This window comes from Pagrus major, chromosome 4 (genome assembly GCF_040436345.1).
Source record: "Pagrus major chromosome 4, Pma_NU_1.0".
Taxonomy (NCBI): domain Eukaryota; kingdom Metazoa; phylum Chordata; class Actinopteri; order Spariformes; family Sparidae; genus Pagrus; species Pagrus major.
The window spans coordinates 36658479-36762962 of NC_133218.1; the positions used below are offsets into that span (position 1 = coordinate 36658479).

General features: G+C 41.8%; 7 protein-coding genes and 1 long non-coding RNA gene across 13 annotated transcripts; 6 read left to right on the plus strand and 2 right to left on the minus strand.

The window, feature by feature from the left end:
• Nucleotides 1-5574: 5574 nt before the first annotated feature.
• Nucleotides 5575-20573, plus strand: jph3a (junctophilin 3a). 3 transcript variants are annotated; one of them, XM_073464870.1, is made up of 6 exons: nt 5575-5956; nt 15382-16162; nt 16544-16668; nt 18629-19109; nt 19497-19872; nt 20493-20573. In XM_073464870.1, exons 1-6 carry the CDS (start codon nt 5575-5577, stop codon nt 20571-20573), a joined length of 2226 nt encoding a protein of 741 aa, XP_073320971.1. The 3 variants fall into 3 exon arrangements, with proteins under 3 accessions (XP_073320971.1, XP_073320970.1, XP_073320969.1); XM_073464869.1 differs by having other exon boundaries at nt 16544-16674; nt 18623-19872; XM_073464868.1 differs by having other exon boundaries at nt 18629-19872.
• Nucleotides 20574-26395: 5822 nt separating this feature from the next.
• Nucleotides 26396-31356, plus strand: znf319a (zinc finger protein 319a). Its single transcript, XM_073464871.1, has 2 exons — nt 26396-26790; nt 27881-31356. Exon 2 carries the CDS (start codon nt 28029-28031, stop codon nt 29805-29807), a length of 1779 nt encoding a protein of 592 aa, XP_073320972.1. The 5' UTR covers nt 26396-26790; nt 27881-28028; the 3' UTR covers nt 29808-31356.
• A 1385-nt stretch (nt 31357-32741) lies between these two features.
• LOC140994972 (casein kinase II subunit alpha'-like) lies at nt 32742-43395 on the plus strand. 2 transcript variants are annotated; one of them, XM_073464841.1, is made up of 13 exons: nt 32742-32976; nt 35311-35690; nt 36540-36651; nt 37837-37938; nt 38145-38195; nt 38388-38447; nt 39351-39434; nt 39697-39807; nt 39905-40006; nt 40874-40974; nt 41184-41332; nt 41698-41785; nt 42927-43395. In XM_073464841.1, exons 2-12 carry the CDS (start codon nt 35584-35586, stop codon nt 41769-41771), a joined length of 1053 nt encoding a protein of 350 aa, XP_073320942.1. In that variant the 5' UTR covers nt 32742-32976; nt 35311-35583; the 3' UTR covers nt 41772-41785; nt 42927-43395. The 2 variants fall into 2 exon arrangements, with proteins under 2 accessions (XP_073320942.1, XP_073320943.1); XM_073464842.1 differs by lacking the exon at nt 32742-32976 and having other exon boundaries at nt 35288-35690; nt 42927-43012.
• Nucleotides 43396-58776: 15381 nt separating this feature from the next.
• kiaa0895l lies at nt 58777-68528 on the minus strand. Of its 3 annotated transcripts, none has more exons than XM_073463719.1 (7): nt 68349-68528; nt 67283-68067; nt 65773-65916; nt 65177-65309; nt 63274-63579; nt 62998-63095; nt 58777-61733 (listed from the first exon to the last, which is right to left on the minus strand). In XM_073463719.1, exons 2-7 carry the CDS (start codon nt 68015-68017, stop codon nt 61572-61574), a joined length of 1578 nt encoding a protein of 525 aa, XP_073319820.1. In that variant the 5' UTR covers nt 68018-68067; nt 68349-68528; the 3' UTR covers nt 58777-61571. The 3 variants fall into 3 exon arrangements, with proteins under 3 accessions (XP_073319820.1, XP_073319821.1, XP_073319819.1); XM_073463720.1 differs by having other exon boundaries at nt 67283-68064; nt 68349-68491; XM_073463718.1 differs by having other exon boundaries at nt 67283-68093; nt 68349-68491.
• Nucleotides 65355-67194, plus strand: LOC140994171 (uncharacterized). Its single transcript, XR_012178722.1, has 3 exons — nt 65355-65438; nt 65786-65922; nt 66823-67194. It is a non-coding gene; the product is annotated as an uncharacterized lncRNA (long non-coding RNA).
• Nucleotides 68529-74092: 5564 nt separating the features above from the next.
• On the plus strand, nt 74093-76366 carry LOC140995156 (beta-1,3-galactosyltransferase 1-like). Its single transcript, XM_073465101.1, has 2 exons — nt 74093-74154; nt 74353-76366. The coding sequence occupies exons 1-2, from the start codon at nt 74122-74124 to the stop codon at nt 75544-75546; spliced, it is 1227 nt and encodes a 408-aa protein (XP_073321202.1). The 5' UTR covers nt 74093-74121; the 3' UTR covers nt 75547-76366.
• Nucleotides 76367-79106: 2740 nt separating this feature from the next.
• Nucleotides 79107-80129, plus strand: LOC140994306 (beta-1,3-galactosyltransferase 2). Its single transcript, XM_073463877.1, has one exon. It carries the CDS (start codon nt 79107-79109, stop codon nt 80127-80129), a length of 1023 nt encoding a protein of 340 aa, XP_073319978.1.
• Nucleotides 80130-86120: 5991 nt separating this feature from the next.
• LOC140994949 (interleukin-17C-like) lies at nt 86121-89649 on the minus strand. The gene is made up of 3 exons (XM_073464806.1): nt 89358-89649; nt 89060-89274; nt 86121-87681 (listed from the first exon to the last, which is right to left on the minus strand). The coding sequence occupies exons 1-3, from the start codon at nt 89388-89390 to the stop codon at nt 87450-87452; spliced, it is 480 nt and encodes a 159-aa protein (XP_073320907.1). The 5' UTR covers nt 89391-89649; the 3' UTR covers nt 86121-87449.
• Between the last annotated feature and the right edge of the window lie 14835 nt (nt 89650-104484).

Sequence of the window (104484 nt, forward strand, 5' to 3'; positions counted from 1 at the left end):
TGTGTATTCATGCTTGTGTGCGTGTTTTCTTCAGACTCCTTCAAGTCAAAGTGAAGCCAGCGAGCAGGAACACAGATTGTGATGAACGTTAATCTGCTCCACAGGTTTCATCGCTAACACACCGAAACTCTGATTCAGTGACGGTCTGCTGCCGACTGACACGACTGTGGAAGAAGTACTCCTGTACTTGTACAAGTACTAATACTTCCAGTACTAAAGTATTAGAATCAAACTGTACTTAAAGTACCAAAACTAGCAGTACTCAGTTTGCAGACGCATATTTCAGAATCATACATGTTACTGGATCGTTATCAATGTTGCATTAATGTGTTTATCACTTTAATGTTGACGCTGGTCGGCGTGGAGCTAATTTAAATTATTTTATATACTTTATCTGCTGGGTAGTTTCTCAGTTTCTCTCTCTTTAATAATACATCATAATTATTATGTTGATTATTCTTTGTAGTATTAATCTGAACCTGTGAAGGAACTCAGCATGTCAGATAAACGTAGTGGAGTAAGAAGAACAACGTTTTCCTTCTATATTTCTAATTATCGCTGCATTGAAGTATAAATGGGAAAAACTTGAGTAAAGTACTTCAGAGTGGTACTTAAAGGAACAGACCACTCAAAAATATAAATCCACTCATCATCTCCTCCCTCCATGCTGATGGGATTCGTAGTCCACAAAACATTTCTGGAGCAACACGAAGAAAAAAAAACAGAAACTTGAAAACAGAATGGCTCCATACGTCTTCTCCTGATGTAATCAAAGTCTCCAGAAGCCCCGAAATCCCAAAACGCCCTGAAAAGACATTATTTACACCCTCAACGTGCTGTTAATGTCATGCGCCCTCTTCAGACGGGGTTCATGATGATGTTTTTAGCTTCCAGTGAAGGTTTCTGCTTACAAAAGAGTGCAAACAACGTCTTTTCAAAGGAATCTCGGGGCTTCCAGAGCCTTGGATTACACCAGAGTAGGTTACGTTTAAAACAAGTCCCCAGCTACTGCAGTTGTTTTGGAGATTTGTTGTCTAGCGTTGTTTTGCTCTGTTTGATTTGCTAAATACCAGTCGGTGATTTTCGGGGGACCATTAATGTGAAATATCAGCAGTTTTACTTGTTCGGTGTATCGATGTGTCCGTGGAGCTGAAGCCGCAGACAGTCTCGTCATCGTGCCTTTTTCTCTTGGACCTTTTCTTTTCTCTATAACTACACAGGTAATATAAGTTAGGGCTGTCATGATTCTTTAAATCCATGATTGGATCGATTTTAAGGTCAAGATTTGATTCAAGATCAACAGTTCATTGTTTTATGTTCTAACAACTGTCGTTTACATTTTCAAATTCCTCAGCTTGACTTTCTCCTGTGGCTTCCTGCAGGTTAGAGAAAAACAAAAAATCCCCCTTCAGTGATTCAACGATAAACAACAAAAGATAGAAATTCAAGATTTGGTTTCTTAAGTTTGTCCAGAGTTAACCCTCTGTCACAAATCAATCAATAAAAGATCTCTGAAATAGAAAACAAACCCGTCACCTGAGACGCTGTTGGAGATTCTTCCTGCACACATGAAGCATGCAGCTAATGCTAAGCTAGCTGTGTCGTCTTTGAATTGACGATCAAACTTTTGATTGATTTTTGATTTTTAAATTGAAATCATGACACCATACTGTAGCCTGTAACCTCTATACAGTACAGAGAAGTGGCACCGTGAGGTCGCAGAAGAGCCGGAGAGTCGTGGAGACACGCTGCTGCTGGAGTGATATATACATTTATATATATATACATATAATATTATATATATAATATTGCTACGATCGTTCAGAACCATCTGAGACCGAGCTGCCTCTGTAATTACATGTTTCGGAGCAGACGTCTCCTGCTGCCCAACACAAAATGCAAAGAAGCTCAGAAAACCTCAGACAGCGACACAGATATTAAATATGAAGAGTTGAAACACGTCGGCTTGAATCTGCTCTTTATCGTTGTTTCACCACGTGGTGGGGAGCAGAGGAGGATCTCTGAGACATCTGTTCTGCCTCATTTCAGCCTGTTTGACATGAAGTCTTGCAGACTGTGTTTGTGGATCAATAGAAAACAACCTCACTGAGGACAGTTGTGGTCTTCAGTGAACTCTTTCACTCATGTTCAGATGTTTAACCCTGTCGAAGAGGAACTGGTGCATTGAATACATACAGCAGCGGCTGCGTCAGGCTCTTTTATAGAAATGTATTGATGCAGTGAATGCAGCTCAACCTCTGTGAGAGATTTTAATCTGGAGCCGGGCCGGCACACAGGTAGTGATGAGGTCAACCAGCAAAGATTAGAGGGGAGAGACTTTTCTTTTTATTATCTCACCCTCGTTCCCTCAGGAGGGTTTGTGTTTTGTCAGGCGGACACAGTGAATAACAGTTTGTTCTTAATGATTCGTCTGGTGACATAAAGGTTAAATAAAACTAACAATGAGCAGAAAACTGCAACTATGGAGGCAAAAATTATGAGCGTGTGTCAGCAGCAGTGTTTGTGTAATTACTGTCAGCGCCAGCAGGGGGCGACAAAACGTCTGCAGGTTCATACAGAAAAGGTGGGGCAGAAAAAACACAATTAATATTAGATCATAAATATAAATATATATAATGTTTTTATACATACATAAAAATACACAAATCTAAAATATATTTTAATGAACAAATTAATGTTTTAAAACAGAATTTATTAAATAAATAATTTGACCTTTGATGCTTTTTAAGAAAAAAAACAAACACTTTAATCCTTTTATTTGTTCTAAATATATTTAATTAAATGTATTACAAATGAAGCAGTGTCTTAGAAACAGAAAACAGGAAAAAAAACAATTATTAAAATTAATAAACAATCTTAAAATAAATATAAGAAATGACAGAACTCTTAAAAATAAAATATTGTGAATAAATAATATTACCAAGATTTTCTTTTTAAATAAAAGTCAAACCCTGTCTAAGACAAGAAAAAAGAGCAAGTAATTAAATTAATAAATAATAAAATAATTTACAAATAAATGTTATTTAACAAATAAATATTTGAACCTTTTGTTGAAAAAAAAATTTCCTCTCTTTTATTTGTTCTAAATATTATAAATATTTTTATGAACATGTATTACAAATTAAGCACTATAAATAGGAAACTGATTAATTTAAATTAATTAACAATCTTACAATAAATTTAAGAAACAGCAGACCTTTGAATATATATATATATAAATGAAACATAAAATAAAATAAAAATAATTATAAAAATAAATAGGATAAAATGAAAAAAATAATAATTGTAATTTTTAAACTCTTAAATTTGTTTTAAAAATTATCAAACTGTCACAGGCAAGGAAAAAAACAGTAAATAATTAAATACATAAATAATACAAATTATAGTGAATTGAAAACAATGTAGAAATATTCATTTAAAAATAAGTAAAACTAATACACGAATAGCAATTAATAGAAATATACAAGTAAAGTAAATCAATTTTGAAAAAAGTATTTCTTAATTATTTTATATGATGTTATTCTGTAATTTAAGTTATTATTTATTTTATTTTGTGTGTTTTTTATTTATCTTTTTTATTTTAAGATATCTTTACGTTCAGGTTCAGCTCAGTTTATTTGGTTTATGTCACCGACTCTTCTTACACATCATATAATCAGCTCATATTTTAGTTTATATCTAAACTCAATATAAAGTCACACTGTTTCTTTTAAACCGGCTCTTTGACTCACATTTCTGTGAGCTGTTGTATTTCTGTTCACCTGACTCTGACGGTCAGTGATGAGACGTTTGTTCTCGTTCCTCTACGGGAGAATAAAACGTGTAAACCAGCTTAAATCCAGTTGGTTTATCTTTCAGTTATTAAACAGCTTATAAATAATACAGGTTTATCTCAGCGGGCCAGTGTTCGTCCTTGTGTGACACCATTTTCTGGTCACCATACGAACCAGCAGATGGTGTGTTCAGTGACAGAAAGATTTCCAATACCTTCATGCTCCAGTTATTGATTAGAAAAATATTTTACCGTACGACCGCTCTGGAAGTAACGGCGACTGTTCGGGTGTCAGATTGTGATGAAGCGGCTTCATTTTGTCAGCGCGCAGACGCACAGATTATTTGTTGGTTTATAAAAAAAAGGTCAGTCTGGGTCTCTGTGAAGCTTTTTTTCAAGTGACAGCTCCGGTCCATCGGTTCGCCTGCGAGACAACAGTGAAAAAAAGACTGACAACAATTAGCCTGGGAGACGGTGGCACGGGATCAATGAGCTCGCCAAACGTCCGGTTTATCAGGAAAACAGATTGCTGACTGACCAGATTTCGGTGCGAGAGCCGAGAGAGCGAAATGAGGCTGGATAATTAGGAAAAGCAGGCTGTATCCCCGAAGGGAACGAGCAGCGAGCGCCGTGCATGCAGCTATTCGCACCATCCCTCCGTCTCTATCTCTTTAAGAGCTCGGAGAAGGAGTGTGTGTTCAGTGTGTGTGTGTGTGTTCAGTGTGTGAGTGTGAGTGCATGTGGGGGAGGGGTATTGGCTGGGGTGGAACAGTCCTGTAATGAGCAGATTTTAGAGAGAGAGAGATAGAAAGGGAAAAGAGCAAGGCCGAAAAACAAGAGAGGACAGATGACTTGGTGGAATTGGGATACAACAACAATCCGGGTTTAGACGAGCGCTGAGATGGAGAGGACAAAGGGAAGAGGAGAGGAATAATTTATTTTTTCTTCTTCAGGAGAGGAGAGAGAGCCTCATCTTCACATCACAGCAGAGAGGAGAGGAGAAGGAGGGAAGCGATAAGAGGAGATATTCACTCTCTCCGTTATGTCTGCCGAGGTGTGTGTGCGAGGCTGAGGCTGTGTGTTTGTGTGATGTGGATGTGTGTCTCTGAGCGTTAGCCTGGATTGCTGGTTTCCAGGCCATGCTATCGAGAAATATCTCCAACTTCCCCTGATTTTTTTTTTAGATGGCGTACGAGCGCAGCAGCATCCCTGTCCTGTATCCCTCTCTGTGTGCGGCAGGGATGTGGGGATGCTCTAATGTCTGATTGAGCTGAGCTCGCTCGCTCGCTCGCTGCTGCCACCACCGCCGCCGCTCTGTGGGCCTCTGGGACTGCTGGAAAAGCCTAGGCCTCGCTTGTCTGGAGCGCCCCGCTGCACGGCTGAGGCGACGGGCCGGCGAGCTCCCCGGCTGCGAGGCTGCGTGGAGCAGGAAGGTGGAGGAGGAAGTGGAGGAGGAGGAGGATGAGAAGCACTCTGAGCCTGCATGCCCATGGGAAGCAGCATGCACAGCAGCTGCGTTCGTCACTCCAGACCCGTCGCTGAGGCTTAGACTGCTTCTCCATCGTGAGGTGATGCTCTTCGGGCCACGTCTTGTTGATTTTAAAATGAGGAGCCGGTGTTTTACATCCTGAACTAACAGGAGAAGGAGAGTCGAGGCCCTGCACCTCCATGCTACCAGGTTCAAACGAGGCCTCCTCCCTCTTTGCTCCTTCTGAGTGAACCAGGCCCTTGTTTGTTCTTTTTCTTGACGTTCTAAGGATTTGCCTAAACCTGTTTCATGCATGTCCACTGGAGGCAGGTTTGACTTTGATGACGGGGGGTCGTACTGCGGGGGGTGGGAGCAGGGTAAGGCCCATGGCCGAGGGGTCTGCACGGGGCCCCAGGGTCAGGGCGAGTACGCGGGTGCCTGGAGTCACGGCTTCGAGGTCCTGGGCGTGTACACGTGGCCCAGCGGGAACAGCTACCAGGGCACCTGGGCGCAGGGCAAGCGGCATGGCATCGGAGTGGAGAGCAAGGGCCGCTGGGAGTACAGAGGGGAGTGGACGCAGGGGTTCAAAGGTCGCTACGGGCAGCTGGAGAGCACGGCCAGCGGGGCCCGGTACGAGGGGACGTGGAGCAACGGGCTGCAGGATGGATACGGCACTGAAACCTACTCCGACGGAGGTAAGACAGCTAAAAGTGAATCACAGCCACTGTGGCCTCCATGTTTCCTCCCACAGCTTCTGTTTCAGAGCAGATTGAGTCCAGTTGGACTTGTCTGCTCCACACAGTGGAAGTGGAACGGCTTGCTTACTTCGCCTGCTGCTAAAATCAACTGTAACACATCTCCAATGTAGGCTACATAAATAACATGTAGGTCACATCCACACGCATTGATGGATTACTGAGCAGGCCTGCCAGGCACAGGCCCCGGGGCCCGAGGGTTCAGGGGCCCCTAGGGGGTAATATTTGTATAATGTTCTGTAGTATTAGTGTAACATCTGTCCAGAGGAGTGTCAGTGTGGATCTGCTGGGGCAGGAAGTTTTAACAGGAGTCAGACAGCTTCTCATCGTGTGAGAGCTCTGCTTCACCTGCAGAACGACCTGAAAAAGACACAAATTAACCAGAAAAAAGACAAAAATCAACCACAAAGAAACACAAAATGATTAAAAAGAGATCCAAAACGACTACCGGTCTCAAAGTATTTCATAACAGGATTAAATTCCAACTCTATTAGTGTATTAAAAGTGCAAGCTCTCAGGTTTATATCAAGGTTCATGTCTGTCAGGACAAAATATTTTGTGAAATTATAATGAAGCATTTGTTCAACTATAAAACTGTCCTGTTTTCAGTCCTTTCAGGGTCACTGTAAATGTTTTACTGTTGCACCCCAGCAAAGAGACGCAGATTGACAAAAAAGAGTCTTGGGATGAATAAAAAGAGACTGAAAACCAACTACAGAAAGTGACTACAGAGTCACTAGAAGAGAGACTTAACGATAAAGACATCCAAAAAGATTACAAAGATACAGAGTCACTACAAAGACAAACAATATGACTACAAAGATACGCAAGGTGACTACAAACACACATAAAATGACTACAAAGGCATGAATTGTGACTACAAAGAGACAGGAAGTGCCTACAAAGACACAAAATGACTACAAGGAGGCTCAAAACTGAGAAGAAATGAAAGATGACCATATAGTGATCCAAAACAAAGAGAGACATAGTGACTACAAAGAAACGCAATACGACTACAAAGACACATAAAGTGACTACAAGGAGGCACAAAACTAAGAAGAGACGTAAGATGACTACATAGATACTCAAGACAACTACAGAGATGATCTTAAAGAGATGCTTAATGACTACAATGACACGCAAAACGACTACAAAGACACGCAAAACGACTACAAAGACACGTACAACGACTACAAAGACACGTAAAATGACTACAAAGACACGTAAAATGACTACAAAGAGACACAAAACTATAAGGAGATGGAAAATGACAACAAAATGCTAAATTGCTACAAATATATGCTAGACAACTACAAAGAGACACAGGATGACTACAAACATGGCAGCCATGTCTGTTTCAGTCTGGGGTCTGGCTCCAGTGTTGAGGGCCGGGGGGGGGGGGCCTACATGTCTGAGCTGCCCGGTGGCCCCAGTGTCTCGTGATCCGTCCGTGTCCTGGTGCAGAGACATTATGAGTCCTGCTGACCGGCCTTCATCATGAGACGATCAGAAAACGAGCGAGACAGAATCAGAACCAGGCTGCGGACCACGAAAAGAGGACGAGCGTCTAATATTAGAAATTAAACCGAGCTGAAGTGTCACCGCTGTGTTCGTGTTTAGACGCACGCTGATTTATAAAAACACACCTTCAGCCCCTCTCCCCTCTGCATCACACCCGCTGTCGCCATGGTAACGGGAGACAGCAGGTCAGCGTGTCACTGGAGACCGGCGCGCGGCTCTCCTGCTCTCTGATTGGCTCTCCGCTCCCGTCAGTCTCGTTTGTAATCTAGGCCGTTTGATCACGCCGGCCCCGCAACCGCGCGGGACCCGGATGATGGAAGCGAGGTCAATAAGTGATGCGTGTGTGTGCGTGTGTGTGCGTGTGTGTGTGTCGGTGCTGCAGTGAAGGTGGAGGTTGTTGTTCACCGCTCACACCTGCTGTGTGCACGCGGACTGTGCGCTGAAACAAAGATGGTGAAGAAGAAGAAGAGCAACAGAAAAAAAAACACTGCGTCACGCGACTGCTCCGCTCCTCTCCTTCCGCTCACGTGTCACACCGCCGACAGATGAATATAGCACGCACGAGCTGACACATTTTCCACAACCCAGTAAATGTGCAGGACACACACACACACACACACGGACACACACACGGGAGACTCACTGACAGGCCTGTCAACAGAGAAGTGCTTATTAAAATTAATAAAGCCGTATTATAGGCCACATGCAGCCTCGTGCACCTGCAGAGAGGTCCGCCGAGCGCGAGACGGTCCGGATCTGCGTTCAGCACCGCGGACAGCTCCTGACGCACGAGGACTGGATCTGGTTTTTAAGTGGAGGAGGTTTTAAAAGCTTCAGAGAAGAAATCAAACTTAAATAAAACACAGAGGCAACAGGAGGAAATACTTAAAGAGCAAAAAAACTAAATGAGTCATTTTTTGACTGGAGTTTGGTTGGTCAGTAGACCCACAGGACTCGTTTGTAAACAGTAGATGTGTCCCAAGAAAGACTAAGAACTAACTGTATTCAGTTTAGAGACTAATATTTATGGCATCACTGCTGTTAGCTTCAAGAAAGAAATCATAACTACACGATACACAGAGGCAACAGAATAAAACACTAAAAAAGAAAAACAGAATTAGAAAAACAAAATTAGTCATTTTTTGACTGGAGTTTGGTTGGTCAGTAGACCCACAGGACTCGTTTGTAAACAGTAGATGTGTCCCGAATAAAGACTAAGACCTGACTGTATTCACTTTATATACTAATATTTATAACTTACTGTTGCAGTTAGTAAATAAGAAAAATAATATACTTGTCTACAACAGTGACTGTAATTTGAATTGCATGTATATTTTGTGTCTAATTTTATTACATAAGTTCAAAGTAAAGCAACTTGTAACAACAGTTATCAAGTAAATGTAGGCTAGTGGAGTAAAATGTACAATATTTCACTTAAATCACACAATATGGAGAAACTCAAGTAAAGTCCAATTACCTAAAAACTGTACTTAAGTACAGTAGACCTACATCACGTCCTTTTACAACACGTTAAAATAATAATTTGCCTAAAATATTGATTTTGTGTATTTTAATCTGTATTTTTATTTGGATCAACGTCAAATTGTTCTGACTGATACCAGCCACCTAAATATGCCAAGATTCATCAAGATCCATCACGATTCAGACATTATTCCCTGAGAAATCAACAAAAATGTCAAAAAACCATCCTGTCTTACAATGTTGAGGACAAGGAGAAATAATTCCTGGATCTGTCCCATTAACCAGATCTGCACCAGAAGGTAATGGGATCTATTCTGGGCTGAGACCCATCCTCCGTCTAAGTTTGGTGGAAATCTGTTCAGCACTTTTTATGTAATCCTGCCGACAAATAAACAAACCAACAAACAAACATGGGTGAAAACAAAACCTGCAGTAGCCTGAGATGTTTCTCAGAGGCCTGCAGTCAGAAAAATACAGAATAGCTTTAAAAACTTAAAACCTTTTGAGACCTCGGTGCATCTGTGAGGGTTTATTTCAGCACCACGGGCAGCTCCAGAGCCACACGCTGACCCATCTGCTGTTAAAGGTGCTACATGTAAGAATTTTAGTTTCAAAACATTCAAAAAAATTAATTTAAATGATCAACAGCATGTGAAGAAATAATAGCTTTGACGTTATATTCAAGCACCTTTCGCTCCTGGTTTCCAAAGCTCCCCTAGTGCTTCGAGCTCCCAGTCTGGACCGCTAGCTGCATGGCTAACTGAGCTAACCAGCTAGTGGCAGCTACAATTAGCAGCAGTTATCGGTTACTCTGGTGATATGCTGCCCCATAAGTGTGCGGTGGACGACGAATTCAGGGCAATTCCTACATATTGCACCTTTAAGAAATCCACTTTACTACTGATGTCCTGGGAGCTTCCTGTTGGCAGCTCACAGCCTGTGAAGATCCATATTATTGACATTTTAAATTAAACAATAAATGTGTTGAAGCTACGTCTTTATGACAAACACATTTCACTGACGAGTGCAATATGACAATATACGATAATATATTGAGAATCAATATTGTCTCTCTCTCTGATTCACTGTTCACTACCTTTGCAAGTTAAAGTAACCACAGGTGTAACGCTGCCGGAGCGCACTGGAACGACACGCTAGGCCTCTTTTTGTGAGGAGATAAAAAGTTCAGTTTGCAAAATCTGGTTAAAAATCATATATACTTTAGGTGCTTCAAGATCCCAAGCGACTGTCATGGAAGAGAGCCAAAGTAAAAACCCCTAAAGAATACAGAAACAAACGGTATGGTCGAAGATGTCATATTCACATTTAAAAGAGACCTCCAGCTGAAAATGCTTACGAGCATTATGAGATAAAAGGTTTAAATTATGAGATAAAGTTGAGATTATTAGGTTTTTGCGAAATAACAGTTTTGGGAATCGCTACCGAAAGTCATGGCATTGAAGAAGAACAATAACTAGAAAAGTACGGTGAAAAGTAGTGTGCGAACTTTACTTTGTACATCAGGGACACTAAAATAAACCCACTTGATAATAAAGTAAAGTGGAGACAGTTGGACCTCCAGCCGTCTGTGGAGGAGGATCTCGAGGTTTCTTCCATTTCCTGTTTAAAGATCTTTGGGAGTTTTTCAAAATGTCTCTCCAAAGAGTTAAGCTCCATGTTTTCAGCTGGCTCCTAATATGAGTTATCTATTTTTCACTTGTTCCTGAATCTGTATGAGTCATTATGAGCTACTAGTCTGTAAACAGACAATGCAGCGATGACACTGTCGGTCATTTAGCAGCGTGATGAGGAAACAGGCTGCAATTAAACTATCAGAAAGCTCCAACAGAGCAGAACGACCGCAAACATCAGTAATGTCGCTGACATTTAACCTCATGTGTCGCATAAATCAGAAGGAAAATACCTCCAACAGTCAAGCAAAGAAAGCAAAGACTCTTCAGCAGAGCCATGAGTGACGCTCCTGCCGAACAATTAGATATTCACTTGTCCTGATAAAATGTCTCGCATGAAGACGTGTGACAGAAGCTCGATTTAGCGTCCATTAGCTTCTGTGGCTGCGACGGGTGGTGACATTGTTGTGGACTGAGTACAAGACGGTGACCAATAAAATATGTTCATGTCGGCCATTTTCCTCTGATGTCACACATATCATTATCTGTCATCAAAAGACGATAGATAGTGAAAATCTGGAAGGACATCGGGCTGTATTTTAAGTTAAACAACATGATAACAGCTAACGTTAGCCTTCAACCACTGCCTAGCTAACACTGCCACGATAATGTCCCCAGGCCAAGACGTGGTTTGATATATCAGACTTCATTTACGTCCTGTTGTGTCGTGAAACACCATCAAACTGTAATGCTAGCTAGGAAGAGGTTGAATGCTAACATAGCTGTTGTCTAACGGGAGCTAACGGGTTATCAAATAATAATGATTCCCATTTTCTCTGTTTTAAATGGTCGTGAACTGAATATCTTTGGGTCTTAAACTGTCAGTCAGACTCTGATGGACGTGATTTCACCATTTTCTGAGACTAAACGATACATCGATTGATCGAGAACTGTTAGACGCAGCTTTATTTCCAGTCACCTTGCGTGATCGATCACTTCTTGCTGTGTTGTGTCAGGATGTTCTGAGGCTGAGCCCAGACTGTTTGGAGGAAGTGGAGACAGCTGTTAAAATGCCTTTCATGACAGAAAGCTCCCCGACCTCGTCGGCAGGAAGAGCAGCACAGCGCTCCTGAAAATCAAACCGACGAGCTGTGAGTCGAACAGGAGGCTGTCGAGTTTCCTGTCCAGAAATATGAGACTCTGGATCAGCTTCACCTTTTGTTCTGACCACCACGGAGACGTGAGATGTTAAACAGCAGACCAGCTTTCTTTTAAAGTCTCTCCAGAGGGCTCTCCTCCTCCTCCTCCTCCTCCTCCTCCTCCTCCACCTCCTTCTCCTCCTCCTCCACCTCCTCCTCCACCTCCACCTCCTCCTCCTCCTCCTCCTCCTCCTCCTCGTCCTTCCAGGAGGTCTGGGTGTCGGCTGACGTTTGTTTTATTCGTAGGTGTAGATGGAGGAGGACGACACCTCTGTGGTTTAAACTAAGCTGATGGATTTAAATGTCCACATAGAAGAAAAGGTTTTAGTTTTCTGATCAGTTTTTATACTTTATTGTAACAATGCAAAATCTTACATACATTTACTTTAAATAACATAACATTTTTTTGCTTTATAGTAAAAAAAAGACCAAAAAAAAACACACAAATTACCCCTAAAACTTTTATTACTACGACTAATTATAAAAATAATAACGAACTAAATCAGAAACAAACAAATAATTAACTTTTTAAACTGTTAGCTCACATTTCAACACATCTAGAGAGTGAGAGAGTGTAACTAAGTACATTTACTCACGTACTGTACTTTAGTTTTAAATTTGAGGTACTTGTGTGTTTTCATGCAACTTTCTACTTCGACTCCACGACATCGTAGAAGGAAATATTGTATTTTTTACTTCACTACAATTACTTGACAACTTGAGATTTTTACACATAAAACATTTGAAGAGTTTATAAAATATGATATTTTGGTTTTAAATTAAACGACCCAACAGTATATACGAGTAAAGCTGAAACAATTAGTCGATTAATCAGTCCGTGGAGAATTTAGTAACAATCGTTTGTTATTTTCATTATTATTATTATTCATCATATATCATCTTTTTTGAGGAGGTTTTGTTTTCGCCCGTGTCTCTTCGTTTGTTGGTTTGTTGGTTTGTCAGCAAGATTAAACAAAAACTACTGAACAGATTTCCACTAAACTTGGATGGAGGACGTGTCTCAGCCCAGAATAGACCCCATGAAGTTTTGGTGCAGATCCGATTAAAGGGACGGGTCCAGGAATCGTTTCTCACTTTCTTTAACATTGTGAGATAGCGCGTTTTACAACACATACGTATTAATGGGGCTGGATCCGGGAGTACACTTTGATATGGATCCAAATAATGATGTAGCAGATTTAAATACGTTTCATGGAGTCTCGTCTGTAGTTTTGGATTAGGCTTCATTAAAAATGTTGGGCCTTTCGGCGGAGGTATGCACTCAAACGAGAGGCATGCTAGTTTTTGATAACGTTGAGGTTTGGACTCCTGGTTGGACAAAACAAACATTATAAGGAGTCACTTTGGGCTCAGAGTCATCGTGACCACATTTCTCACTGTCTCCAGAATTTTGACGAACCAATCAATCAATTGATTAATGGAGAAAATGATCAGCAGTGTTAGTTCTGTACAAAATGATTCAAAATGAGCTCCAGCTCAACAACTACAGCAGTGAAATCCTGCTTTTACATGAACGACTGAGTCATAATAATCTAATGAGATCGTATATAATAGTAGAACAGACACGGGGGACATTTTACTACAGAACGAGTACTTTTACTTTTAATACAAATACATTTTCCTGATTATACTTTGTGATATTAGTACTTCCTCACACACAGTCGTCCTCTCTCTCTGTAGTACATTGGTTTTTCCTCCACACACCCACTCCCTCCAATCTGCCAAATCTTAAACCGGCACAAAGACGTCAGGTTCACTCGATAAATACTTGCACTTGGCCAGTTTTTAGAAAGTACATATGTACTTTTTCTGGAGTGGAGGAGAAGCCAAATACATGGTTTTATTCTGGGTTTATTTCAAGCGTTTGGTTTATTTTCACAGCTTTAATGTTGTGCCAACAAGCCTCAGTTTGGCACTGAATGATTTCAAAGATTTTTATTCCTGGTTGTGTAGCAACCACATAAAACACACGAGAATAATACATGCATATGGTCTGTTGCATGTCACAATACATCTTTTATTTCATCAGGTTAGTCTCTTTTACAGGGGAGACCGGCAGCAACACAGGGTTACAACAGTAAATTACAGAAAAACTCACTAAAATATTCAGATAAAACATTTGTACACAGACAACCTGGACGTTGTCGGTGCAGACAAACCTCACAGCTTCCTTCTGTTCAGTTCGCTCTTAAAATCAAATCACAAAATGTAAAAGAGGATCGTCTCCCTCACACTGTGAGTCCACATCAGGAAACGTTGTTGGTGCTTTCAGGCTGATTAGTACTTTGGAGGGACTGGATGTGTTTTGGTTCAGACTGAAAAATCTCAACAACTATTAGATGGATCATCACCAAATTTTGCTAAACAATCCTCAGAGGACGGATCTCGCTGCCTGGAGACACCGAGAGGTCGACAGCTTTGGCTTTTCATAAAATGTCTCAACAGCTGTTGGATGGAGAGCCAGTTAATGTTCACCATCTTAGATTAGTGTGTTAGCATGATAGCACTCTGTAATTAGCACTTAACCCAAAGTACAGGCTGATGCGAATGTTATTAGTTTTGCAAGTATGTTGGACGAATTCAAAATTTAGACCTGACCCTCCACACGTCCAGACTTTTCACTCAACACAGTGAGCATTTGTGAAATTTCCTTCAGGGACTATTTAAAGACATTGATTAACTGTTCAGATTTAGACCATATTTCACAGGGATTTGCAAAACTGGCTTCTAACTGAGAAATCTGGATTTGGTTTCTTCGTCAGGCTCCAAAATGACGATCAGCTGTTATCATTTGCTTTTGGTAGAAATGTGTCTTTATAGCAAATCCTGCAATATTAAACTTAAAGGTGCAATGTGCGAAAAAACAACTAAGATTATCAGCAGAATGTGAAGAAATAACAGTGTTGACATCATGATGTCTGCAACCAACGCAGAGATATCTACTAAAGTTAGCATGCTAACCAGCTAGCCCCTGCACATCCCAGTCCAGAGCTCCTGTGTGAGCTATAGTGTGAAGCTCATATTTGTTTCTTCAGCTTGTACAGTTTGCTCCACAAGTCAACAAGTTATGAATCTGATGTTTATCCATGTTTATAACATTTAAAATGAAACATTGGAGACACTTTGGAGAAATACCTTCACATTAATCAAAGGTAACCTAAACCTAAAACACATTATTAAAATAATGGCACACATTTGGATTCAGTGAAACGTTGACCTTGTAACCGCATTTTAACCGGTCTGTTCAGGCAGAGTATCATCCAGTTTTGGTGCTCACTGGGAAATGTCACCTCGTGGGTTCGAGAGGGAAAGTCAGAAAGATCATCAGGATTCATCCTCTGGAAACTATGAATGTCTAGAGAAAGGTTTCATGACAATCCATCCAGTAGTTGTTGAGATATTTCAGTCTGGCTCAAAGTTAAGGACAGACAGTCATCGTGCAGCTGTCATGGATAAAAACATGGAAAAGTTTCCCGTCCTGACTCTTGTTGTGTCCCTGTTTGTCCCTCAGGAACCTACCAGGGCCAGTGGCTCGGTGGGATGCGTCATGGCTATGGCGTGCGGCAGAGTGTCCCGTACGGCATGGCGGCCGTCATCCTCTTCCCTCTGCGAACATCCATAAACTCGCTCCGCTCCGAGCACAGCCACGGCCCTCCGGCTGTGCTGGAGGACGGCAGCGCCACCACGCCCACAGACGGGGTGGTGGCCGGGCTGGCGGGGAGCCCTGTGGGGCGAGGCGGGTTCGCTCTGACGGCTCCGAGTGAAGCCGAACGCCAAAGGAAGAGAAAAGGCCGCTTCCGGCAGTCCATCCTGAGCGGCCTGAAGCTGCGACGCTCTGAGTCCAAAAGCTCTCTGGCCAGTCAGCTCAGCAAGCAGAGCTCCTTCTGCAGCGAGGCCGGCATGAGCACCGTCAGCTCTGCTGCGTCCGACATCCACTCCAACGCCAGCGAGAGCGAGCAGGGCGCTCCTGTGGACGCCACTGTCACAGAAATGTACGCTGGCGAGTGGCGGAGCGACCAGAGGGCCGGCTGGGGCGTGAGCCGGCGCTCGGACGGCCTGCACTACGAAGGTGAGTGGGCGGGAAACAAGAGGCACGGGTACGGATGCACCACCTTCCCCGACGGCACCAAGGAGGAAGGAAAGTACAAGCAGAACGTGTTGGTGAGCGGCAAACGCAAGAACCTGATCCCGCTGAGGGCGAGTAAAATCAGAGAGAAGGTGGACCGGGCTGTCGAAGCTGCTGAGAAGGCCGCAGACATCGCCAAGCAGAAGGCAGAGATCGCCATGTCAAGGTCAGCAAAACATACGTAAAGTCACCAAAAGTCCCGACATATAACCGAGAAACATCTCCTGTTTATGGCTTTTATTGTTGAATTTTGGCCCTGACAGTCTTCCATACATCAGGGTTCGATTGCTGCAGTAGTTGATTTCAGAATCGAGGATAAAATGAGAAAGTCTCTGACACACCATCCATCCGTGGATGTTTATGAAACATCCAAAACAAGACGACAGAAAAATTAATCAATAAAATAAATCCTGGATATCACAACTCACAGAGCAGATTTGGCCTCAGATCTTCATATTGATTCTGTATCTTCATGGATAGAGAATCAATAATAACCTTTACATCTTCAGCCTGTGTGACTGCAGTGTTTTCTACCTGTCCTGCCCAGGATGAGCCACGCTCGTGGGAAGGCGGAGGCAGCTGAAGGAGTGGCTCAGAAGGCCACGGAGGAGTGTCGACTGGCCCGGATAGCTGCCAAGGAGCTCTCGCCCTCCTTCCACATCTACGGAAACGGTGAGCGGACAAAACAAGATATGCAGATAATTTCCTAAAGGCTCTCATATGATGGCTTGATATGGTATTAAGGTACATTTTGATAACCACTTTAAACCTGCAGGTGTCTGCTGAATATTGAAATATGGATCTGAACTATGTAGCTGCAACATTTAGTTGATTAATTGATTAGTTGATGGGCAGAACTACGATTTTGACAATTAATTGTCATTTTACTTCACTTTTCTTTTACCTGTGTGACAGTAAAGTGAATATCTTTGGAGTTTTGAATACATCACCCAGGAACTTTACACTATGCTTGATATTTTATAAACAAAGCGAACTGAATTTTGAGTTTAAAGCTGCATTGATTGATTAGCTGAAGTCATGCCCCTTCTGGTGGACCTCATAGGAACTTATTTCAGAATAACTCTGTATGTTAGTGAATGAAGAGACAAATAATTTATTTATCCTGTTTGAATTGTGAAGAAAAAAAAAAGAAAAAGAAAAGGTCTTAAAAAAGGAGAGTTGGTCAGTTCGGTGAGCCGCTGATATACAGGAGCAGCTCTACGATGTTTAAGTTCAACGAGTCGACGTCACTAACGACACTGTTGGCTGTGTCGTCTTTATAATAACGTATTTTAACATCATATGTGTGATTCATGACACATACAATACAGTTTTTATGAAATAAGGTCCCACTTCGCCTCTCTATTATCACCTTAGAAAGTTGTTAGTCTTCATTGGAGTCGTGTTTCTGACCACCTGATAAATTTATGGGAAATATTTGGCAGCTAATGTCTAAATGTGTCCGTTTGCTGTCAGCTGCTGAGCAGGTAGTGAACAATGAACTCATCAGAGCTTTTCCTCTGGAAACATCTGCCTGTCGTGGCTGGAAACAAGTTAGTGAACCAAAACAGTGAAGCCGCCGGCAAGAAAGACAAAAACAAGAGAAGTGAAATATGCTAAAATCACCGAAATACACTTAAAGTACCAAAAGTAAAAGTACTCGTAATGCAGTGTCTCGTTTTAGAGTAATGCATATTATATTACATGATTGTGATCACTGATACATTCATCACTTTAATGTTGACGCTGTTAAAGCTCATTTTAATCACTTTATATTGTTTATCTGCTGGGTAGCTTGTTGATTTCCCTCTGAGGATCAATAACGTCTCATCTTAATCTATAATAATAATAATAATAATAATAATAATAATAATACATCATCATTTATTTGTGGATTATATTTTTCTATTAGTAATCTGAAACTGCAACATGATTTGAGTTGTCAGATAAACATAAAGTAGCAGAAAATGTAAATACAATAAATAAATATACTATATAATATATAAACTCTTTATAAACATGATGGCTTCATACGATCACAACATTGTGTGATATTAGTTCAAGAAGAACTCGCTCACATTTAGAAACATTATTGCACCACATTAATTTTGGCTTTTCTTTTTTCTTTGGCTCAGTTTGTGTTTGCTGAGGAGAAACAATAACACTAAATTATTTTATTGGCAAATTTCTGTCCACTTTTTGTTGCTTCAGTTCCCCCGAGAGGCCTGGACTGTAACAATTAGTCACAAGTCGTGACTGGATTAAAAAAAAAGGCAGCAAATTATGAAAATGACTGAGCTGTACTCAGTATTTTCATCTAAAATCTGCTTTTTAAGTTCAGTAAAAAGTATATTAAACATGTGGATTTACAGCAGGTGAGTTTACGTTCATATTATCATCTCATAATGAAATAAATCAAGTGTTTCCACCTCCGTGATCCTCTCTGAGCCAACAGTGATTGTCAGGATCCAGTTTGTACGCAGCTTCTCTCTCCTTTTGTTACCCTGCATGCTAATAACACTGACACACACACACACACACACACACACACACACACACACACACACACTGTAGGTCTGATGGACTGGTGCCAAATCACCTCACTGGTGCTATTCTCTGACTGTTTTCATAGGGCTCGAATGTCAGAGGCCCAAGCACCAGGACGCCAAGGACAAAGACCACGAGGTGATCTCCACAGGAACAGACAGTCCGGAGCTGTGCACGCCGGACACCACGCCACCTGTAATCACACCTGATCTCAGCCCCGTGCTGAGCGTGCCCACCTCGCCCCCCCACAGCCCGCCCAAGCACGGCCACCGTCCCAGAAATGCTTGCTTCATGCGCCAGAGCGCCGTGGACGATCAGGGCGGGGCCGAGATCCAGGTGCTGGTGGAGGGGCGGGGCATGGATCTGCCGAGGGGCGGGGCTAACAACTGGACTGATGACATGTATCCGGACCGAGGAGGCAGCAGCCGCTCCACCACGCCCTCCCTGCTGGAGGAGCAGGAGGGCCAGATTAACGGCCACGAGCAGGCCCCTCTGTCCAACCACAAACCACGGGAGAAATCCTCGTCCAATCACAAGTCCCGGGAGCACGCTTCCTCCTACAGAGCGTGGGAGCACTCCCTGTCCAACCAAAAGCCCTCCAAGCATGCCTCTTCCAATCACAAGTCGAGGGAGTACTCGTCGTCCAATCACAAAACATGGGATCATTCTTCCACCAATCACAAGGCCTGCGAGCATGCCTCTTCCAACTACAAGCCGCAGGTGCACATTTTATCCAATCACAAGGCCTTGGAACATAACATGTCCAATCACAAGACTTCTGAGCATGCTTCTTCCAATCACAAGTCCCAAGATTATATCTCCTCCAATCACAATGCAAAGGACCACGTCTGTTCTAGCTACAACCCTCGAGAGCATGTCTACTCCAACCACCATCCAAAGCAGCACAACCCGTCCAACCACAAGCTTAACGAGCATGCTGTAATCGACCAAAGGCTAGACGGCCTCACCGGGGGCTGGACTGCTGAAAGCACCCTTAGGTGGAGCCCCGCCCACTCGCGCCTCACGGAGCAGGACGAGGAGCGGATGAACGACTACACGGTGGACATGAGGCTGTGTCCGGACTCGCAGACGTCTCGGGGGCTCGGCCAGGAGTCCCCGGCCCCCAAAAACAACAGGCTGCGATCCCGAGGCCTTCGGCCGGTCAGAGAGGGATCCATGGACTCTGTACAGATGCTGGACAACCTGAATGTGGGGGCGGAGCTGGAGGAGTGGCCGCTGCACAGGGACCTCACCCTCTCCCCACCCCTAAAGTCTCAGCCCATCACTCTGGAGCAGGAAGGAGAGCATCTCACCCTCAAATCAAACTCAGTGAGTCGTCACAGTCAAAGCATGTCTGACAGATACAGTCATCTGATCCCTGTCGTCTGTTCGGACCGGTTTTATAAAAATACCCAAAAGTCGAGTAAAAGTAAAGGTGTTGCCCATACAGATAGTGGTCGAGTAAAAGTCTTGAAATGTACTTAAGTATCAGAAGTACATGTAAAAGTAAAATATACATACATTACATGTACAGTATGTAAACACTGTATACTGTGAGTCGACTGATTATCACATTCGATATTCAGCTTTTTTCTGATTATCAGCATCAGATTTAATCAGATTGCTGATTAAAGAAATTAATTTAAAAATGTTCTACTTTTATGCAGCAAAGTAATCTGCAAAGTAACTAGTAACTATCCAAATGTTATCAAATGAAAGTAGTGGTATCGATTCTTCTTCTATTTCTTCTTCTTCTGCCTCTGCTACTTCTTTTTCTACTTCTTCTGCTTTTTTCTTCTTCTTTTTCTTCTCCTTCCTCTTTTCATTATTATAATCAGTATTATTATTATCACAGTTGTGGAGTCTCTGGCTCTTCTTCCTCCATGTTGTCCTCTTATTTCTGTGTTTTTGCTCTAACGTCACTTCTTCTCTCCTCTCTTGTCTTTCAGGGCTCCAGCTCTATTCTGGTGGTTATGGTCATTTTACTCAATATTGGAGTAGCCATTCTTTTCATTCACTTCTTTATTTAAGCTTATACAGGTATGATCTACTAAGACTTATTGATAACTACGGTATATTATATTATTACTTACTGAGACGGACATTCTGCCTATTCGACTGGAGCCCGCAGCCCGAGTGACGGACACAGCAGAGCCTTTCTATTGTTGCTACTGGTCTTTTCACCTCTGTTGAAGCCCATCTGAGTTTCTACGAAAGCACCGTTTCCTTTTCAAAAATGCTTCCTTTGAGCTTGCAACCATAGAAAAAGAAAGTAAGAAAGTCGAGAGCGCAGCTTTAAACTAGCGTGGTGTACCGGGACACACGTGCATGGGTGTCCATCAGCTATGGACTGGAGATGGCACAGGCAGTTTGGCCCATTTTTCCATCATTCTAGACAAGAATATAGCAAGCCCTTTGTGTCCTGGTTATCATGAGAAACATGCTAACCAAGAGCATCAGACAATAACCCCTTTTTGCCTTCCAACCCTTTTCCCCTCTCGGCCCCATCCACCGGTCTCTAACCCCTGTTCGCACTATGCGCTACATACAGAACTATGCTGCAAGAGTAGATCCATTTTAAAGGGCTCCGTCATTATTCTTTTCTTTTTTTCCACTACGAACTACACGAACGCACACAACCATTGCATGAGGCTGTGTGGGGTTTTAAAAAGTGCATTTTCTATCCCTTTAACATCACTGTTTCTGTCCTCATTTGTACGCACGCCATCCTGGTTATCACTTCCTGTCGGCAGACGTCACGTCCCAAAAACCGAGCGTCACAGAATCTGACCGAATCAGATCGAAAACGTCGGCGACCGACACACTCCGAGACCCACGAGTCTAAACCCCCTCGAGGAACTTCATGAATTTATTGTTAAGTGACACATTCGCACGCCAAAAACAACACACACACACACACACACACACATACACACACTTTACATTAAACTGCTGACAAACTGAGGAGGATTCAGCCTTGCCCCTTTGTACAGCCTTGAGACTGTTATGTTATAACCACTAATTCTACTATATATGTGTATGTGTCATTATTATTCAAGTTTGTTACTTTTTGCAGTTTGCAAGACAGAGAGAATGCTGAGTGCCTCGTATTTATTCATTTTCCGTCTCTAATTTATTTAAACCCCCCCGACCCGACCCGACCCGACCCGCCCCCCCAGAACAAACCCCCTCCCCCCACGTGGGCAGGCTGAGAGGAGACGAATAACCTTCAACATTAAGAAAGGTGACCCTCCACCCCACCTCCCCACACCACCACCTCCTCCTCCACCCTCCCCACAAACCTCTCTCTCACCCTGAAATGGCATGCACTGTTTTGTCTCTCTCTCCCAGTCCCCCTTTTGGACCAGTCAAAAAGGGAAAAATGGGGTTTCTACGGTGTCATTTCCAGACACTTTTTGGGCCGGATGAGATTTTTTTCAGCATGTTTGTTCAGCCTGCTCAATCTGGTGTCAGTTTGTGAGTTTCTCCCTCTCGTCTCTTTTATCCAGCAACACAAGGCTACGTGAGACAATGGAGAGCAGTGTAAAATACAACGCTAGCTTTTAACTCTCAGTGGATACCGACATGTCCTGAGTTTATGAATGATATAAAAAGAAACTCTCTGCTACTGTATGTTTTATACTTCGCACCCAGTGGCATCATCATGTTGTGACATCATTGCATGCCCGAGCATGCTCTTTCTTACTCTTTGGTTTATGAGGTTGTTTCCAAGTTAATGTGGAGAAAATAATGAAATGTTTGAAATTAACGAGTTTGGTGTCGTTATTACTGCCGTCTCCGACCCGACCGCCAGAATAAATGTTGCCATTTCCGTCTCTGCAAACCACGGAGATGTTGAAACTTTACTCTTCTCTGTTTTCAATTTTTACAATTTCAGTTTTATGTTGTGACATCACTGTGCTTATGTTCGAGGTTAAGTACAAAAACCACTCGGTTAGAGTTCGGAGAAGATCTGTTTTTTGTCGCCACAAACGAGGCCAGAAAAAGTCTCGCTCCACCGCCGTCCCATCCACCTCCCGACCCGAAAGTCAGCTCATCTGCACACATCTTGTCATGTTTATGTCATCAACGTCATGATATGTATGACATGTTCACATCTGAACGCAGCAGTGGTTTGCAGAAATGTAAAATAGCAACATTTTATTGAGCCGACTGAGCTGCTGTCTCGCCTCTTCAATCGAATTATGCAGTTTTCATAAAGGTGGTGAAGAACAAGACAAACATCAGAAGATATTTATGGCTAAATTTGATTTTTTTTATTTAAGTTTTAAGTATTAAAATCACAAAACATTAATATGAGGATATAAAATCTCATAACTGAGCGAAGAGTTTATCCACATCGCCTTCTTCTGAGAGTTAAAATACTTTATTTTTTCTGAAGCCAGATTCAGAATATCCAGTGATGAACGTTGTGGTTATTCAAGGTTACTGCAGGTGATATTTCTACTTATTTTTTTATTTTCTTGAGTTATATTTAAAGGTGCTGTCTGTAAGAAAAGTACCCAACTCATCAAAAACTGTCACTTTGGGATTGTAGGACGAGTCGGCTGCCATCCTGAAGAGTAAGTTTGTGATGAGTTGGGAGTGAGATTAAAAAATCAACTTTACTTATAAAGAGGACCTTTAATAGAGACGATGCAGTTTAACATTGGTCCAATACACACAATGTAACAGCTGTTGTCCTCAGTTGGTATCATAAAACCACAATATAATAAAACACACATCACAATACATCGATACACAAACAGCTCTGGTTTTGCTTTTAGGCAGCACTTAACCTTTATGGGTAAAGATTTTATATCTGGAGTTAGTTTGATATCAGTTGGTGTTGCAGAGTTCACAGCGTGTAATGGAGAGAGATGATTGTCCAGATTTAAATCTACGATGTGATATTTTACAGTTTCCCTTCACCGTGTTACTGGTTACTCTGTGGTTAGACTGTGAAACTGCTGTTTCAAGGTTTTCTGGTTGGCAAACAGACTCACAAATATACGATAGGATAAAACTTTATTGTCAGTTTAATCTGAAATTCATTTGATAGTTTCCTTCAGGAAATTTAAACACTGGTTAAAGATATGATTGAACATCTGACACATGTTCCCAGATCCAGATCTTCAGTCATCAGCAGACTGATGTTTACAAGCAGTCTGAAGAAGTGTTGATGAGTTCAATCGCAGCAGGAAGGTTGTTGTGTTGCTGCTGACGAGATAAGTTAGTTTAGTTAGTTCAGTTAGTTCTTCAGGACTTCAGTCTGGGTCGATTCAGGCTAGCTGTTTCCCTCTGTTTCCAGTCTTTATGCTAAGCTAAGCTAACTGTCTAATGTCTGTAGCCTTATATTCAGTTAAGTTTTGTCTTTATGCGCATCACACTTTAGACGTGTTGCCAAATTACAATTACAATTCTTACAGATTTATTAAACGTCACAAATATGAACAAAACAAGGATGGAAATAAAAACAATATTAGTTAAAATAATAAAATGTATGATAAAATGGATCAATTAAACAAAATAACACTCAGAAACATCTTATTTCATTATGTCTGTAAACGTATATACACACGAACATAAGCTATAAATAAAACAACAATAAATCAGGAGATGGTGGCAGTAAGAATATAGTACAAGTATGTTTTTATAAATGTCTTTTCTTGGTGCCGGCAGTGACACATTCAGCAGCCAACGCTGCACGTATCAACCTTATAACGACAGAAACAGCTCGTAGATATAAAGACTTTACTTATATTTTCAGAGTTATGAATGAAAGGTCAAAAGGTCGAAGCCAACGTGAGAAAGAAGAAGACAAACGTGTCATTAAAACAAGTTAATCTGAAGCGTTTTAATCTCTCCGTGTGATGAACATGTGATGAGCAGGTAAGTATAATTAATAAAGTATCTGCACACTGAGTTCTCAGGATTATTATTGGTGATTACATCCAAACAGAAGTGAATCTTAAACAGCTGTGATGTTTTTCCAGCTGTCATCTGCTGTTAATATATACTTGTTATTGCTGTTATGTACTTTTATTACTTTGAGTGTTCACACCAACATTAAATCAGAACATTAAGGTGAGTGAACGCAGCACAGTCACCTCGAACAACAGAGAGAAAACATTGTCTCGTGTTTTCTGAATGTGGAAACATCTTCAACACGTCAGCTGACGTCGTCCAAAAGAAAGAAGTATTTCCTCTTTAATCTGCAGCCACGACATTTCTATACGAACAGTGTCAGAGATTAAATGTCTGTTGACACAAACTTTATATTTGTCTAAAATCAGTTTAAAATCAAGCATGTGGACACTCAGATGTTCACTGATGTGCTGCTTTAACAGCCTCCACTCTTCTGGTTTCAGTCTTTCCACCACGAGAGCTTAATGAGGTCCAACATTAATGTTTGTTAATGAGGTCAGCACAGCACAAGTCTCTGGAAGATCACAAATTAATCTGAAAACACAATATTTACAACCTTCTTCAAGCCGAAATCTTCACTGTAGCCGCTAAGCTAAAAGTGTTAGCATGCACCCTGCTCCAGAAATGTTTGGTGGACGACGAGACTTCACCTGAGTTTTCCATCAGCATGGAGGGAGATGATGACTGAGTTTACATTTCTGGGGGAACTGTCCCTTTAATAATTGTACATTGGCTCTAATGTAAAAGTATCTCTTCATCCTTCATGACTGCAGATCAGATAAACTGTATTCATCCAACTGAAGAAGAAGTTTACGTCCAGTTGGGCTGAAAGCTCAGAGGTCATTCAGTCACAGCAGAAACAGGCTGCAGATTTACAGAAGAAGAAGAAAAACAAGAAGAAGAGTTGGAGCTACAGAAATGAGGTTTGTGAGTGATTTTGAGACGATTTATTCAAGATATAATATAATTATAAGGTTAAAAAACATATTTTTGTTCGGTTTTCATGGTAGTGGTTAGTACATTTACGTAGGTACAAAATCGAGGTATTTTTACTCAGGTATCTCTTCTTCTGAAGAGAAAATACATGTATATATTTAAATCTATATTATATAATATGTATACAATTATTTTTAACATTTATATTACATTGTTAGTTTTTATTATAAAAACAGAAATGCAATGTAACCCAGTACATTTACTCAATTTCTAGTGGACCCTTTTAATCCTACTTTATACTTTTACTCCATTACATTTCAGAGGGAGATACTGGACTTTTTACTACATTTACCCAGCTGTAGTTACTTTCAGATCAATATTTTACGTTTCCAATCAGTTAAAAACCCAACAATAAATACAGTTTATACACAGTAAATACAGTTTATATACAGTTTATATACAGTAAATACAGTTTATATACAGTAAATACAGTTTATATACAGTTTATATACAGTAAATACAGTTTATATACAGTAAATACAGTTTATATACAGTAAATAGTTTATATACAGTAAATACAGTTTATATACAGTAAATACAGTTTATATGCAGTTTATATAAACATTTAAATACAAATACATTTAAATTATTATATACAAATACATTTAAATGAATAAATAAACAATAAACATTACATTTATACTGAAGCAGTACTTGTAGTATTTTTTGATAATGTGAGTACTTCTTCCCAGCTGCTGTAGTTTTACTGAGGTAAGACTGAATGCAGTACTTTCTGACCCTGTAGTACTTCTTCCCAGCTGCTGTAGTTTTACTGAGGTAAGACTGTGAATGCAGTACTTTCTGACCCTGTAGTACTTCTTCCCAGCTGCTGTAGTTTTACTGAGGTAAGACTGAATGCAGTACTTTCTGACACTGTAGTACTTCTTCACAGCTGCTGTCCTCTCACCGGTAGTGACCCGGCACATTGCCGGCTGCAGGTGTGCTCAGTGTTTACATGGGCCGCCGGAGGGAAACAGCGCCCCCTGCTGTCGCGCTGAGGAAACAGGAGCTAATGTGTTCGGGCTCGCATCGGCCTTTGTGTTTGTTTGAATGCTGGTGAAACGAACCCGGACGGCGGTTCTTCTCCTCCTCGGCTCGTCCTCGGCTCCGGGTCGGAGCTCCGGCACGCGGCGGCTGTAGCGGCAGCGGCTCCGCGGCGACAGCTCACTGCGTGGCGGCTTCCGGTGTCCGTCCGTCTGCGGGAGGATGGCGTCCGGCTTCACCCGCATCCCCTCCACCGCCGGCTCTCCGAGTCCCAAACGCACCGACGGTTGTCGACCTCAGGCCGAAGACGGGACCGAAAACCACCGATAAGCCGCTCGGGTGAGTTACCCCGCGTGTGTTTTTAGTGGCGGGTGTGTTTTTTGGCGGAAGGCGGGTTTTCCCCCGCAGCTCCGCGGAGGCCTGGTCGGGTTCGGGTCCGTTTTCAGCGGAGGCTCGTATCAAACGCTATTGTGGCCTTTCACGAAGCGGCAGCCCGACGGGAGCCCGCGAGCCGCCGTGGCCCCGCTCGCTTCTTCAATCTCGTCGCACCCGTGTTTAAAAAAAAAAAAACCTTACACCTTCACAAACACCCCGCGATTAACCAGTTATCGATCTGGAGATATGCGGCCGATTATCTGATCGGAAGTCCAGTTGTTTAGTAGCGTTAGCTGCGGCTAGCTGCTAGCCGCTAGCTGCTAGCTAACGTCGGGGAGCTACATCCTGGAAGAGAAACACTATCGTGAAAATCTCTCCAGGAAAACACATTTCTGTCCGGCAACACGAGCCGAACGGAGCAGAGTTGATGTGGGGAAACATATTCGCGTCATAAACCATTAAAATGCACGTTTTATTTAGCAAACTAGAGCTTTACGTTCACCGATTTCCGTTTCAGGAAATAGACCGAGCCCCAGTCTGGTTCGGCTGAAGCTGTGTTAACTGTTATTTTTGTGGGTTTCCTGTGAGGGAAGTGCCTCAGATGTGTCGGCCCGCTATCAGCCGAGCAGGTAACAGCACCGGCACCGTAACTTCACGGGTTCACACGGCACTTTTCTAATATCTGCTCGCCGATAATCGATGAACTTGCTGTTAGGCCTCCACAGATACTGAAGTGGTTTGTTTCAGTTGTGTCTGACCACACAGAGGAGCTGACAGCCAGCATCCTCACACACACACACACACACACACACACACACACACACACACACACACACACACACACACACTCTTGTGTTTTACTCTGACAGACTCACAACCTTCCCTCTCAGGAATGTAAACACAGGTCTTATCAGTCAGTGTCTCCTCACTGGTTTTATGATGGATCGTGTGAGGAGCTGACGGCTCACCTGCCTGCACTGTTTTCACTCATCTGGTGTGTTTGAAGCTGATTTAGTGATATTTTGTTTGTGTTTTTTTTTTTTTTCTCCTCCAGGTTTTTCTCACCTCATCTCAAAGGACGTGTGTGAACACAGATAAAGCGCTCGGCTACTCTCTGGTGCCGGTCGACCTTTCCTCGACCACATCCACCCTCTCAGTTCTGCACTGAAACCCCCTTCGTCTCCCGAGTGCTGAGTCCCTGTATGCGAAGTGGAAGGATGACAGAGGCGTGGCAGCAGCAGCAGCAGCATGCAGTGGCTCCACCCTCCGTTGTGCACACGCTCCCCCAGGGAGCCGACAACCCCCTGGGCTGCACTGTGTACGGAGTCGTCCTGCAGCCAGATGCCTCCCTGCAGCAGCCCCAGCACGGCCAGCAGCTCTCGGTTCAAGCCCAGCAGCCCTCCTTGCAGGTAGGGGGCGAGAGAGGGCACAAGTGCGGCGCCTGTGGCCATGACATCTCTCACCTGGCCAACCCTCATGAACACCAGTGCATGGTGAACCAAGACCGCTCCTTCCAGTGTACTCAGTGTATGAAGATCTTCAGCCAGGCGACGGACCTGCTGGAGCATCAGTGTGTGCAGGTGGAGCAGAAACCGTTTGTGTGTGGTGTTTGTAAGATGGGCTTCTCTCTGCTCACCTCGTTGGCCCAGCATCACAACTCGCACGGCAACGGCAACAACCCGATGAAGTGCTCCATCTGTGAGAAAACGTACCGGCCGGGTTCTGGAAACGTCACCCCGACCTCGTCGGCTGCCAACCCTCAGCAGCCCTCCACTGGAGAGACGTCCAGTGGCGGTGCAGCGATCAGTGCCTCGTCTCCTCCTGCGTTTGAGGCCTCAGCACCAGACAGGCCATATAAGTGCTCAGTGTGCCATAAGGCCTTCCGGCATTTGTCAGAGCTGACCCGCCACGAGAGAGTACACACTGGTGAAAAGCCATACAAATGTGACACGTGTGATAAAAGCTTCAGCCAGTCTTCACATCTGGCACACCACCAGCGCACACACAGCTCTGAGCGGCCGTATAAATGTGCCGTGTGCGAGAAGAGCTTTAAGCACCGCTCTCACCTCGTGCGGCACATGTACGCTCATTCAGGCGAGCACCTCTTCAAGTGCAATTTGTGTGAAATGCACTTTAAGGAGTCGTCGGAGCTCCTGCACCATCAGTGCCAGCCAGAGGGGGAGAGACCTTTCCGCTGCGGTTCGTGTGGAAAGAGCTTCAAGCGCCCGTCCGACCTGCGGCAGCACGAACGCACCCACTCGGAGGAGCGGCCTTTCCAGTGCGAGGAGTGCCAGATGAGCTTCAAACAGCAGTATGCTCTTGTACGCCACCGTCGCACTCACAAAAACCCAGCTGATCGCCCTTTCAAGTGTAACCTCTGTGATAAGGGCTTCCTTCAGCCGTCCCACCTGCTCTACCACCAGCAGGTTCACGGGATGGAAAGTCTGTTTAAGTGCGCGTCCTGCCAGAAGTCTTTCAGCCAATCGGGAGAACTGCTGAGGCACAAATGTGGCGGTGAAGTGGAGAAGCCCTACAAGTGCGACGTGTGCGGCAAAGGTTACAAAAAGAATTCAACGCTGCAGCGCCACCAGAACTCTCACTGCACGGAGAAGCCGCTGAAATGCTCCCTGTGCGACAAGCGCTTTGTGTCGTCCTCTGAGTTTGTTCAGCACCGCTGCGACCCGACCCGCGAGAAGCCGCTGAAATGTCCCGACTGTGAAAAGCGCTTCAGGTACTCATCGGAGCTGCAGCGCCATCGGCGAGTCCACACCGGGGAGAAGCCTTTCAAGTGTGCCAGCTGCGACAAGAGCTTCAAGCAGCGCGAGCACCTGGCCAAGCACCAGAGCGTGCACTCGCGGGAGACACAGTTTAAGTGCGTGTGGTGCGGAGAGCGTTTTGTTGACCTCACAGCTCTGCAGGAGCACACAGTCCAGCACACCGCCGAGGGTGAGAGCTTCCCCGAAGCTCCCTGCATCCCATGAACTGAGCTGCTCTTCAGTCCTGGGTAGCAAATGTGACATTCACCCAGAAAGCAGCGTGTGCCAGCCTCCGCTCTCCCATTCGTAGTTTATAACATGCACCCGTTAATTATGTTTAATGATTTTCAGTATCAGTAAGACTCAACTCATCCTCATCCTTCGTTTAGTAAATCGACAGGCGATTTAGGATCCCTCGACTTATTTTGGAACACATGGAGAAAAACTTGACCAGAATGAAAAAAGGCGTGTGAAGTAAAATGTGGGAAGATCTTGATTTAGTTTCGAGTGCGGGACCTTATTCTGTGGTTGCATGTGATTGTCTGTTTTTCGTAACCTTGTTGATTGTGTTGTTGAGAACGATGACGAGAACTTCCAGGCAGTTGTCAGACGTGTGTGTGTGTGTGTGCTCGTGTGTGCGCGCTCCTCTCAGATCCATGTGCCTTTTTTTACCGATCACTCATTTTGTGTTTTTTGTTAAGTTTTCACGTCCAGTTTAGCCGAAAAACCTCCCACCTCGTTCACAGCGGCTGGCTTGTGCAGCAGTATCTTTTCACATACTAGATCTTAGGTAGTATCATCTGTTTGTGCATGAATATTTATCACACTTTAATATCACTGTTGTATTATAGGTTTGGTTTAATTAGGAAAAACATCCTAAGAAGAAGAAGAAGAAGAAAAAAAGTGGATTTGTGAAAATGTATAGCCTGTGTCCTATGAAATCTGTGTTGTTGCATCTTTGTATTAAAACAAATGACGTCTAGGTAACTAACCCATACCTACCATGTCATACAAACACTTGACATGTGCAATAGAACATGCACAATGTAATATTTATGACTACTGATTCATGGCATAGTCTACTCTGTTATATTATAGATTGTGTGTATACGCTTATGTAAACATTGAAAACTGTATAGTGCTTATGTTACCTGCTTTTGTATTCACCATGAATGAGCTTGCAGAATTTTGCAAGCGCTTTTAGTTTCAGTTCCAGATGGATTATCACGAGGTTTTAACCCTACGAGACTTCAAAAACATTGTATTTGCTCACTTGCCACCAACTAGCTGCATTAGTTACCGTGCGATAGATCTAACAAAAAGTAATATTTTTTATTTTATTTTGAAGAATTGGCCTTGTAACATCCTCACGGGATTCGAGCCTCCTCCTGGTCCACGCCAGACGTTCAGCAGATTAATCCGAGTAGCCTCAAAGTCGCAATTTATGTGTTGGTTTATGCCGGGCATAAAGTAAAAAATATTTGTGTACTTTAGTTTACTGTGTGGGTTTCTATATTCTGTACAATCTTTGCAGTATATTTAAAAAAGAAGGTTTTTGGAGTTTAGAGATCGCGGGCGGGCAAAGCAGGGCGGGATGGGACGGGCACCGCGTGGTTGTGCCATGGTTTAAGTCCTGGTGAGTCTGCTTCAGGACCTCCTGTTGGAGGGCGAGCGAGTGTAATGAAGCGTTGGATTTACACATATGGATATCAATATAGACTCCTGTTCATACTGTATACAGACAATTAAAATAAACCACCCTTATGAAAATAAAGGTGTACATTGTTTTCATCACATGTAATTTATTCATTAAAATTTTATTCATTTTTGTCTGTAAAATGTCGACTGACGGGTAAAAACTGAACCATTAATAGATTAACTGAAGAAATATAACTTGTGTTTACAGGTCTGAGGGATTTCTACCGTATATGTGCGAAAAAACTAGTATAAAGTCTTTAGTGGCTCCAGAAGAAGCTGCATGTAATCTGATAAATGACCTCCAGTGGTGTCACTTCAAGGCGAGTTGCATTGTGGGTAATGTAGGCAGCAGGTTTTGAAAACTGGTCTGGCTTTTTGCACTCCTGTAACACTGTTGGACTCATCGTGGACGGTTTAAAGACAATCGGAGATATCACCGTTTTTATTCTACATAGTCTTTTTCCTTTTCAAAAACCTGGCGCCTACATTACCCACAATGCAACTTAGCCACTGAGTGACATCACTGGAGGCAATTTATTAGAGTACATGCAGCTTCCTCTGGAGCACAAAAGGCTTTATAATTTATACTTTTTACACATCCAGTAGTATAAAACACCACCAATCACAGTTTGCTGATCAGATGAAGGATCAATAAGCGATCGACCTCTCTGACCTCGGTCTGTCTCTGGTGGAGCGGCGGCAGCCGAACGAGGTCGATGCATTCGGGTCATTTTGCCAACAAGGGAAAGAAATCGATGTGGAAGCTCATTTCTGCCCGTTAGAGAAAAATATGGTGAAACTTTGCTTAATGAAAAAAGATGACGCCATGGTGAGTTATTATTATTATTATTAGAGGATTATGGGTCAAAGAACGGTGATTGAGATAAAACATAATTATGGGTTAAGTCGAAAATTATGACAAAAAGTCAAGTTATCTCATAATAGTGACTTTTCATGTCATGATTATGATTTAATCTTATAATTTTGTCTTTTTACCTCACAATATCTTGCAATTATAACTTTCTATGTCATATTTCAACTATTATGTCTTAATTTTGGCTTTTTTACTTCATCATTTTTGGCTTTTTACCTCAAAATTATGACTTTTTTGTAAATATTTTGGCATTTTGTATCATAATTATGACTTACCATGGGATGTTATTTATTTATTTATTTAATCAAGGCTTTGTTTCCATGATTTTTCCTCTTTTGTTGGCAGTAATGATCTTCCATACTTCCCCTCTGACGTTGTTATAATTTTTAAAATGGTCCGCTCTGTTGTAGGTAGTCTCTCTTGGAGAATATTTTTGATTTAAAACATAAAACAATGACTCACCTAAACATATTAACACTTTAAATACTTCACATACTTTATATTTAATGTGTGTATTTAAAGTCACAGCGCGTCTCTGACGTCACTGATCCTCTCGGTTCACTTCCGGGTGATGTTTACCGCAAAGGGAGCTCCGTCCTGGCTCCGCTAACGACCCGCTGCTAGATGCACCAGCACCACCCATCTGATGAGATTATCAGGTCGCTGCTCCTGCGGATATCGCGCACATTATTGATCACTTTAAACCCGGCAGTGCTGCGTCGGTTCACGGAGAGCAACGCGCCGCTGACGGGGAGCTAACGGGGCTGAGTGAGCGTTGATGTCGGGCGGACTTCCTCTGAGCTCGGAGATCTCTGCGACGAGGTTAGCCGGCTAACGTTAGCCCCCTTATTGATTCTCACAATTCAGGATTATCGATACCATTAAATAGCCTGTAGTCCATTAATGTGTCTTGCACAACGTTACATACATTTACGATCTTTATTCATCCGTATTGTTTCATTTAAGGGTATGTATTTTATTATTTTTACGCGTTGCTAAGTTAGCTAGGTCACCGTAACTAGCTAGTTAGCTAGTTAGTTGGAAATAAGCTAAATGATGCTAGCGCAGCCGGATTTGTTGTAAATGTTGAGATAACGTGAAGGCAGCCGGCGGGATTAATGTTGGTCATCTGTTATCGGGGGTGTGAAGATCCATCTGTGGGGGGACAAAGGCCGCGGGGAGCCCGTGTCGTGACGACCAGTTCTGGGTTATTAATAAAATGGACTGTGGGCTTTGAGGGAACCATCGTTAGCTGTGACTGGGACTCAGAAGATGGTCTCCACCTTCACCCACATCTGGGCTGACTGGTTTCAGTGCTCTGGCTTTTGAGTCTAATGTGGGCCACACAGAGAAAATGCTGTGGAAATACTATTTTTGCCTGTTTTCACTGATTAAAAATGTGAAATTAGGTGCATTAATGTGAGTCTGGTCCAGGTTTGATAGGTTTTTACTGTGGTGTTTGGGCTGCACCTGGTGTTTGGGCTCTGGATCAGATGTGGACTGATCGAGGACGATATTCAGCATTTTCTGATCATCTGTGTTTGTGATTTTTCTGTCAGATTGCTGATAAAATAAACTGTTTTAAAAATGTACTACTATGAATCTGATGCAACATCCTCTCACACAGTGTCCTGACCACACAACTCTATGTGATCGGTCACGATTAATAGCGTATAAACACTGATTGATCACAATCTGCAAAGTAACAAGTAACTACATTTATCAAGTAATTGTAATGGAGAGGAAGTGTGAAGTAGCAGGAAACTGATGTACTCACATTTTGAAAGTTTCAATTGAATGAAAATGAATATCGGTCCTAAATATCAGTCTCCTCGATTTCTAATAATCGACATCGGCCCTTAAAAAGCCACGTTAGTCGCCCCCTCGCCTGTCTGGAAGGAGGGAATGCAGTAAAAAGGCCTTTTAAATAAAGGTTTTACAAATCTGGAAACAGGATTGTAAACAGCCTGAGGACTGTCATTGTTTACCACGTCCAGGTTTTATAAAGCTGAACGCAGTGGTGATTTGATTGAGATCAAGTCAAGTGTTGCCTGTATGGAGAGAAAAAACTGTGAAACTGCCCTTTTGTCTCATTTCACAAATGGGAAACATGAATTAGAAATCTGAAACTGGGTTTGAGTTTCTTTGTTCTCCAGCTTTAATAGTTTTTTTTATTTATTTCATGTTTTCTCAGATAAAACTAGAGTAAAAGTTTCATAAATCTGAAACTGTCCATGTTTATCACGTCCAAGGACGGTGTGATGTTGTTGTTGTTTCACTAGATGTAGTCCGGCGTGTCCTCAGCGGTGATAAAGTCCCTTTTCTGTTTTCACAAACATGATAAAATGTTCTGTGGGTTTAGGAACGCTGGTTCTGACAGAGACGTAGTATCTGACAGTACATCTTCACACATCTCAAACTAACTGACGGTTTGTTTTGTGTGACGAGAAATCTTTCAACAGTTTCCATGTTTATCTCATTTATGTTTGACAAGTAGCACAGTAGTTTTTCCAGTTGACCGGGTCTGATGTGGGCCGAAGGGAGACAAAACAGATGAACCTCTTTTTTCCCCCCTTTTTCACAAATGCAGTCAGTGTCTCCAATCTGATAAAAAGGTTAAAGTTAAAGGAACAGTTCAGCCAAAAATGAAAATTATAAATGTATTTTTTCAGTCATTGTCGGCGCACCTAGAGTAGACAGTGACTGAATTTCCATTTTTGGGTGAACTGTTCCTTTACGGTGATTTCTCTGTGATTTTACAAGTTAACACATCGACACCAGAGAGTCACACGAGCAGATCTGCAACCGTTAGTTAATAGTTTGATTAGTCAGTTGACAGGAAATGATTTGGCATCTGTTTTGTTATTAACATGAAATGAAAAGAAAAAAGTTCCTCTTGTTTCACTGATGTGACGGTTTGATGCTTTTCTTTGTCAATAAAAAATTAAGATATATTTGGTTATTAGACTTAAAATAAATAAGAACAGCAACTTGATTACATCACATTGAGATGATGAAACTATGTTTTTATTATTCTATTGACCAACAATATAATAATCAAGAATGAAATTCATCTATCGCTGCAGCCAGACATCAGAAGTGACCTCAACTCTCTGTCCTCTTCTTCAGCCTCTTCTCTCTCCTGTCGTCCTGCAGCTGGCGGGTCTTCATCCCATCCTGTCCATCAACATCCTGCTCAGGGGCTTCACGCACTCCGTCATTGTAGCTCTGTCAGTCTGCACGACAGCTGCGTCAGACCGGCCCGACGCCTTCCATCACAGGGCGCAAGCAGCCAAAGCCCATGGTAAGCACAGCGTAGGGATCTCAGAGCCGCGTATTCTGGAGAGTCGCTGCGCTGCCTTCCAGTATCGAGCCAAGAAGTATTCAGAGGGAGGTGAAGGTCCTCGACACGGAGCCTCAAAGCTAGCGATGCCCGGATCCACGCCGGCCAGCAGCAAGGCTCGGGTGTACACCGATGTCAACACACAGAAGAACAGAGAGTACTGGGACTACGATGCACATGTGCCAAACTGGAGGTACAGTGGCAGTACAGTGTTTCAGGGTTTCAGGGTTTCAGTGGTTTTGTCTCTGCACAGAAACCACAATCGATCATTTCAGCTGCAAAATGTTACAAAGCACCCGACATGAAAACATCCGTATCAAACGATATAAAACATCGAGCAGTGAGTTAATCTGAGCAACAACAGACATGTTCACCAGTCAATGCAATAATTGTTGCATTTTAAAGTAATGAAGTAATGCTATAAATTAATTGAGTATGTAACAGTCATTTCCCCCAAAATACATAAAGAAGTTTTAGAAATGATGTTGACTTAAAATGACCTTGAAAAATGTTAATTTATTAAAACAAAAATGAGAAACAGCAGCTGGTTTCTGCTTCTCTGTCAACATTAGCTGCTTTTCTTTGTTTCGTGTTATTATACTTGTTAGATCCTCGAGGTCTCTGGGAACCTGTGATGGGCGTTTTTCACCATCTCCTGACATTTTACCTGCTAAAAACATAATTAATCGATAGATAAAGACTCCACAATTCAAAATATCACATTAAGCCTTGAAATGCATCTGAGATCTTGTTTTTATTACCCACTAATCTCTCAGTATAATTAGAAAATCTTGACAAATGCCTGTAATAATCTCTAAGGTGACGTCTTCAGATGTCTTTTGTCTGGAAAGAAATTCAGTTTACAATTATAATGACAAAAGCAGCAAATCCTGATATTGTAGAAGCCAGAACCCTGAGGTTATGTTTCTGGTGTGCTCTGTTTCATAAATGTTCTAAGTCATAGATTGTTTTTGAGGAAGCGACTAAATGTCACGATCAGCGCATCGTAATCTCATTTCCTTTTGTTTCGTCTCTTTCTCAGCAATCAAGACAACTATCAGCTGGTGCGTAAACTGGGCAGAGGGAAGTACAGCGAAGTATTTGAGGCCATAAATGTGACCAACAATGAGAAAGTGGTGGTGAAAATCCTCAAGGTGAGCTCGAGCTTTTCTTCTTTTGCTTTCTGTTATCAGCGACCGTCACGTGTGAGTCGTGGAGTCGATCTCCAGATGTGGTGAAGCTGCTCTGTGTTTATTTCCTCTCACAGTTGGTTTAACTTGAACGCTTGTTAAAAGAGCACTTATGATTAGGCTTCGCACCAACATGATCCCATCGGGCCGGGCTTGGTCTGTGCGTTTCATAGAGTTTGTACACATGATGCAGGGTGCCGTCCAAGAAAAACCGCCGTCGGTGGTCAGTTTTTGTTTCAACGAAGGCTCTGAAGCTCCACATCACGCTGCGGCGACATCTGCTGGTTGAATGCATGAGGAAGGAAACAAGGCACCAAATGATTCAACTGGTTTCAAACATTTCACTGTTTAAAATTAGACATTTCCTCCTGCTTGTTCTGTTTCTCCATGTCACCAGAACGGTAATATCAGATGTGTCTTCTGTCTTTACGACATGAAAACCCTTTGAAATGTGTAAATACTGACTGGGCTGAGCGTGAAGTCATCTACAGGAAGCCACCAGTCATATTTCCATCACCATGATTTTATGTGCATTTTGAAAAGCTTCATGGAAAATCGCTGAATTTAAGATAAATAAATAAATTCAGCCCTAAATTTTGCACGTGTAGCCGAGTTTATTTGCTCCAAACCCGTTGATGTAAACGCTCCTAATGCACATTTTCTTTCACTGATTCACTGAATCTTTTAAATACACTTCAGTGCGTTATTACAACAGAGATATTATCAAGTCAGTGTTTTCACTTTGGTTTAACTCAGAGGTCATGTTGGAGGATGTAGTTTTTGTTTCTTGTTATGCTGAGAGTTGTTCTTAATGCGACACTTGTGGTCAGGATATCACCAGAGTAAAGGCTAACTACTGCTAGTAGCTGCTGTTAGCTAGTTAGCTTGGTGAGCCGACATCTAGTGGTCCAGACTGGGAGCTCGGTGCAAGAGGAGGGTTGGTGTTCACACCGCTGGCACAGGAGCTTTGGACAGGGAAGAGCCAGGGCTAGCTGGTTAGCATGCTAACTTCAGTAGATGTCTGCACAGAGTACGTAGACATCATCGTATTTGTTTGTGTATCCAGAGATCGCTTCTCCCTGCGGTGCCTTCTGTCACCGTTCATTTAATTTAGTGATATTGAGTGTGTGTCTTTATTTTGACCCACAGCCCGTCAAGAAGAAGAAGATCAAACGGGAAATCAAAATTCTTGAAAACCTGCGTGGAGGAACCAACATCATCCGTCTGGTGGACACGGTCAAAGACCCGGTGGTGAGTCAGACTCCCGCCGTCACTGTGCTGCATGTCGGCATGCCAGCTGTGGTAATCCAGTCTTGCGTGTAACTGTGTGTGTGCGTGTGTGTGCGTGTGTGTGTGTATGTGAGTGTTTGGTGTGTGTGTGTGTCCATGCAGTGATAATGATCGCCACCTACCTGCTGTTCTCCTCAGTTAAGCCTTGTGTTGTCCTCTCTTTGCAGTCCAGAACACCAGCGCTTGTCTTTGAGTGCATCAATAACACAGATTTTAAGGTACTTGAGTTTGGCCGACATCATACATGCTGAACTAGCAGCACAGTTACCATTCATGCCAAGGCATTGATATCCATTATTAATAACACGCTTAACCCTCCAGTTAATGTTGTACACGTGCCTCATGAGCTGCTGACATCATGTGATCAATGATTTTTTTTTAAACACGGACGTCTTCGTGTGCTTCCACAGGAGCTTTACCAGAAGCTGACAGACTATGATATCCGTTACTACATGTATGAGCTGCTCAAGGTAATTTATTTATTCATATTGTTTATTTAAATACTACGTTAAAAATAAGAACATGATGGTGCCACGTCTATATGCAAACTTGCAGGATGAGGTTGTTCTGAAGAGTTAAAGTTACGTGTCCACAGGATCCGTCTTTTTCACACTTCCCATTCGTTGTCTTTGTCGAAAGCCGTGCGATGCATCCTGGCAGTGGAGCGTTGCGTTACGAGAGGCGAGGCGTCGCATTGACGGCTCCTCGTTTGAATTAAGTTAAATTCTGGCTGCTTCAGGGGGAAACTCGTGAAACACTATAAAAACTTGAGAAACACTAAAATGGAGACAGAACCTGGTAGTCCATGATTTATTTCCCGCCTGAAATGTCTTCAGAAACACATTTCACTGAGCTGATTTTGTAAAATAAGAGAAAGATCCCAGACGTGCTGCCATGTTGGTCCGCTTTTAAATCCTGAAGAACGAGTCCAGTGCAGCCAGTTATTATTTGCATAGTTGCTGGAGAGTTCCGCCTGTTTTGTTTAAGCGTGTGAAGCTGGAAGTGTCGCGTGGCCTCAGGTCAAACGACGCCCTGTGGACTCGTACCTCAAACTCCCTTAAAGCAGTGTGTAACGTAAACCTCAGAAAAACTGTGAATAGACGGGAAAAGGAAGGTTTGTTCAACTCTGCTCATTAATTCATCATTTACATTATTTATCAAACAAATCTTTTGCTGTTTTCATCTTCTGAATGAGGGTTTGCTGCTCTGCATCAGTGTAAGATGATGGACGATGTATATAACACGATTAATCAAATCAAAAAACAGTCTAGAGATCAGTAGATTAGAGTCGAGGTTGAGTTCTGGTGTGTGGATCGGTGGTCCAGATGATGGTTACAGGCGTCAGTGCTGAATGTGTCCGTCTGTGGTTTAAGGCTCTGGACTACTGTCACAGTATGGGGATCATGCACCGGGACGTGAAGCCCCACAACGTGATGATCGACCACCAGCTGAGAAAGGTACTTTCAAAAAACCTCATCTAGAACGACACAGTTCATGAAGAATGAGATTATGTGTTTATCAAAGCGGTTCTTCTTCTAGCTGCTTTATTTTAGGATTGAAACTGAACCAGATAAAACCCACAAACGACACCGGAGTAAAAACATTATAAATGTTTTATATTTCTGTCACGTGTTTGATTCTCCGGGTTACTCCAGCCTGGAGCTGTTCACGCTGCACTCTTCACCAGATTAATGATAACACTGTCTCTCTGTGTCACAGCTGCGTCTTATAGATTGGGGTTTGGCAGAGTTTTACCATCCCGCTCAGGAATACAACGTCAGGGTGGCCTCCCGCTATTTCAAGGGCCCTGAGCTGCTAGTGGACTATCAGGTACCTGCTGTGGATCTGATGGTTACTCTGCTCTGAATGTATTAGCAGACGGTCTCTGTCTTCTTATAAATAACTCTGTCGGTGGCTTTGTTCCCAGATGTATGACTATAGTTTGGACATGTGGAGTCTAGGCTGCATGTTGGCCAGCATGATCTTTCTGAAGGAACCCTTTTTTCATGGCCAGGACAACTACGACCAGGTAATGTGCCGCATAAAGATTCATATCCTCCAAAAATGATAACACCACTTTCAGCTGAAGTCGAGGACCACAGACGGGGACAGGAATGTGTTTGGTTTGACATATTGACGTAGTCTTAACGCTCACCTGACTGCGATCTTCTCCTGCCTGCAGTTACATTTCCACTGCCTAATACTGTTAATACCAATTCAACACTTCCTGTATGTTTCAAATTAAAAGCCCTCTAGTGTAGACCTGTTCAACCTGCTGTCCGTGGCTCGAATGCAGCCCTTTAACAACCTCATTCAGGCCCTTTGATAATTTTATTAGCAGGCTAATCGTCCCATAATGTTCAGTACCAAGCTCAAAAATACTTCTTCATTAAGAAGTTTTAACCCAGGCTTTTAGAGCAGTAAGTGTCCGACCCCACGTTCTCTTTTAAAAGAGTAGTTGAACAGGCCTGCTGCAGTGTTTCAGTGGACTGAGTACATACACGAGCCACAAGATGGCAGCAGCTACATCTGAAGTCCTGCAGTGTCATTTTCTACAACCTGTCCTGCAAAAGTTTCTCAATAAAAGCTGTTAGAAAATGAATGTAACTAGGAAATATAGTTAAAACACCCACAGTGACAGAGGACAATAAAACTTTGATGAAGTAATCTAGAACAACAAAGTGTTGAGGGTACCATGATTAGTACATTGAATTAAATCTGAGGAAATGTACATTATGCTTAGTTGCATAACGAACACAGAGTTTATCCACCCTCGTTATTTGGGACCGGGGAAAAAATACCCGACACGACGACTATCTGAGAAAATAAGGTAATTGTTGTAATGTGTGTCTGCAGTATGTAACCAATGTATTAACTGTGCCTGTATGTTCTCCAGCTGGTCCGCATCGCTAAGGTTCTTGGCACCGATGAGCTCTTTGGTTACCTGCACAAATATCACATAGAACTGGACACTCGCTTCAAAGACCTGCTGGGACAGTGAGTATCGTTCTTTACTGAAAACTAACAGACACGCTTCAAACTGAGTCGCTGCCGAGTGTCTGACTGAAGAAGTGTTGATGAACAGTCTCTTGTTTTAAACGTCCAGGTTTCAGAAGCAGCAGCGTGTCCTCGGCTGCTTCACATTCACATTTAAAGTAAAACTGCTTCGAGGCCAGTCAGATTAAATGCCGGCTGTTTGTTTCCAGGCAAACACGGAAGCGCTGGGAGCAGTTCATCCAGTCAGAGAACCAGCACCTGGTGAGTCCGGAGGCTCTGGACCTGCTGGACAAGCTGCTGCGCTACGACCACCAGCAGAGGCTGACGGCAGCTGAGGCCATGCAGCACCCATACTTCTGTTAGTACCACCAACACTCTCACTGTCTGCCTGTCAAAAACCACCACATGTATGAACAATGAGGTGCATGTAGTTACCTTTTAAAGATTTTAAGAGTAAAACGTATCAGCGGGATGATTTCTCAAAACTTTAACCAGTTCAGTACAGATTAGATGGATTAACTGGTAAATATTTAAAAAGCATTCTGATGTTGAATTCTCTGAGCCCCTTACGAGTTCGATCATTACAACCAGAACTACTTTGATTCAGGTCTTTGTATGTTTGGTTAGTGCTGCATAAATATGAAACTCAAAACACAAACTGTGCCAGCTACTTCAGACGCCTGTATCTGTTTCATACCTGACCTCATTGTCTTTGTCCGTCAGATCCTGTGGTGAAGGAACACGCAAACGCCAACACAGACGGCACAAAGGCCATAAGCAGCTCCAATGCAACATGATAACCAGAGAGCAGGTAAGTCACACAGCAGCAGTCTGATATCACCAGCTGTTCCCAGAACATCAACATTCATGTTGCTCTACGTCCATCAATGAAACTGATCAGTCGTGTTTGTGATGTCGGAGCTCTGTGACTCTCACGCATGGGAGAAGTTATCATTTCTAACACGAGCTTAATGTTGTGAAAAGGTTTATTTTAACCCAAACCCCGTTTTCCTGACACGACCCAAGTATTTTAATGTCTTAGTCCAAACAACCTGACAGAAACCTGAAATAAAACAAAACGTTAATGGACTCAGTGTAAACATAAAATTAAACGATCAAACAGGAACATTTCTTCTGTTTGGTAAGGTTCAGGGAACTAAAACACTTGGTTACGTTAAGGGAACTAAAACACTTGGTTACGTTAAGGGAACTAAAATACTTTTAGGTCAAGGGAACTAAAATACCTTTTAGGTCAAGGGAACTAAAATACTTTTAGGTCAAGGGAACTAAAATACCTCAAGGTAAAGGGAACTAAAATACCTCAAGGTAAAGGGAACTAAAATACCACAAGGTAAAGGGAACTAAAATACCTCAAGGTAAAGGAAACTAAATTGCTTTGTTAGATTTAGGGAACTAAAATACTTGATAAGGTTTAGGGAACTAAAATACTTGGTTAGGTTTAGGGAACTAAAATAATTGGTAAGGTTCAGGGAACTAAAATACTTGGTTACGTTAAGGGAACTAAAATACTTTTAGGTAAAGGGAACTAAAATACTTGGTTTGGTTTAGGGAACTAAAATACTTGGTTTGGTTTAGGGAACTAAAATACTTGGTTAGGTTTAGGGAACTAAAATACTTGGTAAGGTTTAGGGAACTAAACTGCTTGGTTAGGGTTATGAATAAATGGTTTGGGTTAAACTAAACTCTTTCATACGAGTTGCTAAGCTATGACATTACAGAAACATGACCGGTGAGTTTCAGCGATCGTCCTGTTGCAACATTTATCGTGACGTTCCAGCGACAACACGGCGACACCAGATTGTGCTGATAACAGAATCACTTCCTGTATAACGCACAACCCTTTAAACATTTCTACAATCATAAGTCAGGTGATGATCAGTATTTGACTAATTCTTCTGTTTGTTTCTTTTTTCCCTCCTTCGTCCAATCAGGAAGAATCTTTGTTACCTCAACTTGTGACCTTTTCGTGGCAGAAACTTCTGCCTCCACACCAACAGCCATACTGGAGCAAGATGTCAATTTTGCAGCATACACAAACACGCACGGATTAAACTTCTCCCAACAAAAGCCGGAGAATCTGCGCTGCTTGGTCCGTGTCACAGATAAATCAGATCTGAAATCAGACCTGACCCCCTCCTCCTCCTCGTCCTCCTCGTCCTCCTCCTCCTCGTCCTCCTGCTTCCCGACACTCCCCTCTACCTGTTTTTAAAAAGAGCAAAATGACTGTTGTTGGATCAGTATCAAGCCAGTGTTGTGCTGTACAGACGTTTGTCCGTCATTACGATGCTGTGGTGACCTGAGATCCGGTTCCAGGTTTTAGCACTGAGTGGCATGGAGGCTCTTTTCTGCTATGATAGAACAAAAGCTATATTGAAAGAGAATAAACCATTTTTATTTAAACACGTGTGTTGACTTTTATTGTCTCAGAACCACATTAAGGAGAGGACATGGGGGTGTTTTACACTGATATTGATGTAATTGTGATGTTTAAAGATGAATATTGATACGTTAATACATCTGATAGTATCTTTATAAATAATCCAGCACCTCTTAATTTCCGTTTCGTTCTTACTTTGTCCTAACAGGCTGCTGTAATGCACTTGGCCTAACACTTATTGCTACCTGTCATGAAATGGAAAAAAGTCGATACAGTAACCAGCTGCTAGCTGCTCCCACAGTGTGCTGCTACTGCTGCACCAGATGGCTGTTATCATCCCAGTGAATTTCTTGCAAGACCCGACCTACTCTGTCTCTGATTGGTTGGGCTCTCTATGCTCGACTTTAACTGTAAACTGCGGTATAGTAGCTGATAAACTATATTAGCTATAGTTTTCCCAGTAAACACACCAACCTCTTCAGCCTACTTCCGAGTCTTCTCCTGCTCCAATCAGGATTGGTCATCTTCTGGAGCAGCTCTTTGCTGCAGTGTCTCTGGGCTCGTTAGGTAGAGCGAACGGGTCGGATGTCTGCAGGGCGAGCTGCCGCTGGTCTTCTAACGAGCCCAGAGACACTGCAGCTGAAACTGCTGGAACTTTTTTTTCCACTTGAATTTTGTTTTCCACCCAAAACTTTTTTCCACCTGAACTTTTTTCCACCTGAATTTTTTTTCCACCTGAAATTTCTTTCATCATGACATTTTTTTTCAATGTCATTTTTTTACACCTACAGTGTGGTATCTGTACTTTTACATAAATAAAGGATCTGACTGCTTCCTCCACCACTTGCTCTTTGTTTTCTTTTTCCAAGTTGCATTTCACAGTTAACCTGTGAGACACCCTGTAGCTCGGTTGCTTGACTTAAACTCTAAACTACAGTGCTTTATTAGCTATAGTAGCTAATAAACTATATTAGCTATAGTTTTCCTGCTTTTCCTGCCTTATTTTAGCCTGACAACAGGATAACCACATTTTAAAGAACAGGACGCTGGTGCCAAAAGAAACGGACCGGAGAGCTCGTCAGGTGTGCGTACTTTTTAATAAATGAACTGGTGTTTCCCAGAACATGAAACACATTCGTGCATTACAAATAGGTGCTTTCTTTTAGGCGAGTCCAGGCCGAGGTTGGTGAGGTCAGCAGACTGTTTTATAAAGAACATACTGACTTGTGATACATGTAGTGTAATACTCTACTACGCCCCCTGGTGGCTGGGTGGCAGGGGTGAAAGTAGATTTAAATTCTTGCCGGTACTATTACCAAAACCTTCATTGCCTCATATTGTTCTCTCTCTCGCTTCATGCATTTTAAAAACAGCAAAGTCAAAACCCAAACAAATAAAAACATTTCAATATTTTACTGTAGGCTACCTGTGTGGAGTAGGCAGAAATTAGAAACACTTGACAATATGATAAAATATTTATTTTAATTATTAAGGTGCTGGCATGTATGAAACATTGATAAACATCCAGAATACTTTCTGCCGTGAACACGACTGATATTCAATAAACATAAAAATTGGAACATTTTAAAGTGTCTCTTTTAACAGGCTTATGTGAAAATTTCGTAACTTGAAACATTTTCAACATCCTCATTTCATACCTGAACAGTTAACAAGTCTCTGTCTTTGGACTTTCTGACATACTAAGTATCACATAAATGATTAAGAACAGATGGTCATGAGCAAAAACTCAAAGTGGATCTACCCCTCATCAAAATACATCACCTAAAAGATTTTCCTCAGAGGCCATCCCCATAGCAACCGCTCTGTTTCGGAAGTAGACGCGCATGCGCATTCACGTACTGCTGAGCGAAATCTGGTCGTTCGCTCATAAGCAATTTTTTTTCGAGTTGTTCTGTGTCGTTGAAATTGAATATAATAACATGAAACACAACTGTTTACTCTCCTACTGATTTTAATTGGGACATTTTACAACGAACGGAAAGACATTAAACGTAGTGCACGTTTCGAAGGCACCGGGCTCTCTCCGAGGGGAGGGGGAGAGAAGCAGGGCAAGAGCCGTGAGGAAGAGAGGGAGATGTCCGGCCAAGGCTCCGTCCAGCATGGACCAAAACTCAGCACGGATAGTTCACAAACAATTCGGAATGAGTTAAAAGCAATTTATAAACAGACATAGTAGTGTTCAAGACTGCATATTGCTAGCGGATCTATTTTCTGACCCAAAGTGCGGCCGTGACTGGTTCTGAATGAGGGCTTCAGCAGGCAGCCGCTCTCCCCCTCTTCCTGGTACTGCATACCGCCACTGAATCTTTTAGTGGTACGCAGTACCGGACCGTACCGGCTTACTTTCACCCCTGCTGGGTGGTGAAGTACAGTCATTTCTGAGAGTATGGTGTGTACTTCTTTTGGAAACATGTTTCTGTTCACCTTGTTATATCATTAATGTTATTTATACTAATTACATTGAAAACATCAAATCACATCACATGAAAAAAAAATTTTTTCAATTCAATATCTCCTGAACTTCTTTCTCAACATCATTTTTTTCCACCCAAACTTTTTTTTTCACCTGAATTTTTTTCCACCTGAACTTTTTTTCACCTGAACTTTTTTTCCACCTGAATTTTTTTTCACCTGAACTTTTTTTCCACCTGAATTTTTTTTCACCTGAACTTTTTTTTCCACCTGAACTTTTTTTCCACCCAAAACTTTTTTCCACCTGAATTTTTTTTCACCTGAACTTTTTTTTTCACCTGAACTTTTTTCCACCTGAATTTTTTTTTCCACCTGAATTTTTTTTTCCACCTGAACTTTTTTTTCCAGCTGAATTTTTTTTCCAGCTGAATTTTTTTTTCCACCTGAACTTTTTTTTCCAGCTGAATTTTTTTTCCAGCTGAATTTTTTTTTCCACCTGAACTTTTTTTTCCAGCTGAATTTTTTTTCCACCTGAATTTTTTTTTCCACCTGAATTTTTTTTTCCACCTGAACTTTTTTTTTCCACCTGAACTTTTTTTTCCAGCTGAATTTTTTTTCCAGCTGAATTTTTTTCCACCTGAATTTTTTTTTCCACCTGAACTTTGTTTCACCTGAACTTTTTTTTCCACCCAAAACTTTTTTCCACCTGAACTTTTTTTTTCACCTGAATTTTTTTCCACCTGAATTTTTTTCCACCTGTTTTTTTTCCACCCAAACTTCTTTTTCACCTGAATTTTTTTTCCACCTGAATTTTTTTCACCTCAATTTTTTCCACCTGAAATTTTTTTTTCCACCAGAACTTTTTTCCACCTGAATGTTTTTATTATGAAAACTAATAAACAAAGTGGGAGAAAACCTGCATCGTTTATACACATTTAAACTTCCAGCTGTAAAGGTCAGATGGAGGAAATATTATTTTTATTCATTTTTACCTACACAATATTTATACAGTGTGGTATCTGTACTTTTACATGAATAAAGGATCTGACTGCTTCCTCCACCACTTGCTCTTTGTTTTCTTTTTCCAAGTTGCATTTCAGTTAACCTGTGAGACACCCTGTAGCTCGGTTGCTTGACTTAAACTCTAAATTACAGTGCTTTATTAGCTATAGTAGCTAATAAACTATATTAGCTATAGTTTTCCTGCTTTTCCTGCCTTAGTTTAGCCTGACAACAGGATAACCACATTTTAAAGAACAGGACGCTGGTGCCAAAAGAAACGGACCGGAGAGCTCGTCAGGTGTGCGTACTTTTTAATAAATGAACTGGTGTTTCCCAGAACATGAAACACATTCGTGCATTACAAATAGGTGCACTCTTTTAGGCGAGTCCAGGCCGAGGTTGGTGAGGTCAGCAGACTGTTTTATAAAGAACATACTGACTTGTGATACATGTAGTGTAATACTCTACTACGCCCCCTGGTGGCTTGCTGGTGAAGTACAGTCATTTATGAGAGTATGGTGTGTACTTCTTTTGGAAACATGTTTCTGTTCACCTTGTTATATCATTAATGTTATTTATACTAATTACATTGAAAACATCAAATCACATCACATGAAAAAACTTTTTTTTCAATTCAATATCTCCTGAACTTCTTTCTCAACATCATTTTTTTCCACCCAAACTTTTTTTTCCACCTGAACTTTTTTTCCATCTGAACTTTTTTTTCACCAGAACTTTTTTTCACCTGAACTTTTTTTTCCATCAGAATTTTTTTTCCACCTGAATTTTTTTCCACCTGAACTTTTTTTCACCTGAATGTTTTTTTTCACCTGAACTTTTTTCCACCTGAACTTTTTTTTCACCTGAACTTTTTTTTCCACCTGAACTTTTTTTCACCTGAACTTTTTTTTCCACCTGAACTTTTTTTTCCATCAGAATTTTTTTTCCACCTGAACTTTTTTCCACCTGAACTGTTTTTTTACCTGAATTTTTTTTCAAGCTGAACTTTTTTTACACCTGAATTTTTTTTCCACCCAAACTTTTTTTTTCACCTCAACTTTTTTCCACCTGAATGTTTTTATTATGAAAACTAATAAACAAAGTGGGAGAAAACCTGCATCGTTTATACACATTCAAACTTCCAGCTGTAAAGGTCAGATGGAGGAAATATTATTTTTATTCATTTTTACCTACACAATATTTATACAGTGTGGTATCTGTACTTTTACATAAATAAAGGATCTGACTGCTTCCTCCACCACTTGCTCTTTGTTTTCTTATTCCAAGTTGCATTTCAGTTACCCTGTGAGACACCCTGTAGCTCGGTTGCTTGACTTAAACTCTAAACTACAGTGCTTTATTAGCTATAGTAGCTAATAAACTATATTAGCTATAGTTTTCCTGCTTTGCCTGCCTTATTTTAGCCTGACAACAGGATAACCAGTTGTCCAGGCCGAGGTTGGTGAGGTCAGCAGACTGTTTTATAAAGAACATACTGACTTGTGATACATGTAGTGTAATACTCTACTACGCCCCCTGGTGGCTGGGTGGTGAAGTACAGTCATTTATGAGAGTATGGTGTGTACTTCTTTTGGAAACATGTTTCTGTTCACCTTGTTATATCATTAATGTTATTTATACTAATTACATTGAAAACATCAAATCACATCACATGAAAAAACTTTTTTTTCAATTCAATATCTCCTGAACTTCTTTCTCAACATCATTTTTTTCCACCCAAACTTCTTTTTCACCTGAACTTTTTTCCAGCTGAATTTTTTTTTCACCTGAATTTTTTTTTCACCTGAACTTTTTTTCCACCGGATTTTTTTTTTCACCCAAAGTTTTTGCCACCCAAACTTCTTTTTCACCTGGATTTTTTTTCCACCAGAACTTTTTTTCACCTGAACTTTTTTTTCCACCTGAATTTTTTTTCCACCCAAACTTTTTTCACCTGAATTTTTTTTCCACCCAAAACTTTTTTTCACCCAAACTTTTTTACACCTGAATTTCTTTTCACCTGAACTTTTTTCCACCTGAATGTTTTTTCACCTGAACTTTTTTCACCTGAATTTTTTTCCACCTGAATGTTTTTATTATGAAAACTAATAAACAAAGTGGGAAAAAACCTGCATCGTTTATACACATTTAAACTTCCAGCTGTAAAGGTCAGATGGAGGAAATATTATTTTTATTCATTTTTACCTACACAATATTTATACAGTGTGGTATCTGTACTTTAACATAAATAAAGGATCTGACTGCTTCCTCCACCACTTGCTCTTTGTTTTCTTTTTCCAAGTTGCATTTCAGTTACCCTGTGAGACACCCTGTAGCTCGGTTGCTTGACTTAAACTCTAAACTACAGTGCTTTATTAGCTATAGTAGCTAATAAACTATATTAGCTATAGTTTTCCTGCTTTTCCTGCCTTATTTTAGCCTGACAACAGGATAACCACATTTCAAAGAACAGGACGCTGGTGCCAAAAGAAACGGACCGGAGAGCTCGTCAGGTGTGCGTACTTTTTAATAAATGAACTGGTGTTTCCCAGAACATGAAACACATTCGTGCATTACAAATAGGTGCTTTCTTTTAGGCGAGTCCAGGCCGAGGTTGGTGAGGTCAGCAGACTGTTTTATAAAGAACATACTGACTTGTGATACATGTAGTGTAATACTCTACTACGCCCCCTGGTGGCTGGGTGGTGAAGTACAGTCATTTATGAGAGTATGGTGTGTACTTCTTTTGGAAACATGTTTCTGTTCACCTTGTTATATCATTAATGTTATTTATACTAATTACATTGAAAACATGAAATCACATCACATGAAAAAACTTTTTTTTCAATTCAAAATCTCCTGAACTTCTTTCTCACCATCATTTTTTACCACCTGAATTTTTTTTCACCTGAATTTTTTTTTCACCTGAACTTTTTTTTCCACCTGAACTTTTTTTTCACCTGAATTTTTTTTTCACCTGAACTTTTTTTCCACCTGAATTTTTTTCCACCTGAATTTTTTTTCACCTGAACTTTTTTTTCACCTGAACTTTTTTTTCCACCTGAACTTTTTTTCACCTGAACTTTCTTCACCAGAACTTTTTTTCACCTGAACTTTTTCTTCCATCAGAATTTTTTTTTCACCTGAACTTTTTTTCCAACTGAATTTTTTTTCCAACTGAATTTTTTTTCACCTGAACTTTTTTTTCACCTGAACTTTTTTTTCACCTGAACTTTTTTTCCAACTGAATTTTTTTTCACCTGAACTTTTTTTCACCTGAATTTTTTTCCACCTGAACTTTTTTTTCACCTGAACTTTTTTTTTCCACCTGAACTGTTTTTTTACCTGAATTTTTTTTCAAGCTGAACTTTTTTTACACCTGAATTTTTTTTCCACCCAAACTTTTTTTTCCACCTGAATGTTTTTATTATGAAAACTAATAAACAAAGTGGGAGAAAACCTGCATCGTTTATACACATTTAAACTTCCAGCTGTAAAGGTCAGATGGAGGAAATATTATTTTTATTCATTTTTACCTACACAATATTTATACAGTGTGGTATCTGTACTTTTACATAAATAAAGGATCTGACTGCTTCCTCCACCACTTGCTCTTTGTTTTCTTTTTCCAAGTTGCATTTCAGTTACCCTGTGAGACACCCTGTAGCTCGGTTACTTGACTTAAACTCTAAACTACAGTGCTTTATTAGCTATAGTAGCTAATAAACTATATTAGCTATAGTTTTCCTGCTTTTCCTGCCTTATTTTAGCCAGACAACAGGATAACCACATTTTAAAGAACAGGACGCTGGTGCCAAAAGAAACGGACCGGAGAGCTCGTCAGGTGTGCGTACTTTTTAATAAATGAACTGGTGTTTCCCAGAACATGAAACACATTCGTGCATTACAAATAGGTGCTTTCTTTTAGGCGAGTCCAGGCCGAGGTTGGTGAGGTCAGCAGACTATTTTATAACGAACATACTGACTTGTGATACATGTAGTGTAATACTCTACTACGCCCCCTGGTGGCTGGGTGGTGAAGTACAGTCATTTATGAGAGTATGGTGTGTACTTCTTTTGGAAACATGTTTCTGTTCACCTTGTTATATCATTAATGTTATTTATACTAATTACATTGAAAACATCAAATCACATCACATGAAAAAACTTTTTTTTCAATTCAATATCTCCTGAACTTCTTTCTCACCATCATTTTTTTCCACCTGAACTTTTTTCCACCTGAACTTTTTTCCACCTGAATTTTTTTCCACCTATTTTTTTTTCACCCAAAACTTTTTTACACCTGAAATTTCTTTCATCATGACATTTTTTTTCAATGTCATTTTTTTACACCTCAAATTCTTTTCCTCCTGATTCACCTCAATTTTTTTGTCTGAAAACCTTTTTGAGCAGAAGGAATTTAAGAGGATCACACTAACAACATGCTTCACAGATTAAAACCTTCATAGATTGTTTGTAGAAATAATCTTTTTCAATTATGAAAACTAATAAACAAACTGGGAGAAAACCTGCATCGTTCATACACATTTAAACTTCCTGCTGTAAAGGTCAGATGGAGGAAATATTATTTTTATTCATTTTTACCTACACAATATTTATACAGTGTGGTATCTGTACTTTTACATAAATAAAGGATCTGACTGCTTCCTCCACCACTTGCTCTTTGTTTTCTTTTTCCAAGTTGCATTTCAGTTACCCTGTGAGACACCCTGTAGCTCGGTTGCTTGACTTAAACTCTAAACTACAGTGCTTTATTAGCTATAGTAGCTAATAAACTATATTAGCTATAGTTTTCCTGCTTTTCCTGCCTTATTTTAGCCAGACAACAGGATAACCACATTTTAAAGAACAGGACGCTGGTGCCAAAAGAAACGGACCGGAGAGCTCGTCAGGTGTGCGTACTTTTTAATAAATGAACTGGTGTTTCCCAGAACATGAAACACATTCGTGCATTACAAATAGGTGCTTTCTTTTAGGCGAGTCCAGGCCGAGGTTGGTGAGGTCAGCAGACTATTTTATAAAGAACATACTGACTTGTGATACATGTAGTGTAATACTCTACTACGCCCCCTGGTGGCTGGGTGGTGAAGTACAGTCATTTATGAGAGTATGGTGTGTACTTCTTTTGGAAACATGTTTCTGTTCACCTTGTTATATCATTAATGTTATTTATACTAATTACATTGAAAACATCAAATCACATCACATGAAAAAACTTTTTTTCAATTCAATATCTCCTGAACTTCTTTCTCAACATCATTTTTTACCACCTGAACTTTTTTCCACCTGAATTTTTTTCCCACCTGAACTTTTTTTTCCACCTGAATTTTTTTTTCACCTGAATTTTTTTCCACCTGAATTTTTTTTCACCTGAATTTTTTTTCCACCTGAATTTTTTTTCACCTGAATTTTTTTCCACACAAACTTTTTTTCCACCTGAATTTTTTTTCCACCTGATTTTTTTTTCCACCTGAATTTTTTTTCCACCTGAATTTTTTTTCACCTGAATTTTTTTCCACACAAACTTTTTTTCCACCTGAAATTTTTTTCCACCTGAAATTTTTTCCACCCAAACTTTTTTTCCACCTGAATTTTTTTTCACCTGAATTTTTTTCCACACAAACTTTTTTTCCACCTGAATTTTTTTTTCACCTGAATTTTTTTTTCCACCTGAATTTTTTTTTCACCTGAATTTTTTTTCCACCTGAACTTTTTTCCACCTGAATTTTTTTACACCTGAAATTTCTTTCATCATGACATTTTTTTTCAATGTCTGGGAAAAAACCTGCATCGTTCATACACATTTAAACTTCCTGCTGTAAAGGTCAGATGGAGGAAATATTATTTTTATTCATTTTTACCTACACAATATTTATACAGTGTGGTATCTGTACTTTTACATAAATAAAGGATCTGACTGCTTCCTCCACCACTTGCTCTTTGTTTTCTTTTTCCAAGTTGCATTTCAGTTACCCTGTGAGACACCCTGTAGCTCGGTTGCTTGACTTAAACTCTAAACTACAGTGCTTTATTAGCTATAGTAGCTAATAAACTATATTAGCTATAGTTTTCCTGCTTTTCCTGGCTTATTTTAGCCTGACAACAGGATAACCACATTTTAAAGAACAGGTCTCTGGGCTCGTTAGGTAGAGCGAACGGGTCGGATGTCTGCAGGGCCAGCTGCCGCTGGTCTTCTAACGAGCCCAGAGACACTGCGGCTGAAACTGCCGAAGAGGTCGGTGTGTTTACCGGGGAGGCTGCAGCTCACAATCTGCTGTATCAGCTCCTCCGCTTGCTGTTTGTTTTACAAAACAGCTCCTGAACATACAGTTAGGTAACAGCACGCTAATAATGACAGCCTCACTTTTAATAACAACAGCTAGAAAAGGTCATCAGCTCAAAATGACGACAATAAAAAAGTTAGCCAGACAACAGGATAACCACATTTTAAAGAACAGGACGCTGGTGCCAAAAGAAACGGACCGGAGAGCTCGTCAGGTGTGCGTACTTTTTAATAAATGAACTGGTGTTTCCCAGAACATGAAACACATTCGTGCATTACAAATAGGTGCACTCTTTTAGGCGAGTCCAGGCCGAGGTTGGTGAGGTCAGCAGACTATTTTATAAAGAACATACTGACTTGTGATACATGTAGTGTAATACTCTACTACACCCCCTGGTGGCTGGGTGGTGAAGTACAGTCATTTATGAGAGTATGGTGTGTACTTCTTTTGGAAACATGTTTCTGTTCACCTTGTTATATCATTAATGTTATTTATACTAATTACATTGAAAACATCAAATCACATCACATGAAAAAACTTTTTTTTCAATTCAATATCTCCTCAACTTCTTTCTCAACATCATTTTTTTCCACCTGAACTTTTTTTTTCCACCTGAACTTTTTTTTCCACCTGAATTTTTTTTCACCTGAATTTTTTTTCCACCTGAATTTTTTTCACCAGAATTTTTTTCCACCCGAATTTTTTTTCACCAGAATTTTTTTACACCTGAAATTTTTTTTCACCTGAATTTTTTTCCACCCAAAACTTTTTTCCACCTGAATTTCTTTCATCATGACATTTTTTTTTCAACGTCATTTTTTTACACCTCAAATTCTTTTCCTCCTGATTCACCTCAATTTTTTTTCGGCCTGAAAACCTTTTTGAGCAGAAGGAATTTAAGAGGATCACACTAACAACATGCTTCACAGATTAAAACCTTCATAGATTGTTTGTAGAAATAATCTTTTTCAATTATCAAAACTAATGAACAAACTGGGAGAAAACCTGCATCGTTTATACACATTTAAACTTTCAGCTGTAAAGGTCAGATGGAGGAAATATTATTTTTATTCATTTTTACCTACACAATATTTATACAGTGTGGTATCTGTGCTTTTACATAAATAAAGGATCTGACTGCTTCCTCCACCACTTGCTCTTTGTTTTCTTTTTCCAAGTTGCATTTCACAATTAACCTGTGAGACACCCTGTAGCTCGGTTGCTTGACTTGAACTCTAAACTACGGTGGTTTATTAGCTATAGTAGCTAATAAACTATATTAGCTATAGTTTTCCTGCTTTTCCTGCCTTATTTTAGCCTGACAACAGGATAACCACATTTTAAAGAACAGGTCTCTGGGCTCGTTAGGTAGAGCGAACGGGTCGGATGTCTGCAGGGCCAGCTGCCGCTGGTCTTCTAACGAGCCCAGAGACACTGCAGCTGAAACTGCCGAAGAGGTCGGTGTGTTTACCGGGGAGACTGCAGCTCACAATCTGCTGTATCAGCTCCTCCGCTTGCTGTTTGTTTTACAAAACAACTCCTGAACATACAGTTAGGTAACAGCACGCTAACTACCTCATTAGCTAGCTTACGTCCCTCCCTTCCTCTGGTTGTCCAGCGGACTTCAGAGATATGAAAATCTCTGTCAGATTTATACAGTTTTTGCGATGGGAATAAGGCGCCTATCAGTTGAATTTCACCGTTTTTGCCGCCTTCTCCCGTCAAAAGACTTGTTGGATGTATGGTGATGAGGACCACGAAGCTGTCGAGGTTTCGTCTGTGAAAACAATGGACGCAAGCCAATCAGAGGCGGAGGAGGTCGGGTCTGGCAAGAGAACCAGTTGGATCTATAAAAACAGTTATCTCATCAGTGTAGACGTTCTTTGGCAAATGTCATTTTTTTAAATAGATATTCAGATGATATCTTTGAGTTCCTGTAACAAATGGATATAATGACAGCCTCACTTTTAATAACAACAGCTAGAAAAGGTCATCAGCTCAAAATGACGACAATAAAAAAGTTAGCCAGACAACAGGATAACCACATTTTAAAGAACAGGACGCTGGTGCCAAAAGAAACGGACCGGAGAGCTCGTCAGGTGTGCGTACTTTTTAATAAATGAACTGGTGTTTCCCAGAACATGAAACACATTCGTGCATTACAAATAGGTGCTTTCTTTTAGGCGAGTCCAGGCCGAGGTTGGTGAGGTCAGCAGACTGTTTTATAAAGAACATACTGACTTGTGATACATGTAGTGTAATACTCTACTACGCCCCCTGGTGGCTGGGTGGTGAAGTACAGTCATTTATGAGAGTATGGTGTGTACTTCTTTTGGAAACATGTTTCTGTTCACCTTGTTATATCATTAATGTTATTTATACTAATTACATTGAAAACATCAAATCACATCACATGAAAAAACTTTTTTTTTAATTCAGTATCTCCTGAACTTCTTTCTCAACATCATTTTTTTCACCTGAATTTTTTTTCCACCTGAACTTTTTTTCACCTGAATTTTTTTTTCACCTGAATTTTTTTCCACCTGAATTTTTTTTCACCTGAACTTTTTTTCACCTGAACTTTTTTCCACCTGAATTTTTTTTCACCTGAATTTTTTTCCACCTGAATTTTTTTTCCCACCTGAACTTTTTTTTTCAGCTGAATTTTTTTTCCACCCAAACTTTTTTCCACCTGAATTTTCTTTCATGACATTTTTTTCCCACCTGAACTTTTTTTTCACCTGAACTTTTTTTCCACCTGAATGTTTTTATTATGAAAACTAATAAACAAAGTGGGAGAAAACCTGCATCGTTTATACACAATCAAACTTCCAGCTGTAAAGGTCAGATGGAGGAAATATTATTTTTATTCATTTTTACCTACACAATATTTATACAGTGTGGTATCTGTACTTTTACATAAATAAAGGATCTGACTGTTTCCTCCACCACTTGCTCTTTGTTTTCTTTTTCCAAGTTGCATTTCACAGTTAACCTGTGAGACACCCTGTAGCTCGGTTGCTTGACTTAAACTCTAAACTACAGTGCTTTATTAGCTATAGTAGCTAATAAACTATATTAGCTATAGTAGCTAATAAACTATATTAGCTATAGTTTTCCTGCTTTTCCTGGCTTATTTTAGCCTGACAACAGGATAACCACATTTTAAAGAACAGGACGCTGGTGCCAAAAGAAACGGACCGGAGAGCTCGTCAGGTGTGCGTACTTTTTAATAAATGAACTGGTGTTTCCCAGAACATGAAACACATTCGTGCATTACAAATAGGTGCTTTCTTTTAGGCGAGTCCAGGCCGAGGTTGGTGAGGTCAGCAGACTGTTTTATAAAGAACATACTGACTTGTGATACATGTAGTGTAATACTCTACTACGCCCCCTGGTGGCTGGGTGGTGAAGTACAGTCATTTATGAGAGTATGGTGTGTACTTCTTTTGGAAACATGTTTCTGTTCACCTTGTTATATCATTAATGTTATTTATACTAATTACATTGAAAACATCAAATCACATCACATGAAAAAACTTTTTTTTCAATTCAATATCTCCTGAACTTCTTTCTCAACATCATTTTTTCCACCTGAACTTTTTTCCACCTGTTTTTTTTCCACCTGAATTTTTTTTCCACCTGAACTTTTTTCCACCTGTTTTTTTTCCACCTGAATTTTTTTTCCACCTGAACTTTTTTCCACCTGTTTTTTTTCCACCTGAATTTTTTTTCCACCTGAACTTTTTTCCACCCCAAACTTTTTTCCACCTGAACTTTTTTTTCCACCTGAACTTTTTTTCCACCTGAACTTTTTTTTCCACCTGAACTTTTTTTTCCACCTGAATTTTTTTCTACCCAAACTTTTTTTTCCACCTGAATTTTTTTTCACCTGAACATTTTTTTCCACCCGAACTTTTTCCACCTGAACATTTTTTAACCTGAACTTTTTCACCTGCATGTTTTTCCACCAGAATTTTTTTTCCACCTGAACATTTTTTTCCACCCGAACTTTTCCACCTTGTTATGGCCCTGCTACTCCCTGGCGAGCGTGTTAGCACAGTGCAAACGCTCACGGAACTGACTGACATAATCCAACACATTTTTCTTAGCGTCGGACTCCGTCGCGAGGAGCTTTTCTTGCAGGGCTTTTACTGGACCACGGGGCGTGTGCGCAAAAACAAGCTCCGCAGGACTGAATCCTAAGGATTCCTGAGTGGCCTCATGGGCCGCAAACAACACGAACGGGATTCCTTCATCCCAACTTTTCCCAGTTTCTAGGCAATATTTTCGTAGCATAGACTTTAACGTCTGGTGCCACCGCTCCAGCGCGCCTTGGGACTCCGGATGGTACGCACTGGAGACTGCGTGTTTAAAAGAACTTGTTTAAAAAGTTTAAAAAGTTTCGATTGGAAATTTGTTCCTTGATCGGATTGGATTGTGCGTGGGAGGCCGAAGATGGAAAATAATTTGGTCAGGGCTTTTACAACGGAGCTGGCTGTTATTTTGCGCAGCGGGACTGCTTCAGGAAAACGGGTGGCAGTGCACATGATGGTAAAGAGATATTCATTTCCACTTTTGGTCCGAGGCAAAGGCCCAACACAATCTACTATCACTCGCTCAAACGGCTCTCCTAACGCAGGTATCGGATGCAGTGGGGTTGGGGGAATAACCTGATTGGGCTTACCTGTCTGCTTTTCAATCGGTGATGAAGCATCATTATGACCGCTGTGCTGTCCCCCGTCATTTCCAAGTTGGTGATAAAGTTTTGGTTTTGCTGCCTATTCCCGGCTCGGCGCTCTCAGCCAAATTCTCCGGTCCTTATGACATCTGTGAGCGTCTCAGTGACACCGACTATGTTATTGACATGCCAAAAAGAAGGCGGAAAACTCACATATGCCACATCAATATGTTGAAACCATATCACTCCAAAGAAATGCCTGAAACAGCTCCGTCACATGTAGTCCCCAGCAGTTGCGCATTGATTGTAACAGACAGCACTGCTGATTCGTCCGACGACGATTTAATGACACGTCATTCCACTCATCATAGTGCCCGTTTGTCAAACTCCGAGATGGTAAAAGTTTTGCCGGCTCAATTAGGACATCTGTCAGAGGTGCAGCAGCGTGATATACTCGAGTTGGTATACCGTTTTCCGTGCACCCACCCGAACTACCGTTCTCAAGCACCTGAACTTTTTTTCACCTGAACTTTTTTCCACCTGAACTTTTTTCCACCTGAATTTTTTTTTCACCTGAATTTTTTTTTTCACCTGAATTTTTTTCCACCTGAACTTTTTTCCACCTGAACTTTTTTTCACCTGAATTTTTTTTCACCCGAACTTTTTTTTACAGAATATTTATACAGTGTGGTATCTGTACTTTTACATGAATAAAGGATCTGACTGCTTCCTCCACCACTTGCTCTTTGTTTCATTATTCCAAGTTGCATTTCAGTTAACCTGTGAGACACCCTGTAGCTCGGTTGCTTGACTTGAACTCTAAACTACGGTGGTTTATTAGCTATAGTAGCTAATAAACTATATTAGCTATAGTTTTCCTGCTTTTCCTGCCTTATTTTAGCCTGACAACAGGATAACCACATTTTAAAGAACAGGACGTTGGTGCTCGTTGTGGTGCCAAAAGAAACAGACCGGACAGCTCATCAAGTGTGTGTACTTTTTAATAAATAAACTGGAAATTCAAGGTGTTTCCCAGAACATAAAACACTTGTGCAACATTCGTGCATTACAAATAGGTGCATTCTTTTAGGCGAATCCAGGCCGAGGTTGGCGAGGTCAGCAGACGACAACCTGCTCAAATTTAAAACGTATCTGCTTACCAAATGGCTGAAATTGTAAACACAGCAGAGTCAATTTAAATAACATGTTCATCTTCAAATCCAAGTATTTAAAATGCATCACAGAAGTAGAATTCACATTTTGGTCAAGTGGTTTTTCAGGTTTAAAAACTGGGACTACGGACGCCGTTAAGTCCACATCGTCTCTGTTGTGACCTGGTTTAAATTCTGCTCACAGACGGCTTGGCCCAAAATGAATGCCCTGACTGACATCTGAAGTTTTTAAGTGTCAAACACGGTAAAAAGCAGCCTACAAACACACGGCTAGCTACAGCAGATGAGCTCTACACCCATCGAAGGCACGCCCACAACACCCCCTGCTTCCTCCTCAGCCAGTGACTCCAGTCTGGATGAGGAGCTACGATGACCGGCCGCTTCTCCAAACAACCCAACAGTGTTTTAAAATGCCACTTTGGCACTTTATCTACATGTTAAAGGAATAGTTCTACATTTTGGTACATTGGCTCATTTGCGTTCTTGCAGAGAGTTAGATACAGATCAATACCGACCTCATTTCTGCCTGTCGTAGGGCTGCAACCATTGCTTTCATCGTCGATTAATCAATAAGTGCTTTGTTCAGTCAGATTAAAATGTCAGGAGATGATTAGTCTTTTCCAAAGCCGAGGGCTGAGCAATGTATCGATATCACACCGTTATCGTGATATGAGACTAGACATCGTCTTAGATTTTGGATATAGTCATGTAGTGATATGTCATACGTGTTGTTTAAAGGCAGCGTTACAGTAAAGTGAAGTCTGAACCATCCAGACTCTTCTAGATCCACATGACCGATGATCATCAATAATCTCATTGTGTTCATATTGTTACAATATCGATATCGAGGTATTTGGTCACAAATATCGTGATATTTGATTTCAACAACGTCATTTATGAAGAGCTTTAGAGGAGATTTCAAAAGTATCAAGATATCTGATGTGTATCGTAGCCTCAAAGTATTGTGATATTATTTTAAGCCCAAGATGACGTGTTTAATGTTTAACGTGTCTTTTTTGTCCACAACCCAAAATTCCTAGTTTACAGTCACCGAGGAAAGAAACCAGAAAATGAAGCTGAAATCTGAGAATTCAGATTTTTTTTCCTTTAAAAAGACTCAAACCGATTGATCGATTAGCTAAATAATTGCCAATTAATGTAACGGTTGATAACTAATCGTTGCAGCTCTGGTCCGTTAATTATGAAGCTACAGCCGGCGGCCAGTTAGCTTAGCTTAGCATCAAGACTGAAAACAGGGAAAATGGCTGGCCTGGGTCCGTCATGAAGGTAAAAACATTTTGTTACGGTTATTTCGTGGCTGGTAAACAATCAAGTGGCAGAGTGACGGTGTGCTAACTGCCACCGCCCTTATTTATTGTTGCTTTACATTCTCGCGGCAGGTCGGTAAGGTAGACACACAAACATTTCTAACCTGTGAACTTTGATCGTGACGGCTGAAAAGACGAGACAACGACGGTTGTATCAGCTCAAACTTCTTTTGTTGTTGTGATGCTAACAGCCTACAAAAATACATCGTCCCTGCAGCTCTCGATCAGAGCACCAGGCGTGTCGCTTCATCATAGAGCTTAAGTTTAAGGTTTGACTGGACCGTCGCTGATCCAGGGAGGTGAGCGAACTTCCTGTCCGGCTTCAGCTACATATTGAAAGTACAAAAAAATGAGAGCGGCCTCAATTTTCTCATTTAACTTTCTGCAAGAAAGCGAATTAGCTTTGTAACTACTCCTTTAACGTTGCAAAAGAAAATTTGGTTGCTGCAGAGGGGGAGCTTGGGGACGGTCACATCACAGTAGCATACTGAAATCAAAAGACCACCAAGGACTCTGTGAAGACAGAAACAACACTGCTCAGCGTCTCATTAATAACACTGATATTTTAAAAACCACCCCGGGGAGATTTTAATACTTGACTGGGTCCAGTGGCACTTGATATCTTAAAGATTCATGGACTCCGTTACGTCTTCCTCAGGGTTTTTTTTTTTTGTCTTTTCGTCCTTGGTGACCTTTTTTGAAATGCAAACAATCTAAGGCATAAAACAATGTTGTCTAAAAAAAGGTATAAAGCTAATACCAGAGACATTCAGTCTGTTCTCTCAAAGTAAAAAACTTAAATAATTGCATAAATAAAGCGTGTGATTATGAATGTTTCGGTCTGTACGCGACATGTTAGCGGTGTCCTGTACAGGCGCTGGATGCAGTGGTTATGTATGAGTCTACATATATAATGTTGGTTACATCGTAGAGTTGCAGTATTGAGGTAACTTCATAGTAGGAGTAAAGGCGAGGGGGGCAGGGGGGCACTTGAACTGTACTCGGCTCCGTGAAGAAGCCACATTAACATGCATCGGACAAAAGTGAGGATGTAGATAGAGGTGTTAGTGTGTACGTCCCTTTTGTTCGCGTCATTCAAGTTTTACAAAAGTCGCCCAAATAAAGCATCGATAATACTGTTTATGATGTTCACGCACCACCTGATACAGTCTGTGTACCTTCTTCTTCTTCTTCTTCTTCTTCTTCTTCTTCTTCTTCTTCTTGGGTTTCAGGTGGTGAAGGGTGGGGTGGGGTAGGGTGGGGTCGGGGGCAGGACGGTCAGGGCAGCAGGTCCTGCAGCGCTGAGTCGTCCAGTTCGTTGACGGCGACGATGTGATCCAGATGTTGCAGGTACCGCTCCTGGTCTCGCATGAAGTGCGGGATTCTGGTCCGCTGGAAGACCGCCAGCTGCCTCAGCCTCTCCACGTCTTCATAAGACACCTGCACAGGTGAAGAGGAGGGTTCATCGGTGGATACGAGGAAGGAAACTTCATCTACTTATTTACTTTGTGGCTCTGTAGTCGTACCACCTCTTTCTATTCAACATGTTTTATAGAGAACGTACTGACTTGTGATACATGTAGTAATACTCTACTACGCCCCCTGGTGGCTGGGTGGTGAAGTACAGTCATTTATGAGAGTATGGTGTGTACTTCTTTTGGAAACATGTTTCTGTTCACCTTGTTATATCATTAATGTTATTTATACTAATTACATTGAAACATGTCACATCTTCCCTGTTTGATTTCACTGCTTCCACAGGAGCTCAGAGCAGAAGCCCTGAGGAAACAAAAGTTCTGATGATCCATTTTCTGAGTCTGATCTAAATGGTTTTCCCTCCTTGTTTATGACTGAGAACTGATGAAACATAACTTTTGCCAGAATAATCTTAATAAAAAAGTTCCATCTGTGAAATCACATGAAAAAACTTTTTTTTCCAATTCAATATCTCCTGATTTTTTTTCGTCCTGATTTTTTTCCACCTAAATTTTTGTCACCTCAAATTTTTCGTCCTGATTTTTTTTCATCATGATTTCGAAAAAAATTTCAGGTGGAAAATAATCTGGGGGTTAAAAACAATTGATATAGAAAAAAAATCAGGATGAAATATCAATTGTTTTTAACCCCCAGATTATTTTTCACCTGAAATTCAGACATTTTTTTCATCTCGATTCATCAAATTTTTTCCACCTGAATTTTTTTTGCAACTGATTTTTTTTTCATCCTGATTTTTTTTCCATATCAATTGTTTTTAACCCCCAGATTCTTTTTCACCTGAAATTTAAACTTCCAGCTGTAAAGGTCAGATGGAGGAAATCTTATTTTTAATAAAACTTCTATTAAAGAAGCTAAATTCATCTGTACAACAGACACAGGCAAATTTTACTGCACTGAGTACTTTTACTTCTGATACTGAAAACTACATTTTCCTCATTATACTTTTAGTTACCTGTGTTTTCTATGCAGGATTTTTGCCTACAGAATACTTCTACAGTGTGGTATCGGCACTTTTACATAAATAAAGGATCTGACTACTTCCTCCACCACTTGCTCTTTGTTTCATTATTCCAACACCCTGTAACTCTGGTTTTAAAAGGCTGTGTAGAAATGAAGTTTACTCACTTACCTGCTCATTTTTAAATGGAAACATACTGAAAGCTTTATATTGGTAATAAATATTTGAAGGTGTCGTGTGGACACCGACCTTTCCTAAAGAAGTCAACGTCTTGAAGTCGATGTTCCGTCGGTGCCGAAGGATTCGGAGGATCCCGTCCAGATAAACCTGATCTTTACTGAAGCAGCCTGAGACAGAAACAGGCGACACGCAGGGAGGATAAAAATACATCTTTCAAGCCTGAGAGGCAAAACTCAGGGCACATTAGGTCCATTCAGATAAAAGCATTCATATATTTAAAGTGTTAATCTTACATATGCGTGTGTGTGTGTGTGTGTGTGTGTGTGTGTGTGTGTGTGTGTCTACCGGGCTGCGAGGTGTCCGTCTGTCCCCTCTTGGCTCTCAGGCAGTACTCCCAGCGGACGTCCGGGTCCTGGACGAAGCGAGCGATGTGGCTGAAGAGCTGGCTGAAGCTCATGCTGGTGGCGTGGTACACCGTGTAGTAGAGCAGAGCCGCGCGCCACAGGTACGGCTGTTTCCGTAGCAACACGCTGTGCAGGCTGGCCAGGCCCTCCTCCGTGGGATTGGCCGGTTTCAGGCCGAACTGCTTCCGGCCCTCAGAGGTGGACCACGGCTGCAGGTTGTTGTTCACGCCTCGCAGATAATGTGTACCTGAGGAGAGGACGGACACTTCGTCAGCCTATTTATTTATTTATTTATTGTCCTTTTACTTTCTCTGATCATGAAGCGTAAGACTGTAGCTTATTTCATGATCTCTGTATTATGTGTAACAACTCTTTTTATTTCATTTCATCAGTGTGGATTTTATTGTCTTTACGTTGTGTGGATGTCAGCTGTGGTCTCATCACTTGTATGTAGTGAAAGTTTTCACATTTAAAAAGTCAATAAAAACATTTGAATAATAATATTTATCTGATCATTATCAACATTTGTTTTTTCCCCTTTCATTTCATTTTAATTTATTTTAACTTGCATCTTTACTTTCATAGTTTGCTGGTTTTGTCTGTTGCCACTGTGTTTGACTCGTTTAATATACGTTTATTATACTGCGTTTCTAAATGCCACGTTCATGTGACATTCAGATGGATGTTAAGGTTTGGAAACATTTCCAGCGTTCAGCTACAGATTAAAGGCCTTTGCACACCAAGTCTGTTTTTTTGCGTTTTTTTTAATCCGTTAAAAAACGTCACGCACAGAAACATTGCACACCGAGTCCGATGCTTTAATTGTTCGCTTTACTGAGTCCATCCGATCCTGAAAAGCAGGTTTGAGGTCACGGCTCTGTACAGACGGGTCACGTTCATCCGCCTCATTCTGCCGTTTATTTATGTACCGGCTTTGAGCACAGAGGTGTCGCTGTGTCGAAACAGGAGAGGGAACTGTTGACACAAAGTCAGAAAGGATGAGGATCCTTTAACTGAGACTACATCTGTGCAACTTCTGACTGAACCAACCCTGATCATTTTGAAGTTCCTCAGAAGCAAAGAGAAGTAACTTCTGTCGACCATAATCGAACGACATCAACAGTCTGACAGGAAGTTAAAAGAGGAAACACAAAAAGTTTTATATAAACTTCATCACACATCACACACGCCGGCTGTGTTGAACATCAGAACATCACAGTGTCCGAGGGTGGAGCCTCCGTATTAAATAAATATGCATTCAGCTTTTGCTTTCACGTGAATATAATTATGTGGGGAATACGATACTGCCGCGCTCTTACCAAATATTTGTCCCTCTCACAAAAGGGACATTATGGTACAACAGTGCAGTGAGGAAAATCGTCGTCGCCCGCTCATTATTTAAAGACACACCTTCGCGCAGGAGGTCCTGTTGACATGGAGATGTGAATCCCTGCAGCGAGTCAAACTGAGTCGAGCAAAGCTAACACATGTGGAAGAGCCACATATGTTAGCCGGCTGCATTTCCTGGTTGAGACACTTTTTTTTTTTTTTAAATTGAATTTAGAAGACAACACAACAAAGGAAAAGTAAGCAGTCAACACAGTCACCAGTAGCTGACAGTGTTAGCAGCCCTCAGGTGTTCATGGAGCTGTAAACACTAAAGTCCTTGACCCGGTCTGCTTTCACCTCCTGACACCTGAGCTCCTGTTCGGTGTGCATTTTTAATTTCTCCTCTGCTATTTGGATCAGAACTCACTGTGGAAAAACACCGCTGTTGTTCTGGAAGATGAGTTTTTTGAGCCCGTCGTGTGGATAATATCGGCTCTGTGTGAGGTGAAGATTACCTATCTCGTGTCTCAGCATCCCCTCCAGCCAGTGCTGTCGAGCTCCAGCCAGGTTGATGGTCAGAGTGGGACGACAGCTCTCCACCACCATCACCGCCTGAGACAGCAGCTCGTCGGACAGACGCACCACAACCTGGAGACACACACACACACACACACAGACACACACACACTTTCATTTTGTTTTTCCTGATCTTATCGGGGCTGTAAGGTCGGAGGGAGTCGTGTGCTCGACGGGCTGTGAAGCATCTTGAGGCAGGTTGTGAGTTGTGCAAATAAAATCGACTTGACTCGACCTCGGGGAGTTTAACCATTAACGTTTCCTCCTTCCTCTCATGTCTTCAGCTGACTGCTGGTCAGACCTGGTAAATCTTTAATGAAGACAGTAAATAACTATTCAACAGAGCCGACAGCTCCTCCAGCGCAGGTGTTTACTGCGTCACTGAGTTTAGCTGCTGAACAAACCGAAGTTAATTTCACTGTCTTCACTCAGATCCGACCGAGTCAGATCAGTTTCTTTTGTTTGAGCCGGTCGGTCAAAATGTCTGCTGTGATTGGACGGCTGTTTCACAGGTGAGCTGACTCTGCACACTCACCTCTCCCACACAGCCTTCTTTCTGCAGATATTTGCGTACGGCAGCCCAGACTTGACTCTTAGGGAGGATGTTGCCGCCCGTCACCTCCTCAAAGTTCTCGTAGGAGCCGAACTTCTTCAGGACGCACTCCATGATCCCGACGGCCTGCAGGTGAACAGACAAGTCATCGTCATCGAGAAGGGTTAGGGTCACGATTTCAAAATCAGCAGCAGGAAGTATGATCGTTTCCTCTTCATCCCTGCTGCCCACTTGTGTACAGATGACACAGCTAGCTTAGCATTAGCCTGCAGCTACTGTGCACCAAGACGAGCGACTGAGTGGCACCGAAGGAGAGGTTGGGTTTACTTTCTTTTTCAGAGATCCTTTATGGATTTGTTCATGAAGAGGGATTACTCTGAACAGATTTGATAGAACCAAATTTTGTAAAAAAAACAAACAAAAATAAAACAGAATGTATCCAACTTTTATTGATTATTTTTCTCTCCCATTAAATCTTTAACTTTGGAAAATATTACTTTTACGATTTTAACTTTACAGACGTCGTCCCGTGAGGAGCTACTTCTAACGTTTTCATGTGATGAGACGTCCTCAGACTGATCATCAGTGCAACTCTGCAGCCGTGTGTGTCTGTAATCTGCAGAGTAACTAGTAACTAAAGTTACCGGATGAATTCAGTGGAGTGGAAGTATTAAGCAGCAGATAATGGAAACACTAAAGTACCTCAGAACTGTACTTAAGAACAGTACTTGAGTAAATTGTAGTCAGTTACTCATCACTGATTTTTCTAAATTCTGACTCTAAGATTTTTATTTTTCGGTTCCAGTTATCAGTTATCGATCTCCTCGAGTATTAATAGTCGGTATCGGCCAAGAAAAAGACGCATCGGTCGACCTGATTCTCTTACATTTTGAAAAATATTGTATTTTTTTCCAAATGTAATTATTTACGATCTGGTCTTTGCTGTGTTTTGTCTTTATTAGCTTCTTCGTAACGTTTATCTGTGTGTGTATGTTTTGTCTAAATCCATGTTCGTCTTTTTTCTTTACAAAGGCTCAGGAGTCTCGTTGTTGTCACGTCTGTCCTGACCGCAGCTGAAGAGGATCGTCTGCTGATCTTTACAAATCCAGCTGTGACAGACTAACAATGGCAGAAACTTTAAATTGAAAATGGACTCTTGGATTTGGAGAATCTTCACGTCTCAAACTGCACGATGGTGGAAAACACTGACAGTGAAACACTCTGATGTTCAGAGATATTCAGTAGATCTGACATGAGAGAATACAGGATTTTCCTTGCGGGGAACTCGATCAGCTCTAATTGGGAAGAATTAATCATCAGAGGGTTTTATCAGTCGAACACAGCAGGCCCGGTTCGTCTGATTAATATGATCCAGAATGATCTGACGGTTCAGTGTGAAGTCTGCACAACATCTCCTGTCGTGATGAAACAATACACTGCTCAGCCCTCGCCCCCCCTCAGGAAGTGACCTCAGGTGTGTGGCATACTGCACCTGTTCGAGGAAGAGGCCCGATCCCTCCCGGTACTTCTCCAACACGCTCCTCGGCTCGGGCTGCATGTACTCAAACTGGGGCTCGTACTTGTAGTCGGACTGGAAGAAAGTCCGCTTCTCCTGCTCGAGGTTGAGAGGCCTGAGGGCGACCAGCAGACAGGGCCTGGAGGACGCAGGCGCCGCGGTGCCGCCCGGCCCCTTCGCTATATGCGGCAGGGAGGTGGCGGGTCTCATTTGGCCCCTGCTGGCCCGGAGCCCCAGGGAGTAGTTGACCGAGCAGGTGCTCTCGCTGCGGCGCATCCAGCCGCCGGCGCCCAGGCTGGGGCTGGTCAGGCTGCGGGCCGGGGGCGAGGGGGCAGCCGACCCGCTGCGCCACGGAGGCTGCACGATCCTCCTGTCCGCCATCTGCTCCTGGGACCCTCGCAGGCGCTGGGGGGTCACCTCCAGGCTGAGGGGCCGGCGGAGCGGCGGGCGAGGCGTGGCCCCGCTCCTCGACGATGACGACCTCCTCTCTACCTGGCTGCTGTTGGTCTGGGCTGGGAGTCCGTTGTGGGACACCTTCCCCTTCTGGGCGACATTGCTCCTTCTGGCCGGGGTTCTGGGCGTCCCGGCGGAGCTGCTGGCGGAGGCTTTGGGCGGATCTGCCCGGACAACCGGCTCCAACGGGTCCCTGCTGCTCCCAACGCTTTCACCCTCAACCTGATCCATGAAGACTTCACCTGAGTCCAACACCATCACCACGGCCGCTCCGCCTCGGGCTCCGACCCGCTCCGGCCCGGACGCTGCTGACAGAACACACAGATTCATGCAGCTGTAATGAAAGTTGAGAACATGAAGCAGCAGGTGAGGAAACATCATGTCAGCCGGTCACTAACAAAGACAGGCTGGACATCTGACCGGCTCGGTCCAGGCTGCCTGCAGAACCAAGCTGCTCAGAGTCAAGCTAACTTCTCTTGTGACCAAAGAAACGAGGTTTATTTTTAAATCCTGCGTGAAGTCAGAGGAGCAGAGCAGAGTCCTGGCAGCTCACCGACACTCATCCTGGAGGAGGACAAAACAAACTCACCGAGCAGCGAGTCCCGGGACTTCTGCCGACGGTTCGTGGATCTCCAGCCGGTTCATCCGCTCATGCCGGCCGCTGCTCCTCTCACAGCGAGCCGAGGCGCCGCGGCTCTTGTCGGAGGATGGTGGCAGCGCGCGGGCAGCGGATCAGGGTGCAGCGGGGCCTGAGGCGCTGCCGGGCGGCCAGGAAGCGGCGGATGTGTTGGAAGATATGACGCGTGACGCCGGGAACGACGTGCAGGTCGCTCTCTACGTCATGACGTACGAGCAGAACGGAGACGGAAAAAATGGAGAATGTGTTTTTTTTTGTTTTTGTTTTTTTTTCTGATTTGTTATTTTATTTTTTGATCAAGTTTTGTTGTTCTTGTTGTTTTTAATTGAATATTTTCAGTTTATGATTTCAAAGAGAGCAGTTTGGTTTCAACACAATATATAAAAACATTTTAAACGTTTTTTATGTTGTTGTTTTCTCTGATTTTGTGTTGTCTTTGTTTTTGATAAAGTTTTTTTATTTTTAAAATTGAATGTTTTTATGGTATGTGTATATGTATTAATATATATTAAAAATGTTTTTTAAAAAGGTTGTTTTTTGTTTTTAAGTTCTTGTTTTCTCAAGTTTTGTGTTGTCTTTGTTTTTAATCAAGTTTTTAAGAAAAACTTTTAAACTGAATATTTTTTGTTGACGTGAACGGTATGGTTTCAATATAATAAAAACATTTTTTACAAGTTTTTTATGTTATTTTGTTTTTGTTGTTGTTTTCTCTGATTTTGTGTTGTTGTCTTTAAGTTTTCTGACATTTAATATTGAATATTTTCAGTTTATATTTTGTTAAAGAGAACAAAAAAAAGCTGAAAAAGGTTTTTTGTTTTTTATGTTGTTTTCTCTGATTTGTGTTGTTGTCTTTAAGTTTGTTTGTTTTACATTTAAAGTTGAATATTTTTAGTTTATGATTTTTGTCAAACAGTTTGGTTTCAACACAATATATTAAAAAATATTTTTTATTAATTATATTTTTTATGTTGTTGTTTTCTCTAATTTTGTGTTGTCTTTGTTTTTGATCAAGTTTTTTTATTCTTCAAATTGTATATTTTCAGTTTGTTATTGTTTGATGACGAGAACAGTATGGTTTCGATATAATAAAAATATTTTATTAAAGTTTTTTATGTTTGTTTGTTTTTGTTTTTGATCAAGTTTTTTTCATTTAAAATTGAATATTTTCAGTTTTAAAGTTTAAATATAAACTAAACATTAAAAAACAAGAAAACTGTTTGTCAGCCCTCCTCCAATGAGTCAAGTCAAGTTTTTAACCTTGTTAAATTTTCCAAATGGTGTTTTTCATGTTACACAGAACATATCATGAGCAAACAACCAGTCAGCACCAGGGTTTCACATCACGTCATCTGCATCTCATCTCATTAACATAACGTTGCTGGGGAACTAGATTTCCTCCACATGACTCGAACTTATCTGGAGTTTAGTGATTATACGCCTACATGTCAGCTCCTGGGTCAACATTTCACAGGAGCGTCAGCAGCAACCGGTTTCATCGGCCGGAGAGCAAAGCGCCTTTGTTTATTAGTTTCTGTTTCCTGGTGCTCACTGAAAAAGTTTGCATAATATTGTTTAACAAATTATGGCTTCATAAAGGTGGTGGGGACGCGTCCACAGCTTCAGTGCAAGTAACACCTGAACGCTTCAGCCATCTTACATTCTTCCTCCTCTGAACAAATGTTTATCACCTGTTCAAGTGTTCGACAACACGGAGTCAGGAGTCCCTCACGTAAAACATTATGTTAATAAAGTACTTATAAAAGCTATTATTAATGGTGTTCAAACATTTCAGTCCTTGAAGAAACCACAAATGTGACGTTTTTTAATGAAATTACTTTTTTATTCAGTTCGGTCACATTCAGTCAACGGAGCGACAGCCGGACAGATTTTTCTTATTCATTAGTTGATTTATTTCATTTATGTTTGAGGCCGGTAGAGTGCTGCAAGAATGAGTCTTAAAATCCAGAAGTAAATCAGCACTTCCACTTCCACGTCCCTCGTCTCTGAGTTTTTTGAATAAGTTTTTGATTAGATGCCTAAAACGAGGCCTGCCGTTAACAAACAATCGTTCTACGATATAAAATCCTGTTTACGTGTGTTAAAAACGGTTAGCGGTTGCTAACAAGTGTCTGAATGAGACTACAGAGGTTGTCGGGGACATTAAACGTCCTCACAGCGAACACGGAGACTCATCTGCTCACTAGTCCGTCTTTACAGGCCCACTTTAGTTACACACTACTTTAACTCTGACTTTACAACTTCTACGTTGATCAGTTTATAGAAAACGTGTGTAGCAGGAAGCTTATCGGTTGACCGTGATGAAGTTCGTTAGCTTTTAACTTCTGGCGATTTAATTTATGCTTCAAAAATCATAAAAGTGGTGTTCATCTGTGAGGATTATCTTGTTGAAGTGTAATAAAATAATAAACTCAATTGATCGAATCCAAGTGAAACGCCCACAGGCCTTTTTGTTGAGGGAACCAGAGCGATGCTAATTTCTGGGTCAACCTACAGTTACGTCATCCCTGACGCGCTTCACACGATACTGATCGTTGAGAAGAACAATTCAGTTATTTGACATATTTCGAGATCTGGAATGGAAAAAGTATAATAGTAAATATAAACTACACAAAGGTACTTTTGCATAATGTGTGCTGTCAGATCGACTGGTTAATGTATCTTACACTGCTATAAACATTTCCTGCACCACAGATTCTTATCACTTATATATGCAAACACCAGCATATAAGCACATACAGGAGTCACATTTTAGAGGACAATCATCCATAAAATAACAAACATTATAGCATAATGATACCTTAAAATAATAATAAACCTTTATTGGCTGCCTGTAATGAATTTTCCTTAAACAGTTTTCATTTAATCAGTAAGTCTTGACTACATTATCGCCTGCAATGGAGCAACAGATTAAAAATGTAAATGTTTAGAAACACGATGGTTTAAACTGAAAACTCATAATTTATCTCAGCCACAGGCCTCTCTCTTTTAGAAACTAGAAAAGCACTAAGTAGAACGCATACCTCCGCCAAGGCCCAACAGTGAACTTTTGTACCCACTCACAGGTACCAGCCACCTACATATGCCTGATTTTTTTTTTCATGAAGATCCATTATTCCCTGAGAAATTAACAAAAATGTTGACAAATGTTTCATTTGGCATTTTGAAGAAAGAATCCTGGACCCGTCCCTTTTTCAGGATCAGCACCAGAAGTACAGAGGGTCTATTCTGGGCCGAGACCCATCCTCCACTGAAGTTTCATGTAAATACGATCAGTAGTTTTTGTTTGTTCCTGCTGACAAACCAACCAGCAAGTGATCACGGGTCAAAACATAACCTCCGCAGACAGGTTCTGCAGCGGGTTCCGCAGACGGGTTCTGCAGCGTGATGACTGATGAATGTTTTCCACTTTTTGTAAGTCAATGACGAACCGGTTGGCTGTGAATGCATCTGAACACGTCCGTGTCTTGTGTTGATTGCATTTGACTGAATTCAAATCTCCAGTCTCGATAACACACGTGCATTGCTTTGAAAATGCACACCATGACCTGGAACGAGAGGCTGACATACCGGTTCTGCCGGTTTCAGTTTGTTGTATAAATATAATTTACTGCAACAGAAAGCTGTGGTAGGTCCGTGAAGTAAGTAAATCAACACGACACACATTCACTTCCCTAACACCTGAAAGTAACACCAGAGTGCAAACAAAATTAACACAGAGGCACTGATATGTATGATAATCACGCACCGGCAGGTTAAACCAGAAAAATCACAAGTTTGTTTCAGGAGAAGCGACGGCCGTGAGGAGTGGCAGAGGAGTTTTGAGAAAGTCTTTTGTTGGTTGACACCGGAGGACCTTTTCCACATTATATCACTTAATAACAGTCTGGTGGTACGACAGCGGGTGTTGTCCTTTAGTATCCTCTGGGCTCTCTGCAGACATCTCACTTCACTGATCTATATCACTGATGCTCTGGAGATGGTACCAGTGATGTTCTGGGTGGTTGTAATCACCGGCTGTAGAGCCTTTCCGTCCTGGGCCGAGATGAACCACGTCAGTTTGTGATGTTTCCAGTCGGGATGCTTTCTGTCGCTCCTCTTAGCACAATGATTTAGTCTTCTTAAGTGTCCTTAACCCTCATGAGGCCTGTGTTTTTTGGCCATTGTTAATGCTTCTGGCTTTGCCTTCATTAACATGTTTGGTATCTTTGTTTTGTCACTTCTTATTTTCTCTTTTACGATCTTTACTTTCTTCACTTTGACATACTGTATCAGCGTGTTTGACCCAAAAACACACAAAAAACATACAATCTTCACCCACACATGAACTTTATTTTATCATATCGCCATTTTTCCTTGTTCTATCAACTCCAGACTGGCAGCTCTCAGTGAACACGGCCGGACCTGAATGGAAAAACACTAGTTTGACGAAGGGATTACAAATACCGAGGTGGTTTTCTTGCAACCCAGGGCTCAGTTACATTTGGCAACAGTTAGCACATACTTTAGCAACAAAGCCACAGGTACCTGTTTACCAGGAAACTCTATAAAACATTCGGTATTGTAATGTAACTGTAGCCTTTGTCATCGGGGGAGGAAGCACTACTGTTAGCGGTTAGCTATCTGACCAGAGTTTCTCTAGGCAGAGCAGCCGAGGGCAGCAGAAGAAAAACCAAGACACAGAGGTTCCTCTTTTATAAACCCATTGCAGCATCATGAAATGAAGTGAAGAAAGCATGCCCTCGGGTGCAGGATGAGTCATCAACATTTATAATGATTTTCCAGGAAGTTACAAACTCCAAAATATCTACAAAAGGCTTTTTTTCTTTTACAATATACAATATCAAAAGGTAAGCTGATGAGTCAAAGTGAACCTGTTACAGCCCCGGTGCTATGGGTGTGTTTTGTGTTTTCTTTTCTTTTCACCCATTCAGGTGACGCCCTCATCCTCCCCCTCCTCCTCGTCGGTGTGTGGAGCGCCTCACCTGAGGCTACGTGCCACTTAGGCAAACCGGTATAAGTGCCGCGGATGCCAGTGGGCTGGGCGACCGTGACAAGCAGAGAGCCTGAGCACACGAGCTGCGACCGACAGATTTTCCTAGAAATAGCATCTTGGCTGATTAGTGTTTGTTGCTGGCTTAAATAAAGCAGTTTTTGAGTTACCGTTACACATTGTTTCTTTCTCCTCCTTTACACCCGGCTTATTATTTTTTAACTATGTCAGTCCCTTCATCTCCTAGCCATACAGGGACGCAACAAAACCATTTCTCATTAGCTTGAACACACCCCCATCTCTTTCAACACACACACGAACAGGTGTGATTCGACGTGTTAACAGAGAACCAGCTCAGCTCGTACGAGCTGTTTGCAAATACTCCGGAGGATTTCAAGCTTTTTGCATTGAGGCAAAACCAACACTCACAAATGAATGGGCGTGGTAAACAAAGGGGAGGCTCTCCTTCAGGTAATAAACCTGACAAAGTGCCATGGTTACTTAATAAACCCAGGGACTTTAGCCCGATGACACAGTCGGCCAGGGAGGTGGCAGGATCCAGGATTCAGGCTCTTCATGTTTGCTGCTGCTCCAGGTTTTCCTAACTGACAGTCCAGAGTCGCTCTTCACTCCGTGGTTTGTTCATGGGAATCTTTTCTCTGCTTCACATGTAAACAAACTCAAATCCACTCCTACAGACAGGAGCATGACAATATGCTGGAAAGCGTCCTTGCTAAGGAAAGAATGGTATGTACGCTTTTTAAAATGTCTTTTCTGTATTCATGAAGCATTTCTGTGTGAAACAGAGGGAGGGAGGCGCCGTGAATGTGAAAACTGTCTTTTATCTGAACCTGTGTTTATACTTTACAAGAGCATTTTTACTTTTGTTCATTTAAGAGCAAAAAAAAAAACACTATTAAAGTTTTATTTTATGTTTCCTCTCAGCCAACAGTGGATGCTGTGGAACCAGCAGAAGGCAGGAGAGGGTTTATTTGGTCACGGTGTCGCTGCCTCTTCTTCGTCCTGGTGTTGGGAGCAGTTCTGTTTGTTTGCAGCATGGACTTTGAGGAAATGAAACCCGACTGGAACCCTACATGGCTGACTTCATTTAAAAAACTAAATCTTATCTCCTCCTTGACGGATTCCCGTGACAGCAGAACCAGCTCCTCTGCCCTCCGTCGTACTGACAACATCACATCAACAAAGGTGACAAACACGTCCAACACGTTACACCGGACTTCAAATTCTTCAGAGGCGCCCCAGCAGAAACCTGAGCCACCAACACCAGTTCCTTATCAGTCTCCAGGACCGTATTTAGTGGAATACCCCTATGAGTACCACTTTGTTATAAATGAGCCAACGACCTGTGAGCAGCAGAAGCCTTTCCTGGTTCTGATGGTTCCTGTGGCGCCCCACAACAGGGCTCACCGTGACGTCATCCGCAGCACCTGGGGAGGTGAGAGCCTGGTACTGGGCAACGTGGTGAAGCTGTTCTTCCTGCTGGGGCTGCAGACTGGAGAGGGAGCAGAGCAGCTCCAGGAGCAGCTGCTGCAGGAGAGCAAAGAGCACCGAGACCTGATCCAGAGCGACTTCCTGGACTGCTACAAGAACCTCACCATCAAGACCATGGTGATGCTGGAGTGGCTGGACTCCCACTGCTCCGGCGCCTCTTATGCCATGAAGATCGACTCAGACATGTTTTTGAATTTGTCCAACCTCATCAGGATGTTGTTAAATGCTCCAAAGACAAACTACATGACCGGACTTGTAGCGAGAGGAGGTGCAGTCCTCAGAGATACAACTTCTAAGTGGTACGTACCTGAGGAGCTTTACTCCAACTCACATTACCCACCTTATGCTTTGGGTCTGGGCTACGTTCTGTCTTTAGATCTCCCTAAAAAGCTCGTGGAGGCATCCAGACACGTCAAACCTATTTACATTGAGGATGTGTTTTTGGGATTTTGTATGCAGCACATGGGCATCGACCCCACAAACCCCCCGAACGGGTATAGTTTTAACGTCTTTCCTGTGCAGTACAGCCGCTGTGCTTACTCCGGGCTGGTGGCCACCACGACACATGCACACGCTGACCGTGTGAAGAACTGGGAAGACTTTAAGAAACCAGGTCCATACTGCTGACCAGTAAGAAAGGACTTCTATTACCAACGAGGACTAAATTGTCTTGTGAAATGTGAAATATATATATATTTTTCAATCGTTTTTACACAATTTTGCCACCCTCAGATGTTTTCTCACGATGTAATCTGAATGATGCATGATTTCTGTTTAGTATTTAAACATTTCGACGCTCTAAACCAAAGTAACCGGTGAGATAACTTGGGCACTATATTGTCGAAGCAGAAGAGGGATTTATGGCACAACTTGGAGATAAGAAAACGCCTCCAGGGGTCAAAACCCCTGCCACAGTTGAGAGCAGCAGGTAATTTGTTAATTTTTAACAGTGTTGATGGCCCAGTGGGCGCACCCACCTACACCCACACCACCGAGGTTTTCTCATGTGTTAACAAGCAGCGTCAACACGGCCCCTTGGAATTTTTCACCTGAACTCAGCACACACAATGATATAATGACTGAATACCCCAGTCACACAGTTGCAGTTACTATTTAATATGATGCGTTGCCTCCTTCAATCTGTAAATACAATTTCATGATACTGATCTGAGTCAGGGCCCGTGTTGCCAGATTGGTTTGATGTTTTTCAGCCCAACAATTGCTCAAAATCTGTCAAAATTGATTTTTAAAAAAATCAAAAAAAAAACAGATATAGGTATTAATTTGAAAATAATAGCAACAACGTCAACATATAGAGGGCAGCCATTTAACTTCAGCAGAAGTTGGTATTCAACCACTTCCTGGTGCCGTGTGAATCATAGTACAGGTGGTACAGGTAAAGGTGTGGTGCAGAATGAGGGTGTGTGGTTTTTGAACGTGAGACGGTGAAGTTGGTGTTTTTTTTTTTTTTTTTGGTTTAATGTGAAATAAATGGATTGACATATCCGACCATGTTTTTTTGGCAACTTGACCATTTTTTAATCACAGCAGCTGATACGAAGAGCAGGAGGCGGATGGGTCTTACATGGTCGTCTACCTCACTATCAACAGACTCTTACACAAGAGGCAAAACACTTTCTATAGAGTGGTGAAGTAACGCGTCCTAAAACACAGAAACCGGCATTTTTACACATCCAGTTCCCTCGTGAGTTTTTTAAATTGGTCTCCAGTTAGATGTGTGAAATAAGGTGTGTGGTGACCGCAGGCTGAAGATATTTACACGTTACGACATAAACTCATCATTAAATGTCCCACAGTTTAATTATAAAGCTCTTCATGTGTTAAAAACGGTTAGCGGTTGCTAACAAGTGTCTAAATGAGATACAGCGAACACGGAGACTCATCTGCTCACTAGTCCGTCTTTACAGGCCACTTTAGTTACACACTGTTCTGACTCTGACTTTACAACTTGTGCATTGATCAGTTTATAGAAAACCTCGATAGTAATTGTGCAGTAAGACGCTCAGTGGTGGAGACGTTTAAGTCGTGTGACCGTGATGTCGTCTGTTTGTAGCCTAGCATTAGCTTTTTACTGCTACACATTTAATTTACGCTTCAATCATCACAGAGTGGAGTTCATCTGTGGAGATTATCTTCATGAGCAGAACCTGGAAGGATCATAAACCTGTTTTTGACACAGAGATTTTTTTCTGTAATAATCCATAATAATTTTGTGGAGGGAACCAGGACGATGCTAACTTTGGTTAGCCTACAAAAAACGTCATCACTACATCACTCTGTGGATGATTTCTTTATCCCATTTGAATTGTGCCACAGATAACACATGACGTTTATCAGTTGTTTTAGTGACAGCAACATGGCCGTCACCTTGGCCACAGGTGAAGCATTAATACATAGTATCAGTACAATAAATCAGCCGTGCTGACAGCTGCAGTAATGTGAAGGAGAGTTAGCGCAACAAGGCTTCAGTTATGTGACCGTCGGGTGTGTGGACAGGAAGTGTCTGCAGCAGCAGAGTGATGATGGGTGTCTGTTTGAGACTACACATGCACGAACACGCACACACAGCCGGACTGAATACCAAAACAGAGAAGCTCGTGTTACAACGCAGTGATTGAATGTAACTGTGTACATTTACTCAACTACTGTACACACATCTATCTGTACTTTACTTGAGTTTTACTTTTTACTTCCAATCCACTAAAATTTGGAGGCAAATATTCTGTTTTATACTCTGCTGCGTTTATTTGACATGTGGTCACGACAGTAGATCCATGTACGTGTTGGTAGTTTGATTTTTTGTTAGAACAAATAAACGACATAATGAAAAAATTCATTGTTCTGTTTATTGGTTCAAACAGAAAAAAAAAACACACACGAACCTGAAAACCAGTTTTTCCTCTCCGCTGTTCAGGGAGGAACTGTCGGGTCTCTGCAGATTAAATGATATTAATTAAAGCGTGCGGTCCGGACCGGCTCCAGCTGAAAAGTGTCATGAGATAACTTCTGTTGTTCCTACAACTCGTCTGTGTGACTTTCACCTAAAATAATATTTTAACACGATGTCTTTACTCTTACTCAAGTGTGACTTTTGGGTACTTTTCACACTTACAACACACAAACTCCACTGTCGGTACATTTAGCAGATTATTCATAATCGTTAATAATTCAAGTAAAAGATCTGAACGCTTATCATGAGTGCACAAAAAATACATAGCAACAATTCTGCCAGTGCAACAATATATCAACAGGTCATGTGCCAAAGTCTATATAAGTCTTTCTCATTGGCTCTGACACACCTCAGTCAGCACACACACACACACGCACCACAGCTGTGATTCACTGTGATAACAGAGCACACGCTCAGCCTGTAAGAGCTGTGTACAAAGCCTCTGGAGCATTTCCAGTTCTTCATTGGCTTTGAGGCAAAAACAACACTCGCGCAAAATAAAGGGGTGGTGCAAACAAAGGTGTGGCTCCACTGCAGGTGAAGGACGGACACAGTGCCATGGTAACTGGACAGAAGGAGGAACTAGAGACACACACACATGGCAGAGTGTGTTATAGACACAGGTAGATTCAGGTTAATGGTCTTTGCTGCTGCAGTTTGTCGTAACAGAGCGATAAGAGTCACGCTCACCGATGCTGGACAGCTGACATGAATTTCTTTTGTGGAGCAATAAGTTTTTCAATTTTCTAAAAGGACGACAACCCAAATCCATAGACAGGCGTGCGTCAACATGCCGAAAACTGGCTTTGCTAACGGAAGACACTGGTATGTAAACCTTTTAAATATTATTTTCTGTATTCATGAGACAAGTCTGTCTAGTGAGGAGGCAGAGAGCGAGGAAGGAAGGAAGGAAGGCACAGTTAATGATTAACAAAGTATCATAATTTCAGTAAAGTTGAAGCTTCTTCTGCTAAAAACACGACGACTCTCGTTCTAAGATTTATGTCCTTCTCCTCTCAGCCAGGAAACAGTGGATGGCGTGAAACCAGCAGAGAGCAGGAGAAGGTGTGTTTGCTCACAGCGTCACTGCCTCTTCTTCATCCTGGTGGGAGCAGTGTTTCTGTTTTTCATGAACACAAAGGAAATGAAGCGCAGCTGGAGCCCTAACTGGTGGATGAAATACAGCACAGCAGATTTGTCGGTTCTTTCTCCCGACATGACTGTTTCCAGCGACGGGACAGGTGAGATCAGCCGATCTGCCCTCCGTCGTACTGACAACATCACATCAACAAAGGTGACAAACACGTCCAACACGTTACACCGGACTTCAAATTCTTCAGAGGCGACCCAGCAGAAACCTGAGCCACCAACACCAGTTCCTTATCAGTCTCCAGGACCGTATTTAGTGGAATACCCCTATGAGTACCACTTCCTTATAAATGAGCCAACGACCTGTGAGCAGCAGAAGCCTTTCCTGGTTCTGATGGTTCCTGTGGCGCCCCACAACAGGGCTCACCGTGACGTCATCCGCAGCACCTGGGGAGGTGAGAGCCTGGTACTGGACAAAGTGGTGAAGCTGTTCTTCCTGCTGGGGCTGCAGACTGGAGAGGGAGCAGAGCAGCTCCAGGAGCAGCTGCTGCAGGAGAGCAAAGAGCACCGAGACCTGATCCAGAGCGACTTCCTGGACTGCTACAAGAACCTCACCATCAAGACCATGGTGATGCTGGAGTGGCTGGACTCCCACTGCTCCGGCGCCTCTTATGCCATGAAGATCGACTCAGACATGTTTTTGAATTTGTCCAACCTCATCAGGATGTTGTTAAATGCTCCAAAGACAAACTACATGACCGGACTTGTAGCGAGAGAAGCTGCAGTCCTCAGAGATACAACTTCTAAGTGGTACATACCTGAGGAGCTTTACTCCAACTCACATTACCCACCTTATGCTTTGGGTCTGGGCTACGTTCTGTCTTTAGATCTCCCTAAAAAGCTCGTGGAGGCATCCAGACACGTCAAACCTATTTACATTGAGGACGTGTCTTTGGGGTTGTGTTTGAAGCACTTGGGCATCGACCCCACTGACCCCCCGGGCTGGGGTTATTTTAACGTCTTTCCTGTGGAGTACAGCCGCTGTGCTTACTCCAGGCTGGTGGCCACCACGACACATGCACACGCTGACCGTGTGAAGAACTGGGAAGACTTTAAGAAACCAGGTCCATACTGCCGATCGAAGAAATGACAGCTAAAGAAGGACTAAGAGTAATATATTGACACCGGGACTGAATTTTCTCAGCTCCTTCTACAAAGTCAACTCCTGTCAGATGTTTAAAGTGTTAAACAGAACATAGACTAATGAGACTTTCTACTTTCTAGAATTATAAATATTTTGCTGCACTTGTAAATTCAATGACAGCGGGCCAGTTAACACTCGAGAAACTCTGTCCTTGACTGCAAAGGTTGCTGAAGTAAAAAGGAGTGACCGCAGAGTTCATATCTGTCCAAGGTACATGATTCACCGGGCTTAAAAGCAATGAAACTGGAAGCGTACCGCATTTTATATTCTTAAGGAAACAGCGGGTTGTAAGAGCGTACATGGCACCGTGCCATTCATGTATCCCTGCAGGTTTGTTACAGCTCTCCAGCAGTAATCATGATGCAGCAACGTGTTCGGACACGTCACAGACCTGCATTGTTGCTCTGCAGGACTAAACTAAACATGGTAACAATATTTCTTGTTGACTGACTGGTGCCTTATCTCTGTTTAGTATTCAAACATTTGATGCCTTTAACTTCAGTACAGGGCGTGTCGGTCTGAACTAACTGTAGAAGCCAAAGACTAAAGCTGCTCGCAGAGACAACATGTCAACAGTCCTGCGACACTTGTAGCACAAAGAGCAACTTTATCTTCGAGCCGACATGTTTCAGCTTGTGGCCTCGCTGTTGTTACAGAGTCACAGGGATGAGGACCACTGTTCAAAGAGCCGAGCTTTTTATTCTCAGGCTTGAATTTTGAGATTAAAGTCAATTCTGAAAAAATCCCCAAAAAATGTCCAGCGGCTTTACTCCTAATGCTCCTAACTCCTAATGATCTAATGCTGTGTGCATGTCCGGGACGATGCTGGGGGCTCGTTTTAGGTCCAAAAGAACCTTTTCACTGAATGTTTGTTCGGACCACACAGCGGCCAGATGTCAGCGGGTGTCTTGGGTTTTTTGGCCAGTGTGAAAGGACTATAAGACAACATGACATTAGCTAGTCACTCGGTTTAGCCAACATAAGGTCGCTATGGCTCTTTTTTACACTCAGTGTTCGGAGGAGCTGCCAAAGATTTAAGGGACCGACGAGCAGAGACGCTCCAACCTCATCGCTCGTTAACTGGGCAGTGATTTTCTTGATTAAAGTAGCCAGCTAGGCTAGCTGAACTGGCTAACGATGCCAATGATGAAACACACTTTATACTTCCATGAGAGCTGCTTCTTCTGTGTGTGAATTGGTTCCAGCTAGTTTGATGTTAAATACAATAAGTTAATATACAAAGTGAGTGTGCAGAAATATTCATTTACTGAAGATCTATTAACTGTAAACTAATCACATGTCGACTTTATCACTTCATAATCATTGAATACATGAATTCAATCCTTGTGTTCGTTATGCATTACTTGATATGTTTCCAACCTTTCTATAGTGTGACCTATTTATTTGCGTTTTGTTTCTTGTATATTTTTCACTAGCACTGCTGTCTTTCCCATCATAGCGGATAATCAAGATTTGGAAAAATGAGATTAACAGAGTATAGTATAACAGAGTATTTATCTACATGGTGACAGAGATATTTGTGTCATTTTCTATATTTTTACAGTTTTAAATGTCATTTTAAATCAGTGCTTTTACAACTTCTATCACTGGTCTTCATGTTTCGGTTCTGCGTCGTCTTTGATGGTTTAATGAATTTATCCGTGTCTTAATGTATAAAGCACTTTATAACACTGAGCTGGAAAATGAGGTTACGCCTCAACAATGGGATTCTCAGTGGAGCGCTGAACCCAAACTCCAGTGGGCATTTTCCAAAAAATATGAATGGGTCGCCAATCTCAAATTTCTGAGTCGATCGAGGACAGAAGACTCACGTTCCCTTTTTTATTCGGCTCACATGACAACAGATCAACGTTCATCTACTGTTATCTATTGTGATGTGAGCCAAATTTTAAAAAATAAAGTGAAACATGAGCATTTCTTTTTGTCTCCCAGACATGGAAATTTAAGATCTGCAACCCTTTTTCAGACTGTGGAGGAAGGCACTGAATATAAGAGATGAATTTATTTGTTGTATTGTGAAGATGAAGACAGTAACACAACATCCACCCACACAGTGTTTGTATATCAGAAATATCCACAGAGAGTAAAACTATTGTAAAATGTAACACAAATAGTTTCTTCATTTTGTTTTCCGTCTCATCGACCTGCTGACATGCCGAGCGTCTCACCTGTGTGTTTTTCCTCCTGCTGTCATGCAGAGACACCAAGTGGGCATTTTATTCACTGCAACTGATTAATGTGACAAAACCGACCTGATGAAGACCTCACAGTGCTCAGTTCAGTTCAGTCATGCAGTGCCGTCTTCATGTTACTTATCGAGGTTGTTACAGGTGAGACGTGCGATGTTTCATATTGTACAGAATATAAAGATGTCAACACTTTAATTAAAAACTTAAACACTTGGATGTGTATCATTGCTGCAGCTGTTAAAATATTGTTTGTGTAGCAGGTTTGTGGGTTGATTCAGACGCTTTACTTCAAAAACAGGTGTGTCAAAGGTAATTTGTGGCGGCACAAACAAGTCACGTCCCGCAAAGATGAGCGTCAAATCAGGATTCATGTTGGAAATGTCTGTCTGGATGTGCAGGTGTGACGTCTTGTTTGCAGTACAATACTGTGTGTTGTGCCCCGAAGGAATGTAATTTCTATGTAGTTAGTCCACCGAGCAAAGGCCCTCAGGGAGTGTAACTCCTTTGCGGTAGGGTCAATGACGCGTACGTTATAGACCTCACCCATGCACCTGTGTACAGGCTGATTGCTATAAGAACCGTGACAATAAACATTATTGTCTGCTACACTTGGGTTTTATCCTTCTTTAACTGTGTAGAAATATTCTGTATGGATTTCTGTCCTCTGACACGTGAGACAAAGGTTCATTAGGCTACAAGCATCAGGGCTAATTTTTGTGATTTTTTTGTAATCGCCCATTAATCTGCTTTAAGTCAGAATAAAAAGAGGCTCCATGAGTCCAGAACTCGGCTGAGAATCATCACATTTTTAGGTTTTCGTTACGTATCAGTAAAATCAGTTATAGCTTTGTGTAAACCCATGAGTACAGTCCAAACATGAGGTACTAATACCTAATTCGGCTTATTTTAAATGCCAAAATGTCAACAAATATAGGCTAAAATTAACATTTGTCCAGTTGTAACCTACAGTTAATTATGTACAAAATTCAGTTTACATCCCCCAAATTATGGGAGCAGAAGTTCAAAAACTTTGAGAAGAAGTTTTTGAACTACTCAAAGTAAGACAAAGAACTAGAATAGCACTCAGTAGAGCGCATACCTCCGCCAAGGCCCAACAGTTCCCTTTTGTTCTCACTCATAGATACCAGCCACCTAAATGCACATGAGTTTTTCCATCAAGATCCATGCATCCTGAGAAATGACCAAAACATGTTGAAAAACATCCTTTTACGCAATGTTAAAGAAGAATTCCTGGATTCATCACTTCATCTGGATCCACACCGAAAGTTAATGGGGTTTATTCTGGATCGAGACCAAATCCTCCACCCAAGTTTGGTGGAAATCCGTTGAGTAGTTTTTGTGTAATCCTGCTGACAAACCAACAAACCAACAAACAAACAAACAAACAAACAAACCACGGTGAAAACATGACACACACACACACAAAAGAAGCTCTATAAATCCAGATGTTGGCTGAGAATCATCACATTTTTAAGTTTCATCAGTAATCCAGTGATAAGTGTCGGTACACTCATGGGTACAACACAAACATGAAGTACTAATACCTCATTCAGCCACGGTGTCATCAACTGTCGGCTAAAGTTAGCGGGGCTCAAGTTACAACCGACAGTTAATCACACAATCTACGGCTCGACTTCCTGTTTACATCCCACATATTATGAGAGCAGCAGTGCAAAAACTACCAACAGGTTATCTATTTATTATCTCAGTAACTTCACGTACCACAAGGATCTTCTACCTGCTTCTCTCTCAATTTAACACCGATGCCTCGATCTGACCCACATAAGCAAACAAGGCCATCAGCGAGAACATCGACTCTTTCATTTTGAGTTAGTTATTCTGGGACGTGGTTCTGTCGTGGTTCTGTCGTGGTTCTGTCGTGGTTGAGTGCTGAAGAAGAAGAACTGAGGAGTCCGCCGGCCTCGGGACAGAAGCTGCTCAGTCGTCTGGTGGTTCGGCACGTTTACTTCGTTTTACCGTCGTCATCTTTTGTCCACAAGGGTCCGCCAGAATCAACAAAAAAATAAAAGTATGTATGACTATAATTTATGGATCCCTTTAATATCTAATTGTTTTACAAAATATAAAGAGAATTAAATGAGGATTCATTTGCTGTACAAAAAAAACAAAACTGGACAAAAGACTCAAAGAGACTCTTTTATTTTTTAAGTTAAAAGTTAAAAAAAGTGCATAGTTGCAAATGAATAAGAACATAGACAGAGTTGAACAAATATGACATGAGACAAGCAGCAGCACAGGAGAACAAAATAACAAGCCTAGATTCAATTACTTCACTGGGGCAGTCATGTTATTACAAATCTGAGTGTTTAATTGTCTCATGCGAGATGATTTATCGCTCCTGAGTCTTACACAGTAAAAATAAAAAACCTTTAACGGCACAAAATATCCTACAGTGAAAGACAATCTAATAATAATAAAACATCTACACTAGTAGATGAACTAGTCACGTTAACCTCCTGAGGTGTATTACACCTTTTATCCAGCAGAGGTCAACATTCACATTCTCAGCGCTGTAAGTCGGCAGCTGGACTTGTTTCAGTTCCTTGAAGACGTCGTTGATTCAACCAGTCTTCATTAGGGTTGTTGAGCCCAGGTGAGCCCAGGTGAGCCCAGGAGAGCCCAGGAGAGCCCAGGTGTTCAAAGACGGTCGTTCCAGTTTGACAGTTTGCCAAATGAGTTTTAAAACAAACACAACTTAATTCACTGGCTCCTTCAGTGATCAAATACACATTACCTTTGATCACAATGAAAACACCACATAAATAAAATAAAATAAAATAATAAAACCTGTAGGAATCTTCACATTTAGCCTAAAAGAGGCTTACTTCACATTAAACAAAGAACAAAACGTCAACCGGCTTCAATACTTTGATGCTTTAGTGTTTTAAATTCATCAAGTTGAGGTTTAAGAATAAATGTAAGTTGTACAAAATATGCATGTGCCTAATACTGTCCCGTTTTACAACAATAGTTTGACATTTTGAGAAATACACGTATTCACTGTCTTTCAGAGAGTTCGATGAGAAGATCGATAGCACTCGTGTTTATCAGTTAAATGCAGGGCCGGCATGGCTTTAAAATGATATCGCAATATTTTTAGTTTATATCACGCAACAATATTGTAGCGTAACTACTGGTACTATGACAAAATATTAAATAATCATCAGTAATGTGAATATAATGACTAATTGGGTAAAGACGAACATTAGAACAAGAACAACAGTTTGGTAAGTTCAGAAAAAAATGACGTGATATAACCATATCCAAAATCTCAGACCGAATATTGTCTCACATCACGATAACGATATATTATCCAGCCCTAGTTTAACATCAAGCTACAATGATGCTTAGCTTAGCTTAGCTTAGCTTAGCATAAAGACTGGTAATGGTGTTATTATGGTTCCCATTGCATTTGTTGCTGATTAGTTCCCTTCGTTGGTTGGTTCGTTTTTCTTGTGCTTCTGACGCGACTATTTACGAGCTGTGGTTTCCCCAGTAAACACACCGACCTCTTCAGCCTGTTTCCCGGTCTCGTGCTGCTCCTCTCAGGGTCTCTCGTCCTGTGGAGCAGCTCTTCGCTGCCAGTGTCTCTGGACTCGCTGGGTAGAGCGGACAGGCCCGGTGCCAACACGGCAGGCTGCTGCCAGGCTGCTGCCAGGCTGCTGCCAGGCTGCTGCCAGGCTGCTGCCAGGCTGCTGCCAGGCTGCTGCCAGGCTGCTGCCAGGCTGCGCTGCCACTGGTCCACTCTGCCTAACGAACCCAGAGACAATACAGCTGCGACAGCCGAAGAGGTCGGTGTGTTTACCGAGGAAACTAAAGATGACGAGCTGCTGTATCAGCGCCACCGCTGGCCGTTTGTTGAACATTTAGGAAAAACTCTAGCCAGCAAATTCTTGTTATCTGATTAAACTGTAAATTCATTGTGTCCCACTGACGATAAGAAGGCGTCTATCAGTTAAACAACTTTTCATCTTTACATGGGGTTATTTACCACAACTACTGCCATAATACCATTTTACACCCACAGTGTTTTGGGTTGTTGTTTTTTGTATGGATTAAATAATTTAATTAATATTTAGCAAGCTAACTAAGAACATTTACTCAGCCAGAGTACTCGATTACTACACTTACCATTATCCCTCAGAAAATATGCTTAGCTAAGCTAACTGTCTGCTGGCTGCACAAACATGATAATTAATCTTCTCATCCACCTCTCGACACATAAATACCCAAAATGTCAAACTATTTTTTTTTAACTGTTCACTTCTTGCTGCTTGTCATTTATGAACATATAAAGATGCATCATTTCACATTAATCAGTACGTGCAAACTACTGCTCTCAAAATAAGACTTATAAGAATAAGAGTGCATAGAAGAGCGTTTTGTAGCTTAAAGGTAAAAGCATCTGCTCACTGAGGTTAGATGGTTTAAGTAGTGCCGAAATGATTAGCTGAGAAGCAATTTTTTAAAAATAAGTTTGTGTCGGAGTTTTGGAACGTTGGTCAGACATTTTTACACGAGATGAAAATCTATCTATTCAATAATTATTAAGAAATTTAACAAAGATGTCAACCTGCTGCTGTTAAAGTCAGGGATCAATAAAATCAGCAGGTTTCAAATGTCTCTCTCTACAAAATTTCAGAGCATTGTTTAATATCTTTTTTTTATATTTCAGTCTGGACCGAAGTGCTCCATCATCCTTCAACTCACGCTGCAAGCATGGCTGAAAATCAGCTGCGTAAATAAGTGTTTAAATGAGTTTTGTCTTCTGGAACTGAAGCCAAAAGTTTTGGTTTCCCTCCGTCTCTCTACAGAGCAGCTTTTTAACCTACATACAAAATGTCTAAAACCAGTGATTAGCACCATTTTTTGCTCCGTTTTCCCCCCAAGAAACCATAAACTGTGATAGATCTCGATTTAAGCTGTGTGAGCTGAACTAGCAGGTTACAAGATGGATTATTTTGCTCACTTGGTTAATTAAGAGAAAAGTGTAAAGGTCAGCACCGATGTGAGTTTACGATATGTTCGGCACAACACAGGTGCAGCCCACAGGGACTTGGATAAAGTCCTTTTTCACTTTGTATTTGTTGTCGGAGCACTTTCCTGTCCTCCTGTGGATCATCAGCGACGCGTACACAGCTTTGGAGTTGTAGTCCATGTCTTCACGCTGGTGGATGATGCAGCCCTCACAAATGCACACCGCAAAGGGGATTTTGGGAGGAATCCTGTCGTTGTCTTGATCTATTCTGATGGGAAACAGTCGGACAGACGCAAAGTTAATCACCACACAAGCTCTGGACTGATCACAATTAATGATATGAAGACAAATTTCCTCTGAACACAGATAAAAAACACAGGTGGAGCTGTGTGTGTGTTATTTTTTACTTTTGATACTTTAGCACATTTAATATCAGATTCTTTGAGATTTTTACTCAAGTAGTATTCGTTGCGGTGGTGGGAGATGACAAACATACTGCATCAGAGCCAAAGTGAAACATTTTAAAATACAGTTATTTTATTATATATACTTTTGGGTACTTTTTACGACACTGTACTGCAGTTTTCCTCCACAACTGCAGCAGTGATGGAATGTAACTAAATTTGTCTCCACCACATTTTGGAGACAAATATTGCACTTTTTTTTATTTAATAACTTTAGTTACTAGTTATTTTGCAGATCACCTGCTGCATCTGAGCCAAAGTAAAACATTATTGGCAAGCAGATAAAATAAAAAGTACTTTTGATACTTCAGTACATATTTCATCAGACACTTTAAATCTTTTACTCAAATATCATTTATATCAATGACTTTCACTTTCATCAAAGTAATCTTTTAACACGATATCTTTACTTTTACTCAAGTACTGTACTGCAGTATTGTTAGTTTTACTTAAGTAAAAGATCAGATTACTTCCTCCACTACTGCAGCAGTAATCAAATATACATTTACTCAAGTACTGTACTTAAAATAAATATATATGATTTATTTTTACTTGTATTTTTGATACTTTAGTACATTTATAGCCAGGAAACTAATTTTGATACTTAAGACCTACATGATATATCAGATACTTTTACTCGAGTACTATTCTCAGTTTATATGTAGCCTACATGTATAGGTTATACTTATAATTTAGGCTACTTTTACTTGTATTTTTGATAATTAAGTACATTTAATATCAGTTACTTTAAGTCTTTTACTCAAGTACTATTCATGCAGGTGACTTTCACTTGTGTCAAAGTAATATATTAACACGATATCTTTACTTTTACTCAAGTACTGCACTGCAGTATTGTTAGTTTTACTTCAGTAAAAGATCTGAGTACTTCCTCCACTACTGCAGCAGTACTAAAATATACATTTACTCAAGTACTGTACTTAAAATAAATATATATCATTTATTTTTGTTACTTTTGATACTTAAGTACATTTAATATCAGTTACTTTAAGTCTTTTACTCAAGTACTATTCGTGCCGGTGACTTTCACTTGTATCAAAGTAATAGATTACTAGTTTAAGTACTCTTCCTCCTGCACTGCTGTGACACTGATTTCTGCTCACTCGTGATATCGCAGCGCCTTTTTGTCCCTCCGCGCCTCCGTAGCAGCGCGCGGTCGCCTACCTGTACTTCCACGGGGACACGGCGCGGTTGTTGTCGGCTCCTCGCATCTCTCTGGCGGCCTGCATGCAGGTCCTGTTGTCCGGCGGGCTCACGGAGACCTTCTTGTCCCAGTACCGCGTCTGAAGCTCCTCGATCAGTTTATTCAGCCCGTCCTCGTTGATGCACCTGGGGCAGGTGCGGCCGGTGAAGACGAGCAGCAGCGAGCAGAGAAGCACCTGCAAAACAAACAAACAAACAAACACGTGAGACGCCGTGCAGAGAGTCCGGCGCGGGGCTGAGTGCGGGTCAGGGCTGTTACCATCTGCAGACTGTCCCGCGTCATGATGCACATGTTGGGCCGGCGTGAGTGTGTCCCGCAGCTCCATTGGACCCGGTTTATATACTTCACTGTCCACACTGGTGCCGGTTGTGGCGGCTGCAGGTGGGAAATCCTCGACCTCAGTATTTCCTCCTGCTGATTCACTGAGAGGGAGGCTGCAGCTGGCTCCGCCCCCCCCCCTGGCGGACCCCGCCTCTCTGACGTCAGTCTTCAGCGATGTCAATGCTTCGTCACCTCACGTGTGTGTGTGTGTGTGTGTGTGTGTGTGTGTGTGTGTGTGTGTGTGTGTGTGTGTTCGTCACTAAAGGTGCAATCTGTAATTTCAGAAGAGAAAGGTCTTTTTATCGCTGAATAAACAAACTGAACTTAAAAGGACAACACAGATTCATGCTTTGTTTACATGTGGCGGACCCTGCCACCTTCCTCGCCATCGAACTTTTTACTCAAGCACGACTCTCGGGTGCTTTAGTTACTTTGCTGCATCAGAGACAAAGTAAAACATTTTTAAATTCACTAATTTTATCGACAATCAGATTAAAACAAACAAAAACATTGAGTCTGATAATCAGAAAAATGCTTTTCTATTTCTATTTTTTCTTTTCCTCTTCTTTTCCCAGTTTTATGGCAGAAACAGAAACATGCCAAAAAGGCAGAATAAATCAGTTGCGACAGAAACACAAGTGATTAATACAATAAAATCTATAAAATACAGATGGAGTAGATCAGGGGCCTCGTTAACAAGAGTCCTGCCTTGGGATTTCCTCTCATGTAATGGCAGCAAACACAAGGATTTATTGAGGAAAGCCACAGATCAAAGGAGGACATTTAACCTTTCAGAAGACGGGATCAGGACGAGGCTGAAGCCAGGAAACACAAATTGTTCAGATGACTAAATTAAGGTCGTCAAAAGGTTCAAAGTTCAGTGTGTGAAGTTCATTTATTTATGAGTTGTGGTCCCTTTATGCTGCACAACAAAAACATCTCTTATGATGGAGTGTTGATGCGTTCAGGCGTCTCACAGCTCGAGGAGTGAAGCTGCTGTGTAGTCACAGTACGTCAGCGGATACTTCTGTGTCTGTTGTCAGACCGCGGCTGGGCGGGTGTCGTCTTTTGGGGCTCGTGTCCACGTGGTGCTGGCGAGGCGCTCAGCGGTGACAGTATCTTGACGACCGCCACTGTGTGATCGACTTTATGGTTTGTTTTTTTATTTATCCCCGGGACATCAGAGCGAGGAGGGCGTGGCTGAGCTGCGCTCTGTGCAGACATCTCACTGCACCCACATCACTGATATCTCATGTTTAACTCGATACAATATCTGAATTGGACAGTAAGTGGTCAGCTGGATTACACCCAAGAAATTCAGCAAGAGTGCAAGTGTGTGTGTGTGTGTGTGTGTTATGTGGGCGTGGTCTCCCCGCCTCAGGTGCCGGCCCCTCAGAGCTGCTCTCGCCGCACACCCGCCTTGCATCAGCCTCATTAGCTCAGCCAATCAGCTCCTTTGCCGTCCTCCTGTTTCATCACCTCACCCTCCTCACCTGAGCGTCTCCGCCTGCACCTCCTCCCCCCCTCATGTCAGTTTCACTTCAGTCTTGGTTGTCACGCTCAGTTTGCAGTTTTCTGTGGTTGTCAATAAATCATTTTGCTTTCCTGATTAACCAGTGGACGGTAGCATTTTAATTTAGCTTCACACTTATTTATACACATTTCAGAGGGATGACAATGAGGGTGATAGTGTTGCGTGATACAATAGGAACGGCATGGATGAATTGTAAGTGCATATCGTGGACATAAATATTTAACCCTGGATGTATCTCACAAAACTGTCTCGTTAGCAGTGTAACATCTCGTGGACTTTGATCCTCGGCCAGAGCAGCTCGTGCATTACGACACAGCTGCCAATCCTGCTGTGATGTAATATTATACTGCAACCATCTCCTCCCCCTCTGAGCCCGGTGCATATAAAGGTTTAGCAGCCTATACTTAGAAACACAAAAGGAAGCTCAGTGCCGTACGGATCGGGCGCTTTCACTTCCTCATATCTGGTTAAACTTCTAGAGTCTGACCGAAACACGAACATGACCCCAGCGCACATGAGATCAGATCACCAAACGAAGCCTGTTAGACGAGCTCAGCTGTCAGACATGTTGCGTATATGTTTACCCGTTTCCAGCACAAAAATGAATGTAGGAGATCTGAAGGAGTTTGGATTGTGATCAATAATCAAACCAAACTACTCCTGGATTAAAAACATCTCAGGTCAGTGGACCATGAATATCTGCACATGGTTTTAAGAATCCAACTAGAAGATGTTGAGAAATATTACAGGATAATTGGAAACGTGGTGGTTTTTAGGGCATCACATTCATTTTGATTACTTTAAAAAGACATAACACAGATTAATTGCGCTCTGCGACCAGCAGCTTGGTCCAGTGGACCCGTAAACATGGGGGCAGATGACGCCAGCCAGAGTTTCTAACCGTTAACAGTCTTTCCCACACCAAGAATGGGATGTGGTTCATTTTTGAATCTGTGCGAGGCGTAGCCTGACACCCACATGTGGCCGTGACGGGGGCAGCGAGGAATGTGATGTCATTGTGATGGCAGTGCTAATAACGGGCAGTCACACCTGTAGTTTCCCCAACAATTCCACCGAACTCTTCGGTAGTTGCAGTCACTCCTGACCTGTTGGATTAAACTCCTCCTCCAGAGCTGCCGAAGAGTCTCTGGGCGAGAGAGAAGCCCACAGGCTGCGTGTCTGAAGGGCAAGTGGCAGGCGCCGGCCCGGCTGGACGAAACCAAGTCGATGAAGCTGCGGACACTCTGCCTGTCCACTCTCTCTGGTCCAGAGACTCAGCTGTGAGCCGAAGGAGTCGGTGTGTTTAAAGGGGAAAGTCCAGCTGGCAATAACGTGTCATGTGAGCTGGTGCGTCTGCGCTGCTGTTGGCGGTGAGCAGATTGTCAGCTGTACTTTCCCCTTTAAACACACCGACTCCTTCGGCTCACAGCATTTATACAATACCACTTGCGTAGATTACAGCGTCGGCTGAAATCTACTCGTAATTATTAAGATTATTTTTTTAAATTGCTTGAAAGCCCTGATTTTCTTTAAACAATCCATCGAGAAGATGTTGAGATATTTTACAGTATAATTGGAAACTTTGACCGGCCGAGGCCGAGGTATCATCAATGTCAGACTCCTCCTCTGGGGACCATGAATGTCTCTACCACTATCTGTTGAGATATTTCAGTCCAGGCCAAAGTAGTGGAACAACATTGCAGTCCATAATTACATGCTCATTAAAAAATAGGGCCTCCACATGCAGACTCACATGTGAGGCAACTTTCTGCTCGATTGTTTACGTCTGTCTTTGGACATTTTCAGATCAGGAAGCCGGGCAGGTGAATGTCAGGTACTGGAGGGTATTTTCCAGTTACATCCTCATCTTGTTTCTCAGCTGTGAACACAAACTGCTGCTAAAACTCTCTGTGGCCGTCCTCATGAATGATTCAGCATCTGTTTTAAATTTTGTTTCACTTCATGATTGTTTTGGTTTTTGGATTTCATTTTCTGATGACAAGACAAATTCGGCCTTCAACCACAGTGTGCAAGGTTTCAAAGTCAGATATTTTTAAAACTTACACACGGAGGCTTTTAAATCTTTGAGCATTAGAAGATAAATAGGACAAACGATCGATTATTGCATTTCAGACCATATTTTATTGCTTTTATTGGACATTATTGGGCATTATTTCATGTTCTCCAGAGGATAAGTTCAACTGATACAACTGGCTTTTCCTCTATTATCACAATCAGGTTGATATTTGTGTTACAGATGTTCAACGTCCCCAGAGGATAACTTCGCTGAGTGGTTCAGACTGTGAACTATGATAGAGAACACGGTAAACATGACACCTGCATTAACATTAGCATGTTAGCATACTGACATTAGCATTTAGCATTCATCGTTGGGTGATTATCTGCGAGAGAAACGGGCAATTATAACTGTTACCTGAATGTAAGAAAACAAACAAAAAACAAAACATGAAATGGTTCAATGCAGCTCGTCCAGCGTAATCCAAGTCTCTGGAAGCCCCAAAATCCAAAATTGACGCTTCAGATTAAGATTTCATCTTAAAAAAGTGCAAATAACGTCTTTTCCAATCGGTGAGGCATCTTGAGGCTTCCGGACACTTGGATTACAGCGGATGAGCTGTATGAAAGTCCCCAGCTGCTTCAGGTGTTTAGCTGCATGTTTTGCTGTGAAGCTCCAGAAATGTTTTTGTTGACTAAGAAACTTCACCTGACTTTCCATCAGCATGGGGGAGGAAGACGATGACCGGATTTCAGCCTCTCTTCTTTGCAACAGTAGCGGCCGCTCTATGGATTTGATTTCTTCCTCGTTATGTGCGCACACAGATCTTTTATCGAGATTTGATTTGTTGCACTGATACAAACCTGGAAGACAAACACCTGATAGTTCAGTCAAACAGGCCACGGTAACTTCTAGATGTTTGTTCTCTAACGTGGGACTTTTTGCCAAATATCCAGACAAGCTGCAGTGTTTTCTGGTACATTCCCAGTGAACCTGCTCTCCAAGATGCCACCAGGTGTAGAGGAAGCATCCTGCAGCTGCATCATCATCAGCAGCAGCTCTGGGAGGCTTTTCTTTCTTATGCCTATTAATAAGAATGAATCCCAATGTTTGTCTGCAGCTTGCCTCCACTTTTATAGTCTGCAGACAAAGTCTTTTGACGTGTACGTGTAGTCAAGGGTGTGGCGAATAGTAACTGATGCCAGCTGATGACAAAGACTGGGTATTTGTATATGTATAAATGTTACATGTAGATATATTTTGATGGAGACTTTCTGGTAGAAAATCTTATTTAAAAAAAATCACACTCACTTTAAAACTACCCCACCGATGTCATCAACTTTTGACCTAATAAATCATTGTTATTGGGGTCTGTAACAGCAGAGATGTGATTTAAGAGAGGCCACCAACTAGATGGTGGTTGTATGAAACAAATCCTACAAATTCCCCCCAAAAGCCAAAGTTTTATCACAGCCTTCGCGTCACAAAGAACGGGACATTGACAAAAATGCTGAATACTGGCCTTGATTATCAGTCAGGCTGATAATCGGTTTTCCCCCGAGGACGGACCTTAGATTGCAGCTGAATGGTGGTGATTATGTGAAGTGATCAGGAATAAACTATAACTAATCATGTCTTTGTCGCCTCCCACTGTGTTTTCATAGTTACTGTCTGCAGCAACAAATCCCCTCGACGGTCGGCCCTCCCTCCCGACCGACACGTCAGTGAAATTTCCCCCAGAAAACCGCTTCCCTCCTCCCGGGCAGAACCAGACGGGGTCCGCTGTTTAATGATGCCAAATTATGTGATTATGTCATTTAGAAACAACGTGACTTTGTCAATTTTTCAGGATGTTTGGTGAGTCAGGATCTCAACCACAGCAGATTATAACAGCATCCGTATGATTGTAAACAGTCGGCGGGTACATGTTTAGATTAACAGGTGGAAACCAGGGACACATGTCGATGTCGACGTCATGACGTGTACCGTCACGCCTCTTTTGGTTCTGCTGCTTCACGGGGCGATAATGCAGAGTCTGTGTGTGGAAAGGGTTCATGCTATTGAGCAGAGTTGTTATAATTTATATCGACCGCCGTTCAAATCAGAAGGAAACGTGACACGAGGGCAAAGTGCCTGGATGGGCCGATCTCATCCAATATTTATTTTAAAGGGCTCAAACTGTTTTACCTTAAATGCATTGAGACTCTCTGCAGCCACGGGACCATAACCCATAAACATTAACAGGACTGTTGTCGGCTCTGACTCCGCTCAGCACAGCAGATGTTCTGCGAGGTGCTTGTGGGAGGTGTGGTGACGCAATGTCACAGCAGTCTCCTCCCTGCCAGTATAAATGTTAAGTCACCTGGATTTAGACAGACAGGATGAGCTCAGCGATGGAGTGGCCTCGCACTCCTCCACGGGATGACTCAATCACGTCACATGATGCAAGCGCTGAGCAACATCGGCTTTACTTCCTGCTTCGCGGAGCTATTTTTAGCTTGATGTTGATGTTGTTAAAATGTAACGTTGCTCTGCCTGTTTTTCTCTGAAAAGACTGATCGAGTAGTGAACCTGTGCAGTGAAGCAGTGAGAAGTTTTTAAAAAGAGAAAGGATCTTTCACTTAATCTCTATTTGTGTTTCCCTTTGCCTCTTTTCTTTTTTTTGGGAACCAGTGATACAGAAGTAGTCTCGGCCAGGAAGGGGATTCCCGTTGCTATCAACACCAGCGTGCACTCACTCGAGTCTTTGTTTCAGTTGTCAGTGTTGAATTCTTCGCATTTATGTTGACCTCATCTCACAGCTCACACATTTCTACTCTACAAATACTATCACACCCCCGGCTCAGGTTTCAAGTCACAGCAACACGAGATTTAAAGTAATTGAACCTCGTCTTCTTCCTGGAAATTTATGTAAAATTATCCTTGCACCGAGCCCCAGTCGAGCTCAAGGTTCAAAGTTCAAAATCTGGGCACTTCTGAAAAGTTATGAGCTGATTTTTCTTTCCCAAGCTGTCAGCTGTTAGCTCTGTAAACGCTCCTGTCATTGATCTATAGGAGTTTGAACACATTTAATTATTTAAGTATTTTTCTTCCAGCCTGCAGATGACCTGTACCTGCCCCTATCGTACCGTCTTACGTGATCCAAGTTCAAATTTAATAACAATATCACTGAAAATGGAAACTTTTTGGACCATTTTGTGAGCTCAGAATCGCCCTGCCTGAGAGTAACAGGAGCAAAAACACCTTATAGTTCTTTATTTCCTTATTTAAACTGACTTTGTGCAAATAAAATAGTGAAGAACAAGGTGGAAAAACAGCCTGTTCAAAGAGCAAAATGCTTTACAACTACATAAAGTTTAAAAGTTTTAAAAAACTGATATAAACTATATATTACTGGATTTGAAATCGGGCACAGAAGCTCACATCTGCTCAAATGAGCTGTCAATCAAATGGCTGCCATCTCAGGATCTCCAGCGGGGAGGAAAAATGGCATCTGCTGTGAAATGAGAGGCTGTTTGCTTGTCGATTGCACCTTGCTGACGTGGTTTTATCTATAAATACTGTAGATAACGATGTACACTTAAATTGAGGTGTTTTGCTTGGCTGTGTTTGTTCAGCGAAGTAGCTGGGTGGCTGCTGAGCTTCAGTATTTGATTTGAAACTAGACAAAAGCAACATAACAATTCGATATTTAGACTGTTTCAGTTTCTTCTTCGGTTGCCTACAATACAGCAGCGAGGTTTACCATGACCCGGATGACTGGAAACTTTCATCAACGTCATAAGATTTTCTGTTTTTTTGCAGCGATACCTGCAAGAAACCTGCAAAAGAAAAACGAAGGCGACAGCAGGAGCTGAGAGAGCTGTCAAACAGTGACACTTCTGCTTACTTCTGTTTGCTGTAATCACTTTTAATGGCCAATTTCAAGTTGGTTTTCATGGTTATCAGTTGCTTGGGAAAAAAATGTTGAAAAAATGCTTGAAATGCGTCCAAAAACAGAAAAACAAGACATGAAACAATGGTGTGATGGAGGACCTGCGTTAACACCCTTTTTGTATTTCCTTCGTTCCCGTGTAACAATCCCAATCTTTAATCCACATCTTCTCTTCCAACGTGTGAATGTGTAAGAATAATAATCCACCCACCCCGAGTGCAGCCAACCCTACTTCCCTGGTCTGACTCACCGGGTGTAATATCTAAATCTGTCATTCAAACAACAAAAGTGGTCTCTTCCTTTATTTGAGTGTTACCGTCTTAAAAATCACCATCGCTATTGGAAACACCAACCTCCAAGCAAAGAAAGTGACAGAAGTTAGGCGGCGATCCAGGTATTTTCAGCTTTCGAGCTTTATTGGCTTCAAAAGACGACTGAGCAGCTTCCTTAGGGACGAACGGGGCTCCACCTCCACCTGTGTCCAGAAAATAAAACGTCCTTAATAGGCCACAACCTAAATTCCTTCTTTATCTACGCGCCACCACCTGACGTCGATAACACGTCATCACTTTCGCACGGCAGAATTGAGGTGATAAAAACCTGTGTCTACTGCAGAGCCAACTGAGAGTCACCTCTACTATCCACTGTTTCCTTCCATCCTCTCAGATAATTTATGGAAACTCGAAATAGAAAAGAAAGAGGAGCTGCGTGTGACCGGATAGTTTCCATCCTGGAAGCCAGGAAGATCAGCCCTGCTATGTCTCATCTCCTCCCTTCTCTTTAAAGCTCAGTAAAAAAAAAAAAAGGGGATCACCTGCATTCACCCTTCCTTTAATCAGCTGACATTTAGGCATGCAGAGTCTCAGGATCATTAAGAATCGAGACTGACTGACTTGAATAAGCTAATAAATATTAGCAGAGTTGCACAAATAAATTATTCTGTCCCCCTTCAAGTTAACCAATCGCTAAACCAGAAGTTAGCCGGCTCGGTCGGCGATCCAGCTGTTTTTCCAGCCGGAAAGTCGAGCTTCATTGGCTTCAAAACACCACTGAGCAGCTTTCTGAGGAATGAACGGGGCTCCACCTCCAACACTGTGTCCAGAAATAAATCATCCTCAACAGACTACAACCAAAAATCCTTCTTTATTTTCTTTATATTTCCACAACATGATCTCAGCCGGTGAATTCCTGCACTCAGTCACAGACAGGAACAGTTCAGTTATTCATTAAAGAGGTTAACGCCTTACTGTGATGGGTAGAAAGTCCAAACAGAAGTAACTGAGGCTGGATTAATGGTCGTTTACTTCCCCTCGCCAGACGCCCTCGGGGGGAAAATCCCAGCCGCCATCAATAAATGTTGATGTTATTTGTCCGACAGACTGAAGTGAAGTTGATGAGATCGACGCTCAGCGGGCGGAGAGAGCGAGTCAACAGTGATGGTCACTCCAGAGGCGTATGACACCCACAATGCATTGCAGTTATGGGTAACTCCCTAGTGTCAACATCCAGCTTTATTAATTGAAGCAAATGCGGAAGTCCCAAAAACTGCAGTTCCTCTAACGACCACTCGAAGCCCCAAAAGCGAGTCGATCCCCATAAGAGCCCATGTTAACACGTCCGACTGTACAGAAGTAAACGTGTTCACAGGCTCGTTTATCCTACGACAGCTTTATAATTCAGTCCCTGAACTTGATCTCTCGGAGGATTTAAATGCAGCCATCAGACACACGTCTTTCTGTGCGGTTATTTGGACTATGAGACCGTGTGGAGGGACAGAGGCCGGGGTTTTGGATTGTAAACTGTAATGTACTATAACTCTCTTATTTGACTACTGAATGGAGCAAAAATGTAGGCTAACATTACTTCATGAACGAATAGAAAAGAGAAAGATTGGGAAAAGAAAAGACGCTGCAGGATAACAGAAAAGAAACAAGTCTGGTGAGTAACGTTCAGATCAAACACAAACCCTCGGTCTCAGTTGTTGCTCGCTATCTGCAGCTAGCGCAGTGTGTAAACACAGATAGCTTGTTAGCCTTACACCGCTTTTCCACCAAAATCAGCAGGTCCACACAGGTGTTTTATTGCCTATTGGCCCCATTCCCACTTCCCGCAGGCAAGTCTGTGATGTTTATCTGCAGCGTTACGTCGTACGTCACTGACGTCGCGTTTCACGTCATGAATGCACCGTAAACAGTTGTAACAGAAGAGAAAAGTTAGCCGGGCGCTAAACTGGAAGTTAGCCGGCTCGGTCGGCGATCCAGGTGTTTCACAGCCGGGAAGTCGAACTTTTTTGTCTTCAAAACTCCACTGAGCAGCTTTCAGCTAGCTTTGCAGATTCGAGCTCGGTGGGCCCGGTTTGGCGGAGTCAGTCCACTTTAGGCTTCATTCTGGCCGACAGAAACCTCTCAGTGACGATTTTCTTGACAAAATTAATGTAAAATTTAAATTCATGGGGCCTTACACCCCATAAACCCTGCAGCTGCACTCCAAACACCGACAGCTCACTCGAGGAGGTTTGGTGCTCGCCCATGTCCGTGCAGTGTGGGTTCTCTCAACACAGGTGTGCTGTTTGTTATTCTTGGTGCATTTGCAGGAGCTTCCTGAGGTTTTTCTTTTTATTGGACGTTGTTTTCCATTTCTTGTTTTCCCCCTCGCCGCTAACACCCACCTCTCACAATAGAGGGGCAACAGCATACAGCCGAGCGTACTTCCTGTTGCTTCCCCGGCTGCCCAGAGTGTGAGTCATGTGATGGGTCTGTTACTATGATGATGACACACACACACAAGTCTCTTTGTGACCGCAGCAACCGGGACGCTTGTTTCCAGCTTCCTTCACAACCACAGTCAATCACTTTTACTTCAGGAAACTGAGTCTGTCACACGACATCTGACCTGAGACTTTCTCCAGAGCGGCTCGCTGGCCTCGGTCCAGAGGCTGAAAGAGTCTGAGTCACTGCAGAGCCTTGACGCAAAGCGTGTGGGAGGTTTCCACTCTGCTGGGTCCAATAACTGAAGACACAACAAAAGCCCATCCTCTGGTTTGGCCTTATGACACAGGGTATCCTCCTCCATTGAAGTGCTGCTGATCCTGCCGGTGTAATGACAAATATATAAAATATATATTTATATTTATTTCACCAAATCCATTTTGTTGTTGTTTCTTTCATGTGTTCACGTCTAATTCTGTGTTTATTTTGGGGAGCTTTTATATTTTGGTAGATTTTATTCTGTGACCTTTGACATTTCTGTGATGTCACTTCCTGTGGATTCGCGCTGTTCCCCTCACTCGGTTTCCGGACCCACAAATGCCAAAGTGTCGGGCCCGACCGGCTGCACGAGGAAGAATGACATGATGGATATCCTGAATAAAACATATCCAGTCTGGCTGTTAGATGTTAAAAGGGCTTGTCATGACGTGTAAGTAACTGCCAAAGAGTTTTCCAGGGGACTCGTTAACGAAACAGACGTATGATCAGTGCTGAGCGTGTAATCAGGAGCAGGCTTCCTGTTGCTTTGGGACCAGATCCACATAAAGTTGACGAGCAGTGAAGTTTTCCTTGTCGAGTTGCTAATTTTAGACTCGGCGCGATGAATCAGACGTCTTTAATGCACGCGGCATGGGGAGAAGACTTTCGGGTCTAGACCGACGCTGAGGCTAAAATTACATTTGCACACATTTGGCTTTTTTTTTGTGGAAACCAGGTTCACGCCGAGTTTACTTTCTGTTTCCTCCCTGTTCAACATATTTTCAGGAGCTCCTCACTGCTGCTCTGCTGCCCAGTGAGTCATGTGAGGGGTTTCACACACACACACACACACACACACACACACACACACACGCACGCACGCACACACACACACACACACACACACACACACACACACAGACCTGTGTGCCAAAGAGTGACACTGAGCCTCTGTAACTTGTGGTGGAACAATTTTGAGGTACTTCACTTCTTTATACTTCCACTCCACCACATTGGGAAGCAAATATTGTACTTTTTACTCCACTGCATTTATCTGACAACTTTAGTTACTGATTACTTTTACAGCCAAAGTAGAGTATTTAGATTTTTTTTCATTTTATCGACAATTGTATTAAAAAAACAAAACAAACAAAAACAAATCAGTCCACCCACAGTATATTCATACATGTAAATACAAACATAATGTACTTTAATTTGTACTTTTGATACTTAAGTACATTTAATATCAGATACTTTAAGACTTTTAATCAACTGCTGTTCATTTAGTGACGTTCAGATTCACCAAAGTGACATTTTAACGCGCCGTCTTTACTCATGTGAGACTTTACAACACGGTTTTCACCTCACTACATTTATCTGACTGCTTAAGTTACCAGTCACTTCACAAATTAAGATTTCTGCACACAAAACTCATAAAATGTGATGTTTTGTTATAAATTACACAACCCAACAGTGTCTACGTGGAGTTTAAACCGTCATTCATCCACGAATGTCTCCTAAAAATGTGCTTTTATCTGAGAACATATCCTGAATTTATCTGATTTGCTAATTTTATTGGTTTTTAATTGTTATTGTTCATTGTTCATTATCTTAGATTCAAATTTTGCTCCTCTCATATATTTTATCCTTGCGGTATAACCCATTAATTGATTAATCAATCAGCTGATTGACAGAAAATCAATTGGCAGCTATTTTGATTAAATTTTGATTTTAAAGAAGAAACTTTAATCAGAAGAGAAAGATCTTTTTATGCAAAACAAACTAAATAAACAAACTGACCTAAAAGGAAAACACAGTTTCATACTGTTTATATATGGCGGACCCTGCCACCTTTCCAGCTTCAAACAGTGTTGGGACCTTATTTTCCTCTGAGAGCAGCTCGTTTATTCACTGATGGAAACGATACATATTTCTGAGTTTGTATTATTACTTCATCAAGATTCTTAGTTACGTACTTCCCCTTTAATTCATTTCCCACGTAACAGTTTCCTGGTTTCGGCTTCACATGTGACCATTTGCAGCTTTTCCTCGTAATTACTTGAATAATTTGAACATTTTTGGAAAAAAATGTCACTATTTTCAGAAATCTCATAAACCAAACAATCAGGCAACTGATGGAGAAAATAATCAGCAGATTAATCCAGAGGGAAAATAATCAGACGCAGATGTCTTCGTCATTTCTTTGCATGTTTTTAATTAAGATTTTAATGACGATCATCTAATGAGATCACATAAATACTTACATATGTTTATTAAAATAACATCAATTCAGATGATTTTTACTTGTAAAACTGTATTTTTACAGTAAATTACTGCGCAGGTCATTAATACTTGTACTTAAAGTGAAACTCTCGCCAAAATGCAACCTAGGCTTTTTTTTGTGAAGGAACCCGAGTCAAACCTTTGTGTAAACGCATGATTACGACAAAAAAAGCCACTTTTAAGATTTACCGTACTTTCGTTTTCGGGTCAAAATAATTTTCAATAATTTTCAAGACTCGACACAAGTTGCCTAGGTTACATTTTGGCGAGTTTCACTTGAAGTAAAGGATCCGGGTATTTCCTCCACCACCAGCAGTGTTCACATGATGTCATTTCTCCGATTTGATTCTGTTTATCTGCGTGTGACGATGCAACGGGCCTGTGAACTGACACTCTGTTAACAAAGTCCGGTCGTCTACGATACAGCACTTAGATTTGTTGACAAAGTCTCCTGAGAGCTTCCTTCAGAGATTCACTCAAGTCAGTGGAGAAATGTTCTGCTCACCACTCCTCTTTTATTTATCATGTGTCAAAATGTTTTATTTCACTGAGTTGCAACGCATGCTGAGAGGACAGAGAAACAAAAGGGTGGTGCGCAAGGAGATTGCAAAACCGTCACATGAGGTGTGAGATCATTTCTTCCTCAAGCTGAAGCTTATTTTCTTGCAGTATTAATGTATTTTTGAGGTTTCCAAGGTTTTACTGGTTGAGCTTTTGTTTTCATGAGAATAGTGAGTCGCATACTTTCTCTTTTCACTTCTCGTTCAGGCTGCGGCTGCCTGTACAAAGTTCACACTGTTGCATGCGGTATGCATGCGACTGGGACACGCTACCTCGTAGGGACGCAACGATACCCAAACACTCGGTACGGTGCGATATCATCAGGATATATCGTCCACAGTGTGATATTTATGACCTGAACAATGTCTTTAAATAATAAACGTGATGTGAACAGCATTTATTATTTGTATACAATTATTACTTATCTTTCTGAAGTAAATTAGTAGCTGGTCATGACCTACTCATGACCTATTTTGACGATATCTCGGCCAAACTCTGTGTCCTCTGGCATCTTCCCCAGTGAACTTGTTGTTATTTTCCACAGAATTTGTTCTGTGAGGGCTTCAACTTCTCTTGCTCTGATTTTGACGACACCTGGGTCAAAAATCTGGGAGCCTGGAGGCCAAAATGATCACTAAGATGGAGGAAGTCTGGGCCGGGCTGCGGCCTCCTGCGTGCTCATACGTGTTACCACTGTATCTTTATATTTATAGAGTCACTAGTAGTGAACTGTCAGACATGGCTGTTAAAATGTTAAATATGTTTGTTAATAACTGTTTATTTGATTTATTATCACATTAGACTCTATAATTGTTATAATTTACAGAAGAAGGTGAGGACCCAAATGCAGACAACACACAGGAGGCAGGGTTAAGAAGCTAAAGGCGAACTTTATTAAACCAAAGCTGAGTCAGAAAGACAAAAACAAAGTAGCAACAAAAACCAGAAACAAACCACGAGGAGACACTGGAGGAGACGCTGGAGGAGACACTGGAGGAGACACTGGAGGAGACGCTGGAGGAGACACTGGAGAAGATGCTGGAGATGACGCGGGTGGGAAACACGAGGAGGACGCAACAAACCGACAAAGACGATATACAGACACACTGACGAGGGGATCAGGTGCAGGTGAGGGAAACGGAAAAACACTGGAAGGAGGGAAAATCACAGAGGGAGGAAGTGAGAAGCAAGACACACATGAGGGCAAAATTTCAGAATAAAACAGGAAACGAAAAAACGAAAAAATTAAAGGGTCAAAGGTCATCGAATCTGATCTGGACATGAAAAGTCAGTGCAGGCTTTTGCCACTAAACATCCACTCGAGGCTACGATTTCATTTTGAGTGCTCGAGCATGACGACCTTTAATTTGCACATTTGCAGAGTAAACATCAAATATCTGACCCGAGGCCTTCTTCTCTGCAGAACCAGATTCTGTGCAGGACTTCGGTCGGACCACCAGGATGTTTCTGCAGGCATTTAGTGATGATTTGCAATTAAATGTGTTAATGTGTTATTTCCTTGATGTGCAGCCGACCAGAAGTCTGAGCTGCAGCCGACAACTGGTGACAGCTTCTGAGAAACACTCGGGCCGTGAGGTCGGCGCAGTTTTCACTGTGAATGCGAGCTAATGATGTTGGGAGGGAAATAATGAGACCCAGTTACACGACAGGATCAGACTTTCTGCTGTGTACTCGGGGTAAATTTGTCTTAATCCCTCCAGCGTGTCTGTCAGGCTGCTGCACCGCTGGATTACCTGCTGGGCCTGAAA

Coding starts and splice junctions, on each gene's coding strand:
- jph3a (XM_073464869.1), top strand. CDS start 5,575: ATGTCCACTGGAGGCAGGTTTGACTTTGATGACGGGGGGTCGTACTGC. Junction 5,957..15,381: donor TGAAACCTACTCCGACGGAG/GTAAGACAGCTA, acceptor TTTGTCCCTCAG/GAACCTACCAGGGCCAGTGG. Junction 19,873..20,492: donor TCACCCTCAAATCAAACTCA/GTGAGTCGTCAC, acceptor CTTGTCTTTCAG/GGCTCCAGCTCTATTCTGGT.
- znf319a (XM_073464871.1), top strand. CDS start 28,029: ATGCGAAGTGGAAGGATGACAGAGGCGTGGCAGCAGCAGCAGCAGCAT.
- LOC140994972 (XM_073464841.1), top strand. CDS start 35,584: ATGCCCGGATCCACGCCGGCCAGCAGCAAGGCTCGGGTGTACACCGAT. Junction 35,691..36,539: donor GCACATGTGCCAAACTGGAG/GTACAGTGGCAG, acceptor TCTCTTTCTCAG/CAATCAAGACAACTATCAGC. Junction 36,652..37,836: donor TGGTGGTGAAAATCCTCAAG/GTGAGCTCGAGC, acceptor TTTGACCCACAG/CCCGTCAAGAAGAAGAAGAT.
- kiaa0895l (XM_073463718.1), bottom strand. CDS start 68,404: ATGAACCGGCTGGAGATCCACGAACCGTCGGCAGAAGTCCCGGGACTC. Junction 68,094..68,348: donor GTCCCGGGACTCGCTGCTCG/GTGAGTTTGTTT, acceptor CTTTCATTACAG/CTGCATGAATCTGTGTGTTC. Junction 65,917..67,282: donor CGGGCCTCTTCCTCGAACAG/GTGCAGTATGCC, acceptor GTTCACCTGCAG/GCCGTCGGGATCATGGAGTG.
- LOC140995156 (XM_073465101.1), top strand. CDS start 74,122: ATGCTGGAAAGCGTCCTTGCTAAGGAAAGAATG. Junction 74,155..74,352: donor TCCTTGCTAAGGAAAGAATG/GTATGTACGCTT, acceptor GTTTCCTCTCAG/CCAACAGTGGATGCTGTGGA.
- LOC140994306 (XM_073463877.1), top strand. CDS start 79,107: ATGACTGTTTCCAGCGACGGGACAGGTGAGATCAGCCGATCTGCCCTC.
- LOC140994949 (XM_073464806.1), bottom strand. CDS start 89,390: ATGTGCATCATGACGCGGGACAGTCTGCAGATG. Junction 89,275..89,357: donor CGCGGGACAGTCTGCAGATG/GTAACAGCCCTG, acceptor TTTGTTTTGCAG/GTGCTTCTCTGCTCGCTGCT. Junction 87,682..89,059: donor GTGTCCCCGTGGAAGTACAG/GTAGGCGACCGC, acceptor GTTTCCCATCAG/AATAGATCAAGACAACGACA.